General features: G+C 48.4%; 1 protein-coding gene, 15 non-coding genes and 2 pseudogenes across 16 annotated transcripts; all 18 read left to right on the top strand.

Moving 5' to 3' along the window:
• Positions 1–28,837: 28,837 nt before the first annotated feature.
• On the top strand, positions 28,838–28,912 carry Trnai-aau. The gene has a single exon. It is a non-coding gene; the product is annotated as a tRNA-Ile (tRNA).
• A 71-nt stretch (positions 28,913–28,983) lies between these two features.
• On the top strand, positions 28,984–29,060 carry Trnai-aau. The gene has a single exon. It is a non-coding gene; the product is annotated as a tRNA-Ile (tRNA).
• Positions 29,061–34,238: 5,178 nt separating this feature from the next.
• Trnai-aau lies at positions 34,239–34,311 on the top strand. The gene has a single exon. It is a non-coding gene; the product is annotated as a tRNA-Ile (tRNA).
• A 3,979-nt stretch (positions 34,312–38,290) lies between these two features.
• On the top strand, positions 38,291–38,820 carry LOC115312747 (annotated as a pseudogene).
• Positions 38,821–39,384: 564 nt separating this feature from the next.
• On the top strand, positions 39,385–39,458 carry Trnai-aau. The gene has a single exon. It is a non-coding gene; the product is annotated as a tRNA-Ile (tRNA).
• A 74-nt stretch (positions 39,459–39,532) lies between these two features.
• Trnai-aau lies at positions 39,533–39,606 on the top strand. The gene has a single exon. It is a non-coding gene; the product is annotated as a tRNA-Ile (tRNA).
• Positions 39,607–39,688: 82 nt separating this feature from the next.
• Positions 39,689–39,762, top strand: Trnai-aau. The gene has a single exon. It is a non-coding gene; the product is annotated as a tRNA-Ile (tRNA).
• Positions 39,763–49,274: 9,512 nt separating this feature from the next.
• Positions 49,275–49,348, top strand: Trnai-aau. Its single transcript has one exon. It is a non-coding gene; the product is annotated as a tRNA-Ile (tRNA).
• Positions 49,349–68,572: 19,224 nt separating this feature from the next.
• On the top strand, positions 68,573–68,646 carry Trnai-aau. Its single transcript has one exon. It is a non-coding gene; the product is annotated as a tRNA-Ile (tRNA).
• A 73-nt stretch (positions 68,647–68,719) lies between these two features.
• On the top strand, positions 68,720–68,792 carry Trnai-aau. The gene has a single exon. It is a non-coding gene; the product is annotated as a tRNA-Ile (tRNA).
• A 73-nt stretch (positions 68,793–68,865) lies between these two features.
• On the top strand, positions 68,866–68,939 carry Trnai-aau. Its single transcript has one exon. It is a non-coding gene; the product is annotated as a tRNA-Ile (tRNA).
• Positions 68,940–69,012: 73 nt separating this feature from the next.
• On the top strand, positions 69,013–69,086 carry Trnai-aau. Its single transcript has one exon. It is a non-coding gene; the product is annotated as a tRNA-Ile (tRNA).
• Positions 69,087–74,640: 5,554 nt separating this feature from the next.
• On the top strand, positions 74,641–74,714 carry Trnai-aau. Its single transcript has one exon. It is a non-coding gene; the product is annotated as a tRNA-Ile (tRNA).
• A 6,757-nt stretch (positions 74,715–81,471) lies between these two features.
• Positions 81,472–81,545, top strand: Trnai-aau. Its single transcript has one exon. It is a non-coding gene; the product is annotated as a tRNA-Ile (tRNA).
• Positions 81,546–81,616: 71 nt separating this feature from the next.
• On the top strand, positions 81,617–81,690 carry Trnai-aau. Its single transcript has one exon. It is a non-coding gene; the product is annotated as a tRNA-Ile (tRNA).
• Positions 81,691–86,805: 5,115 nt separating this feature from the next.
• On the top strand, positions 86,806–87,345 carry LOC115312745. Its single transcript, XM_040211258.1, has one exon. The coding sequence runs from the start codon at positions 86,806–86,808 to the stop codon at positions 87,343–87,345; it is 540 nt and encodes a 179-aa protein (XP_040067192.1).
• Positions 87,346–87,510: 165 nt separating this feature from the next.
• On the top strand, positions 87,511–87,590 carry Trnai-aau. The gene has a single exon. It is a non-coding gene; the product is annotated as a tRNA-Ile (tRNA).
• A 3,846-nt stretch (positions 87,591–91,436) lies between these two features.
• On the top strand, positions 91,437–92,384 carry LOC115312753 (annotated as a pseudogene).
• Positions 92,385–122,603: the final 30,219 nt, after the last annotated feature.

Here is a 122,603-nt window from a genome sequence, read left to right as displayed (position 1 = left end):
CTCATGTCGACGTGTCGATTGAAACCGAAACCATGCCGCTCTCCTCCCTGGCCAACTAGATCCAAGAGTGCAACGCGCGCCGTGTTGCATGCAGGGGTTTATGAAAGTAGTCCATAGAGTCCCCTAGGCAGTGGTAGCGAGAGGCAGATCTGGTTTTAGTAAGCGCGTAAAAGTTAAATGTAGTAACCCTTTCTGGTTGAAAACAGGGTACACGTGATGTTTCGATTGTAATCATGCAAAAATATGTAAGAAACGAATGCGCCGCCCAAACTGTGTCTTCCTTGGACAGACCGCTCGGACCCGGAGTAGTTCTCCGCGCAGCCTTTTTCGGGGGAGTACGATCTGTGGTCACTCACAGCGTTTCAGTTTCGTTATCAACGTTGCCGCGGGGGAATGAAGGAGTTTCGCTGCTTTTTTGTTTCGATTGCTGGGTGGGCTCTCTTGCTGCACTTGCTTTCGTTCTTACTGTCATGACCGACTGGCCCGAGCATACTGCGGCGATGACATAGTTGCAGGTAATTTCAGGAGGTCTAATAAAACGCAGTAGCAACGAAATCAGCAACAGCGACGAAGATACCACCTTAGCTACTGCTCGAGTGACGTCGAGGCAGCCGTTCTCGGCAAAGTCTTTGCCGACTCATTCGCCTTGCCAGCGAAGAGGCCCAAGATATGGCGTTACGTCGAAGATGTTGTGTGCGCCTATTCGGATGAAGAGCTAGGTATGTCGTTTGCTAGAAGACAATACGCAAAATGCTCCGCAGATGGAACTCGCCTTCGGAGATGACAGTCGCTTTACGGCATACGTGTCTGGCATTGCTTTATAGACCCTTTGCAAAACGTACCGCGCCACGACGGAAGGGAATTCGGGAACCCTTGGTACAGATCACGCCCACGCGCTTTCTTGTTGCGCCTCCGCGACTGCGCGCGCGTCCCGCCAGCTACCGCCAGTAGCCGTCGCAGCCATCCGCCGAGTCGTACGTCGTTGCCGGCGTACCGTATCTGTGGCAGCGCAAAGGCATCGCGACAGGTGAACTCATTTCAATACGTCATTTGTCGTAACTTACCTTCACGTATTGAAGTGTCACCGAATCCATTTAGTTTGCACCGCAACCGTGTCAGGTTTCGACCGCGTTCGACGAAGCGTTGGTGCAGCAGACGACAGAACGGGTACAAATTGGAGAGGGATGAGATAGGGACAGCCGTCGGCTCGTCGTTCGCCCAACTCGGCTGCTCTGTTGCCGTGGTAACCTGTGTCTGCTCGCGTATGCCACGTGGTAGCGGGAGGAGGGGCATACCAAGGACTCCCATTATTTGTCGCGCGCCGGCGCGCGGACTTTTGGGATTTTTGCAAAGGGTCTAGTGCTTCCTACGGCTCGTGCAAAAAGTACTTGTCTTCATCGGGTTTATATAACTGCAAGGAAAAATAAATAGTGTCTCAACGTCGGGGTCACCGTTAATCAAGTAGTAATAATCAACATTTTTGTCAAAGCATTAAGTTCCGATCTAAACTTCATACTTTCAGCAAGATAACAGTGGGAACCGAAACTGTTAAAAAGCGAGGGCAGACGCTATGAAAGCGGTGGCAGCGCATGCCGCTGTGGTGGATCGCTCACTGAGGCCGACCGCTCAACGACCGCTAGCGCGGAGCGCTCGGCATCTGCCTGGGGAAAGGGCTGGATCGCGCATCCCCGTTTGGTCGCAGCAGCTGCAGCGCGAGAGTGAAGCCACCGGTCACCCATCTTGCATGTTGAAAAATCGCGTTTTTGGAGCGTTGCGGAGGCTGGCGGCAGCATGCTGAAGACACGTTTTCTACTCGTTCGTAGTCATTCGTTGAAGAAGCTCTTCAAAACCCTATGTAAGCCGTGAGACTTGCCGTTGAGAACACGTGGAAATTTTTACGGAAGCGCAGTGCCGCAGTAAAAATGCCCAACTCATCAAAAGCAAGTTCCGCCGCCACGATGCAACGCGCAGATCACAAGTGACCCGCGCGTTGCATCATGGGCTTTTTCTATAATGGAACGCGCGGGACCCTTGTGACGTTATTATGGGAAATGTCCCATAATGCAATGCGCTGGTCACGCCCTATTGAAAAAACCAGCTTAAGCTGGTCCTAGCTTCAAGCTGGGTTATTGTCCCTGCATGCCCAGCTTGGCATGCTGGTCATGTTGGTTGATCTGGTCCCAGGTTCAAGCTGGGTTATTGCCCCAGCATGCCCAGTTTGGCATGCTGGTCATGATGGTTGATCTGGTCCCAGCTTCATGCTGGGTTATTGCCCCAGCATGCCCAGTTTGGCATGCTGGTCATGCTGGTGGACTTCTCAACCAGTTTAACCTGTTTAAATTAATACACACGATAAACAACCCAAGTTCTTCAGAAAAGCCAACTCGGCATCCAATTGATTATTTTCGTACGTGCGGCCGCCTCACATGAACTCAGATGCTACATATCCTCGGCTCTGACACGGTACTCACCAGCTCACAGACAGTGGTTCTCGGCGCAAAGCCAACAATGTTAATAAAACCAGATTGTTTTTTATCTTTCAACACGAAAAATACTAGATACACGCCAAAAACAGGCAATAGCTAAAGAAAAAACTACTCGGATGAAAGAAGCGAACCTGGGTCCCGCCAGTGATGGGGGCGAAGCGGTAACTTGCGTGGTCGGCAGAGGCGAGGAAATCCGCGTGGCTTGGATGGCATTGGCGATACTCCTCGGCACCACCGTCATTCACGAGCACAAACACGTTCGAAAACACGAAGTGACGCCTCAGTCGGGGCGTCCGACATCTTCCCGCACTGAACGGACTGCCGCTCGCTGTCAACTCAAAACCCGCTTCGCTTGCATCGTCGTTCAACTAGTCTCCAAACAACGCGCACACAGCCGTCCCTTCGAAAGTCTGCCTAAGATATCCAAAAGCGTCTGAAATTCTCCGTTCCTACCACTCTCTCTCTTCTCACACACGAAGGTAGCTTACAGCGCGCCTGACGCGCCCTGTCGTCTACCAAAAACAACAGGACAAAGAACAGGACGTGGCGCCTCCCTCCATCCTAAGCCGGCCTTGGCGCGCGCGCTCCCAGCAATGCCAGTTCGGCTATCTCTAGCCGACCTTGGCGTACGCGCTCCCAGCATGACCAGCTTGATCACCACGATTATTAGTTCGACCAGATTCACCAGCTTGTCTCCCAGCATGACCACTTTGTCTCCCAGCTTGACCACATTGGTTCCATGAAAAACCAGTTTGACCAGTTAAAACCAGACTGGCTCCCAGCTACACCAGATTGAATCTAAAACCAGATTCTAGTTAGACCATGCTGGTTTTTACTTAAACCAGACTGACCAGCTTAAATTCTACCTTGTCCAGCTTAAACCAGCTTGATTTACAGTTAAACCAGTTTGACTACCACATTGACCAGATTGACCAGCTTATTTACCAGCTTTGCAAGTTTGATTTTCATGCTGGTTTTTCCAATAGGGCGAATGAGACGGCACATTGTATTATTGGACGTTTCCCATAACGCAACGCGCAATTACCCCCACGGCGACGTTGGCGTCGCCGACCCGCGCGTTGCATCATGAGACGCTTCCCATAATGCAACGCGCGAGTCACAAATGAGACGGCGCGTTGCATTCTGGGACGTTTGCCATAACGCAACGCGCGGTTACGCCGACGGCGACGTTGGCCTCGCCGTCGCCGATTGCGCGTTGCATCATGGGACGCTCTCCATAATGCAACGCGCGAAAGCCTCGTGACGTCACACATGGCGTCATTATGGGAAACGTCCCATAATGCAATGCGCGTTCACGAGTGAGACCCGCGCGTTGCATTATGGGACGTTTCCCATAATAAAACGCGCGGTTACGCCAACGGCGACTATGACGGCGATGACGCTCAAGCCGAAAACGGGCGCCTAAGAGCTGCACTCTAAGAAATTAACAGATGTAAACCAAATTAAATTTTCATTCCACGGCCATGTTTGATCCCGTCCTATTTAACAAAACGGAAATAAGCCTTTGTTAACTGGTTCAAGGATGACGCGGTGTTAATATTGCCACGGGTGGTGACCAAAAGAACAATAAATAAACAGAAAGAGATAAACGTTTAATGTGGCGAACTTGTGCCAAAACTAAAAGGGTACAAAGATAATAATAGAGCGTCGCGGGCGTCGAAGTCGGCGTAGCAGCACAGTCGAGCGCTGGGGCGAAACTGAATCCTGCTTGCCAGGCGGAGCCGCTTTTGTACACGCGTTGGCTTCTGGAGCATTCGATGTAGAAGGTTCGACGCGTAGAACATTCTAACCTCGAATCAGCTAGACGGTTCTCGAATTCACCAGAACATCACATTACAGTGTAAACAAAAATGCGTAGCCGCGGCCAGGAATCGAACCCTGGCCCTTCGCGTGGGAGGAGAGCGCGATAACCGTTAGGCTACGGCCGCGCTGCCTACTTGGCGCGCAGCATTACTCCCCCCTTAAAAAGTGCATCGCCCCGATGCAACACAAAACAAAACAAAGCAGATAAAAAGAATGGCAAACTAAAGAGTCATTTGAAACACATGAGATCCACAGTCCTATCGAGCGTAGTACGGCTTCAGGCACACGACGTGGACGACTTCAGGTCGTGGTGGGCGTCGTGATGATGTTCTTGTTCCGTCAGGCATCACCTCGTAGTTCAGCTCGCCGAGGCGACGAAGTACCTTGTATGGTCCAAAGTACCGTTTCAGCAGTTCTCACTGAGGCCGCGGCGACGGATGGGCGTCCACACCCACACCCTGTCTCCGGGCTGGAAGTGAACGTCCCTGCGACGAAGGTTGTAGCGGCCCGCGTCGACGCGTTGCTGGTCTTGAATCATGAGTCGGGCGAGCTGGCGGGCTTCTTCGGCGCGTTGAGCAACCGCCTGGGCGTCGTCGCTCTCATTGTCAGATGGCTCATGGGGAAGCATTGCGTCCAGCATGGTCGTTACCTTCCGACCATGTACCAGCTGGAAAGGGGTGAATCCAGTGGTCTCCTGAACCGCCGTATTGTAGGCGAACGTGACGTAGGGCAAGACCTCGTCCCACGTCTTGTGCTCTACGTCGACGTACATAGAGATCATATCGGCGATTGTCTTGTTGAGTCGCTCGGTCAGCCTGTTGGTCTGCGGGTGGTATGCAGTGGTTCGACGATGGCCGGTGCCACTGAGACGAAGGATCTCTTGCGTCAGCTGGGCCATGAACGAAGATCCACGGTCTGTGATGAGGACTTCAGGGGAGCCGTGCCGGAGGACAATGGACTCAATGAAAAACTTGGCGACTTCAACAGCCGTGCCTGCTGGAAGGGCCTTCGTCTCGGCGTACCGTGTCAGATAATCGGTGGCGACGATAATCCAGCGGTTTCGCGACGTTGACGATGGGAAAGGGCCAAGTAAATCAATTCCGATTTGCTGGAACGACATAGACGGGGGAGAAATCGGATGCAGAAGTCCTGACGGCTTCGTTGGCGGTTTCTTGCGTCGCTGACACTCGTGGCATAATCGAATATATAGGTGAACGGTCTTCGGTAGCCTCGGCCAGTAGTACTTTTCTCGAATCCTCGCGAGCGTCCTGCTGTAGCCAAGGTGTCCAGCCGTTGGGTCGTCATGGCATCCTTGGAATATTTCGTCTCGAAGGCTGGCAGGAACAACCAACAGCCATGCTGTGTTGTTGACGAAATTCTCCTTATACAGTACCCCTCGCCGCATGGAGAATGTATGCAGGATTCTTAAGAAAGCACGGGGAACCGAACTCGCTTGTCCCTCTAAGTGCTCGATGAGCGCTCGCAGTTCAGGGTCGTCTCGTTGGAGTGCTGCCATGTCGCTGATGTCCAAAGCGCCGAGGAAACACTCATCGTCGTCGTCTTCGATACAGGCAGGACCGGCCTCGACATCGTCGTCGTCTCTTAACAGGCAGTCGGCGTCATGGTGCTTCCGGCCCGACTTGTACACAACGGTCATGTCGAACTCCTGCAGTCGTAGGCTCCACCGGGCAAGGCGTCTGGAGGGGTCTTTCAGATTCGCGAGCCAGCAGAGTGAGTGGTGGTCCGTGACCACGCGAAAAGGACTTCCATACAGATATGGCCGAAACTTTGTTATCGCCCAGACGACAGCAAGGCACTCCTTTTCAGTTGTAGAGTAGTTCCTCTCCGCCTTAGACAGCGTCCGACTCGCGTATGCGATGACTCGCTCTGCCCCGTCCTGCCTTTGAACAAGTACCGCGCCAAGTCCGGTGTTACTGGCGTCCGTGTGGATCTCTGTATCAGCAAACTGGTCGAAGTGGCCAAGAATCGGGGGCGTCTGGAGTCTTCGTTTCAGCTCATCGAATGACCGCTGGTGTTCCTCTGTCCATTCGAACTTTACGGCGTCCTTCGTGAGGTGCGTCAGCGGTGCGGACAGCTTGGCGAAGTCCCGAACAAATCGTCTGTAGTAGGCACAAAGTCCGAGGAATCTTCTCACGGCCTTCTTGTCAGACGGCGGCGTAAATGCAGCCACGGCGCGGGTCTTCTTAGGGTCAGGGAGAACACCTTTGTTGCTCACGACGTGGCCAGGGAACTTAAGTTCACCATAGGTGAATCGACACTTTGTTGGCTTGAGCGACAGGCCGGCGGTCTTGGTGGCTTGAAGCACGGCTCGAAGTCGTTTCAGGTGCTCGTCGAAATCTCGTGAAAATACCACGACGTCGTCGAGGTAGACGAGGCAGCTCTGTCATTTCAGACCTGCCAGCACGGTGTCCATGACACGCTGGAATGTGGCTGGCGCAGTACAAAGCCCGAACGGCATCGCTTTGAATTCGCACAGTCCATTCGGGAGTGACGAAGGCAGTTTTCTCCCGGTCGCGTTTGTCGACTTCAATTTGCCAGTAGCCACTCTTCAGATCCATCGACGAAAAATATTGGGAGTGGCGCAGTCGGTCTAACGTATCGTCGATGCGGGGGAGCGGATAGACGTCCTTCTTCGTCACAGCGTTCAGTCGACGATAGATCACGCAGAACCGCAAGGTTCCGTCCTTCTTCTTTACAAGGACGACTTGGGACGCCCATGGGCTTCTTGAGGGTTGAATGATGTCGTCGTCGATCATTTCTTGGACTTGATCCTGAATCACCTTCCTTTCCTTTAAGGAGACTCGATACGGCGACTGGTGGACAGGGAGCGCGTCGTCGTCGGTAATAACGCGATGTTTCGCCATTGGTGTTTGGCGAACTTTCGACGACGTGGCAAAACAGTCACGGTATTCAGCGAGGAGATCAACCAGTTCCCGGCGCTTAGGAGCTTTGAGCTCGGGGTCAATGTCGATCGGCGGCGGCGGCGTGCTGTTCTGCTGTGACGGCGAGGTTTCTACGGAGATTGCGGTGACCACGACTGGCGCCTGAGGCTCCTCAATGTGGCCCACAGTGGTACCCTTCGTTAGGTGCTGCGGCTCCTCTCGGAAGTTTGTCACAAGAACAGTTGTACGTCCTTCTTGGAGATCCGTTACGCCTCGTGCGAGCCGAATCCTTTTTCAAGGAGCAGTTGGACGCTGCGTCGGTTATGACGGTGACGAAAACACTCGACCGCAGTGGTAGGTTTACATGGTCGGCGATAACTCGGATCGCGGTTGACGTCGTGTTGGTCTCCACCGGTGGTAAAACAGGCTTTCGCAGCGTCAGCTGGTTTGCCCCGAGGTCGATGACGGCGCCATACTCGCAGAGAAAGTCCATTCCGAGGATAACGTCCCTTGAACAGTCTTGCAGAACGACGAACTTCACAGGGCACGTCTCACCGTGGATCTCGACGCGAGCAGTGCATCTCCCGACTGGTGTGATGAGGTGCCCTCCGGCGGTTCGTATTTGCGGTCCATCCCACGGCGTGGTGACTTTTCAAAGGCGGCGGGAGAGCCTCCCACTCAGGACTGAGTAGTCTGCTCCGGTGTCCACGAGTGCCGATGCGTCGAGGCCGTCGATCACAACGTTGAGGTTGTTGGACACCGATGCAGGAGCGTCGTTGTGATGCGTGGCGTCGGGAGACTGGGAGCGCTCCGTCGTTCTTGGAGGCTCTTTACGTCGGTCGTTTTCGGCAAATCCACCTCCAGGAGTTGCCGCGATTAGTTTCCCCGGCGAGGAGCGAGGGGCGACAGGCTTTCACGTCGGGGTCGGTGCATCGGCGAAGCTGGACGTCGCGGCGACGGCGACCGGAACTCTCGGCGGGACGCAGGCTCGGGGGACTGGGGTCGTCGCAGGCTGGAAAACGAACCGGCTGTCGATCCAAGGGGTAAGCAAGCGGCCATTACAAATTGTTCTGATGTCGAGACAATCTAGGAGCCCAGCCCGCGACGTGCTTCTTCTTCTTCTGAGGTGAGATGGGCCAGATCAGGCGAGATGCCCCACGAGAAAGGAAGTCACGTGTGTGCGCCGAGGGCTGGCCCGGCTGGCTTCCGGTTGAATCCGCCGAAATCGCGGGAGCGACTTTTCTCGGATCCAGGTCGAAATCTGGAGCGGGAGCTAATCCAATACGACCAGTGAAACACGTCGGTCTCGATCCCGATCGCCCAGTGAAATAGGCTCGCTCCATAAAAGTCGATCCCGTCGTGCTTCAAAACGACCAGTGGAATTCGCCATAAGACAGTCCGTCATCGCATCGTCTTACGAGGCCTCTGATATATCCAATCACCTATGGTCTCCTTCGTCTGTTAAAGGGATACTGAACCAAGGAATTTGGTGTCCATAATAAGTGGCGCACGTTCTTTCCACGAGCCAGCAGCCGCCGGTTTGCGCGAGCACACGCAACAAATATGACGTCACAGACCTCCATTCGTGGTTGAGATGACAGTGAAATGTATGGGCTTCGGACCAAAGGAGAATAAAGACAAGTTTTTCATCTACACAGTGGTGCTTGGTGTAGAAAGTATGCGATGAATTGGTCTAACAAGCACGTAGCTTTCACTTGTAGAGATGAAAAGCCTGTCTTTATTCTCCTTTAGTCCGAAGCCCATGCATTTCACTGTCATCTCAACCGCGAATGGAGGTCTGTGACGTCATTTTTATTGCGTGTGCTCGCGCACACCGGCGGCTGCTGGCTGGTGGAAAGAACGTGCGCCACTTATTATGGGCACTGAATTCTTTGGTTCAGTATCCCTTTAAAGAGGCGATGCAACAATTTTTGCACTTGAAGCAGATACCACTTAGAATTGTTCCTTGGCATTCCAAACATATAAAACACGCGTTAAATGTTTGCTTATTTTTTCTCCACCAAATTACAGTCGCAGAAACAATTTTAAGAACGAGCAGCGTTCAGCTTCTTCACTTGCAGACGGAACAAGTGCGCACGTGACGGGGAGCCGTTTATATGCCTCCAATGTTTGTGATAGCCACGCGCTGGGGCTGTCAAAGCACGAGGCACGGGCCGAGTTCCACACAGTGTTAAAGTTCGGCTATTTCTTCATCGCAGATGCTGGGCACGAGTCGCTGCTTTAGGCATTGATTATCACGAACCCGAACCGAATGTTCACCCAGTTCTAGTGTCCACTGTAGGATCCTCACTTAAATATTGCCACCGCAGGGATCGGAAAACTCGATAATGAAATCCCGGAGATCGCAATGTTGACGACACCAACAATGCGACCCCCGCAATTATGCCATGTGTTGCGAATGAGAGACTGAGAAAACGTCACGATTTTATAATTGAACTTAAGCGGCGAGAAAGAAGCTTCCTGCTCAGGGGCGTTGCCTACAAGTATACTCGGGTCCCGGCCTCTGGTACCATTACGCTTGTGTAAGGCGAGAGCTACCCAGTTGTACGGTCCATTTAGTTAGGGCAAGCCGACTCTGAGCAACACCACCTAGAATTAACAGTAGTGTGCAGTAGATTATCGACGTAGTCACGGATATATCAAGTAAAGAATCATTGAACATACGTGCTGCCTCAGTGTTCGGCTAGGCATCGTGTCCAATCGACACGTAGAAGAACGCTCGGCAACGGACTCGGTTCCATTTGCCGAGCTGGCACCGTGAGACTGCAGTGATGTTGCATGACGTAAGACGATGTCATTCACATGCCTTGCTCATTCTATAGTGTTTCTGAACTCTAGTCTAGAGCAAAGGGAATTTATATCAATAAAGATATGAACCGAACGGATGTAAATTTTATATAAAAGTGACTTTAGGCGACGCATTTATCGTAGTAAAATTTTGTGGGTGGGGGTTTCAGGAAAAGGCACAGGGGTTAAACAATCCTGTCTTATTTCCTATGCGCACAGAGGCAAGCGGTAAACACCGTCTGGCTGACGCTACTGCGCACAGATGGCACCATGCACGCTCGGACTCGATGGATCTGCTTTCGGTGGTCCATGTCAAATAAGCTTTGACGTTTTTGCCTTATGTAGTGCCCACTGATCTTCACTATAGGGAGTATTCACTGGACGCCATATTTGTGGGTGCTGTTCAGAGCGCATGCTCAGAACGAGCTCACATCAATAGGCTGCTAAGACCGGCACTCTTGATGGTGCGGAATGCACGTTGCAAAAGAACTGAAGAAGCTCGCCGTCAGCGCTCAGCATTCGCGCACACAGCTATGGTCGCCAGTGAATACTCCCTATAGGAGGCTGGATGGCGCATTGAGCAGACAGGTATGAAGCCACCGGGAGTCAGTGGTTTGTCCCGGAAGTAAGCACTTGACAGGCTTTTTACCTTTTTCGAGTCCTGGATCGAACAGCGTTCAGGGCGCTAGATTTTTTCTTGTCGTCCCAAAAGAGCCTGCTTGCTGCGGAGTAACAGCGCATGCGGACCCAAGGAGTCTCCTGAGCAGCCATTCAACGTGAAAATGTTTAGATTCTAGTACCTATATCAAGTCTGCGTATATGCCACGTTCAGATGCCTTACACTCAGGATTTAATTCAGAACGAGAGTATTAAAACCCAATAAAAGACACAAAAAAGAATGGACCCAAATTATCGACTGAATGCACTAATAAACCCAGCATACACCCTAACAATGACGCCCACGCCGGATTGACTGCCAGGCGACGCGCGGGAACTTAAATATCGGATTCAGACGGCGCCTGTATGACTCGGGATCGCGTCAATACCCCCCCCCCCCCCCCCCCCCCCCCCCCGCAGTAAAAGCCGCTTGGCGGCTTCCAGCCGGCAACCGAAGCCCCGTTGTCCCCCATGCACCTGCGGAAAGGAAGTCCCTTGTTCAGCGAAGTTTCGTGGACAACATTCGTTCTTTTTTTGAGTGTGTGTGTTAATCGTAAAAAAAAAAAAAAAAAAAAAAAAATGCCGTAAATATTGTCAAATGCGTCGACAAAACAAAATTTAAAAAAATACTAAGAAAAGTTAGCCCACGTTGGTGGATCGAACCCGGGTCCGCTGTGTATGAGGCAGACATCTTATCACTAACCTACGCTACCACTTTTTTTTTAGTTCTTTATTGCGTGAGAAATGAGACAAGGTTACTCACGTTGCAGTGCTCTGATTCACTCGATAAAACAGACACCATGTCTTTTCTAGCCGATGACTAAAATCCTCGCATTTGGAGGAGAGGATAAAAAATACTGCACCATTCGGGTACATTTTCAGACGCTCGATACACACCTTGAATTGGTTGCACAAGTATACGAAAATTCACATGCACTTCTTTTGGATCTACATCGGCGTGACGGAAAGACATTCACGTTTTCCAAATGCTGAAGAACCCAGGCAACATAAACATGTCGTAAGTGACCTCATCACTCGATTCTACAGTCGAAAACCGTATGGTATACGTGCGCTAGCAAAAATAGTTCCTTCTTCAATGTACGCTAGAAAACGCCCCAGAAAAATACCGCATCCCAGCAAACAACGCATACATGCTGTACGTTTCCTGGCTTTTTGCAAAGTAAGCAATCCACTACCTACGGTACGAATATGCCCTTTTCTTTGAGCCACACTTCGACGGGAGGGTGGCGCTGTGCAGTTTGGAAAAGAAAGACTTTGCAGCGGCGGGCACGCAGATCTTTTTTACGAGCACAAGAACTGTTTCACCATTACCGTTCTGGTACACGCTTTTGTAGAGTGGTAATGCAAAAAGACAGTCAACAAAATCCCGCAAGAATGCTTTCCTACTAACACTGGTAAGGAAACCTACCCTGCTATTTTGAAAACTCGCTGTAACCGCTGCCCATGTTGACGGCGGCAGCGGCTATCTCCGACAGCAGCCAGTCCGGCGTGAGCGCCGTTGCTATGGTGTGTATCGCCTGCGCGTTAACAATATGCGGCTTGCATAACAGCTATGCGCCATCCAGCCCCCTATAGTGGAGATCAGTGGTTGTGCCAGCTGGGAGGTGCTGCGTCATCCAGATGGTTTTTGCCGGTTTCCTCCCCGTGCATAAAAAACAAGGTTTCTTTTCATTTCATGATTTTTTCCGAAATCCTACATATATAGAACTTTATTATATTAAATGCAAAGCCAAAAGAAACCTATGTAAAAAGTTGTATTTTAGTCAGTGGATTCGATTATTTACAGTGTTTATAAGCCAAATAGTGCTTGGGTATATAGCCTATAGGTGATGCTGCCCTGACCTTAGTGAGAAATGCAAGACCTTGAATCCCTGTAGCCGGAAACACGTATTTTTTTTTAACTTTTAATGCCACCCAATCAGTATGAAGCGAATCATTCCTAAATATGAAAAGTTCTGAAATGCATCGATTAGTCTGTTAAGTATGTGTTTCTATTTTACTGTCTTCGTGCTCTAAAAGATACGTGCGTTGTTTTTCCAAACGGACCCCAGATCAGGAAGGCTCCCTGGCATCGACAGGACCTGCCCCGTCTGTGCGTGAGCTCCGGCTGCCGCTGGCTGGAAGGCTACCTTAGGTCCGGTGGCGGTGAAGCGCAGCCCTGCGAGGATTTTTACGGCCATGTGTGCGGACGCCGCCACAGGATGGTATACCAGGACGGCCTAGCTGCGCTCATGAATGCCATGGAATCGACGCTCCGAAAGTAAGCCGCAGTCAACCAGGCTCCGCATGCTGCCCTCTTCGAGAGGTGCCTCCGAGGAAAGCCAGCCTTGTGGAGAAGCGTTCCTACGCAGTGAGTCCCATATTTTAATTTCCTCCCTCGCAGAACCCACCGGGGACGGTCATCCAAAGCCGATTACCTCAGTGTTGCGCCGCTGAGGCAAAGCCCATGTCGACGCGAATGTTTAATCTCGCCGTACTTTTGTTTCATTATGGACGTTTTAAAAAAACTCCTCTTTGCATGCGTACACCATCCCCCAGCGATTGCTTCCAGATGCCTCCATTTTCGGAGGGCATCGGCCCGCACGACCGAAATTGTGAGCACCTATCTTTTTGGGCATTTCATTTTTTACAGCATAGCTGTCTCTGGCTGCGGATCCGTAGATTTTTCATGTGCGTCAACAAAAACTCTATGCTCGCACTGCCGCACGCGCACGCCTTCCCCGTATGAAAGATACGAAGTAAATAACCGAAATAACGCATTGACGAACACGCGTGTAAGATGCCATTTTTTTATGGTTTTGCTTTAGTAGTTACAGCTGCTGACGCCGGCACGTGCAATGCGTGGAACACCATTTCCTGCATTCTCGTTGATGCTTGGGTAAATTAGCAATAGGCCTATTCAGTAGATTAGTTATCAAAAGGCACCATATTCAAGATCGGTAGACTCTCAGGTAGATAATAGAGGTTTCATAAATATTTGCCGCTGTGCGATCCGCGTCGGCCTTGTCTACGCTCGCACAGCCCTTTTTTTTTGTCGTAGTTCCAATCGCTTCCGTATCTAGTTTCCTGTCCTTCCGCTCTCCCGGGGTGGCGTTCCCGTCGCGCGTGTATAGTTTTCTCCGGCTTCTCGAGGCGGCTATAGTCGTCCACGTGAAATATTGACCACCGATCAAGACAACAATAAATGTTTCTGCGTACCTTTCGTTACCATGACAAACGATCAAGACAATAGAGAGTTTTAGTAGACCGTTTTCGGTTTCCCGCTCCGCTCTATGGAAAGCGGAGTCGCCATCGCGCATGCGCGACCCGCTCTGGGATTTGAGCGTGTAGCGTCAGCTCCGCTATCGTCGCCATTTTGAGAATCACGTTCCACTCTCAGTAAAGGTTCAGTAGATGGTGTTTTTCTGGAAAGGTGGGTGCTCGCTATTTGAAATCATGCTTCGGAGCGCGCTTGACCCTTATGAACCTCGCTGCACTAGGAAGCTGCGCAGACTTTGTTTGAAAAGGCGTCCCCCAGAAAACGTTTCACGGTGGTCAAGAACCTCTGGATGCTTCGAGAAATCGCTGGCCGCAATCCTTTCACGGCCCCTGAACGGTGGGAACAGGTGCTGCCTTGTCTAAGCCGGCGGGCTCGATTTTTCTACGCGAGATGACGACGACGACGTTGAGAGGATGACACACCGGGCGACGGCGGTGTCTCAATCTGAGCCCTAGGCCTCGGTTCCTCGGAGGCGGCAGCTTCTACTTCGGCTGGACTACCTCCTTGGAGCATGATTCTTTGACCCCAGTGGACCCCAGTGAGCAATAGCGCCATTATGTTCCTAGTGCTCCTTCATGCACTGATCGAACGGCGTGCAAGATCCTCATAGTTCGCTGCTCACCGGCCCAACCCGCCTCCACGAAGTCTGGACTTCTGCGAATCGGACTGCCACCCTCCCCAATACCAACAACCCATGTCGTCGTCATCTTGCACGTATATACTCATCACATTACCATGTTCCCTAGACGCAACACCGCGGGCCTCGGTGGTACGGGTTGCTGCTTTCCGCGGTGCCGCGGCTCTCCAGAGCCAAAAATTAAAGGTTAAAGTCCAAAGACTAAAGCAGTCGGCAAACGGACAGATATTTTGTTTGGTTACTTCAGGCAGCAAGACAGTGAAAATTAGCGAAAGCGAGTGTTCCATTTATATCTCTACTTTTTTTTTTCCCAATGAAATGAGTCTTTTCTTCTGTGATATGGTGCCTTGGTGTTTATGTACACTGCGCGACACTGTTAGCGGGAGCATTCAATATCCTGTTTTCATTTTTCACCTTAAATTCGAGGAGCTGACATTTGCCTATTGGTGTGGAATAAAGCGCTCGTTTCGGGCACTAATCCGAGCGACAAATTTCCAGCTTTTTCAATAGCTGTCAAAGAAATAAACTGCAAATAAAAGCAATTTTTTTCGTGTTCGTATTAACAGTGGAGCGCAGTGTATGTATCTGCCTTGGGGGGTGACATGACACCATTTTGCTTGACTATACACTTCTTTTTATTTCTTTTGTGTGTTTATGAAAGTGCGTTTTTCAGCTTGAGCTCCTGCCTAGTTTCTGCCTCACTTGTGCTACGGTCTTTTCTTGCAATAGAAGGCCACGCAACATAGGCTACTCTTACAATGCTGAATTCAACAGAACACTGTAATTTGGTTAGATACAATATTCACACGCACATCTGAGAAGTAAAATGGGAGTCGTTAGTAAACGTTTTTTATGAAAATATTTCTAGATGCCTTTCAGCCCAGTTGGACAGGTATTTCGCTCAGTACAAAAGCTTGAATATGATTTACTGCGATAATTTTATGTATTCTAATATTAAACAAAAAAAAATGCCCATGGTCTTTGTAGGTTTCGTCCAGCCGTCAAATTATGCCGTCTGCGCACATCACTGCCTGGTGCTTCACGACGAGCACCCTCTTGTGGTCTTCTTCTGATTTTTTTTGATGGACAGCATATGGGCATGCTGTGCGGTCAACAAAACCCCAACAGTTGTTCATGGGTGTTCCCTTGTCCTTGACGGCCTAATAAAAAAGACAAAGAAAAACACTCTTACAACATGGCAGTATTTAAACACTACCAAAACATGTGATATGGGACTTGTTACTCCTCTAAGATAAAGCGTATTTCCATTGTAGGGTTGTAAAAAAACTTGGTATCGTAAATTAATATATATATATATCGTTGTTCCTAAATTCTGCTAAGCTTTGAGGCCATCAAACTGTGCATGCGAGGCCCGCTACGCCGGAATTCAAAACGAAACTTCTGAAAACTGTTCTAATCTACCACTATTGCTTAGAAGTCCAGGGTTGTGTTTGCTAAATTTTGCATTGTTTATGCCTGTCTGGTTTTCACCAGACAATAAATTGACGTGGAATATTATTTTCGACCGTTATTGGTAACTCTTTTCGAAACACCACCGGGTAGCATTCGGCCGCCATATTTTGGGCATCGCTTTTAGTGCGAGACTTGTGACTAGAACCGATCTCATATTCAGTATTGACGCAGCATTCGTGTCTAATACATTTAGACTCGCATCCGCGACAAACAATGACGTAGCCCTCTTGCTCCCTAGACACTTGGCCAAAATAAGGCGGCCTTGAAGACTAGCGGCACCATGGGTTGCACTTTTAAAAAGGCAGCATTCAAGTTTCTATTATTTTCAAAATCTACCAAGGAAATCCAAGGCGAACATTTCCTTAGGAAAGTTAAACAATTCAAAAGTTGCGAGCGAGTGTGAATAAATAAAGCTGAGAGGGAATGGTTTCTTTGGTGCAGCTTGCGAGCGCTGTACTCGTGGTCAGCTTTCAGTGGCATTTTCGACAGGAGGGCGCGTGCACAGGTATAATAGGCGTTCAAGCACGCGCACCCGTACATCTGACTGCATAGCCATAGAACGTCCACAAAAACGCGACGACTTTACCGACGCCGTGCTGGTTGCAAAGTGATAGTCGTTCACTTTGTTTGATTATGCTGTTTTGTATAACATGAACTCAAATCGAATGGTTTACTTTCCACGCGCGGGGCGTACGCTTTACTTCTTGATTCGACCTCTTTCAAGCTGGGGTCACGGTGAAAAACATCGACGCGTATTGAGAAAGTGCAGCCATCTTGAGATCTAAGCGATCACGCTAAGGACGCTGAGCGCAGTCCGCTCTACAACTTGTGAAGCGGAGCGCACGCTCACTCCGCTAACTATACGCTTCAACTCAGAGCGGGCCACGCATGCGCGGTAGGGACGGTGCTCCTCGCAGAGCGTAAAGTAGAGCAAAGAGGGCTCATAAAAATGGCCTACTAATACCCACAGATTACGAACGCGCACGTCGTGACTTGTCCTGACACTGCCCATGTACACCTTTGGTGTATAGAAAAAAGTACCTTTTCACCAGACAGAGCAGCCATGCTAGAAACAATGTAAATGCGAAATTTACACAAACCATGCAGGGTCTTACCTGTGAGCACAGCTCCAGTTTTGCCAGGGTCAACCACCTATGTTTGTTTATGTCAGCGAGCAGGTGGCCGAACATCTCGTTGATGTGACCGACGATGAGGTTCACAAATATGCAGAACACCGACAAGTTCCGTCCAAACGCTCATCCAAGTACGAACAGACGGTTGGGATAGGCCAGTCGAGGAAGAACCATGGAAAGCGTCTCGCTGTCGGGTGCTGGTATTTGGAGGCCCGCTTGCAGAGCAGCCAGGTCATTCTTTAAGCGGGATAGCCTCCTAAAGGGTTTCTCTTCTACGTTGGAAATATCCAGCAAACCGCGTTCGGAAAGGAAGCTTCGGCGCTTGATGGCACGAGGGATACGAATCATAGATTCGATGTCTCGCCAGCTTAATCTAGTTAGTATAAGTCTCCTTCCTTGAGAACAGCGGGGATTCATCGTGCTGATGCCTTGCTAGCCTTGAGCAACACTGTACTCGTACTTCGCAAAAGAATGTACTCGCAATGCGCAAAATTCGTCCTTTTCTTTCATTTTTCTACTTCGAATAAGTAACTCTGTTTCATTTTTAATTCGAGTGGAGCAGAAGCTACAAGAGCGACTGCAGGCCTTTCAGCGTCCTTGACCAGCACGCGCGCTCGTGCAGTGCAGGTACCGTTTAGAGCAACATGCTCATGCTTATACCTTCGGCTTCACTTGCACACAAGGTGGAACGATTGCATTTATATTTTATAGCTTAATATATTTTCGGGTGTGTGCCTACTCTTTTGTATTTATTATTGTCGCCTTCGTTTTTACTACCTCTACAATCACGCTCCCTTTTACTCTCTTGGTGTTAACGCTTAGGTTTTTTTGTCTTACTAGTACTATAAACATCCACTTGTGGGGCTACGCAAGCAAATTTTTCGAACCCGCTCAAAACGCTCTTACGCTAAAGAAAAACGCTCTACTAAAACGCGTTTTTTGACCTCCGCTTTCCATTCCGGCGAAGCGGGCCGCGCATGCGCAGTTTGGCACCCTCAGAGCGGAGCGGAAGATGAAAACGGTCTACTAAAACTCTCTAATAAATATGTTTGTACCTTTGTTCAAAATTCTATGTCACGTCTGTGTCGAGTCTTAAACAGCTTCGCTGGACACCAACCTTCACAAAGTGGAATGGCTCATGATTCTTTTTTTTTTTTTCAACTCTTGTGAGCGTTGGTATACTCTGTTTCACTTTATGTTGTACCGCAGCGAAGGCTGGAAGCGCGAGCTCATAGCGCTGACAGCTGCCCTTACTTCACGAGAGCTTGTGCCGCCGAGATCTGACCCAAAGCTCGTGCTTATAGCCTTTCCTGCGGTACAACATAAGGCGAAACAGAGTATTAGCGTCGAGATGTTTCGGTGGCGCCCTCTTATGGTTTCCCTCCGTGACGTCACGACTCGGATTTGCCTCGCCGTGACGTCACCAGTTGTTACTCTGGCTACTTACCATCGGGTGCAACGACGAGTTCGATGGTGTGTTTAAAAAGCACAGTAGAAGCTAGGAGCCATCGCAATCCGAAACTAACACCGTCAAAGTTGACAGTCTGGCAGTGCTCATATGCCCATGGTTTGGCCAATCGTGGAAAGCCGACCACAGCGACGCTTTTGGCCGCGCACATCGCTAATAGCATGGCGCACAAAAGGCAAAAACAACCTATTTTACAAAACGAATACAATCTGTTCTGGCAGGCGGAGGAAGGGTTTATTAAAATCGGAGGAATGCTGCGGTGCCCTGCACTTGTAATTCACGAAAATACCCCCCCCCCCCCCCCCACCCCCCTGGCCCCATCCCCTCCCTTTCCAGACGGCTCTCGTTACCCAAAGAAATCCATTGCCCGCAGATGTCTACACACACTTCCTACGCTTCTGATTTTGATGGTCGGAGAAGATAAATTCTTCGATAGAAGTGAATTCACACTTGCGACTCGCAGTGGTCAAGCGACCGGCCTGCCACATGTAACCAGCGACCACAAATGTTAACACCGTTATGAATCCCCCTCCTCAGCACAAGGTTGCGTATCGCTGCTTTCAAATTTTTTAGAGCGCAGCTCTTAGGCGCCCGTTTCCAGCTTGAGCGGCGTCGCCGTCGCCGTCGGCGTAACCGCGCGGTGCATTATGGGTAAATTTTTCCGAAGGGACCCGAGGTCCTCCCGAAGGAACCCGAGGTCGTCCCGAAGGAACCCGAGGTCCTTCGGGAGGACCTCGGGTCCCTTCGGGAGGACCTCGGGAGGACCTCGGGTTTCTTCGGTAGGACCTCGGGAGGACCTCGGGTTCCTTCGGGAGGACCTCGGGAGGACCTCGGGTTCCTTCGGGAGTTCCTCGGGTTCCTTCGGGAGTTGCATGCCACCTGTTGCATGCAACTGGCATGCAACGAGTTGTATGCGACCTGTTGCATGCAATCCAGGTTGCATGCAACCTGGTGACGTCATCGGCATCCGCATCGTCATCATTACTGATGACGTCATCAGTGACATCACTGATGACGTCATCGGCATCCGCATCGTCATCGTCATCATCAATGATGACGTCATCAGTGACGTTACTGACGTCACTGATGACGTCATTGGCATCCGCATCGTCATCGTCATCATCACTGATGACGCCATCAGTAACGTCACTGATGACGTCATCGGATCGTCATCGTCAAGGTCACATGACCCCCGAGATCACGTGACCCCCCCCCCTTTCAGTACCCTTCCCTCCTCCTCCTCAAGAGCTGCGCTCTAATTCGGCGTTACAGGGACCTGTAAACGGCTTTCATTTTTATGTCCAGCAGCTAAACAGTCTTCTCACTTGCTGTTCAAAATTTGTGTGCCTCGAGACCATCTTGCGACGTTCGAGTGGGTCCTTTGGAACCGGAAAACAAAAATATAGTTGCTACGTAAACGGGCGCTCACTCGAGCTTGCATGCTACAGTTGCGTAAAGGCCCTGTCACATTGAGGAAACATGGCGGAAACATGAACAAAACATGTTTCTCAACAGTCGGGAAACATGTCGGCTGTCGGCTCTGTTGCCCGACAACCCTGTCACATTGAAGAAACAGCAACGCAACATAGACGACAGCGACAATGTTGTCTCGGTGTGACAGCTTTTGGCAACGGAAACCTCGACAACTTGTGTCGGACGACACGTGTTGCCCATTTCGGTGGCTGAGCGAATTTTGTTTTCCAGCAACACGGCAACATCTATATTTTTCTGTACAGATAGTCGCACGAGAATACTTCAATAATAACGTCAAGCGTGAAGGGCAATTTTGAACGCGGCTCCTTGCGCGGCGGCAGCTGATCGTCAGAATCATCTGAATCGATGGCACTAAGAAGCACCCTGTCACACTGCGGAAACAGTCGGAGAACTTTGTCCTTCAACACGAGGAAAACATGTTTTCGGGGACCCTGTCACATTGCGGAAACAGCAACAGTCCGGAAACATGTTGCTGTAGTCCGAAAACCATGTTTCCAAACTTGTTCTCCGACACTCGGGGAACATCCTGTCACACCGAGAAAGCGTATTAGAAGAACACAAATTGCCTCCTCTCCTGCGCGCTGCCTCCCTTTCTCTTTCGCCCTCGTCTGCCCGGCCGGCTCGGCTAAGCTACAAGCGCGAGCTCCGGGTTTTCAGCATCCCTGCCAAGCACGCGCGCTGGTGCAGTGCAAGCACTGTTCTGGGCCAGATGCTCGCGCGGCTGCGTCTGGACCAAAGCTGAAACGAAGTATAGGTGGCTAGGCTCAGATCCGCTGGCTCCGCTCGCCCCTTGAATCGTTGCCATTTTGGATCGCCGTCTCATCGCCGTCGCTCTCCCGTAGTCGATTCATCAGCCGCGCGAACCATCTCGTTTTCTCTGGATTTGGCGGTTGCGTTCTGCTACAGGGCTGGACCCTTGCAGGATGGCATACGCGCCGGTCACAGCAGCAGCTTCTGCTTTGGTGCTTCTTTGTGCCGTCGATTCAGATGATTCTGACGATCAGCTGCCGCCGCGCAAGAAGCCGCGTTCAAAATGGCCCTTCACGCTTGACGTTATTATTGAAGTATTCTCGTGCGACTATCTGTACAGAAAAATATAGATGTTGCCGTGTTGCTGGAAAAAAATTCGCTCAGCCACCGAAATGGGCAACACGTGTCGTCCGACACAAGTTGTCGAGGTTTCCGTTGCCAAAAGTTGTCACACCGAGACAACATTGTCGCTGTCGTCCATGTTGTGTTGCTGTTTCCTCAATGTGACAGGGTTGTCGGGCAACAAAGCCGACAGCCGACATGTTTCCCGACTGTTGAGAAACATGTTTTGTTCATGTTTCCGCCGTGTTTCATCAATATGACAGGGCCTCAAAGCAGAAGCTGCTGCTGTGGCCGGCGCGTATGCCATCGTGCAAGGGTCTAGCCCTGTAGCAGAACGCAACCGCCAAATCCAGAGAACACGAGATGGTTCGCGCGGCTGATGAATCGACTACGGTAGAGTGACGTCGATGAGACGGCGATCCAAAATGGCAACGATTCATGCGGCGAGCGGAGCCAGCGGATCTGAGCCTAGCCGCCTATACTTCGTTTCAGCTTCGGTCCAGACGCAGCCGATGCTACAAGCGCGAGCATCTGGCCCAGAACAGTGCTTGCACTGCGCGGGCGCGCGTGCTTGGCAGGGATGCTGAAAGCCCGGAGCTCGCGCTTGTAGCTTAGCCGAGCCGGCCGGGCAGACGAGGGCGAGAGAGAGAGGGATGCAGCGCGCAGGAGAGGAGGCAATTTGTGTTCTTCCAACACGCTTTCTCGGTGTGACAGGATGTTCCCCGAGTGTCGGAGAACAAGTTGGGAAGCATGGTTTTCGGACGACAGCAACATGTTTCCGGACTGTTGCTGTTTCCGCAATGTGACAGGGTCCCCGAAAACATGTTTTCCTCGTGTTGAAGGACAAAGTTCTCCGACTGTTTCCGCAGTGTGACAGGGCCTTAACTGGCAAGACAAAAGTGACATTGTATTAATGCCAGACCCAGTTCAATATTTTCACAGATAGGGGTGGCACTTGTTATGAAGAAATTGCTACATACCAATAAAATTGATAAAAGTCTCCGCAGAGACCTCCATGTCAGCTACCACGGACGTATTCGTTGCATCCCCCGCAAAATAAAATACAAAAAAGTTAAATACCAGCACGCCATCTGCAATCATGTTCTTCGCTTCCGAGCTTCGCTTCGCTTCCGAGCTCTCGCTGATTGGCTCAGCCACCCTATGACTCGGCAACCAGGCTGAAAAGTTGGTTCGCTAGGGAATGCTGAAAACCTGTCGCTTTTTGGCAGCGACTGTTAATCGACGCCCAAAAAGCGTTCGAAATATTGAAAAATACATTTTGGAGCAACGAAAAAACAAAACAAAAAAAAGAAACAATAGGAGTGCACGCATACTCTTCGTTCTATCCTAAACTTCGTGTGTTCTCCTAACTAAACTACAGTGCCCTTTGCACTCTCACTTCCGCGCACCAGGCAACTTCAGTGAACTCCCAGGACTTCGGGATAATTAGTGATTTCACATATAAAAGCCCTAGTAAACGGCACTACGTCATTTGCTTCGCGAAGAATGTGATATACGGGGTGATTCAAGGAGAGCCCAGGCTCTTTAAATCGACCGCAGAATTCGGTTTCTTCATATATCGCGCTACGACTTTGTATAGCGTTGTCCACAGATGGTGCTTTTTTTTTTTTTGTGAAATTTGCAAAGAGCCAACTTACCCGAGGAAAAAGTAAAGAAAGAAAAAGGCTTAGCTCCTACGGAAACGCAGCGACGCCACCTGTCATCAAACAATACGGCGCCGATTCGCAAGCGAGAGAAGAGATGGCGCAACGAACGCGCCAACGAACGAGCATACGGCGCCGAGAGCCATCGTCATTAGCAGACAATCTTTTCGACTCAAAAGCGACGCCCGTTCCGCAGGCGGTGACCGTCGCAGAAACAAAAACAGGCGCGGTAACAACAAGGAACTGCAGTTCCTTGTCTGCTAAAGACGCCGGCTCTCGGCGTCGTATGGTCGTTTTGTTGGCGGCAGTTGGCGTCGCGACCGCTTGCGCCATCTCTTGTCTCTAGTGCGAAACGGCGCCGTGTTGTGTGAAGACCGGTGGTTTCTCTGCGCTTCCATATGAGCTAAGCCTTTGTTCTTTTCTTACTTTTTCCACAGGTAAGCTCGCGCTTTGCAAATTTTACAAACAAAAAAATTCACCATCTGTGGGCAACGTTGCACAAAGTCGTAGCGCGATAGGTTAAGAAACCGAATTTTGCGGCCGATTTAAAGAGCCTGGCCTTTCCTTGAATCACCCTGTTTATTTTTAAATCTAATTTTAAACACGCGCAGAAATCGAAACTAAAACTTCGGCTCCGTCCGGCAACATTGCCCTCGAGCCGCCAAGAGCAAGGCTATCACGTGGTACGAGATGTCACGTGATTCTCTACGCGCCGACGGGCCGAATTTGGGCGTGTCTGTGCCAGGCGCAAGCGTCACCCGCACCGCACTCTTCAATACGTTTTGGTGTCTACGACATTGGACAACGTCTGAACAACCGCGGCATAAGTCTGCGCACGTAGCGCCTGTAGTGTGGGCGAAACTCCGGAAGACAATAGACAGTTTTAGTATAGCGTTGCTGGCTCTTACGTACGCAATACGCAATAGTGTAGCGTTCGCTAAAAATGACCTTCTCGGACCGAATTTAGTTGTGCGTTACGTTTTCGAGTGAACACCGCGCATGATCTTGGTTAAATTTGCATGAGCCGTAGAATTCCGCGTGCTTATAGCGCAACCGTGCTCCTGGAAAGAATTATTGAAAATGAAAACCTGTTCAATTATTTTATTTCAAATTAAGCGAAGCGGCAGCTGCCTCGTCAAGCGCACTTTTCTGCGGGGTGCAGAGGCTGCGAGTACGAGCGTGTAACCAAATTCGATCACGGAGCCTCCGTCAGTCGTCCCATGGAAACGGCACCTTTCATCAATGCTATCACGGAATGAAATTTATGACCTACTGATGTCCACTGCATAGCGAGAACTTCGGCCATTTCTTTTAGAGTCGTTCGTCCGTCGGCGATGAGCTGTGCAAATAAGCTTAGAGTTGAGCAAATCGCAGCGTTGACGCACATTCCGAGCGGCGAACATTTTCACTGTGCACTCCTTCAGCTGCACGGCGATCTGATCCGGCCGCGGTAGGTCCCAGAAAGAATTGCCGAGCTGAAGCCTGAACACCACGCAATTTCATGTAACACAGAACTTTCAAAACACCATGTCGCCCATGCTGCGCCAGTCGAGGTAACCACCATCGTTAAACTGTCGCTCTCGTTGGGTTCGAGATCCCTCGAGAGCGTCCCGCAAATCCCGCTAGCCCGCCACGCAAAATCCCCAGCGTTGCGTGTGTGCGCTATGCACAAGCCCTTCTATTGCGTTCTGCGCATGCGCACTCACGACCCGCAATTTCCTTGCGTACACAAAGCAATAGCGTACGGTCCACTAAAACTAGGAAGTTTTGTAGTTCGTTTTCGCCGTCCCGCAACGCTCTCCACAACCCGCTACGATACCCGGAACTGTACAGCCAAGGCTATCGGCGCGCAGGCGCAGTGGCGTCTTCTTCGTGGCGGAGGGCTTAGCGGAGAGAGAAACGCGGTCTACGAAAACTGCGTACTGTCTACGAATCGCAGACGGTGAGACGACGACGTCGTCTCGCCGTCTGCGGCATGGACAGCGCCTTGTCTGTGTGTATACTCTTCTACTGGTTCGTCGTTTTGTTTGCTCTGTATTCTCGTTCCGATCCATCGCCAACTCGCCCAAACTTCTACACCTCGACATCGGTTGTGACGCGAAAGACGGCGGTAACGGCGCGACCGCGGTGGGGCAGCCAGGCGGCACTAAAGAAGCGCGCTGCGCAGGCGCGCCGAGAGGAAAAGTTGCTGACGTCACCGGTTAGGCTTGCTCGGAGAAGTAAAACCAAGCAAAAGGGAGCAATGGCGATGACGTTTCGCTCGACCTTGCTACGCCCACGCCTTGACTGCGCTGTTGTTTCCGCCTCAATTCGTCCGCTCGAGTCGGCCGATTTCGGCAACTTGCCGAGTTGCAAAGTTTGCCGAGCCGTTTAAGACACGTTTAAGATAGAACAACATCGTAATATTTGACGTATGGTCTTACTAGAGGACTGGATTGTTTTTCAAAACCAAAAATCAAGCGGAGTTGCTCGTTAACATCCACGGCAAAACGTGAATAAATGGCGAAGGCAATTTAGCTCTTAAAAAGTCCAGTTGACCTTATTAAAGGGGTTAGAAGACGTCAAACTTCTAAAGAGATAACCAAGCTACTAGGACCCATTGCATCTTTTTATATCTTTTCTCAATCTGCCTTGAAAATGGCGGACAGTTTCGTGCATAAATCGATGTATAAGCGGGACCCTGGGATTACAGGCGGCCTATACAAAGTACACGCGGGCTGGACAAGGATGACCATAATAATTCGAGCAGAAGGGGAATAAGAGGAAAAAACGACAAACAGAAATCTCCGAACACAGCTAGGAGACAGGTGCGCGACTGGAAACAATCCGCCATGTTTGTTGGGTCATCACGTCATTCACCCAACGCGCGGCGTCCGTTCGCACACTCTCGCAGACTCTTCTCTGTCGGCGTCTCGGGTAAAAGCATCTTCGTTACCTTCCGCGTTTCGAGCACACGGTTTCCAGACGGCGACATCTACGACATCACTCAGAGCCTTCGACACCGATCGTAGCAGCGATGTTATCAAAATATGTTAGAACCTGATCACTTTGACTTCGACCGGCTGGCGCCCAGCTCCAGCGACGACAACGAGATCGTTACGGGCGAACTCGGCGTCGCCCACGACGATCGCGCACGTGCGTGCAGGATGAAAGGTCATAGGGCAAGGGGACGAGAGCAAGAGTATACAATGGACTTGTACTATTTGAGCCTGTTGGTGCTTTTTAAACATTTAGAAAGTGGAGACACATAAGGGACGATACAGGCAGGACAATCTTTCAACTTCAACAATATTAATTTTCGCCTTCAAGCCCAAAGCCCGCCCGCTCCGTGGATACGGGAAAGGAGAGGAAGCGGAGGAAGTGAGGAGGTTGCCAAACGAAGAAGGGAGAAGGAGGGAAGGGTGCTCGAAGACTGGATGTGCGGGGTAACGGAAAATCGCGAGAGAGTGCGATCGTACCGTGGCGAGGCGAGCAGGGAGGCGCCTGGAATGAAAGAGCGTTCAACTAAATGCGATGATCAAGTGGTTTATGCGCACTACGGTGTGAGAAACTTGAGCAGTGTGGCCTGGTCGCCACACGAAAATGATCAACATTCGTAAATTGATTATTCGGATTCCTAGACCTCTAAAAATAGCAAAACTTGGTGTAAAAACTAAGTAACCTATGAGCATTATATTTCAAGAATAGTCTACTTGTTTAATTTTCTTGTCCTGACACCAGTTCAGTTAATTTTGAATTAAATTTAACTCTTTCCAATCCATAAAGAGTCGGGAGAAGGTTCAGATGCGTTAATTAAACATAAAAATTAAACCTTCGTAATAGCCAAGATACTTATCAGTTACGACAAATTCAGTCACCATAAGGAGGCTCTACCTCCTTATCGAGACTGGTCGCGACGACCGTGATTTACTAAAATGAACATCGCATTTTTTGTACAGTCTCCGGCAATATGAAAGACCCACTGGGAGCGCGTGGCCGAGGCGGTGGCTGGCGGGGGCGCTGCGAGCGCTCCGGGCAATTCCATTCTGCTTCGAGGGGAGGACGCTCACTCGGGGCTCAGCACAATCTGATAAGCGCGTTTCGCTTTAGCTGAGCCCGAGTGAGCGTCCTTTCCTCGAAGCAGAATGGAATTGCCCGGAGCGCTTGCAGCGCCCCCACCAGCCACCGCCTCGGCCACGCGCTCCCAGTGGGTCTTTCATATTGCCTGAGACTGTAGAGTACCTTTGGTAGTAAAACAAAATGCGGACAATAAAAGCAAAACTTCGATTTAAAGAAAACACGCGGTCGCATAGCGATCGCGTTCTTGCAGCCAACGGATTTCGTCTGCGTGTCATCTGCTTTCTATCGCTGGTCGGCTACACCTTCCGAAACTGCTCCGGACGCCATCTATCAATACGTGCGCCAAACGCGCCCCACCACTCGACTCGGTCGTCTGCGTCACCATCCGCCGTTGACCATGGCAAGTTTCTTGGCCCTATTGTTTGCAGAAAAAAAGCTGCGCTTTGCAATTTTACAAAAAAAAAAAAGAAAAAAAAAAACGCTTGCGCCGTACACCTTTGACGAAAATTTAAAATTTTCGATTGCTACGTGCAAGTGCCGATTTTAAAGACCCGTTTTAGATCGAGCCTGGTCATTTCAGTCACCCTATATATGGGTGCCAAATTTGGTTGAGATAAAACAATATTACCAACAACAATCATGTCCCCAAAACTGTGAAGGTGCCTCAAAATTACATAAAGAGAAAAGCGCGTTTGCATGGTACCATAGATGTGTAGTGATAATTCTTGGCGGCGGGAAAAATAGTGTTATGTTAAAAGTTGTTCGTGAAAATTTGAGCTACACAAGACTGCGATGGAGGAGAAACGGCTGGGTTTACTTGTAAGCTTAAACAACATGGCCGGTGACATCACAATTTGAATACCACGGATAAAAGTGGGTCGAATTTATGCCCTACCGTAGCCTTATTTCACAAATTTTACTGAAGAAATATATTTCCACGTAAACATTTCCCGAATTCTACTTTTTTTTTTTAATATCCGACGCGCGGACGTACGATATCCCACCGAGAACTAGTGCTTTAGACATTACCACATGGCTGCACAGGAAAAAAAAATTGGAGCTATCAATTTTTCTGGTGTTGCTTCACTGCAGTTCAACTCTACACGTTGGGGAGCAGACTCAACAGAGATCGTTAAAACGCCAGAATAAATCACGATCAATGAGAAATATAAGGAGACTTTTGAATACTCAGTCATGCTGGATACGAAAATGAACTGAAGTTATTCTAAGCGATAACCAAAAGTTCTGATAATTCGCGCAAGCTTATCCTAAAAATACGGGTGTAACGACGCCGGAGCAAGTTTCGTATTGGAAAGTAAAATAGAACCGTTGGTACAATGTTGGCGCAAAATCTTCACGATTTGGCGAAATATAACAGAATGCAAAATGCTAAGCATTTTAGCGCAGCCTGACACAAACGTTGCAGTTATTACATCAGAGAAATGAGAGCGCAGTATTTGTCCATACAAATGTCGAAGACCGAATCGTAAAGAAAGAAACGCGAACATAATAAGTCGGTAAGAGCCGGTGCTTCTTAAGCTCTCCCCGGCAATAAAAGACAAGCCGTGTGCCGCGCACATGAAAAGCACTTCCACCCAGCCCCCCCACACACGTACGTAAAAAGAACAGAATTAGGTCACTGCTGGTGCAGGCCATTGATTTGCTGCAGTTCACTCCCAGAGCAGATTGAAGGAGAAGCGACGAATGCGGAAGAGACAGCCAGCTAGCTCAGTCGGTTAGAGCCTCGGACTAATACCGCGAAAGTCGCAAGTTCGATCTCCCGTGCAGGCCACTATTTTGCTTCCTTTCATTGCCCCCAGCCGAGTGGACAAGATTCGACGAAAGCGGGAAAGCCACCCGGTCTGCTAGCACCAGTTGGTTAGAGCGTCGTGCTAATAACGCGAAGGTCACAGGTTCGATCCCTGTGCAGGCCATTCCCTTTTTATGCTTCATTTCACTCCTCCAGTTGACTGGAGAAGACGCCACAAAAGCAGAACTGCCACTCGGCCTGCTAGCTGAGTTGGTTAGAGCGTCGTGCTAATAACGCGAAGGCCACAGGTTCGATGCCTGTGCAGGCGGCCATTTTGCTTCCTTTCAATGCCCCCAGCAGAGTGGAGAAGATTCGACGAAAGCGGGAAGCCACCCGGCCTGCTAGTTCAGTTAGGACGCGGAATGTCTATGCTTCGCTTCAGCTTCGGTCCGAGCGCGGCCGATGTTATGAGCCGAAGGGCCAATCGAACAGCGAAAGAGGCACAACGTCATGGCGTGCTCTCTGCAGTTGATAGGACCAGCCGGTATTCGCCGTCTCTCTGTGCGCGCTCCTCCGCCGGATAGACCTATCAAGCGCAGAGAGCACGCCATGACGCTGCGCTTTTCGCGCTCTTTGATTGGCCCTTCGGCTCATAACATCGGCCGCGCTCGGACCGAAGCTGAAACTAAGTATAGCTCCGACCTAGCGGTTTCGGCGGCCCAGCCGGACCGCGGTATCAGGGACGTTCAAGATAAGGAATATGCTGTCATCCTGCCTTCGCTGCCCACCGGGTCACTCGTGGTAAATGCGGTCTTTTTACATGCGGATATTAAGGGACGTCCGTACCGCGCCAAAGATTTTCGCGACGCGCTGGCTCGCTTAGGATTACTCCCCGAGGTTGTCGCCCTCGGGGCGTACCAAATGAATCATGTCTGGGCCGTCACCTTCGCGACTACCGAGGGGTCCAAGAAACTACTGGCGGAGTCGGAGCTCGTCATCAAGGGGCGGCGATGCATCGTCGTCGACCCTGGCAACAGAGACTTAGGCCTCAAGTTCAATTGGCTTCTTTTTAACGTCGGTGACGACGACTTGAGGGCAGCCATGGCGCCTTGTGGCAAGGTCCTGGACGTCTCCAGGGAGCGGTGGCACATTGACGGCTGCCACAGCGTCACCACCATGACGCGGACGGCGGTGGTGCGCCTGAAGGGGGACGTGACTCCCGACGACATCCCGCACCAGCTGCGCGCCGCCCGTGAGCTCGCCCTCGTTGTCGTGCCGGGCAGGGCGCCGCTCAGCCTGCGGTGTCAGCGGACGGGGCACATCCGCAAGGAGTGCCGCGTCCCCAAGTGCAACGTCTGCGGACGGTTCGGCCACGACGGCACGCAGTGCGTAAGGACCTACGCGGCGGCCGAGGGCCTTGTGGGAAGCGAGAAATCCGAGCTTCTCATGGACGAGGCCGACGCCGAGGAGGCCATCGCGGGTCCGGTCAGCGTGGCGGCACCATCGCAGAGAGCGGCGGCGGCGCCCGAGCGCGGCGCGGCCACGTCCGCGGTCAACATGGCACCTGGTGCTGGGACGACGAGCCAGGCCTAGTCTCCGGACGTTCAGTCCGTTGAGGCGTCGAAACTGGAGTCAAGGCAGCCGGCACATGCGACGACGCCTCCCCTGAACAACCAGGCGACGTGCTCATGGAGACGGCCGTGACACCAAAGCCCGCCGCAAAGCGGACTCGGGACGACGACGGCGCTGACCCAGAGGCAGCGATCAAGGAGGAGCCGCCTGCCAAGATGGCACCTACGGGGTTGAGACGGCCCGGCGCCGTCCCGAACTTTGCTGCAGGTGTAGTCAGGGGGTGCCAAGCCACCCCCATGACGGCGTAGGAAAGGCGACGGTCTCGGTGGTGGCGCGAAAGTCTTGGAAGGTGTGTGACGAGTCAGAGGAGAGGGCCGCCCGACTCGAGGTAAGCGCCATACGGTCCGTCCCTTTTAGTTTTAATGGCTGTTAGACTAGAGTATGCCTTACGAGTCGCCACGCTTAACGCGCGTGGCCTTTCAGAGAGACGCCGGCAATACCAGTTAAGCCGCCTGTTTTCCGAGCATGAGCTTGACATAATCGCCGTGCAGGAGACGAAAGTCGAAAGCCATGAACAGACGGACCGTATGGTGCGACCCTTCCAGTCTTTTTTCAATATATATGCGTTTCGCGCGCGGTTGGTTTTTCCGAAAGTTGTTGTTTATTTATTCGCCGGTCAGTAGGTGTTGTAGAAACGGCCGTACATTCGTGTTCCTCTGGCCGTCTTGTGTATTGTAATTTTTGCTTTTCTAACATTGGGTGGCGGGTTATTTGTATTTATGCGCCAAACCGGGAAAGTGAGCGTAAAGATTTTTTTTTTTTTAAGTATCGAAACATATCTCCACTGTAATAGGGTCGTTATTTTTTTTATTTTTTTTAGATTGTAATTGTGTTTGCTCTTCAGAGGATAGAGTGAATCAAGCACGTTTTCAAGATTCCAGTGCCTTTTCTTGTAGTTAAATTATTGCAAGAAATACATTAGAGGACGTCACTGTTTGTGCAGCTAAAGGAGGGGTTCAGTACACCCAGTTTTAGGGTAATAGCCATGCGAGGCTTCACAAAGCGTATAATTCACTTGAACTTGTTCCCCTTTGCGACCACAACGAGGTGAAACACGTGTCTTTTAGCGACCATGTTTTGGTATTTTTTACTCTTGGGAACAAGAAGAAATCACCGCTCTGGGAATGGGCGCTATGGAAGATGAACGGATGTCTAGTTAATGATGAACATTTTATTTCTCGAGTTAATGCACTGTTTCAAACTTTAAGTGTGAATGACCAAGCAAAGTGGGGGGAAAGGTGGGAATTGTTTAAAGAGGACGTAAAAACGATCGCTATCGAGAGATGTAGCGTCATAACTCATCAGAAAAAAATTAAAGAGAGCGATCTTCGGCGCAAGTTAGACATGTTCATAGCCAAAGAAGGCAAGAAACCCGGCGAGTCCGCGAAAGAAATAAGAGATATTAAAAGTCAATTGAAAATTATTGATGCTGAAAAGTACAGAGGGGCTATTGTGCGGGCGCGTTGTGAAAAGTATTTGATGGGAGAAAATCCGACGAAGCGCTCGCTTAGCGACAAAAAAAGATATGCAAAACGCAACGAAATCAAAGAGATAAGTTACGGCGCCACTCTAAACCGCGATAAGAATGTGATTGAAAAAGCGTTTGTAGAACAATATCGTAATCTGCTAGGGAACAGTCCCCCTTTAGATACTGGTTATAAAACGTGCTTTTTGTCATCGATGCCGCGACTGGATCAGCAGGTTTGCGAAAGCTTGAAAGTGCCAATCAGTATTGGAGAAATTGAAAAAGCTATTGACGAATTAAGTCCCGGCAAAACGCCCGGGCCGGATGGCCTTGGGGCAGTTTTCTATAAAACTTTTAAAAGTGAGGCAGCAGTTGCACTGCATAAGGTTTTGGCCGAGGCCTACGAAATTCACTTGTTGCCGCCCTCGTTTTTAAGGGCGCACACTGTGCTCATTCCCAAGTCTGAAGATCCAGTAAAGCTTCTGTCTGTATCAGCGTATAGACCAATTAGTTTAACCAATGTGGATTACAAAGATTTTATGAAAGTTCTGGCTAGACGATTGCAATCCGTGATTCAATGTCTCGTGGGACCGCACCAGACGGGCGGTATTAAAGGGCGCACTATCGCTACAAATATTCACGTGGCCAGATCTGTCCTAGAGTGCTGTGATGCTTTTTTTCTGGACGAATGGCGATGCTGCAGCCCGACCTAGAAAAAGCGTTCGATCGCGTATCGCATGAGGTACTTTTTAGTGTCCTAGAGTATGCGAACGTTGGCTCTGTTATTCTTGAGGGAGTAAAGATGGCATATACAAATTGCACGACTAGTTTGATTGTAAATAAGGGAGTCACCGAAGGTATCAAAGTTAGAACTTCTGTAAGGCAAGGTTGCCCGCTTTTGCCATTGCTGTTTGCGCTTTACTTAGAGCCCTTTTGTTTAAAGCTTATTCATAATAGTAATATTCGTGGCTATAAATTGCAGTGAAGTGAAGTAAAGGTTCTTTCCTACGCGGATGATGTTGCTGTTATTTGTGTCGATCGAGACAGAGTACGTGGAGCGATAAATGTGGTTTCGTATTTTTGCGCGAAAACTGGTAGCGTGGTGAACTTTGATAAATGCGTGGGTTTCTGGCACGGTGACTGGTCAAGTAAGCCAGAAGTGTTCATGAATGTTAGATGGGAGACTTTACCCACGAAGTATCTCGGAGTGCCTTTAGAACATTATCAGGACACCACAATTTATTAGAACGAAGAGACCGAACATATTAGATTAAAGGTGGAAGGGTGGAGGGGTAGGGATTTATCTATTTTCGCGCGTTCGACCGTGTGTAATCCGTTTTTAATATCAAGTCTGGTATATATTACAAGTGTTGTGTATGTCACGTATGAATGTGCAAAAGCTGCATAGGGTGTTTGCCGTTTTTTTTTGGTCTTGGACATGGGAGGCGTTCCGCTCGAACGAATTTATTTAGGTCGGTGCGAAGTGGTGGATTGGGATTGTCCCATTTGTTCATACGTCAGATTGTTTCACGCTTCATGTTTTTACGCGATCAGAGGGGTGCCCTTTTGCGCACAGTTGTTCAACTTCGTCTCCAAAACGCTTTGTCAGGGTTTATTGTTTCGTCACCCACTGGGACAGGTGCCGCTGTGCGAGGGTGTTTGAGAGAAGTGTTACTCTCTTTTCGAATCTTCAAGGTCCGGTTTTCCTTAGACTGTCTTAGTACCGTGTCACGGAAAAAATTGTATCGAGATTTGGTTAATGTTCTGTTGCGTGTGCCGCTTTATCGTTCCCCATACTCGGAAGGCCCTGGCGTAGATGTTGTAAAAAGTGTGAAGAAGATGCCAGTAAAGCCTAATGTAAATCCTTTTTTTTAAGCTCCATTGTGGCGTCCTACCGGTAAAGCCATGGTTAAAGGAAAAAGGCATTTTTGTGCCATGGTCAACGCATTGTCTTTTACAAGCAGCCAGAAACTGTAGAACACGTGTTTATTTACTGCTGGGACGCTGTGTTTTTGTGGGATATACTACAGCGCACACTCAAAAAGGATTTTCCGATAACCGCCAGAGGTATACGGTTTTTATCAATAGAGAATGTAAATGGCGTACCTTATGATATGGTACTACTACTGGGCCTTCACAGTCTATGGAAAACAAGGGTAGGCGTAAATCACGCTGATAAAACAGTCCGCTCGGCGCGTGAATATTTTATTGAAAGAGTCGCCGGCATGCGTGAAGTGTTCCGGGCACAGCCCGAACCGCCGGATTGGTTGCCCATTCTTGATTGTTCGGTGTGTCTAAACGAAGTTTAATGACTCCACGGCAGCCAGGTTACGGCTGACGTGTTTTTAACCCCTCCTTTGCATATATGCTATTGTACAAATGTCAAAACAGGCAATAAGGAAAAAAAAAAAAAGCCTGCTAGCTCAGTCGGTTAGAGCGTCGTGCTAATGACGCGAAGGTCACGGGTTCGATCCCTGTGCAGACCATCCTTTTTTTTATGCTTCATTTCACTCCTCGAGCAGACTGGAGAAGACGCCACGAAAGCAGATCAGCCGGCCGGCCAGCTAGCTCAGTCGGTTAGAGCGATGATTCGACTTCCGGCTGCCGAGCGCGACGGACGTCTTATCATGAGCTCCGTCGGAGCGGCGATAACGGCTAGCACTAGCCGGGAATCAATTGTTCAGCCAGGAAACAACGCCCACCAGGAATACAGGATGCTTCTGCCCACGCTGCCAACAGGTCGGTCTTCTTTTAATGCTGTCATTTTGCACTGCGACCCGTCGGGGAGACCCTATAAAATTGACGACTTCGCCGACGCACTGAAGTCGGCCATTAACCTCAAGGACATTGCCGGGTTTGGTGCTTACCAATACAATCACGTCTGGATACTCATTCTACACAACATGCTGGCGAAGGAAAAAATGGTGAAAGTGCGGCAACTCGTGATCAAGTCGCTGGTGGTGGGGTCATCGAACCCAACACCAGCAAGAAGACCTTCAAGGTACTCTGGCTGCCTACGAACGTTCCGGATGAAGCAGCCGTGCAAGCGTTCACCAGTTACGGCAAAGTGAAGAAAGTCGCGAGGGACAAATGGCGCCGACCTGGTTTTGAAGAAATAGACACAACGACCAGAACCGTTACGGTCGAACTGAAGGAAGACAACACGGCGGATTCCATCCCCCTCCAAGCCACCGTCATGGGAGGCCCTGCGTTGGTGTCAATTCCGGGTCGGCCACCATTGTGTCTCCGATGCCGGAAGGTTGGACATTTTCGGAAACAATGCCGGACGCCATGGTGCAAAATGTGCCGGACGTTCGGGCACGAGGAGGACGACTGCGTCCAGAGCTACGCCTCCAGAACGAGAATGGCAGTTCAAGCGGACGAGTTCGAGCACTACATAGATCACGGCAACATGGACGAAACGGGCATCTCTGGCGGCCCCGAAAACGCAGGGACTCCAGGAGGTCAGGAGGCTTCAATCAACGCATCCTCTGTGGCCACACACCCACCTTCCCAACAGCAACCGGAGCAGCAGCTGGAGCGACAGGCTCCACTCCAGGACGACCGCGCCACGCCTCACTCTGAACAAGCCGTCCTGCAAACGTAGCCGGAGCCCCAGGCTCCGGTACCGGTCGACAACATGATGGAGCTCGGGGAGGCCTCGAGCAGCGAAACGACCATCAAGCGCAAGGTGAAGGAAACCGCGCGAAACAACGCAGCCGACCAACGCTACACCATCGTGAGTGGCAAGCGATGGAAAAAAACGGACACTATTCCATCTTTCCTCAAGCCGGTCGAAGTCGGAGCGTCGTCTCTTGACAACGCATCTGCCCTAAACACGTGATCCCAAACCAGGACTTCCCATAAATACGTCAACCGGTAGGAAAAATTGTCCGATTTGTTTGCTAGCTCACACTCTACGAAGGCTTTTTGTGCACCCTAGGCAGGCGTGATGTGCTTAATGTAGTAAGTCTCGTCGCTTCCATGCGGAAGCAATGGCTTTTAGATTTGTTGCTAGAAAAGCGGATCGATTTAGCCTGTGTCCAAGAAACTAAAATTGAAACAAGGGAGCAAGAAGAAAGCACGTGTGAATTTTTCAAGAGACGTTATCAGGTTTCTGTTTCGCACACGAGAGGAAAAAGCGGCGGATGCGCGGTGTTCGTTCGCAGGAAACATTTCTTGAAAGTATGCCCTGATATAGGACATGACGATTGCGGCTGAATCAGCTATGTCGACTGCATTTTAGCGAACACTTTGATATGGGTGATATGCTTGTACGCGCCAAGCAACATGAGCGAGCGAAAAAGTTTTTTTGAGCTGATTAACTCGGTAGTCGATACGCCAGCGAAGGTGATTTTAGCCGTTGATTTTAATTGTGTTGACAGTTACGAAGATCGCTTTCTTAGGCGGGCACAGGCAGATTATAGTGTGAAAGTTCTGCGTTCGGGCTTAAAGGAAAACAATCTAATAGATGTAATTGAACTTGCGCGTCCTAACGACACGCAACGCTACACCCACTGGCAGGGTGATTCCAGCGCGCGCTTGGACAGAATTTATATATCGGACGAATTTGAATTCAAAGACGCCCGCTACGATGTTTCACCTGTTCCATTTCTCAGACCACGACTTAGTAACTTTTGAGTGGAAGGCTGGCGGCACAAGCCATCTTTCAACTCCGCATACTAGAAGGCACTGGAAGCTAAACGAGAGCCTCCTTGAAGATGACGAGTTTTCAACCATCATAAAAGAAAAACTGCGGTTAGCAGCCGAAAACTCGGCTTTTGATGCTGTAGGCTGGGAGATTTTGAAGGTGGAAGTGAAAAGCGAAGCCATGTCATATGGGGAAAGAAAGGCCAGGGAAAAAAATTCAAAGAAAAAAGAACTGTTGCATAATTTAAAAACTCTCATTGCGGCAGACGACTCATCGCCTGGAGAGTTTAGAGAAGACATAAAAGCCATAAAATGCGAGCTTTTGACTCTGATGAAAGAAAGGTACATGGGAGCTGTGGTGAGGAGCCGGAAAAGACTGGTCGAGCGAGATGAGCAACCTTCAAAGCTTTTTCAGTTCTTTGAGAAGCAAAGAATCATGTGCAACACTATCCGGCAGATAAGAGACGAAGGCGGACAGAGCGTTTCCACGCAGGAGGAAATCGCAGATGTGTTTTACGAGGAATATGTTCGAACGTTTCAAAAGAAAAACGCCTGCGATGGCCGTCTTGCGGAAAGCATCCTACACCAGCTTCAAAAGGAAGCAAGCGAAGAAGTACGCGAACGTACTAACACTGAAATTGTGGAAAGCGAAATTCGGTGGGCAATCCGGAAAATGCCGTCAAAGAAGTCACCCGGGCTCGATGGCATAGGTGCGGCGTTTTATAAGAAGTTTCTAGACCAGTTGGCACCTATCCTACAGAAAGTGTTCAAAGATATATTCAAAAGAAAGCTTTTACCACCCACCATGCGCCAGTCCCTTGTGGTACTCATTCCCAAGCCACATTCCGGCAATGGCATACCTTCAGTAGACAATTTCAGGCCAGTAAGTCTCCTGTGTACAGACTATAAAGTTTAGAAGAGAATCTTGGCTCGAAGGCTGGAGAGGGGTATTGCGGAAGTGGTCGGAGATCACCAGACCTATGCGATCAAGTCGCGGTCAATTGCGCAAAACCTCCACGCCATGCGAACAGTATGCGAAGCGGCAGAAGCGTTCAACACGCCCCTTGCGGTCCTTCAAGTTGACCTGAGTCGTGCTTTCGACCGGGTGGACCATGGATTCTTGTTCGAAATCCTAAAACGCATCCACGTAGGCGACGTTCTTTCCGATTGGGTGCGCCTGTACGACAACGACATATCCACCGAGATGTTAGAAAATGGAAAAAAACGGGAAAGATCAGTGTACAATCGTCTGTCAGGCAGGGGTGCCCGCTGTCCCCACTGCTGTTTGCGCTGTACTTAGAGCCATTGTGCAAGGCTATCAAAATGGATGAAGGGATTCGAGGGCTTCAACTCTCAACTAAACAACTAAAAATCCTGGTATTCGCAGACAATGTTTCTATTATTTTTTCCGAAGAGAAGGAGCTTTTGAGGGCTATGGACATAATTCAAGAGTTCTGTGCCGTATCGGGAGCTCGTCTCAACCCAGCCAAATCTACAGGTACATGGCTTGGTAACTGGGTCTGCAAGCCTTCAAGTGTGTTAGGGATGAAATGGTCGTCCTCCCTGGAAAAGTATCTTGGCGTGCCGCTCACGTTGACGCTTCCTAGCCATGAAACGTGGTCGGTCAAACTTCAGGAGATGAGAGCGTCATTCCTGCCATGGCGCACGGGACAAATCCATCTTATACAGAGAAGCTTTGTGTGTAACACTGTTCCCTTTCCTAGGTTGATGTACACAGCCCAGGCTATTCCAATCGACGCCAGCACGGTGTCAAAGGTCCATCGGCTCTTCGCAACATTTGTTTGGCAGTCGCAAATGAAGAAAACGAGGCGCACAAATCTCTTTCTCAGCCTTGAGGCTGGGGATTCGCCTTGGTGCACGTGGCCCTCAAAGTAAAAATAAGTCGGTTCCTTTTGTTTAGAGACTCGAATGATGCAATCACGCGGTGGTCATTCCAGAGCATTGGGAGTGCGCACCTTAGCCAGTGGGTGCTTGGCACATCGGAGCAACCGAAAGCAGCTAAGTGCCTACGGTTCTACAAAGAAATTGCGGAAGCAATCAAATTCTTTGAATCGAGGTACTCGTGGGAGTATCTCCAGCAAGTTAAAAAGAGAAAACTTTATTGGGACACAGTCAGCCGCATGTTTCCAGCTCCTTTGTACAGAAATGGATTCGAATCATCAGCTGGAAAAGACGTCCTCAGGCGAATGCCCAGCCTCCTCGTTTCTCCCAAAACCAAAAACTTCTTCGTTCGTTTTCACACAGAAACCCTGCCAGTGAAAACTTGGTTAGAAAACAAGGGCTTCTACGTTCCAATCAGAACTAATTGCAGTTTCTGTGGTTAGCGGGAAACGCCCTCTTCATCTGTTTCTGGATTGTAAGGGCGCCTTCTGTTTCTGGGCGGATTTTCGCTATATTTTTTAATGTAACTTTGAGCCAAGCTGGGAATCGCTCAAGTTTTCGTACTTTAGGGAGGAACGGAGAGTGGAGTTTGAGTCGTTGGTTGCGATGGCCCTTCACGCGCTTTGGTTGTGCCGGACATTACGTGTGGAGGCAGCGCCTGTGCGGAAAACCGCGTGGCAGTTGTTTCGGGAGAGAGCAGAGTGGACACTGGGCCAGTTAGCACAGTACAAGACGATGTCAACCACGCCCGGCTCCAGATAAAACAACAAATTAAAAAAACGTCGTTGCCCGCAACGCACAGCCGCCCTGGAAAAAAAGATTTTAGAAAGAGGGTGGGACCAAGTGTTCTGTTTGTTTGTTTTTTTCTCTTTGTTGGCTCGAAACTTTTCGTTTTTTTTTTTTTTTTTAGTAGTGTGCATGCCTAGTAGCGTATGCAATCACTGACCTGACCATGTGGCCGGCATGTACCAAATATATACTTCTATAATAAAAAATAATAAAAAAAAGGCTTGCTAGCTCAGTCGGTTCGAGCGTCGTGCTAATAACGCGAAGGTCACATGTTCGATCCCTGTGCAGGCCATTCCTTTTTTTGTGTGCTTCATTTCACTCCTCGAGCTGACTGGAGAAGACGCCACGAAAGCGAAACAGCCACCCGGCCTGCTAGCTCAGTCGGTTAGAGCTTCGTGCTAATAACGCGAAGGTCACAGGTTCGATCCCTGTGCAGGCCATTCTTTTTTTTTTTTTTTTTTGTGCTTCACTTCACTCCTCGGGCTGACTGGAGAAGACGCCACGAAAGCGGAACAGCCACCAGGCCTGCTAGCTCAGTCGGTTAGAGCTTCGTGCTAATAACGCGAAGGTCACAGGTTCGATGCCTCTGCAGGCCATTCCTTTTTTTTTTTTTGTGCTTCATTTCACTCCTCGAGCTGACTGGAGAAGACGCCACGAAAGCGGAACAGCCACCCGGCCCATAGAGTAATATAGTAAACGTAAAGAGAGGACACAGGAGCCGATTCGCGGCCCAGATAGTGCGTTTAATACCCTCCGCTACGTGGCGCTTTTCTACAATTTGGTTAAAATTAATTAAAACTCTTTCTGTGTAAAGTGTTTATTTTTTAAATGGCAATGCTTTAAAATTATTTAAAGTAGTTAAAACGACTAAATAGTTTAAATCAAATACGTCACAAAAACCACGTGATGAATGGCGCCTGCCATGGCCTGCCTGCCTGCACGCCGTCGCCTCTGCTCGTCCCTGCGTCGTTCGTTTGTGCCGTGCGTGCCGTCCATCTGTGCTTTCTGCTGGATCATGTTCGGTCGACTTTGCATCAATCAAGGTGACGCATGACCGCCCGCGTGCTCGCATGCTCGGCGTGAATTCGTGGAGCCGATCGGTTCGAGCTTCTCGCGCTGTTATTTCTGCCGGGCTGTCTGGCTGCACTTGAACGTGTGTGCATGTTGATTATCGATGAGATTGTTTTAAAAAAATAATTTAACTTACGACCCTGCACACGACATTGTCCATGGGTTTACAGACGACGGTGTTGAACGAACCTCTAACATTGCAGATAGAGCCTTGGTTGTTATGCTGTCTGAAATTTCCAGGAGGTGCGTTTAGCCCGTTGCATACACTGTTGTGCACACTCCAACAACGTCTTCTGTTTAACGCAGTCTCCTCATTTCTCTCATTCGGGAGCTTAAAGGAGCTGTGCAACGATATTCAGTTGGAATGTTTTTCACTTTACACGAGCTTACTGGCACTAGTGGGAGTCAAGGATACTCGCACGCAACTCCGCTGGCCAAGAAACTCCTTTGTTGCGGTGTAATTTCAAGGACAAAAGCGATCATTTTCATTCAATCTCTCCTTTGCCAAATTTCATGACGTAACGTGGGGATCGCAGTACACCCATATGACGATATTTGAATTCGGTTCATAGATTGGACCCGAGCATTGCATGTGCACTCGATTTGGGCTCGTGATAATTACTAGCTCGAGGAGCATTCGGGTAATGGCCCGTGTCCAATCTCTGCAACGACGACAATAGCCGAGCCATAACAATGTCTGGAACTCAGCACGTGCCCTGTGCTTTGCCAACCCCAGCGCGTGGCTATGATCTACATTGGCGGCATATAATCGGCTCCAGATCACGTGGCCGCTTGTTCTGGCTGCTAGTTAAGGGGGTGAACGCCGCTCATTTTTCTTTAATTTTTTTCTGCGACTTCTAATGCGTGTGGTGAAAACGAACGGGTATTTCACAGATCATTAACGTTAGGGATTCGTTCGTTCTAAGCGGTATTTGCGCAAAGTACAAAAATTGTTGCATCGCCCCTTTAAGGATGGTGCATTTGCGACAAAATGAAAGCTATGGACGATTATTCGGAAACTCCGATAAAGTCTTAATTTATCTTGATAAGGTAAATATTGCCACACACGTTGGCGAGCAAGCGCGTGCGTGGCCGAGTGGTTACCGCGCTTGTCTGTCGGGCGGAAGGTGTAGGTTCGATTGCAGACAGTGGACCGTCCTTTTATTTACTCTTTCGACTTGGCCTTCTCGTAAGTTCGAAAACATTCTCGTCTGATCGAGTCCCGAATGTTCTAAGGACCGAAAGTTCTACGCCGAATGATCCAGAAACCAAAGAGGCTTGGTTTCTGGGGGCTTCAAACGTAAGCTTGGTCTGTGTGGTGATAAGCCATTTTTTGAAGTTGACAATGAGCACGTTTACTTTGTCTTTGATGTTCCGCACCTTCCCAAAACAACCAAGAGCAATCTCCAAGTTCACAAACTTTGCTTTGGAAATGAGGTCATTGAGTGGTCTTCTATTGTTGAACTTTATTGTTCTATCCATGAGATGAGCTTGCAATTGGCTCCGAAACTTACTGAGAGACACATTTTTTCAAGAACCTTTCTGTAACATGTAAGAAAATTGTGCCCCACACGTACTGAGTGCCTCACTCTTTCTTGCATCATATCCCTTGTTTATGCCAAGGAACTTCCTGAGGCAGCCATGGCTACAGCCTATTTCTGTGATAGGATGTGCATACTTTTTGATTGTCCAAATAGCTAAAAAATTCAAGAAGACAGGGCAGAAGTTGCGTCATGCCATTCTGAAGGGAGAATCTGAAATACTTGATTTTCTCCACCAGTAACTCGGATGGATTTCAGCATGGCAGTTCCAAAGTAGGAGGCAGCCATAAGCCATCATTGGGTGGCAAGTTACTATAAAAAGTGTCCTCATGCTCTGGGATGAGCTTTCAAGCAGCCATGACTTTAAGTTCTTACTTACACGACGCCTGCAGCAAGACACACTTGAGAACGTTTTTGGAGCTATATACGACAAATGCTGGGCTGCAACACAAACCCAAAATGTGCATCAGTTCACCTCAGGACTAACACACCTCTGGATAAAGAAACTGTTCAAACTGTCGGACAATGAAAACGTAGAGGATGACAAGGCTGGGACATCCTAAAGGAGTTGCAAATATCTTCGCACCATGAAAGTTTAATTTCAGACATAGTAGAACGTCTTCCAAATGATAACTTCCCGCCACTAGAGGATATTTCTGAGCTGACATCAGACATCAGGTCTAGCATAAATGATGACTCGTCCACTTTTTTATTACGTTTGGGGCTATGTGATCAAGCTTTTGCTTGAACAGACAACTTACAGCTGTGGCTGTTCTCAGCTGCTATCGGATGAGTCTAATAACTTGACCAGGCCTCACCAGTAGTGTCTTGTTCCTAAAGCATACCACGTGCCTGGAAAATTCTTCGGGAACTTAGTAGTACCATCACAGGCTGCCTTTCATTTCATTCAGCAACTAGAAAATCACTTTCTTCCCATAATAGAGAGTGTGACACATGTTCGAGGAGTGTGTTCCGCCTTGTATAGCACACTTTGAGGTCTGGGTGGTTTTAGCCTTTGCCCAGAGGAGTACTACAAAGGGGTTTTAAAATTGTTTTGCAGAATACGCTTGTGTTGACATGTTTGATTTCATAACCGGAATTTGGACAAAGTTCGGTTACACTCTTCAGTGGCTAGTAAGAACGAGACAGGTTTAACTGTTATTAGTGTATTAACAGAGGCGGTTGCCAAACCAAAAACAAAAAGTGCTTATTAAGTGGGCGGTGCAGCTTGCTCTCCAAATATTTGTTTCCCCTTTTTCCAGCAAATGTGTATCACGGCTCCCTTACAAAAATATTTGTCCACTTTCTACAATATTTTGATAGAAAATAGTGTATAGAGGCTAAAAATATTTGAAAGAAAATGTATCCACTTTTGTATCCACTGTCCATAGTTTTTTAGCCGGTTTTTTATGAAGCCATATTTCTTTTCTGAACGATTTCGGGGAATGTCTAGGGACGTTGAATCTTGTCAGATTTCGAATAGAGTTCTCATTGTTTGGTAATGGCTCGCCCGCAGTGAGTTTGAGGCTATGCAAATTGGTGTTTTTTTATATTTGCCGGAAATCGGGAATTTGTACTATCCGGCGTATGCTTCGTACTGTTATTATACTCTTATGACTGGAAATGATAGCGATGTCTTATTTATTTTTGCACTTACTTCCCGTACCCGAGTCCGCGTGAAAGTGAATGTATCATACAGCATGTTCTCCGTGGAAAGGTTTTGTTAACTTGGTTCCGCTAAGAATCTATTACGAAGTGTACGAAATGCCGAAGTCCTTCATATTCATTTATTTTTGTTTTATATCGATCTCTTTCGTATAAAACATACAGAGCTTCTGAACTAGATCATGTATACATGAATATGCTCCAATAAAATGTGTTCGAACCACTTACTGTTGTTGACCCCAAAATGCTCCACCAGCCAGGAGTCAATGCGGCGATTGTGTAACTTCAATGCTTTACAATAGAAAAAGAACAAGAAATATATATACTTCTGCTTTGTGAAGTAAGTTGAAATATTGTTTGACACATTTTCCACGGACTATATCGTAAAAAATAAAGCAAAAGTGCGTCAGTATTAAAAAAAAAAAAAAAAAAAAATCTAAAAAAAAAGCGGCCTCGGGAGTCAAGGAGCTCCCGAGAGCCGAGCGAGGCGGGGAGGAAAAAGAGAGAGAAGGGTACCGGAGAACCGGAGCAGAAACGCCCAAACCGAAACCGCAACTAACTTGACCGGAAACGGAATCTGATTATACTTAATACTGCCCTCTAGGAGCGCTACCTGTCACTGGTCTATCTGGGCCGATGGGGCCTATGGCAGTGTCCGCTCTTTACCTTGTGTATATTACTCTATGCACGGCCTGCTAGCTCAGTATTCCACTTCCGGCCGCCGAAGCGAAAGGACGTGTGAGCATGAGCTCCGTCGGAGCGGGTTCAGCGGCCGTTGGCCGCGGTAACAGGAACATGGCTTCTGCCGAACAGGACTACCAAGTTATCCTGCCAACGCTTCCATCAGGTACAACAATTTTGAATACTGCTTTTTTGCACGCCGATGTGACGATGAGGCCATACCGTCTGGAACATTTTCGTGACGCCCTGGTTGGCCTGGCGCTGCTCCCCGAGGTGGTCGCCTTGGGGGCGTACCAGTACAATCACGTTTGGGCCGTCACTTTCAAGAGTGTCGAGGGCAAGAAAAAACTGCTCGCCGCCGGAGACTTCACAGTCAAGGAGGGACGGTGCGTCGTTGTCGACCCAAGCAACCAGGACACGCGTCTGAAGCTCCACTGGCTGCTGCACCACGTCCCGGACGACGAAGTGCGAGTGGCCTTGGCGCCCTACGGAAAGGTGACGGAAGTCGCCAGAGATATCTGGCGGGCCCAGGGGTGCGCCGGCATGTGGTCCACGACGCGCTCGGTGTCCATCAGGCTCAAGGCCGGACTCACCGTGGACTCCCTCCCTCATCAGCTGCGCGTCGCTGGGGACCTGGCGCTCGTGGTTGTACCGGGCAGGGCGCCGCTGTGCCTCCGGTGCCGAGGGAAAGGCCACATTCGTCGAGAGTGTCGTGTGCGCGTTGTGCTCTCTGTCGGCGCTTCGGCCACGAAGACAGCCAGTGCGTAAGGACGTACGCTAGCGTCACGGGGCCCGTGGGGACTGAGGACACGTCCGGGCTACTCATGGATGTGGTCGAGTCCCAAGAAGCAGCCGGCGGCGAAGGTGGCGAGCTTCCCACAGAGGCGACGCCCACCGAGCTTTCCGCCGGGGGCAGAGCCGACAGCGGGAGCGACGGTGAGCGACGCCGTCAGCCTGAGGCGCAGCCTGTGGGCGATACCCCTGCTTCGAAAGGTGTCACAGAGACCGCAGTTTCGGCTGTGGCGGCGACGCCCAGCGAGGAGTCGGAAGCCATGACCGTCGAGGAGGCAGGCTCCAGTGGCGGAGTCCCCAAGCAGGCTCGCGAAGACGTCGACGAAGGTCTAACCGTAAGTGCAGCCCTTCCCGAGGAACCGCCCCGAAAAGCGGCTCCTGTGCGTCGGGCAAGCATCAAGCCTAAGCCCAACATCCCTCCGGAGAGGCGACCACCGGCGACACCGCCCCCGTAGAAGCGAAGGCTCCTTCTTTTTTTTTTTTTTTTTGTCGGGCACCTTTTCTCGGACTGGAAACCGACAGGACTCCGAGGGGACGATGTCCTTGTGCCGCCGCTTTGTGGACCGAACTTTCGGCGAACCCTCTCGTCTGACCCACCGGGCGGCACACCGGGACTGTGGGTCTGTCGCCGGTTTTCAGCGACTTGAGTTGAGCACCGTGCGGCCCGTTTGATCTTGTTTTAGATGGCAGTAAGCCTTGAGACAGCGCTTCGCGTCGCCACGCTGAACGTGCGAGGCCTGGGAGCAAGGCGGCGGCAGTACCAGCTGAGCCGCCTATTCCTGGAAAACGACCTTGACGTAGTCGCTGTCCAAGAGACAAAAGTGGAAGGCGAAGAGCAAACGGCCCGCATGGTGCAACCTTTCAGATCGCGATACAATGTATGTGTGTGCCACTCCGTTGGTACATCAGGGGGTTGTGCTCTTTTTTTGCGTAATTCTTTGGGAATTGTAGAAGAAACAGTGATTGTCTGTGAATCAGGTCGCTTGATTGTTTGTGATTTTTCTTCTTCGGGGTTGCTGTGGCGAGCTATCTGCGTTTATGCGCCAAACCGGCTGAGTGATAGGAGAATGTTTTTCGAACGCGTTGAATTTTACCTAAACTGTGAAAGATTTGTTATTTTTTTGGGTGATTTTAACTGCCTCTGCGCAATAGAAGACAGGGCGCGACAGCTGCCGCTTCGGGACCAGAGTGCTTTATTTTTGAACTCGTTAGTGCAGGAGTGCAATTTAGAGGACGTCGGGTTTTTGTCGAAGCCAGATTTTCCCCAGTTTACACACCTCCAACGCGAGAGTCGTGCGAGGTTAGACAGAGCGTATATCTCCGCAGCCCTGGTTCCACTGTGCAAAAATTACGAAGTGAAACACGTTTCTTTCAGTGATCATAGCCTGGTAATTTTTTCCATCGGATCAAAAGGAACAAAATCGCAGTTCAACTGGGAATTGTGGAAATGTAATGATAAGCTACTGAGAGATAAGATTTTTATGGACGGGGTAGAACAAAGCATTGGGAAATTGCTGGAAGCTGAGTCGGGAAATGCTGTTGAACTGTGGGAGCACTTTAAAGACGAAGTCAAAATTAACGCGATTGAAAGATCGTGTATCTTACGCCGCCAGGAAAAGCAAAAAGAAAAAGAGCTACAGTGTCAGTTAGATTTCCTTTTAAGCATTGAATGTGCACAACCCGGAAAGTTTACGAGGGAAATAAAAGAAGTTAAAAGTAAAGTGGAGCTTATCAATATCGAAGAATATAGAGGAGACGCGATAAGAGCCCGCGCCGAACGGCTGTGGTTGGGTGAAACGCCGACGAAGCGTTCACTTGGGGACGAGAAAAGATATGCGACGCAAAATGAAATAAAAGAAATAGAGCATGGGGCCGTGGTGACTCGCGATAAAAAGACCATCGAACGCGCTTTCGTGGAATATTACCAAGATCTTTTGGGTCGCCGCAGAAACATGGAAGAAGGATTTGCCAGCGTCCTTTTGCCCCTCATGCCAAAATTAGATGATGAAATTAAAGCCGGCCTTGATGCACCGATTAGCGTGAGAGAAATAGAAGAGGCTATTGATGAACTGAATCCAGCGAAATCGCCCGGTCCCGACGGCTTAGGTGCCGCCTTCTACAAGGCTTTCAAAGCTGACGTGGCTGAGGTCCTGCACCGCACGATAACGGAGGCGTACGATAGAAAAGCAGTGCCTCCATCCTTCCGGAAAACGCATATAGTATTAATCCCCAAAAGTGATGATCCCGCGAAACTGTTGTCTGTTAAGTCCTACCGTCCCATTAGCCTAACAAACGTAGACTATAAAATCGTCATGAAGGTCCTAGCGCGAAGGCTGCAAGGTGCAATACAATCTATCGTCGGGCCCCACCAAACATGTGGCATCAAGGTGCGAACGATTGCAACTAACATACACGTAGCAAGAAGTATCTTGGAATGTTGTGATGCTTTCGAAGGTCGCGTAGCTATGTTGCAGCTTGATTTGGAGAAGGCGTTCGATAGAGTAGCACATGACGTCCTTTTTTGTATTTTAGAGCACGTGGACGTTGGGTCTTTATTGTTGGGGTGGGTTAAAATGTCCTACGCGGAGTGTTATGCGAGTGTGATTGTTAATAAGAAAGTTACAGAAAGTTTTCAAGTCCTCTCCTCGGTACGGCAAGGGTGCCCATTATCGCCAATGTTGTTTGCTCTCTATTTAAAGCCTTTTTGTTTAAAACTCCTTTTTAATGAAAGAATACGCGGTTTTAGGTTGTTGTCCAGCGAAGTCAAGGTACTTTCGTACGCAGACGACATTGCCGTCTTCTGCGAAGACAAAGAAAGTGTTAGCGAGGTAGTCAAAGAAGCACTTAATTTTTGTAAATTTTCGGGCAGTGTTATTAATTGGGATAAATGCGTGGGCTTCTGGCATGGTAGCTGGGAATGTACACCAGCTGTTTTTGAAGGAATTACTTGGTCTCGTTTGCCGGGCAGGTACCTCGGAGTGCCGCTTGAGCATTACCGCGATTCTACTGACTACTGGAGGGAAGAAGTCGAGAGGGCTCGGGATAAAACGGCAAAGCGGGGGGGGGGGGGGGGGGGGGGGGGTCTAAATCTTTCAATGTTTGCCCGCTCCGCAGTATGTAATTTGTTTGTTGTGGCTAAAGTCTGCTACGTGCTCCAGGCTTTGTGTATGTCTAGAGTCAGCGTTCAAAAGTTCCACCGAGTGTTCGCGATTTTTGTGTGGGGGTCGGTGTGGGAGCGCACCGGTCGTACAAATTTGTTCCGCTCTGTGAAAAGTGGCGGGCTAGGACTGGCTCATCTGTTTCTGCGACAAGTGGTGTCAAGATTTATGTTCCTGCGGCACCAAGGGGATCCTTTTCTGCGGACTGTATTACAAGTTAGGCTCCGTAATGCATTGTTTGAGTTTGTTGTGTCCTCGAGTGATGTCAGATGTACGCGGGTTCGAGGTTTTCTGCGTGAGGTGATTTTGGCTTTTCATTTTCTCAAGGTTCTATTTTCGTTGGAGTACTTAAGCGAAGTTACACGAAAGCGCCTGTACAACGACTTAGTCGAGATGGTCTTCCCCGTGCCTTTGTATCGGTCTCTTTTCTGTAAGGGCCCGAGCCAGGATGTCCTCAAAAGAGTTAAACGGATGCCAGTAAGGCCAGCCGTGAAGTCTTTCTTTTTTCAGCTGCACACCGGCACGCTTCCCGTTAAGCCCTGGCTTGAAGAAAAAGGCATTTTTGTACCTTGGTCGATTAACTGCCTCTTGTGCCGGAAACCCGAGACTATCGATCATATTTTCTTGGATTGCTGGGATGCGGTATTCCACTGGGACATTATGTAGCGTACTTTAAAAAAGAATCTCCCAGTGTCACCCTATGGCATCCGTTTTCTTCCCGTGGAAAGTGAAGGGGGCGTTCCCTACGACATGTTGATGGCCTTGGCCCTGCACAGCATGTGGAAATCGAGGATGGCTGTGTGACATGCTGACGTCGATGCTCGCCCCTTGCGGGATTACTTTATCGAGCATATTGTTCACTTAAGAGAATTGTATAAAGCACAGAGTGAACAGCCTGACTGAATTCCAGTGTTAGACAGTCTTGTCGCCCTGAGAGTTTTTTAAACCATGTGCGCCGGCTAGGCCGGGCCGGATGCTTTTAACCTTCCAATATTTGTGCGATTGTTTAACTACGTTTATGTTCCAAGCCGGTAATAAAGAAAAAAAAAAAGCCTGCAAGCTCAGTCGGTTAGAGCGTCGTGCTAATAACGCCAAGGTCACAGTTTCGATCCCTGTGCAGGCCATTCCTTTTTTTTTTTGTGCTTCACTTCACTCCTCGAGCTGACTGGAGAAGACGACACGAAAGCGAAACAGCCACCCGGCCTGCTAGCTCAGTCGGTTAGAGCGTCGTGCTAATAACGCGAAGGTCACAGGTTCGATCCCTGTGCAGGCCATTCCTTTTTCTTTTGTGCTTCATTTCACTCCTCGAGCTGACTGGAGAAGACGCCACGAAAGCGAAACAGCCACCGGGCCTGCTAGCTCAGTGGAATTCCACAGAGCTAGCAGGCCGGGTGGCCTGCCGGCCGCCGAAGCGAAAGGACGTGGGATCATGAGCTCCGTCGGAGCGGTTTCAGCGGCCTCATCGGGCCGCGGTAACAGGACCGAGGAAGGAACGCAGGAGTACTCCGTTGTTTTGCCACCACTGCCAACAGGGTCAGTTGTTTTAAATGCTGTTTTTCTTCATGCCGACATCAAGGGGCGGCCTTACCGCGTCGAAGAGTTCCGCGACGCCCTGGTTCGTCTCGCCTTGCTGCCCGAGGTTATCGCCCTCGGGGCGTATCAAATGAACCATGTGTGGGCGGAGACCTCCAAAAGCGAGGAGGGCAAAAAGAAGTTGCTAACCGCGTCCGAGCTCGTCGTAAAGAATAGTCGGTGCATCGTCATCGATCCAAGCAACCAGGACGTGCGGATGAAAGTGCATTGGCTGCTCTACAACGTCGCTGACGACGACGTGCGGGCAGCTCTGGCTCCGCACGGAAAAGTCGTCGAAGTTGCCAAGGAGAAGTGGCGCGTCGATGGCTGCGGAAGCGTCGGCACAATGACGCGCACAGCGGTCCTCCGTCTCAAGGGAGGCGTGACTGTGGACGACATCCCACACCAGCTGCGGGTCGGCGGCGAGTTGGCCCTCGTCGTGGTGCCAGGTAGGGCCCCTCTCTGCCTGCGATGCCAACGGACGGGACACATCCGCAAGGAGTGTCGCGTCCCCAGGTGCAACGTCTACCGGCGGTTCGGCCACGAGGGCGCCCAGTGCGTGCGGACGTACGCGGCGGCCACGGCGCCTGTGGGGAGCGACGAGAAATCGGAGCTTCTCATGGACGAGGCCGACGCCGAGGAGGCCGCTGCGGGCTCTGTTGGCACGTCCCCGAGTGCCACGCCTGCGCCCGTGGGCGACGCGGCGACCAGCGTGGACGGCACGGCACAGGGCGCGGACGCGACGCTGAAAGCGGAGCCACGGGACTGTTCGGCCTGCAAAGTGACCGCGTCGAGCACCAGGCACGCCAAGGCCCACGACGACGGGAACGCAGAGGCCGTCGGAGATGTACCCATGGACGACGCCGTCGCCTCTGCAAGTGGCCTGACCACGAAGCGAACCCGGGAAGACGGCGGCATGGACCCCGCCGCGGCAAGCCAGGAGGAGCCGCCCATCAAGACGGCGCCCATCAGAATTCGCATCACCCCGAAACCGAACATCCCCGTGGACGAGAGGAGGGCGGCCAAGCCACCCCCTTGAGTGTGTGGGACAGAGCCCGATTGGGACCTCGGAGTCTGCGCGACGGGCAGTCAGTCGCCACCACTGCGTCGCGAAAGAGCGAAGGCTGTAGTACGGTCCGAGGTAAGCGCCATACGGTCTTTCTTTTCTTTGAATGGCCATCACCCTAGAGGCAGCCCTACGTTTTGCCACGATTAACGTACGCGGGCTAGCGGCGAGGCGGCGGCAATACCAACTTAGCAGGTTGTTTGCGGACAACGAGCTAGACATTATCGCCGTCCAGGAAACCAAAGTAGAAAAGCCAAGAACAGACAGACCGTATGGTGCAGCCTTTTCGAGCTCTCTTTAACGTATGTGTCTCCCACGCTGTCGGGACGTCGGGAGGGTGCTGTTTGTTTATTCGCAGATCAGTTGGCGCTGTCGAGACGGCTGTTGGCACGAGCGCTTTTAGCCGCTTCGTGTTTTGTGATTTTTCTTATTCAAATGTTGAATGGCGCGTGATTTGCGCATACGCCCCAAATCGTGAACGCGAACGCAAAGAATTTTTTGAAAGTCTCAGTCCGTACCTCGAATGTAATAGAGCTATTGTTTTTCTGGGTGATTTTAATTGTGTTTGCACTCTAGAAGATCGTTCCGGCCAAGTAAGCCTACGCGACCAAAGTGCTTTTTATTTATACGATATCGTTGCGAAAAACGCTTTAGAAGACGTTGGATACTGCGCGTCTAACGGCAACGTACAGTTCACACATTTTCAAGGTTATAGTCACGCGCGACTGGATAGGGCGTATATTTCACTAGACCTTATTCACTTATGCAGCCAATACGCGGTTCAGCATGTTTCTTTTAGTGATCATGCGATGGTTATGTTTACCTTGCACACTTAACTTTTTTACACCCTTTAAGGGTGCTACAGCACCCTTTAGGGGTGCTGCAGGGGGTTTGCACCCTTCACTTAGCCATCTAGCACCCTATTTCTTGCAGGGTTAGCACCCCTCACGACGAGCGAGAGGGTGCTTTTGCGCGAGCACCCTTCCGATTCATTGTGAGGGGTGCTGAGAGCTGGAAGGGTGTTGGAACGGTGCTCAGTTATTGGGTCAAGGGTGTCCTTTATTTTTAACAGCATAATTTAGAAAAAAAAGGAAGCGATAGATATCTGTATGTCGTCTTCAGTTTATATAACTAGGCTCAGCGTACATTAAATGAATTGATGAACCACAGTATATTTTTTTATTCATTTTATTTTTATTTATGGCTAATCAACCAAAATCTGTATACTCCGAAAATCCGATCGGCATCTATTTCAAATTACGACCAGCAAAAATAAAGCTCAATCAATCAATCAATCAACTAGTATTTACTGCAGAGTTAAGGAAGAATCACTGGATTTAACGCTGGCATAGTTCAATAATAACAATAAAAATAAAATCATTTATTGTTTTTTGCAGTGCCCAGGGACATTCAATAGACCGATCCCACAGCTAGTTTGAGTACGCCACCGCTGCCGACATGCATCGTGGGAGCTGTAGTCTTTCTGCACACGCGACAACCCTGCTAGAGGTCTGCGCGAGCAGAGCACGAGGCGGCATGAGCTATCTCGTAAATTGGCGTCTGCCTCCTACAAACTACAGCTATGGCGGCGTCACGCATGCGTGGAACGTTTGGTGAGATCGGTCTATTGGCCTTCTTGCTAGCGTAGTTCAATAGAATGCATAAACAGATATGCTTGCGCGCGCGCACACACACATACACGCGCGCACGCGCGTACGCAAGCATGTACACGCGCAAACGCACGCACACGCAGACGCACGCACAAACAACCACGCGGACGTATCCACACGCGCACACGAGCACGGGAGCATGCACGCACACACGCACGCACGCACAGAAATGAATACGACGAGCGAAACGTGCTTGAGCTATAGTTTCGGTTTCGTGTATAAAAAGAAAACCTAAAACTTAGATAAAACCTAAGATAGGCTAAATTTTTGTTAACTTTCTCCAACATTATAGTGACACTATTAATAGTAATATAATACTTATTTGCTTAGTTTTGTTTTCAAAAAAAAAAAAAAAGAAGAGCCTTTTGAAGACTGCGCAAGGCCCATCGCTATTGCACTCAGCTGCCGTTGGCAGCCGTTGGAAGTTAGGCAGGCTTCGAGGATCGCTTCCTTTTTACGTTTTAGCCGATATTTTAGATATCTTCCTTACGAATAACGTGTTCAAGCGTAGCAAGGGATGACTGAGAGCTGGGAGACGCTGCGTCTTACCAACGCAAGTTGCGGACAGTCCATCAACACTGCTGCAAACGCCGGTGAGCACTTCTGTTTTTGCGAACTGCGTCGCTGTTTTGAAACTTTGTCGTGTACCATGTGCTTGCTAAGCTATGCTTGATTCTAACGATACTTCTGGCCGGTGTTATTTCGTTAATTAAAAAGAGCGTACGTTGTTCAAAACCTATGGCTTGCTCCGCAGGGTGAGAAAGATTCGTGTGCGACGGAGCCGAGAGGCTGTTCTGGGCGCCGTTCTACGACGTTCGTCCGATGACGCATTTTGCGGAGCGTTCAAGTGCAGTCTGACGGCAGTTCAAGCAATCACAGGTCATGCTAGTTCTGCCGTGTGGTCTCAACAGCCGCTCGCCACCGATTCGTTTCGTAAAGCGGGAGCGAGAAAAAACGTTACAAGAGCGAGCAGCATGATTTCTTGCCTATGCCTGTGCCGCAGAGACGCGCTGTCTCTTCGCGTATGCCGAAGCGGCACGCTTTCGAAGTTTACGATTGTGCGATGTAAATAAAGTGAGTTTGGACGTCGCGTTTTTACGGGGCAGCGAAAGCCGCTACAAAAAGCAAAAGTATGAAAAAATGCGAAAAGGTCCTGAATATTCGATGGTGTTGAAAGACTACCAACGTACCGACTCGCCCAGTTATTCTCTCTGTAAAAAAATGATAGCCAATAGTAATAAATGAAATAAATACCAACTTCTAATTGGTTATAAATCATGTGTAATTCATGCAGTACAGTCTTCCCTGCTCTGTTGCTTTCATGATATCAGGTAATGTGTAAATGTATAGGATAGTTCACAGGAACAATTTATGTCCGACCCATTATATTGTATGTTTTCTCTAAATGCTTGAAGTTATATAAAAAATGCTCATCGTAAATTAAGCCGCACCACTGAATGTACTATCGGGGAAAAATGAAATGCGAACAGAGGAGCGCGTGGCTCGTGGTACAGGCTGCGCCGCCTGGAAGTGAGCCTAGGGACGAGGGTGCGTGGCCTACTTCGACGTGTTCACACCCCTCGATTGGCCCTCCCCCAGCTTCGGCAGTGCGCCTCTGAGTGCGCTGAAAGCTGTCACTGCTATCTCTGCCTGCTCGGCGAGTGCGGCGAGCTTCTTTGCACCGCACGCGGTGAGCCAGCAAAGATAGCGGTGAAAGCTTTCAGCGCACTAAGAGGCGCACTGCTGAAGCTTGAAGAGAGCAGAGAGAAGGGCATGAACACGTCGGAGTAGGCCACGCACCCTCGCTCCTATGCTTACTTCCAGGCGGCGCAGCCTGTACCGCGAGCCACGCGCTCCTCTGTTCGCATTTCATTTTTCCCCGATAGTACAATAGCTTGTGAGTTTTATGTATGTTCCGAGCGAAAGAAAAAGATGCATTCAAAAAGGGCTAATTATTTTGTTTCCTCTCTATTAAAGCTTTTTTTCAGGTACACTCAAAACGTGGGCGTCTACGTCTAAAAGAGTGGAATTGACATTTCCCGCAGGCCTGACTCAGTTTGGCTGGCAGCTTGCAACCTATGGGAACCTGGAGAACTGCACCACAAGGGTGAGAGTGACGCCCACCCTGCACTTCCTCTACGATGGCACCATAAGGAAGAGGGAGCAGCCCCCAAAGTGAATGCAATGGCAGGTGGGTCGTTACAGTGAACCCCCATACAGATGATACCAAACAGAAAATCATTAAAAATGAATTATTATTAGAAACAAAGAATGGGAGTCGCACAGACAAGGAGGAGGAGATGAACACAGTGCTGTGCCATGTCCGTATGCTCTGTTCCCATATTCTTCACAATTTATTTTTAATAATTGTCTACCAACTGGCCCAATCATCAGCACTAGCCAACAAGAGTATGCTGCTATTTTTTACTCTGCATTAACACTGTGCTTACAGTTAAATCCTACAGTAATGAACAAACAAAAAAATGGGAGCAAGCCAGGCACGTAACCAAAATCTTGATTCGGCGGCACCCATGACAAAATGCTGTATGAGGGGGATGGGGGAGAAGAGGCCCCAGCAAAATGGAAGACTTTGGGGAGGGAGAGGGGGGGAAGCGGAGAGGGGATGGGCTTTCGTTATCTTTTGAGTAGGACAGGCGCTGGCAATGCCTCTGTGCCACTGGGAAAGCTAAAGTTCATATCCTTCAAATTAATTGGATCCAAAAATCTATAATATGTATTAGTGGCCGAGAAATTGCCCTGGAGGAATGCAGGCAGAGGATAACAAAATTGAATGCACACACGACAGAACAATAATACAGAAAAACAAGACAGAAAGAATAATCCACTACCGATGGAGTTGGCATGCAGTTGCTTTCATTTTGTGCGTTGTGACGTCGTTGGGCTCCCTGAAGCAATTAGCTAGACATGTCAGTTTGTACTGGGCAAAAGACGATGAAGGAGCATTTTTTTTGTCGCTATTTATGACCTTCCATTTCAGCTTCTTCAGATAAAAAGAATCCTTAGAATCCCTGTATTGGTGGTTTGGGCAACCTAGGCAATAAGGAGAGAATTATGTTACTAGTGCATTATGTTTTAATTGAACAAGGCAGAACCAGCTTGTGCTGCAGTGGCGTCACATAATGCCAAATGCACGTGACTTGCGACGCATTGGCGATGCCTCATGAAGCAACTACGATGGGTCAGACCCGCTATGTCTTTTTTAAAGCAAAATGAATATTATAATCAGGGAGCTGCTCCAGTTATTTATTAAGGTACTTTTTATTTAATATTGCAGATAAACAAGGAACATCTGAAAGCAACGAAAACATCAAATCATCAACACACCCGCCATGAAGCGGTGGAACAGGGGGTGCACCACAGTAGCTCTCAGCAGTAAAGGTGCACTTGAGCAGTTGTCACAGCTGTGCAGTGGCTGCGATTACACCTGTGTGATCGCAGGAAACTTTGCTTAGAACCAAGCTCCTTAATTTTGTGCAACAGGTGGTTATGGGACTAATGCAACAAATGCTCGCCAATCTGTGCCTTTGACTCGCCGGGCGCTGTAAGTAGGCATGCTCGGAACATTAGCATGGTCTTGGTCGTCTTCTGCTGCCCCTGATATCGGCTAGAGCCAAGAGTCTTCGCTAGTGCGCTTTAGACGCTTACAAGAAGTATGCTTGTACAGCACTGCATCCAGCTCCACACTCCTTTTAGTGCCCGAAGCTCCAACTTCGATGGACCTTGCAAATCATGTAGGCAAGCGCCGTGGAAGGCGAGCCCTCCACGGCGCCAAGGGCATAAAAACTGTAGAGAATTTCTACTAACCTTATACTGGAACGGTGCTACTATTTTTCAGACATCTTGGCAGTAGCGGCTACGATGATCGTGGTTTACAATGTCAAGGAAATCATGGCACTGTCACATCTGTTTGTTGGAGAGGAGGTAAGCTCTCAACTATCCTTTCTAGCATAGGTTGCAAAATGTAACCTAGCGCTTTTATGAACTCCCTTGCGCACAATCTTTCTAAGCAAATGTTTAGGCAACATTGGGGCACATATGGGTGATTCCACGTCAGTTCATGCAATGATGGTCCGGGTCATAATTTTGATATTTTTGTTAAAAATATATATGAAAGCCATGTTCTTGGGAGGAACATTAAGCTATATATGAATGCCGTAACAAATTTTTTCGCTGAGATATAAAATAGAGGAGCTCGTGGTGTGGAAATCGAGAAGATTTCACTATGCTACTTTGCGCAGTCGTCATTTTCCCATCAAAGCTTTCACGTCACCATAACTTTTTTAATGCATTTTACAAAAGATATACAACACATACACAAAAAAGTAAAAATATGAATAAATTATTTCTATGCAAACAAAACTATCAAACATGGCATAAAAACGTGTTTCAGAGACATATTCACAATTTTCTTTGCAAATAAACCATTTGTCATAATACTTCACAAAACATATCAAAATGCGCGCCTATAAATAGTCTTTACGAATGTATAGAGATAATATGTCTACCCTTAATTGTCTTCTTGTTATTAATGCGGAAATGCAGCTGATTTCTCGAAATGTGGCAAGATTGGGCGTCAATATATCAAAAACTCCATCTTTTATTTTTTTTAAACTTTCCTTGGCACTTTGCAGTGACTTGAACTAACTTGTGATGGCAAAACATTGAGTAACATATGACCTCCAAACGGGAAAAGCTACGACACAGCTTCACTCGGAGCGAGCCGACATCTTCGTCATAGCGGCTTTGCCGCACAGCGCCAAATATTTTCAGCGTTAGTTATCGCATGCATTTTATATTTTTCAAATTCTTTTTTTCAGAAGGGGTTAGTATAACTGACACGAAAATGTACTTTAGGCTGGAATACCATTACTTAGTTTACAATTCATAAAAACAAAATGGCCCCACTCTGCAAATTCGCTAACTATGCATACCTAAGCTTAAAACTCTCAGTTGCGCAAGTGGCCATGTATACATCCGGCCTCTCGGCATATGATGACTTCCACAGATGAGATGCCTGGATTCCTCTCACAGGTTTTACGGTGGCCCACTCTACTTGCTTCACCACACGAAATTCTCGAACCCGTTCCGCAGACAGGTGGAACATTCAGACATTTGTTACTTTTTCACGCAGCACTTCCACAAAGTCTTTAGCGGTGACAATCGTTGAGTTGAGCGAAGATCTCAAGTTGGTGAGCGTTGCGTGGTGTTTAAGAACACCACCTACTCCATCACAAGCGCTTTTTCCATGTCCAGTGGCTGAAAGGATCCATCTTGCCAAAGAGTACGGCTTCCGAGATAATTCGTGCAATTGGAAGCGATTCTTGAAATGCGCCGCCGCTCCGTCTGATACAAAAATTATTTCAGAAAAGAGCGGGTAATGTTCATCAACATACTCTTCTATGGCTTTTGTGGCTAGAAGAGCGTGAGCTGTGTCATGTATCGTGTCATCGCTGACAACGGCAAAGCTTCCCGTGCCTTGCGTGGACGTAACCACACATGTGAGGAGAGACACTTGAGTTTTTTTCCAATGAAAACTCTGCACTTCGGTTGGGAAGATGACTGTCAAATTTTCCGCAAAATCGAAGTGGAACATCACTGCCTTGGGTGGTAAGGCGGTTCTTGTGTCACGTATCAGGCTTCGTTGAAGGTCACGGATGTAAGAATGCCTCATATACTTTTCGCTCCATGACTCCAGTTCCTTTAGGAAAGCAGAAGTGTCCATAACCTTTTTGACGAGTTCGCCGGCGTCCCATAACGCGTAACAGATCTCTTCGTCTTCATCGAGATGGAGCGACTGCAGCGAGATGCTCTGCATTTTTGGGCACTTTTCGCAACGGCGCAGGAAGCAATCGTTTTGTGGAGGGCTGCAAAGGTGGATGCGCTTGAAGTCGTCTTCAGTAAATGTCTCCTGTGAGGCATTTGTTATTGCCGTTAAAAGCAACTGAAAATTGACGCAACATATGCAAGCGCACACCTCATGCTCTGGACTCTTTTTTACCCATTTTGGTCGTAGGGAATAGGACTTAGAGATGCCTAGTTCTCGATGGGGATGGTCCTTCCCAAACAGCTGGTAAGTTTCCTTAACAGAGCGGGTCATAAACCTTTTTACGACTTTGGTCTTGTTGTCGTTGATCATGGCTTTGACGACGTCCTTTTTGTTGGGGCTTTGAATAGAGCATGCGAGGTCGTCGCCTGTGTAGTACTCAAGTGCAACTCTCACGTCTTCGGCATTCGCCTTTTTCCCCATGTAGGGATCAGGCGTTGCCCATACACCACCTTTACGCTTCAGTTTTTACGTTTGATCAATCATGTAGGCAGTCGCTTCTGGCACCAGACGCAATATTTCTTTTTTCGAGATGCTTGGTGGCAGAAGCGTGTACAATAGCTTGCGTTCCTGGTGGGAACTGCATGCCTTCAGCGCTTCGCGGAATGCGTCAAACCACTCCGCGCAGTGCTCACAACTGTCTTCGCCGGTTTTCATGCCATAAACGCCTGACAGCTTTCTTCTAATGGAAGAACTCACTTGAGCTTGTTTTTTCTTCATATACGTTTCGCGTTTTTTTTTTTTAATGGTTTTACGTGGTTTCAATGGAGTTACCGACGGACTAGCAACACACAATTCTTGACTCACTTCAGCCAGAACTTCATCAGAGTCCCGGAAAGAAGAGTCTGATGTACTCACGTTGTGAGGAGAAGCAATCTCATTCTGGAGGTATTTGTAGCAATGTTGGCATAAAAGGTCAGATTCGTTCACTGTCCGTGGAGCCAGTAGCTTTTCCAACCGCACTTTGTTGAGTCTCCCTATTGATACGAGGTGCTTATCGCTATACACTTTCTTCTTGTGTCTCCGTAGATAGTCCACACAGAACAATCGCACGGTGCTGAATCGTTGGGCCATGGCTGTTCGATTTGACAGTAGACTCTTACTCGCTTCGTAAATGACAGAACTTCAAACTTCCTCGCAAACGCCTATTTGAGGGGTTCTGAATTCCTCTCTACAGGCTCCCAATATCCGGTCAGAGTTCGGAAAGAAAATGTCCTTGTGGTTATCAACTTCTGTCTTCCATTGTAGATATAATCGGTGCGTCGCGCATGGTTAAGCTGGTGTTGTTTGTTTGTAGTACCACTTATTGAGCACCAAAAACACCGAGTCTCCTGTAAGCATAGCGATAGTCAGCCGTCTTTTTTTCTTTTTCTTTTCTAAAAGTTTTTTATATTGTAATGTTTTCGGGGTTTTCGGTGTTGGAGTGTAGTGTAGTGTAGTGTAGTGTAGTGTAGTGTAGTGTGTGTGTGTGCGTGTGTGCGTGTGTGTGTGTGTGTGCCTGTGTGTGTGTGTGTTTGTGTGTGTGTGTGTGTGTGTGTGTGTGTGTTGGGGAAGGGGGTTGCTGTCCTTAACCTTGGAGTGATTTAGTTTGTCTGGTTAGGTTCGGTCAAGTCTTTGCGGTCGCATGTCTTGATCTTCCCTATTTTATTTCTTTCCGCGTGGACATGCATTTATTGTCGTTCTTGTTGTGAATAAGTTCAGCTGCGTTTGAGAGTTCGTTTCGCACTGTCCGTTATTTTTGTTTTTCCTCGTCTCTGGGTTTAGATTGAAATGTTTCCTGACCAACTGACATGCATATTTTTCCTTACAACTACTCTCGCCTTATTTTGCCGTAACTGACTCTTCACAGCTTTGGGTTTGAAGGCAATGTGATGTGCTTACGATTACTAACTACCGCAAGCAGTGACGTTGGCAGGCGTTTCTTGCTCATGTTAAGGGGCGGGAAGAAGAGGGCAGGGCGGGGGAAGGGGGGGGGGGGGGTATAGTCACACAACGATAAAGCAATGCTCGGAACAGCACGACTTTCCGCTCTCTACGACAGAGTCCCGCTTTCCAGCTTTTGACGCTTCCATCAAGGGGACGTTATGCGGCAAAGCCGCTATAACGAGACGTCGGCTCGTTCCGAGTGAAGGTTTGTCGCAGCTTTTCCCGTTCGGAGGTCATATGTTACTCAATGTTTTGCCATCACAGGTTAGTTCATGTCACTGCAAACTGCCAAGGGGAGTTTTAAAAAAATAAAAGATGGAGTTTTTTTAAATATCGACGCCCAATCTTGACACATTTTGTGAAATCAGCCGCATTTCCGCGTTAATAACAAGAAGACAATTAAGGATGGGCCCATATTATCTTTATACATTCGTAAGGATAATTCAAAGGCGCGCATTTTGATATGTTTCGTGAAGTATTATAGAGGATAGTTTATTTGCAAAAAAAATTGTGAATATGTCTCTAAAACGTGTTTTTTTGCCATGTTTGACTTTTTTGTTTGCATAGAAATATGTTATTGATATTTTTACTTTTTTGGGTATGTGTTGTATATCTCTTGTGAAATTTATTAAAAAAGTTATGGTAACGTGAAAGCTTCGATGAGAAAATGACGACTGTGCAAAGTAGCATAGTGAAATATTCTCAATTTCCACGCCTCGAGCTTCTCTATTTTATATCTCAGCGAAAAAAAAACGTTACGGCGTTCATATATAGCGGAATGTTCCTCCCAAGAACATGGCTTTCATATATATTTTTAACAAAAATATCAAAATTATGACCCGGACCACCATTGCATGAACTGACGTGGAATCACCCATATGCAATTGTGAATGTATCCATCTTATTAAAGTTTTCCATTTTCTTTTTTTTAATGGCAGCCAAGCATGCAGTACATTACAAACTAGCACCTTTCTTGCACAACAGATAGAGCCATGTTCCATGCTTGTACCTAGTTTAGCCTTCATCTAGATCAGAGTTTAGCAAAGTTATGCAGTTGGAGGTGATGTTTAGAAGTCGCATGGTCTCAGGGGAGCCAATATGATGCTGATGGCACTGCTTCACATGTTTGACTACAACTTCGACAAACAAGCTTTCTAATCACTGCACGGCACACTCTTCTAGAAAGGTACAAAAGATCCAGTGGCTGTCTTTCCTGACACACTGATGGTTGGAAATATCATGGCCAAAAGTAGTTTCCACAAGATTTCTAACCATCTAAAGCAAAATATTTTGGCCAAAATGTACATGGGAGGTGAAGTAATTGCAGATCAGGAGATCATACAAGGAGAATGTGGGCTCCTGTTGACTGATTCTGGCTTTTTTGCAATGAGCAAGCCAAAGCAACGTTTACGTCTCTATGTGGAACCAGACTTCTGGCTAGCATTGCCGAAATTTTACTAATCGCAGAGATAATGCAGGTGTCCCTGTTGCACTGACGATCTTGCATATTTTTCAGTGTTGGGAAAGCATGATTTACTGCCACTTGTCTAAGTTGCGTTCTGCACAAGTGTAATCAAGCCTGCAGGGGGTGGGGGTATTACATATTTAACATAGATCAAGTGACTATAGCTTATAACAGTGGACTAGCTCGCTGGTAGATAGTAATATATTAACTGTGATGATTTAGAGAAGACTATCACGCATGGTGCCTGCCTTACATTGCATTGATTTTGTTTGCTAACACAGGAGCAAGACATCCCGGCAATGCCGTGCGTCGTGTACTCTGGCAATGACGCCGAGGGGGCTGACTTTTTGTACCTCGCTCTCGATAAGCAGCCGTTTTTGTCCGTGAAGAATGCAGAGGACGACATCACTGCCATCATGGTGGCTTACTGGCTTTTTAATATAAGTACTTGAAAAAGGCAGGAAACACAGTTGCTCTTCTATAGAACGGTTGTTTGTCGGGCTCAGTAGCACTACTCCGAGGCCAGTTGTGATGAAATTCCTGAACAAGGTTGCAAGAGCGTAAAATCAATGAGGCCGTCAAACAACCGTTCTAATACCAAAGGGATGCTGAACCGAGATTTGGATGGCACGAAACCAGGCAGGAGCACTAGGTGGGATGCTGCAAACCTTAGAACATAACTCATATGACGGTATCTCTAATGGATGGCAGTACTTTTTGGAAAATATGAGCATGATTGAACAAAGCTTGCGACATCTGTATTCTCCTCTTCTCTTTTTCGAAAATATGCCCATCCAGTTGAGATACTGCTGCATGAGTGGTGTTTTGTGGTCTGTAGCATCCCACTGTGTGCTTCTGGTGCCTTGTTTTGTGAAGTCAAATTTCAGTACCAGCACCCAGTTAACTTTTAACTTTCTAACTCTAAACTAAAATAAATGTACCATACTTTCCAGACTATAGTGCACAAACTATGCATGTCTAAAAGTTGATATTTTACATCGTACAGTCTATCTACAGGTGTGGACTCTACAATTTTTGTTTCAAGATTGTTCATTATTACAAAACTGGTTAGGCCAGATTGCTGTGTTTTAGATATTTTACGCTGGGATAAAGTAATCAAGACAACCTCCTACTGTCAGTCTGTTTCCCAGGCTTTCGATACCTCGCATCTGACATGTTTGCTTGGGAGCCTGCAAGCAACCAACTCAGGTCAAGCTTAATCTTGAGGAGCTCTGCGATTGGCTGACGAGCGGATCACAGAAAGCCCCCTGGCATCCATCCGCAGATATTCCTTTTGTGGAGTTCTCCAGCCTGAAGTTTTCCCCGAGGATTACACACCGAGTGCAGACTATCTAAGAAAATACTTTTTCTTTTTAGCCGAAATTTACCCTAGCGCATTATACAATGGATTGTGTACTATGTCTGGAAAATATGGTACATTTATTTTAGTTTAGAGTTAGAAAGTTAAAAGTTAAATTACCTTTTCTGCCATGCACATCTTGCCTTCATTATCGGACAGTGCATCTAGGCTCAGCTGCTTCAAGTAGCATGTGTGCCGATGCATTGCACACATATCAAATAATGAATCCAGTTTCTGTAACGAGGTCCTATGCTGGCACTGTACTTTTGCATCTCCTTATTTCATCACTTATCTGGTCTGCATACTTCGTGGTTTTCTGGTTGCCATACCTGGTATACTGAACCCAGTTTGACAGGTGCTGAGATACAGGGTGATTCATTCTCATTGGAACAGATTCTTGTAAAATAAAACTTCAGTTTTATGCAAATTATCTTTTTACAGTTGAGTTATAGTGGTCCTGGCAGACACTTTATAGAGGCAAGATGACAGCTAAAAGTGGACTTATTGCATAAAATCCATGGATTAGCTTTTTAGTGACTGGTTTGATGACATCAGCACATATTGTGAAAATGGGGCAGTCACCTTAGACCAGCTTATTTTTCGTGAGATGAGCACTAACCTTAGAAAAACGATTGAGAAAGATTCTTGCACACAAAACGGGTTGTGAGATACAGTACTTTCTGGACCGCTACATTACCGCTGCCTTTGGTGAAATTATATTTTCTCTTTTTTTTTTGGCCTGTGTGCTCATTTCAGGATTTATAAAAAATTGACTGGTTTAAGGAGGTGATTGTCTTCAAGTTCGAAACAGCTGTCGAACCAGTAATTGAAAAAGTTAATCAACTAATTTTAGATAATAGTCCACTTTTAGTGCCAGCCTGCCTGTACAAAGTGTCGGCTTGGCTAAGTGCTCATCTGTAACGGGATCATCTGTGTAAATAAGATAAGTTTTGTTTTACAAAAGTCTATTTCGATTAGAATGAATCATCCTCAAGCACCCATTAAAATCAGCATCAGCACCCTTGGATTGGGGTGCATTGCACCTAGCACCCTATACACCAACTCAACTCTCCTACGTCACGCCGCGGTGGTGGCGCGCCGGACGCACTTCCGGTCTGGAGCGGTGGGCAGAAGTCGCCTTGCCAGACATGCATTCCTGTGTTCCTTTGGAATAAACGAGACAAAAAAGCTGCCTTCTCGTCAAAATGCTGCGATGGGGGCTTTACCAAGACAGTCTGGAAAGGTTTGAAGATCAGTTTTCATGTGTTTTTGCACCCTCCGTTCGTCCGAGAACGTGGATAGTAGCCGTGAAAAAGGCAAACCAGACGCTGTCGAACTACGATTGCGTGTGCGGGCCACAATTTGTGGTCGCCAGATGTATTTGCTTTGTTCTAACATGAACGAGAGAAAACCCTCAAGTTGTCCGGACCACCCACGGGTTCAGTGCGTCTTCAAATTCACACGGCCGCCTGATCGTTCGAACTTTCGTCTGCTCTTTCAAAGTTGTCTGCTTTTTGTCGTCTGCTCGTTCAAACAAAAGCGGCCCGTAGACCAAACTTTGACCCGGTGATTGCAATAAGAATTAATTGCAGGCCTCAAAAGGCTTAAGTAGGCTCGGTGTAAACAGTAGATACAAGATGTTAATTATTGGTACCGGTGGCCATCACCTATTTGTTACGCTTGGTCTGTTCCCGCTTCCGATTTTCAGTATCGACGTCGATCATCGCCGCTACCATTTACACTTTTGCAGCACGAGCGACGTCGCGACCGAAAATAGCTACAAGAATCTCTTCATGGTTTTGGCGTCCATTTCTACAGCGTTCATGCGAATGAATCGCCGCACGTCAAATTATTTACGGAAAGTTTAGCGGCGTAACGAGCCTTGATAATTTCGCTCAGGCGATTCAAGTGGTAAGACATTGCGATGAGAACGCAGAATCGACAACTCCAACGCGAAAAAGAGTATGCAGACTCACACAGACGCCTACAACGTGACATTCGAATGGTTTGTTGACGCGGGACGCGGTGCTTCTTGCCCGTACTCCATTGCGCGTGCGTTCGAACTGTCGTCTGCTCTTTCAAACTTGGCTGCTTTTTGTCGTCAGCTCGTTCAAACGACAGCGGCCCGTAAACCAAACGTTGACCCGGTATTTGCGATAAGAACTAAGTGCAGGCCTCAAAACACATTTGAAGGTTGGTTGGGGTAAGTCGGCTAAGTGTAAACAGATACAAGAAGTTGTAGATCATTGTTACCAGTGGCCATCACCGACTCGTAATGCCCGATTCTACTTGCGGTTTTCAGTATCGATGTCCACCATCTCAGCTACGGTCCACGCTTTTGCAGTCCGAGCGACGTCGCGACTGAAAATAGCGAGCAGAATCTCATCGTGGGAGTCAGGCTTTAGCGCCCATTCTGCGGCGTCCACGTGAAATGAATCGCCGCACGTCACATTATTCACGCAAAGTTTTGCCTCGAAAGTTTTGCTGAAGCTGCTCAAGTAGTCAGACATTGTTAGGAGGACGTAGAATCAACAATTCCAACGCGAAAAAGAGCACGGGGACTCCCACCGACGCCGACAACAACGCAATTCAATGGTTTGTTTATGGGCGACGGCGGGCTTCTTGCCCACCATCCACCGCGCATGCGCGGCGCCGGTGGCGTCCGCTAGGGGCGCTCCGGTTTGTTTGTAAACATGAGTTGGTGTATACACTTCACACCCCTATAGGGTGCTTTGGTACAGGGGTGCTCGTTTGCACCCTCAAAGGGTGCTCGTCCTGGGACAAGTGCTTTACACCCCTAAGGGGTGTAAAAAAGTTTAGTGTGTGGGTAACAGAGGTAAAGCAAAAAAATGGAATTGGTCACTGTGGAAGTTAAACAGTAGTCTGGTGAAGGACGAAATGTTTAGAGCTGCCGTCAAAGAGTCTTTAGGACGTTACACGAAAGTGAACAAGCAAGGTGGGGGGGTAAGGTGGGAACTTTTGAAAGAAGAGGTAAAAATGAACGCGATAGAAAGAAGTACTATATTAAACCATCAGAAAACGAGGAAAGAGAACGAGCTGAGGCGCCAATTGAACGTCATTCTAATCGAAGAAAGCTTAAAACCCGGCGAGTTTCAACAGAAAATAAGGAACATAAAGAATCAATTGGAAGTGATCGATGCTGAAAGATACAGGGGGGCCGTTGTGAGGGCGCAATCCGAAAAGCTTTGGTTGAGCGAAATGCCTAATAAGCGTGCGCTGGGCGATGAAAAAAGATACGCGCAGCCAAATGAGATAAAAGAAATTTGCTGCCATAACACAGTCACACGTGATAAGAAAGCAATCGAGCGGGCATTTGTCGAGCATTATCGCCATCTTCTCGGGCAGAGGACACAACAAGGGGAGGGTTTTGATTCGGAATTTTTATCTTTGATGCCCCAACTCGACGAACAAATCCGTGATAGTTTAGAGACGCCGATTAGTGTTCACGGAATTCAGATAGCCATCGACGACCTCAGCACTGGAAAAACACCCGGACCAGATGGTCTTGGCGCCGAATTTTATAAGGAGTTTAAAACTGAGGCCGCGTATGTTCTCCATAAAGTGCTAATCGAGGCGTACGAAAACAATAGATTGCCACCGTCATTTTTAAAAACATATACGGTACTTATTCCAAAGTCAGACGATCCAGTTAAGCTTTTGTCCGTTGCTTCTTACAGACCGATAAGTTTAGCAAATGTAGATTATAAAATCTATATGAAAGTTTTAACCACACGATTACAGAGTGTTATCCAATGTCTTGTAGGGTCGTATCAGACTTGCGGCATAAAGGGCCGAACTATTGGCACTAACGTACATGTTGCAAGAAGCATTTTGGAATGTTGTGACGCTCTCGACGGCCGAGTTGCTATGTTGCAGCTCGACCTAGAGAAAGTTTTTGATCGTGTGTCACATCAGGTGCTTTTTAGTATTTTGGAATATGTAAACGTCGGCTCTGTAATAATTAACGGTGTAAAAATGTCGTACCATGGTTGCTCTACATGTTTAGTAGTGAACAAAAGTGTAAGCGAAAAAATCGAAGTTCGGTCCTCTGTGCGACAAGGTTGCCCTTTGTCGCCCCTACTCTTTGCCATTTACTTAGAACCTTTTTGCTTAAGACTCATCAGTAATCATAATATTCGGGGTTTTAAACTACACTCTAGCGAGGTGAAAGTCCTTTCATACGCGGATGATATTGCCGTTTTTTGTGTTGACCAAGACAGTTTGCGCGAAGTAGTCAGCACTGCTTCTTCTTATTGTGCGAAATCAGGTAGCTTATTTAACTGGGGGAAATGCACAGGGTTCTGGCACGGGAACTGGGACACAACACCTAAGGTTTTTGGAAATGTTCAGTGGACAACCTTGCCTGCGAGGTATCTCGGCGTGCCGCTAGAGCATTACCGAGATACTGAACCACATTGGAACGACGAGAAAGAGAGGGTGAGAACAAAAACGGAGAATTGGAAGGGCCGGGATTTGTCCATGTTTGCGCGTGCCACTGTTTGTAACCTTTTTCTGACGGCAAAAATATGGTATGTGTGGCAGTTTTTGTCCATGTCGCGCATCAACGTGCAGAGGCTGCACAGAGTGTTCGCAGTCTTCGTCTGGGGTTCAACCTGGGAGCGCTCAGCTCGTACGAACCTGTTTCGATCAGTTCGATGTGGTGGGCTAGGCTTGTCTCACTTGTTTATTCGGCAAATTGTATCGAGGTTTATGTTTCTGCGCGATCAGGAAGATATTTTCTCACGCACTGTTATTCAGACGCGATTAAGAAACTTGTTGCCTGAGTTTGTAGTGTCGGCAAGCAACGTCATGTGATTTAGTGTCCGGGGTTATTTGCGTGAAGTGGCACTGTCATTCCAGATGTTAAAAGTGCGTTTTTCTTTAGAGTATTTGGGTTCGGTTTCACGGAAAAAACTGTATAAGGACTTAGTGGATGTTTTATTGCCAATCCCCCTGTATAGGTCTTTATATCCCAATAGCCCAGGTTTAGACATTTTGAAAAGAGTTAAAAGAATGCCGGTAAAACCCACCGTTGAATCGTTTTTCTTTAGATTACACTGCGGCGTCCTGCCAGTTAAGACATGGCTGGAGGAAAAGGGCGTATATGTACCGTGGTCCACCAATTCTCTCTTGTGTAAAAAGCCTGAGACCATAGAACATGTATTCATTGAATGTTGGGATGCCATCTTCCACTGGGACATCCTCCAGCGCACTCTTAAGGAAGAGCTACCCATAACAGCGCAGGGAATTCGCTTCCTGCCAGTTGACAATAACGGCGGGGTTCCCTACGACATGTTTATGGCACTCAGCCTTCACAGTATATGGAAGACGAGGATGTGGGTGCGCCATGCGGACGTGAACGTTCGCACGGTACGAGAAAACTTTGTTGAAAGTGTGGCCTACATTCGCGAGGTGTATCGGGCGCTACCTGAACCCCCAGACTGGTGGCACGTCCTGAATGATTTGGTTCTCCTGAAGAGATTTTAATGTAACCACGTCGACAAAGAAGTGATTGACGTGTTTTAGCGTTTTATCTGTACCAAATGCACAGGCAATAAAAAAAAAAAAAAAAAAGCCTGCTAGCTCAGTCGGTTAGAGCCTCGTGCTAATAACGCGAAGGTCACAGGTTCGATCCCTGAGCAGGCCATTCCTTTTTTTCGTGCTTCATTTCACCCCTCGAGCTGACTGGAGAAGACGCCACGAAAGCGAAACAGCCACCCGGCCTGCTAGCTCAGTCGGTTAGAGCGTCGTGCTAATAACGCGATGTCACAGGTTCGATCCCTGTGCAGGCCATTCCTTTTTTTCGTGCTTCATTTCACTCCTCGAGCTGACTGGAGAAGACGCCACGAAAGCGAAACAGCCACCCGGCCTGCTAGCTCAGTCGGTTAGAGCGTCGTGCTAATAACGCGAAGGTCACAGGTTCGATCCCTGTGCAGGCCATTCCTTTTTTTCGTGCTTCATTTCACTCCTCGAGCTGACTGGAGAAGACGCCACGAAAGCGAAACAGCCACCCGGCCTGCTAGCTCAGTCGGTTAGAGCGTCGTGCTAATAACGCGAAGGTCACAGGTTCGATCCCTGTGCAGGCCATTCCTTTTTTTTTTTTTTTTTTTGTGCTTCCTTTCAGTCCTCGAGCTGACTGGAGAAGACGCCACGAAAGCGGAACAGCCACCCGGCCTGCTAGCTCAGTCGTTTCTGTTTCCGGCAGCCGATTGGAGCGGACGCAGGATGGCTGGCTCCCACGGAGCTGCGATAACGGCCGCCGCCGGCCGCGGTGACTCGGATTCTTTTGCTCCGAAGGAATATCGTATTTCTTTGCCGCCCTTGCCATCAGGTGCCTGAAGACCGTACCGCATTGAGGATTTTCGGCGGCCGCTGGAAGAACTGGGTGTCATCAGGGAAGTGGCTGGCATCGGGGTATACCAAATGTCCCACGTCTGGCTGATCAAGCTTCATACCGACGTGGCCAAGCTCAAGTTGGTCGAAGCGGGGCGGCTCGAAGTCAAAGGCCGCACATGCCTCGTCGTCGACCCAACGAGGCAGGAAGTTCGAGTGAAACTTCACTGGGTGTCGCTCGACGTCTCAAACGAGGACATCCGAAAGGCCTTCGCGCATTACGGCATGGTAAAGGACGTTTCCTTTGGCCGGTGGAAGGTGGCTGGCTTCGAGGGGGCCGAGTCCACTACCCGGATTGTATACGCATCGTACTCAGGGAGGGAGTACGATGCACTGTTTTTTTTTTATAGTCGTAGTGCCTGGACGAGCTCCGATTCGCCTCCGGTGCCGCAAGACTGGGCATATCCGGCGGGACTGCCGGGCCCCAAGGTGTTCTGAATGCCGCGCCTACGGGTACGAGCAGCAGGACTGTGTGCGCTCGTACGCACGAGCTGCGGTACGTGGTGCGGGTGATGACCAGAATGACCTCCTCATGGACGAGGAGGAGGCGGAGAAAGCGGCGGCTCCCACTGCGACTTCTACCGATCAGCCCACCCCGGTTGACAAGGGCGGCCGGCCAGACACCGGCCCGAAGGAGAAGAGCGTCGTGGGAGCGATGCAGCTGGAGACTGCAGCCTCTGCTCCAGCTGTTGAAGACTCGTCGACGCCTTCTGTGCCAGAAGGCGATGCAAGGGACGTTGCCGCGACGGACATCGAGCCCGCCGTCTCTGAAATGGACCTTGACAAGACTGCCGTGAAGCGTCGCCATGAAGGCGGTTCTGAGTTATCTCAGGAACGGCGGCTACGACAGCTCGAACGGAAGTGGAAGGTGGTGGCGGGGTGGAAGGGCGTCGACAGTCCGCAGCGGTCTTCGCCACCGCATTTCCGCGAGAAACTGTCCCAATAGGCCACCACTGTGAAAGAGGACTGCCGTGTATGAAGACGCGCCAAGAAGGTAAGCTCCGTACGCTGTGCCTGGTCCCACTTCACGATAAACACGCTCGAAAAGCCTGTACGTATAGCGACCTTGAATGTACGGGGGCTCGCTGAGAGAAGAAAGCAAAGGCAGTTGTATCGTCTAGTCGTAGAGCAGGACCTTGACATAGTCGCTTTGCAAGAAACGAAGGTCGAAAGGGAGGACCAGACAGAGCGTATGGTGTGGCCTTTTACTGCTAACTATAGCGTGTGCGTCAGTCATGCAGTAGGAGCATCGGCAGGGTGTCTGTTGTTAGTTCGCGCGAGCCTGGGAGCGGATGTGCAAAAGGTTATGACCTCAGAATCGGGTCGACTGATAGTCTGTGATATGGCCTTTTTGTCGCACGAGTGGCGAGTTATTTGCATTTAGGCGCATAACATAGCCGAAGAACGAAAAACGTTTCTTGAAGATGTTCGGTCTTTCTTTGCGACGGAGCGTATAGTCATCTTTGTAGGCGACTTTAACTGTGTGCTTTCGGCACGAGATAAAACGAGTACACTTCCGTTTAGGGACGCGAGTACTGTTGTTTTAAATGAAATTGTAAATTTCTGTGGGTTAGAAGATGTTGGGGACAGTTTGGGGGACACTAGAAATGTACCTTGTACTCATTTTCAAGGGTCAAGTCATGCCCGTTTGGATGGAGCATATATTTCCTTAGAGATTCTTCCTCAGTGCAGCGAATATCGTGTGATGCCTGTGACATTTAGTGATCACTGTTTAGTTTTGTTTACACTTGCAAGCGCCAAGGCAAAATGAAAATAATTTTGTTGGGAGCTTTGAAAATTAAATAGTAAACTTATGAGTGACGATGATTTCATGGCCGCTGTCAAGGATAGCTTAAGAGGAATCTTCAAAGGGGAAGTGAATGACTACGCTTTAAAATGGGAACAGTTTAAGCAAGAAATTAAAATGAAAGCAATGGAAAAAGCGAGCGCGATAAAGTATAGAGAAAGAAAAAAAGGAATCGCTTCTGCGCAGTAATCTGGAGTTACTTATCGGCGAAGAGAGTCGTTCGCCTGGTGTTTATAAAGATGACATAAGCACTTTGAAATCCAAGTTGGAAGTTCTTGATAAGGAGCGGTACCACGGAGCACTGGTTAGAGCGCGGGCAGGAAAGTTGTTCTGTGGGGAAGCGCCGACAAAAAGAGCTCTCGGGGCTGAGAAAAGGTACGCTAGGCGCAACGAGATTGTCGAAATCGAATATCGCGGGGCTGTTACAAGAGATAGCGCAGAAATAGAGAAGGCTTTTTGTGAATTCTACAAAAATCTGTTTTCTCACCGAACCGTTGATTTACCGAACTTTAAAAGCGAGTTTTTGTGCCCATTACCGCGGTTAAGTAGTGAAACAACTTCCTTTTTAGAAGCTGAGATTACCGTAAATGAAGTCGAAAATGCTATTGGGCATTTGAATCCTGGAAAGTCGCCCGGCCCCGACGGCCTAAGCGCGGCCTTTTACAAGGCTATTAAGCATGAGGTTAGTTCAGTATTGTGTAGGGTTTACGCTGAAGCATATGAGCGTAAATTACTACCGCCGTCTTTTGGGCGTTCCCATACAATACTCATTCCCAAAAGTGAGGACAAGATAAAACTTAGGCAGGTGTCGGCGTGCCGTCCAATCAGTCTAACAAACGTTGATTATAAAATATTTATGAAAATTTTAGCAAAACGGTTGCAATCAGTGATCGTCAAACGTGAAAACAGCGCAAAAAAATTGAACAAAGGACAAGTGAAAGGAGTGCACGGACAAAGAGCTGCACTCCTTTCACTTGTCCTTTGTTCAATTTTTTGCGCTGTTTTCACGTTTGACGATGTTAAACCAACTAGCCCAACTTACCGCCTTGTTCAATCAGTGATAACAGACATATTTGGGCCTCACCAAACGTGCGGAATTAGAGGACGAACCATAGTAACAAACATTCACGTCGCCAGAAGTGTCCTTGAGTGTTGTGACTGTATGCAACGCATGGTTGCTATGCTCCAGATTGATCTGGAAAAAGCGTTTGACCAGGGGTCACACGAACTTTTGTTCAACGTGCTAGAACACGTAAATGTCGGCACAGTTCTGCTCGAAGGTGTACGTATGGCGTACAAATAGTGCCCCACGAGTCTCATTATCAACAAAGTTGTCAGTGAACGCATTGAAGTGTCCCGTTATCTCCGTCAAGGTTGTCCCTTATCATCCCTTCTGTTTTGTATCTACAGAGAGTCGTTTTGTTTAAGTATTATTAGAAGTGAAAGTATTAGGGGGTTTAAACTACAATCGTGCGAGGTAAAATTGTTATCTTACGCCGATGATATCGCACTATTTTGTGTCGATAGAGGTGGCATAAGCGAGGCAGTAAAGCTGGTGAAAAAGTTTTGCAGATTTAGCGGTAGTGCCGTAAATTGGCACAAATATTTAGGTTTTTGGCATAGGCCTCCTGCTCTGAAGCTTTGAACAAACTGTGGCGCCCTCGTTTTGAGTAGTACAAGCTCACCTGGTTGGGACTCCCACTATCATGGCGCCTTCGCCGTGATTTTTTTCCTTCTGTGTAGTGCAGAAGTACAAAAAACACCTTTGGACGTCCGAAATCGGCTACATTCAACGCCGCTAGACAATCGAAAGTTCCGGAATCATGCCACCACCGCTAGGGTACGCGTCTCGTACCTCACAGTGGTGACGTTAGAACATCTGATGTCCCAACGTTTTCGTTTTTTTCTTCCCCTTTATGTTTCTTTGGCACGCGTGATACGGCGTTTTTTGGGTCACGCTCTTATCGTCCTAGCTTTGGCCTGTGCTTCGAGGGCGTTAGCGTTTTTCTTTTTTTTCTATTTTCCTCGTTATCGTTTTCCGCTCCAGAGCAGGCACGCTTCTATATGTGTGGCAGTTTCAGTCGCTCAAGTTTGTACTACCCAAAACAAGGCCTAACAAGTCATTTCTCGCAGCGCCTCCTGGGCAACGCAGGAGGCTTATGGAGATTGGGATGCAAAGCCTAGTATTTTCGAAAACGTGAACTGGGTAACCACACCAGTCAAATACTTAGGGATACCGTTAGAAAATTATCGCGACAGTGACCCATACTGGCGAGGGCAGGCTGTGGATCTTCGAGAAAAAACGGAAAAGTGGAAAGGGAAGGATTTGTCGATGTTTGCGCGTGGCACGGTGTGCAATTTGTTCTTTGTCTGTAAACTGTGGTATGTGCTTCAGGTCTTGCACTGCTCGCGTATCAGCGTGCAGAGATTACATCGTGTTTTTGCGGTTTTTATCTGGGGATCCACCTGGGAAAGAACAAGCCGCACAAACCTTTTCAGGCGCGTGCGCGCCGGGGGACTCTCCTTGGCGCACCTATTTTTGCGGCAGGTTGTAAACCGCTCTATTTTTCTTCGCGACGTGAATGAACCTTTTCTGTGCACATTGTGTCAGGTGCGCCTGGCCAGCGCATCACCAGAGCTTGTCGTTTCTTCTGTGAGGGCATGTGAAGGGGGAATTTATGGCTACTTCCATGGTGGTGGTGCAAGCGACTCGTTTTTTGTGTGCACGTTTTTCCTTACAATATCTGAGCGGGGTGTCTCAAAAACAATTGTACAGAGACGTTGTTGATGTTGCACTCCCGGTCCCGTTGTATAGGTCTTTGTATGTCTTTGGGAAGGGGCAGGATGTCCTTCAGCGAGTTAAGAAAATGACAGTTCTGCCGAGTGTTAAAACCTTTTTCTTCAAATTACATACTGGTGTCCTGCCGGTGAAGACATGGATGGATGATAAGGGTCTGTTTGTACCGTGGGGGGAAAATTGTTTACTGTGTCAAAAACCGGAGACTGTAGAACACGCCTTTCTAGATTGTTGGGATGGGTTGTTTTTTTTGGGACGTGCTCCAACGCACATTGAAAAAGGAGTTCCCGTTGGATCCACAGGGTATCCGGTATCTAAGCATAGAAAATGAAAATTGTGTCCCTTACGACTTGGTTATGCTTTTGGGTCTACACAGCATCTGGAAATCGCGCATGGCGGTTCGTCATGCAGAAATTGATGCTAGGCCGGTTTCTGATTACTTTTGTGTTTCTTTGCGCAACGTCATTGAGGTGTGGAAAGCGCAGGAGTGTTGCCCGGATTGGGTGCCTGTTCTAGAAGAAGCGCTTCCTTTGAAACCTTTTTAATTTTGTGTATGTAGTTTTTCTCTAACCATCGCGTCTACTTTTATCATTCTGTACCTGTTTTTGTTGATACTTATGCCTGGCAATAAAGAAAAAAAAAAAGGCCTGCTAGCTCAGTCGGTTAGAGCGTCGTGCTAATAATGCGAAGGTCACAGGTTCGATCCCTGTGCAGGCCATCCCTTTTTTGTGCTTCATTTCACTCCTCGAGCTGACTGGAGAAGACGCCACGAAAGCGGAACAGCCACCCGGCCTGCCAGCTCAGTGCATTCCACTGCCGGACGCGATAGCGGACGGACGTGATATGGATCGCTCCTTGCAAGCGGTGGCGGCCGTGCCCGGCCGCGGTGATAACAGGTCTTTTGCTGCTAAGGAATGTCGTATGCAGTTGCCGACACTGCCCACCGGTGATGCAGCAAAGCTCAGCGTCGTTTTGCACGCTGACCTCGACGGGCGCCCGTACAAGATTGAAGACTTCAAGCAGCCGTTGCAACAGGTGGGCGTTTTGTCAGACGTGGCGGGTCTGGGCGCCTACCAGATGAGCCACGGCTGGCTGCTTAAACTGAAAATTCCGGAAGCGAAAGCAAAGCTTTTGGAAGCAGGGAGTCTTCAGGTGAAAGGTTTGACGTGCCAGCTCGTCGACCCGAACCGGAGGGAGCTTCGCGTTAAAGGGCCCCTGAAAACAAAAACAAAAGTTTTTTTTAAAACAGTCTGGTTGGGACACCCGTGTCAAAAAATAAATTTTACGCGAAAAAAAAAATTTTTTAGAGCAATATTGACAGCGAGAGATTAATTTGAAAATTTGCGCGCAAATTCCAGGTCATTCAGCTCGGCTTCTCATTGGTAACCATGGTCATTCAAATCGGCTTCTCATTGGCCAATAGAATGAGTGACAGCTTAGATGTTGGTTATAAAATGTTCGTGATCTCTTGAAATCGCCTTTTGAATTACATATTTTTAGGTTTAAGAAACAATCCATCGAATGAATGTCGCAATTGTTTACAAACGTTTTACAAAATCGTAAAAAACAACAAACAAAAGCTTTGCCATTTTGTTTTCTGTCATGGTCGCCGTCTTCGCGTCTCGCGTTCTGAAGAGGGCTTGTTGCTTGTGTTAGTTAGTCAGTCATCGTAAGTACTTAGGAAGTGGCGCGGGGTGACAGGTTTCTGTTTTTCTGCTCTTCTTTGAGCGATTCGTGAGTCCCGTTTACCCCACCTTTTGTTTGTTTTCTGGCGCGCGCCTGTGCCAATTTTTGTTTAGATGTCGGTTCCCGTAAAGAGTTTAGTGAGGCACGCGGCACCGCACTCAACGTTTAATAAAAAATCAGTTACCACTGCGTGTCCTCGCGCCGGTGTGAAGGATCGTGCGGCTCGGACGAACTGGTCGAGGCACCCGCTTCGCCGCGGCAAAAGCGGGTGCCTCGCGAGCGGCTGTCTCGCGGCGATCGGAGCGGACGCCTTCCGGCTGGCGAGGCGTGTCCTCGTACGGGCGAAGGCCCAGCTGCTGGCAGCGTTGAAGCAACCGACGCTTCAGGTCGGGGTCCACCGCGACGACTATGTACTGTGGTACGACCACGGCACCACGGTGACCACGGTACGTGCACGATACGACGCGGTACGTCGTGCGACCGGCTAACACAGCGGCCAGGGGCTGTGTTCCAAATCTCCAAATGGATCCGAGTTTCTCCGGCGGATCGTATCACGTGACAGCACAGATTGAAAAACGCTGCACGCGGGTAGGTTTTAGAACGCCAAGGGTACAAAACCCTTACCCTGGGGTTAGATCGAGCAAATTTTGGAACACGGCCAGGAAGTAGCAATGGCTCTCGTGCGGGGCGCAGCCAAGCCAGGAAAGCAGCCAAGCCGATCCACTACGAAGAGGCGGGGTCTACCTCTCCTCCACGCGCCCGAAATGCCGAGAGAGAGAAAGGTGGAAAGGAGGTGACTGCCGACTAAATTGCGTCTTTCGCAGTCAATATTGCTCTAAAAATTTTTTTTTTTCGCGTAAAATTAATTTTTTGACACGCGTGTCTCGACCAGACTGTTTTTAAAAAAACTTTTTTTTTCTTTTCAGGGGCCCTTTAAGCTTCACTGGGTCTCGTTCGACGCGCCGGTGGACTCTATTCGGCGCGCCTTCGAACCATTTGGAACCGTCAAAGAAGTCGCGAGGGAAAAGTGGAAGGTAGGTGGTTTCGTCGACGTTGAGTCCACGACCCTCGTCGTGAGGATCACACTCAACGAGGGAGTCTCGCTGGAGAGCTTGCCGCACCAGCTCCGTCTCTGCGGTGGAAACGTCTTGGTCGTGGTGCCCGGGCGTGCGGCGAAATGTCTCCGGTGCCGTCGCACTGGGCATATCCGCCGCGACTGCAGGGCACCCTGGTGTGCTGAGTGCCGCGGCTTCGGACACGAGCCCAAGGACTGCGTCAAGACGTACGCCCGTGCAGCCGGCGGCCGTACCAATGCGGAGTCCACAGAGCTTCTGATGGACGAAGAAGAGGCGGAACCGGCGGCTGCACCGGCGACGCCGATAGTGCCTCAAGGGCAGCCCGACTCGGAGGAAGCCAAGGGAGGCCCTAGCGAGACGGAGACCGCCGCCTCTCAGACGGAGCCATCGCCCAAGACGACTCTCGAAGGAACCAGTGATGCTTCGGCGAGGGATGGAATGGCGACTCCGGAAGCACCACGGGATGCCGTCCAAGGAAGGGACCCCGCGGACGCCAAGGGTGGCGACGACGACCACGTTATGGTCGTCGAAACCACTACAGTGAAGCGCCGTCTGGATGATGCGCCGTCCAGGGGTGGGGAAGGACAGCTGAGACGCCTCGAGCGCGAGTGGTGCGGGAAGGTGGGACGGTTCAAGAGCCGGCCCGCGTCTTCTGTACGCCACAAGGAGTAGCCACAGTGAGTCGTCTCGGCACGTTGCTGCCTGCTTCGCACTGTGAGCACCGTGCTCCCCGCCTGGTCTTTCTCTAGCCCTTCTTCATGTTTCAAAGACCTTTGAGAGTAGGTACTTTAAACGTGCGAGGTTTAAACGCGAGGCGTAGGAAATACCAAGTGAGCCGTTTGTTTATTGAGAAAGACCTCGACGGTAATTGCCGTGCAAGAGTCAAAGATAGAGAACGAAGACCGGACGGAGAGCATGGTGCGACTCTTTGAGTCACGTTACGATGTGTGCGTCAATCACGCTGTGAGAACGTCGGGGGGATGCATTTTATTTATCAGGAAGTCTCTTGGGTCTGTGACCAGAGTTGTTAGTTGCGAGTCTGGTCGCCTGGTCCTGTGCGATTTGACCATTTCAAGTAAACTGTTTCGTATTTTGAGCGCTTACGCCCCTAATAAGGCGGAAGAAAGATTAGTATTTTTCGAAAACATTTTCGAGTTCGTCCAAACCGATAGGCTTGTCATTTTGTTAGGAGACTTTAACTGCGTTTGCGAGCCGCGTGACAGATCGAACAGCACACAGTATAGAGATACGAGTACCATTTTTCTAAGCGATATGGTCTAGAAGTGTGAATTGGAAGACCTGGGTCTGTGTGCGTCAAGTCCTACCTGCCTATTTTTTACTCACTTCCAAGGTGCTAGTCACGCACGGTTGGATAGAGGTTATGTTTCTTTGGAACTCGCCAGGTCCTGTAAAACGTATGCAGTGGACCCAGTGTCTTTCAGCGACCACTGTCTTGTTTCTTTCACATTGGGCTCTTCAAAGGAAAAAGCCAATAATTTCAGTTGGGATCTGTGGAAATTAAATTCGAAGCTTTTACAAGACGATATTTTTGCGAGTAAGGTGCGTAAAAGTCTCGAACAACTAGATAAAGTAAAAGAAGGAAAAAGTGTCGGGGCGAAATGGGAACTGTTAAAACAAGAATTTAAGATGAGCGTCATTGAAAGATCTGTTGCCTTAAAACATGGGGAAAGAAAAGAAATTACGGAGCTAAAGGGGCTGCTACAAGATTTGCTTAACGCGGAGAGCATATCACCCGGGCTGTTTTCCGATGACATCAGTGTTTTAAAGAAACGTCTTAAGGCCCTTGATACCGAACGTTATCAAGGGGCCATGGTTCGAGCACGTTTACAGCGTTTATCACGGGGGGAGTTACCCACGAAAAATAGGGTTAGAAAAGAGATACGCTATCAAGAATGAAATAAGCGAGATACAGTATCAAGGGCCTTTGACGAGTGAAAGACAAGTCATCGTGCGTGCTTTTGTTGAGTATTACAAAGGGTGGTGGTGGTGGTGGTGGTGGTGGTGGTGGTGTTTGCCTGACGTGAGGTTTTTCTCACTGGCTGTGGAAAGGTTTCACGGGCTTGGGTTATTGCAGTATTGATGAGAATGAATGCAGGGGAAAGGAGGGGGAAGAGATGGTGATGAGAAATATAGGATGATGAAACACAAGTTAACAAATTAAAGTAAAATAAAAAGTCGGCAAGAAATCAGTAAAAAGTGAGAAAATGGGCACATCTAGAACGCGAGCATCACAGAATGTTCACAAAATTCCCGCAGAAAACTTCACGAGAAAAACTATCACTGGCACACAACCACGAAAAGAGAAGTCGGCGGTCGTATTTTCTCACTCATCACAGCCTTGCCAGAAGCCCACAGGCATCCAAGAAGCTGAACACAGTCTTTCGGAGACGTATGCACGTGGATGATGGACCCTTTTTCAGGGTTTTTCAGTTATCGTGCTTCAAAGATAGCAGAGTTCCAAACGTCCTTTTTGCCGTTAATGCCGAAACTCGATGATGAAGCAAGAGAAAGGTTAGAACAACCAGTAGAGCTGTGGGAGATTGAAAAAAGCGATAGATAATTTAAAGCCTGGAAAGTCGCCCGGTCTAGATGGTTTAGGAGGGGATTTTTACAAAACGTTTAAAGATCGAATTGCACCTTTATTGCAACGCGTTTTCGCTGAGGCGTACGACCTTGGTTGTTTGCCTCCTTGCTTTTTGTGTACGCATACGATTTTTATTCCAAAGAGCGAAGACCCCGAGCGACTCCGTTCTGTTGGAGCGTATAGACCGATTACGCTCAGCAACGTTGATTATAAAAGTTTCATGAAGGTATTGGCTGAACGCCTACAAATGGTTATTAACGTCATCGTCGGTTTGCACCAAACTTGCGGCATTAGAGGCCAAAGTATTGTAACAAATGTGCACGTCGCGCGCAGTATTCTAGAGTGCTGTGACGCCATGCACCGTAGGGTCGCGGTGCTACAAGTGGATTTAGAAAAAGCGTTTGACCGTGTGTCGCACGAGATTCTTTTTTCGATTTTAGAACACGTTAATGTAGGGTCTCTCTTATACAACCGCATCCGTATGGCGTATAAGAACTGCGCCACCAGTCTCGTAGTGAATAAATCTGTTAGTGTGCGCATTCCCCTACTTTCTTCTGTGCGGCAGGGATGTCCGCTTTCACCGCTACTTTTTTGTCTTTCTGGAGCCTTTTTGTTTGAGCATCATTCATAACAGTCAGATACGTGGGTTTAGACTACAGGAAACTGAGGTCCGTCTTTTGTCCTACGCGCAAGATGTAGCGATTTTTTGTGTTGACCACGAAAGTGTGAGCAAGGCAGAGCAAGCAGTTAACAGAACTATTTTGTGAACAGACGTGTAGTGCAGTCAACTGGCAGAAGTGTGTTGGCTTTTGGCACGGTGACTGGCCCTCAGCACCCGCTATTTCTGGCCGTATTGTCTGGTCCGACACGCCGGCGCGTTACCTTGGAGTACCCTTGGATCAGTACCGCGTCAATGATCAGTACTGGAGGGATGAGACTGAAGTTCTGCGTGCAAAGGCCGAGAAATGGAGGGGGAAAGGGTTTATCTGTTTTTGCGCGGGCAACTGTTTGCAATTTGTTTCTGGCTGCAAAAGTCTGGTATGTGTTGCAGGTTTTGTATTGTTCACGTATTAACATTCAGCGGATCCATCGTGTTTTCGCCGTTTTTATCTGGAGCTCGGCCTGGGAACGAACCAGCCGCACAAATCTTTTTCGTAGGGTCAAAGCTGGTGGTATAGGTCTTTCACACCTTTTTATAAGACAACTGGTTAGCAGGTTTATGTTTCTTAGAGACCAGCAAGACCCTTTTTTGCGTACAGTTATTCAAACGCGGCTGCGCAGTGCCCTGCCAGATTTTGTGGTGGCGACGAATGTAGACATCTGCCCTGGTTTACGCGGATACTTGAAAGAGGTTGTTGGTGCGTATCGGTTTTTAACAGCACCTTTTTCTTTGCAGTATTTGTCCGGTGTGTCGCGTAAACGGTTGTCAAGAAACCTGATGGATGCGCTTTTCCCCATGCCTTTGTATCGTTTGTTGTACAGTGCAGGCCCAGGGCAAGATGTTTTAAAGCGCGTTAAAAGAATGCTGGTTCCCGCCTACACCAAGACGTTTTTCTTTAAGTTACACAGCGAAACACTCCCCGTTAAAGCTTGGTTATCTGAGAAAGGTATACCGGTCCCATGGTCCGATAACTGTTTTTTGCGTAAAAAGCGACAAACTATTGAACACGTCTTCATCGACTGTTGGGACGCGTTTTTCTTTTGGGACGTCCTTCAGAAGACTCTCAAAAAGGACCTCCCAATAACGCCTCAGGGAATTAGGGTTTTTACCCACAGAAAGAGCGAACGATGTGCCGTATGACATGATAATGCTCCTGGGCCTGCACAGTATATGGCGGTGCCGTATGGCTGTACGCCACGCAGATGTTGATGTACACCCTGTTCGCAAGTATTTCGTTGAAAATATCTGTTTTCTGATGGAAGTGTACAAGGCGCAGGAACCACGACCTGTTGGTTGCCTGCTCTTGAGGGGCTAACTACCCTAAAAGACTTTTAGCATTTCTGACACCAGCCGAGCTGACTGATGTCCTCGTTTTTATCCCTGTTGTTTTAAGTACGGAATGATGGTGAATGTCACTGTCCTGTTCCAGGCAATAAAAAAAAAAAGAGGCCTGCCAGCTCAGTCGGTTAGAGCGTCGTGCTAATAACGCGAAGGTCACAGGTTCGATTCCTGTGCAGGCCATCCCTTTTTTGTGCTTCATTTCACTCCTCGAGCTGACTGGAGAAGACGCCACGAAAGCGGAACAGCCACTCGGCCTGCTAGCTCAGTCGGTTAGAGCGTCGTGCTAATAACGCGAAGGTCACAGGCTCGATATTTGTGTAGGCCAGTACTTTTTAATGCTTCATTTCACTCCTCGAGCTGACTGGAGAAGACGCCACGAAAGCGGAACAGTCACCCGGCCTGCTGGCTCAGTCGGTTACATTCGGCTTCCGGTGCTTGCCGCGCTCGGACGCACGGATGGCTGGCTCCAGCGGAGCTGTGACAACGGCCCTCTCGGGCCGTGGTTTTGCTACGTCTGATATTCCTCAGGACTATCGTATCTACCGCCCCTGCCAGCAGGTACCATCGTGCGCACCACTGTTTTTTTGCACTGTGATGTCTCGGGAAGGCCATACAAGATTGGTGACTTCAAGTCAGGGCTCCAAAGCATCGGAGTCCTTCAAGACCTCAAGGCATTCGGCTCTTACCAAATGAACCACGTCTGGATTGCTACCTTCCACTCGCTGGCTTCAAAGCAGAAGATGCAAGACACACAAGAAATACCAGTCAAGGGTAAGCACTGTCTGGTGCTATACCCTAACAAGGCCGAGGTACGGTTAAAACTGCACTGGGTGCCGTGCGACGTCCCGGACGACACCATCCGGAGAGCTCTCGAGCAATATGGCAGGGTCGAGGGCGTCACTCGAGAAAGCTGGCAGGAAGAGATCCCTCTTCCTGCCAGGAAGTTGAATCAACCACAAGAGTTGTAAGCCTCAAGCCTCAAAAAGGCGTCACCTTGGATAGGCTCCCACACCAGCTGCGTCTTCCACATGGCTCGGTGCTCATCGTTGCGCCCGGGCGCGCCCCAATGTGTCTGCGATGTCGAAGGACTGGACACGTCCAACGTGAGTGTAAGACGCCACGATGCGACCTGTGTCGACGCTTTGGCCATGAAAAGGACGATTGCGTCAGGACTTATGCAACGGTCGCAGACGGCACGGGCGGCATCGACGAGTCCGAGCATCTTATCATCTTATGGACGAGGAAGAAGTGAAAATTGCCGCTGGCGGCACACCGTCGGCTAGGGGTAACTTCACCGAGCCAAGCACCTTCAACAGGGCTGCCACTGAAGTTACTGCGCCTGCCACGCCCCCCACGCTCCAAGACTACCCACTGTTATCGGCTACCTCAAAGGCAGACGTAAACGGCGGCAGCACGGAAGTCAGCGCTTCCGCCAAGGCTGCGTCACCACGTCATGTAGGTGAGCCCAACGGCGACTACGGGGGCACCGAGGTGGAGATGCAAGCTACGCCGGACGATAAGGACTATGCCAACTTGAAGCCATCGGAAAAAGAGGATTGGGCCAGCACAGAGGAGGAAGGCCAAGGGCTGCATGAACAGCGCCTCAAGATGAAGCAGCCAAGCCAGAGACGTTTTCGATACAACCCCAAGCCTCGGATCCTGCCGGACGCCTGCCGACAGAAAGACTCTGCATAGGTTCGCTTTATATGCCCTCTGCTGCATGTTATAGGCGCGTGGTGGTTGGTTGGGTGTAGTGCCACAGGTTAGAAGAGTGGCCAAGGAGGCACTAACAGTTAGCGAAATTCAGTTTAAAAATAATTACGCTTAGTTGCGTTAGCTTGATAGCCCAAAAAAGGAAGCAATGACTACTCAACACGCTTTTAGCGGAAAGAGTTCAGGTGGCCTTGCTACAAGAAACTAAGTTAACCACCGAACATGTAAAGCAGGCTGTTCTATTCTTCGAAAACCACTTTGAATTTCGTTATGCCCATGGAATTTCGCATAGTGCAGGCACGGCGATACTAATTCGCAAGCGAAGCGGGATTGTGCTTTTTCCGGAATGGGAGACAGATCAGAGTGGGAGAATTTGCGCGGTTGATGTGGTTTACAATAATGAAGCATTACGATTAATTTCTGTGCATGGCGCCGAATCTCGCAGTAGAAAGGAAACTATTTTTCAATTCAGCTCAGACAATATATGAACACCCCGGCGCCGACTATACTCGGAGGAGATTTCAACTGCGTCACGCGAGCAAACGACTCCTCGAAGGGGCTCTGACAGGATTCCAGTCTGACGGAACTAAAGAATCTAATCCGAAACTTTGATTTACAAGACGTGACGGAATTTGTCGAAGCACCTGCTCCCGGCTACACTCATTGGCAAGGCGATTGTCACTCGCGCCTGGACCGAATATATGCTTCGAGTCGCTTAGCAGTAGATACGGCCTGCTATCAGGTCAAGCCGTTAGCTTTCTCCGATCATGCCATAGTTGCGGCGCAGATAAGAAAGGTAAAAGAAAAGCCAAATCGCGACTCATGCTGGAAAATTTGGAAACTAAACGAAAATGCTCTCGAGGAAGAGGGGCTGCAGCGCGCAGCTAGAAAACTTATTACAGATAAAGGGGAAGGAAACAACGCAACTGCCGTACACTGGGAGCTGCTGAAAGAAGAGATAAAAATGTGCATTATAGCCTTTTTCCAAGAAAAGTCTCGGGAAAGGAAGGACGGTAAGAGGGACGTGACGAAGGCGCTTCAAACACTAATTCGAGAAGAAAATACGACGCCCGGTGTGTTTACAGCTGATACTCGAGAATGTAAATCCCTACTGCTCGGAATACTAGAGGAGGAGTACCGCGGAGCAATGGTCAGATCACGATTACGGACGCTAGGGCGTTCTGAAGGTCCTACGAAAATCTTTAAAACGCGTGAGCGCGAACGCGCCAGCCGCAACCAAATTAGTCAACTTCAAAGTAAAGGGAACATCATGTCCGACACCGCAGAAATAGAACGAGAGCTGGTCACCATTTTCAGCAGCACCAGAGGCAATAACTGAATTCCTGAACAGGCCTATCAGCGAGTCAGAAGTACGAAGTGCCATTAAGGAGCTAACACCGAACAAATCGCCGGGTGTAGACGGTCTGGGCGCAGCTTTTTACAAAACCTTTTCAGAAGAACTAGTCCCCATTTTAACGCAAGTTTACGGAGACGTGTATAAACGAAAGCTCCTCCCGCCTTTCATGAGACAGGCAGTGACGGTACTAATTCCAAAACGGAAGTGTAGGGGCTCCATTGCAAGTAGTGAAGACTTTAGGCCGATAAGCCTGTTAACAACAGATTATAAGATCCTGGCAAAAATTTGAGCAAAACGCCTGGAAACAGCTTACCAAACCCTGGTTGGAAATCATCAAACGTATGGCTTCAAGAACAGGTCAATATTCGCAAACTTACACACAATGAGAGTTATAACAGAAACGGCGGAAGCCATGGAACGTCCCACGGCCGTCCTGCAAATAACTTTAAAAAAGCATTCAACAGAGTGAATCATACTTTTTTAGAGCGCAGCTCTTAGGGGCCCGTTCCCGGCTTGAGCGGCGTCGGCGTCGCCGTCGGCGTCGCCGTCGCCGTCGGCGTCGGCGTAACCAAGGTCATCCCAAGGTCACTTGACCCCCAAGGTCATCCCAAGGTCACGTGACCCCAAGGTCACCCAAGGTCACGTGACCCCTCCCCAAGGGTCATCGGGGGTCACGTGACTCCCCAAGGTCACCCCAAGGTCACGTGACCCCCAAGGTCACGTGACACCCAAAGTCACGTGGCTCCCCAAGTCACGTGACCCCCGATGACGTCATCAGTTACGTCACTGATAACGTCACCGGCATCCGCATCGTCATCGCCATCATCACTGATGACGTCACCGGCATCCGCATCGTCATCGTCATCATCACTGGTGACGTCACCGGCATCCGCATCGTCATCATCGCTGATGACGTCATCAGTGACGTCACTGATGACGTCACCGGCATCCGCATCGTCAGCGTCATCATCGCTGATGACGTCATGTGAAGTCACTGATAACGTCACCGGCATCCGCATAGTCATCGTCATCATCGCTGATGACGTCATCAGTGACGTCACTGATGACGTCACCGGCATCCGCATCGTCATCGTCATCATCACTGATGACGTCACCGGCATCCGCATCGTCATTGTCATCATCACTGATGACGTCATCGGTATCCACATAGTCATCGTTACTGATGACGTCATCGTCATCGTCACGTGACCCCCCTAGGTCACGTGACCCCCACCCAAGGTCACTTGGCCCCCCCCCCCCCCCCAGTACCCTTCCCTCCTCCTCCTCAAGAGCTGCGCTCTAATTCGGCGTTACAGGGAGTTGTAAACGGCTTTCACTTTTTATTCTCCTTACTAGAGCAATGCGGAACGGGAGAGTTTTTAGTGAATTTTCTTAAAATATGCTATAGGGACATAAGTACAAGACTCTTGGTCAACGGGCGCAGGTCGTGTAGCATTCCCGTTACGTCGTCCGTACGACAAGGTTGCCCTATGTCGCCTATTTTATTCGCCATTTACCTTGAAACGCTGTGCAAAGCAATCTTAAGTGACCACAGCATAAGGGGAGCTTGCCTGGGCTCAATGTCAGTTAAAATGTTGGCATACGCAGATGATGTGACACTGATTGGCCAATCGCAAGAGGAGGTGAGGAAGGAAGTAGAACATGTCAGTCAGTTTTGTGACGTTTCAGGAGCGAAAATGAGCCCAACAAAAAAAAGGTCGGCACCTGGCTGGGACCATGACCATCCAAGCCACAACTATTCCTGGGTATAGCGTGGTCAACACACATCTCCAACCACTTAGGGGTCGGATTGGGCAGCACGCAGCTCAGGACAGGCGTAGATGGCATACATTTGAACACGTTGCGGGCAAAGCTTCCAGAATGGTGGGGGAGGTACGTACCACTTTTGAATAGAGCGTATGTCAGCAATGCAGTGTTTTTTTCAACCGTTTGGTATTCAGCGCAACCGGTGCCGTGTAGGCAGCTCGATGTACAGAAAGAACATAGATTCTGTGCGACGTTTGTCTGGGGTTCTGGTTTCGAAAGAATGTGCCGGAGCAACCTTTTTATAAGTAGGCAAAAAGGAGGACTCGGATTAGTAAACTTAGAAATAAAACTAAAAGTGCAGCGGCTTCTTGTTTTCCGAAACCGAGACAAAACTCCCGCGCTGGTGGCGGCGTTCCGACAGCTTGGTGGACACTACCTTGCTCCCTGGATGAAAGAGACAGATGGCGCTCCAAAGAAGTGCTCGACGCTTCGCTACTACAAAGAGATCAGAGATGCGATCAGGTTTTTCGAAGAACGCTTTTATGGGAATATCTAAACAAAGTAAAGAGAAGACGTCTTTATTGGGATACCCTAGACCTCGTAATGCCGCCTCCAATGTATCGCCAAATGTTCCCCGACGCCGAAAGATCGGACGTGTTTAAAAGGTTAAGTGTTTACCCTATTCGCGCAGGCACAAGGGACTTTTTTGTGCGCTTCCACACGGAAGTCCTGGCGGTTAATACATGGGAGGAACGAAAGGGTTTTTATTTGCCGTGGGGCGTGAACTGTGCTATATGCCCTGTCCCGGAGACGTTGCAACACACGTTTTTGTATTGTTCTAATGCCGAACTCTTTCGGGCGCAGCTAAGCGCAGCTTTAAGGATTGAGCTGTACCCAACATGGCACAGCATGAAGTTTCTTGTCACTCCTGATCAGCAACATAGCAGGTGTTACGAACTTCTCACTTTGATCGGTCTGCATGCGATATGGAACTCGCGCACCGATCATACTTTGGTGCGTGAACGCGGAAAATCGGCGTGGCGCCACTTTCCAGATGGCTTCAAGTATACGTCATCGATCATCAAAGAAACCTCTTTTGAGGAAACGGAGCACTGGGAGAGATTCCAATCACTAGTGAAGTAAGGACATTGCAGACCGAAACCAACCCCTTGAGGGCTGCCGCCACGCTGATCGGGTGAGCTGCAGTTCGTTTCATGTCATGTAAATAATTGTTGCTGTAAGTTGTGTCAAAACACTGACCTTTTAGAATGTAAATAGCACCCAATACCAAAATAAAAACGCCAAGCTGGCAAAAAATAGCTAGCTCAGTCGGTTAGAGCGTCGTGCTAATAACGCGAAGGTCACAGGTTCGATCCCTGTGCAGGCCATTCCTTTTTAACGCTTCATTTCACTCCTCGAGCTGACTGGAGAAGACGCCACGAAAGCGAAATAGCCACCCGGCCTGCTAGCTCAGTCGGTTAGAGCGTCGTGCATTCTTTTTCCGGCACTCGTCGAGTAGGGACGCAAGAATGGCAAGCTCCCACGGAGCTGTGATAACGGCCCCCGCGGGCCGCGGTGACTCGGCTAGCGGCAATATCGCTGCTACCAAGGACTACCGTATCGTCTTGCCTTCGCTGCCCTCCGGAGAGGCGATGAAGCGTGCAGTTATTCTGCACTGCGACATCGCCGGACGACCTTACAGGATCGAGGATTTTCAGCAGCCGCTGAAGGACACCGGCGTCATCCAGGACGTGGGAACCATAGGTGCGTACCAAATGTCGCACGTATGGCTCCTCAACTTGCGGACGGACGAGGCAAAAAAGAAGCTTCTCGAAGCCGGGCAGCTCGTCATCAAGGAGAAGCAATGCCTTGTCATCGACCCAGTACGGTGCGAGCTCCGCATAAAGCTACACTGGGTGTCTTTCGACGTTACCAGTGACGCCATACGACGAGCTTTTGCGGAGTTTGGCATAGTGAAGGAAGTGACGAGCGAGAAGTGGAGGGTCCCGGACTTCGAGCACACCGAGTCGACAACCCGACCCGTCTGCCTGGAGCTGCGCGAGAGTGTCTCGCTCGACCGCATCCCGCACCAGCTGCGCCTCGGCGGTGGCACGGTCCTAGTGATAGTTCCCGGCCGACCTCCGATCTGCCTGGGGTGCCGCACCACGGGGCACATTCGGAAAGACTGCCGCGTCCCTATGTGCAGTGAGTGCCGCGCCTTCGGGCACGAGCAGGCCGACTGCACCCGGTCGTACGCTCGGGCAGTTGGGCTAGGCACCGACGGAGGAGATCAGAGCGAGCTCCTCATGGACGAGGAAGAAGCAGAACGAGCAGCGGCGTCGGCGGCCACGCAAGACAAGGCCGAAGACACGAAAGAAGTCGTCGTTGTCGCCAAGGAAGGACGTGAGCCCGACGGGCTCCCGAAAAGTACGTCTTCTGTTCCGGCCGCTCAACCGGGGTCGCCGACCGGGACCACCGCCAAGGTGGTGGACCCCCTTCCTGCACAAAGTGAGGACAGCCCTCCCTCGGAGATGGACTTCGACGTGGCAGCGGTAAAGCGTCGCCATGACGAGGTCAGCGCGGCATCGCAGGAGAGGCGGCTCAGTCAGCTTGAAAAGCAATGGAAGACTGGCAGCGGGCGGGGGATACGCGTCCCCAGCAAACCGCGTTCGTCGTCGCTTACACGTGGCGACTAGCATGCTCCGTGACCGCCTGCTGGACTGGAACGCGCTTCACTACGCTAGCTGACAAGGGTAAGCGCCGTATGGACAGTTTCTACTAGTTGATGGTGACGTTAGAAAGGCCATTGCGTTTTGCGACATTAAACGTACGAGGGCTCTCGGCGAGGCGTAGACAGAACCAGCTTTACCGCCTCGTGACGGAGCAGGACCTGGACTTTGTCGCCGTACAGGAGACTAAAGTATAGAGCGTGGAGCAGACGGACGTTATGGTACGGCCTTTTACGGCGCGATATGATATTTGTGTCAGCCATGCGGTGGGGACGTCGGCGGGGTGTTTTTTGCTTATTCGTAGTAGTTTAGGAGCTACAGTCCAGTCCATGACTACGTGCGCGTCGGGACGATTTGTATTATGTGATATTAGTTTTTTTTCCTTAGAATGGCGTGTTATTTGCGTGTATGCTCCAACTAGAACTGAAGAAAGGTGCAGGTTTTTGATGGCATTCAGCATTACTGTAACTGCGAGCGGCGTCTCATTTTCATGGGCGATTTTAACTGTGTGTGTTCTTCGAAAGACAAAACCAGTTATACTGCTTATAGTGATGCGAGCACCGCGAGTTTGATTTCCATAATTAATGAGCATGGCCTTGACGACGTTGGTGAATGCCTCAGAAATGGGCGGGAGGTACAGTTTACCCACTTTCAAGGGGCAAGTCACGCCCGCTTGGATAGATTGTATGTTTCGTTGGAGATTCTTCCTTTGTGTTATGAGTACAGTGTACGCCCAGTGTCTTTCAGTGATCACTGTCTGGTATCTGCTTGCATTAAAGGTAACAAAGAAAAGAAAAATTCATTCAGCTGGGAGCTTTGGAAACTCAACTCCAAACTCTTAGAGGACGACCTTTTTAGAGCCTACGTACAGGCTTCTATAGAAAAAGTAGAAAATGGGCAAAAATTAGAGTATGGGGCGAAATGGGAACTTTTTAAGCAGGAAATCAAGATAAAAGTTTTAGAAAGAGCCAGTGCAATTCAGAATGAAGAAAAAAGAAATGAAACGTTACTGCGTTACAACTTGCAAACGCTGATAAAAGAAGAGTGCAAAATGCCGGGTGCATTCAAAGATGACATCTGTGCTTTGAAGGCAAAGCTTGAACTAATTGATAGAGAACGTTATCGCGGAGCGTTGGTGAGAGCGCGGGCTGGTAGGCTGATAGCTGGGGAGACGCCCACTAAGCGCGCCCTAGGCCTCGAAAAAAGGAACGCGCGCCGCGATGAGATAGCAGAAATAGAATATTGTGGTGTGGTTACTAAGGAAAAAGAAGAGATAGAACGCGCATTTTACGACTATTACAGCAGGTTGTTTGCTCATACCTCCGTTCAAACGGAGCGTTTTAAAAAAGAGTTTTTGTCTTCTACGCCTTGACGACGGAACAAAGAAAGTGTTGGAGGAACCCATTACGCGCGAGGAAGTTAAAATAGCAATCGAGGCCCTAAACCCGGGGAAGTCCCCAGGTCCTGATGGACTAAGCGCAGCTTTTTATAAGTCGTTTAAACATGAAATTTCGCCCATCTTATCTATTGTTTTCAACGAAGCTTTTGAGCTGAATGTCCTTCCACCAACGTTTTTGTCGTCGCACACTGTGTTGATCCCAAAAACGGAGGACGAAATCAAACTAAGACAGGTCACAGCTTATCGCCCCATAAGCTTAACTAACGTCGACTATAAAGTACTAATGAAAATATTGGCCAGACGATTACAATCGGTAATAACAGAACTAGTCGGTCCCCACCAAGCTTGCGGGATAAAGGGCAGAACTATTTTTGCAAGCATTCAAAAAGCTCGGAGCGTCTTGGAGTGTTGTGATGTTATGAATAGGGGTGTAGCTATGCTACAAATTGACCTCGAAAAGGCCTTCGACCGTGTACCGCATGAAGTTCTTTTATCTGTCTTAGACCATGTAAATGTCGGTTCAGTTTTACGCGGTGTGCGGATGGCGTACAGCGGTTGTACGACCAGTCTTATAGTGAATAAGTCGGTTGGAAAGCGCATAATGGTAGAGCGTTCCGTACGCCAAGGATGTCCTCTTTCACCCCTTCTTTTTTGCATTTATATCGAATCATTTTGTTTGAGCATCATAAGAAGTAACAGTATCTGTGGGTTTAACCTGTTTGCATCGGAAGTACGTATTTTAGCCTATGCTGATGATATCGCTCTGTTTTGCGCAAATCAAGAAAGCATAATTGAAGTTGTGAACATAGTGAAACGTTTCTGTGCTGTCAGTGGAAGCGCTGTAAACTGGGATAAGTGTTTAGGTTTTTGGCATGGCCAGTGGTGTTCCACTCCTAGTGTTTTTCGAAATATAAAGTGGTCAACCACCCCTGTAAAATATTTGGGCGTACCTCTCGAGAACTACCGTGACAGTGAGCCCTATTGGCGCAGGCAGGCACTAGAACTCCACGAGAAAGCGGAAAGCTGGAAAGGTTGGGAATTGTCTATTTTTGCCCGTGCGTAAGTTTGCAATTTGTTCCTTGCTAGCAAACTGTGGTACGTGCTACAAGTGTTGCATTGCTCGCGTGTTAATGTTCAAAAATTGCACCGCGTTTTCGCTGTTTTTATTTGGGGCTCGTCATGGGAACGGACGAGTCGTATGAACCTTTTCCGGCGCGTCCGCGAGGGCGGACTAGGATTGTCACATTTATTTCTGCGCCAAGTTGTGAATCGTTTTATTTATCTTCGAGGTGTTAGTGACCCGTTTTTACGAACCGTCTACCAGGTGAGACTGTGTAGAAAGAACTCTGCCTGAGTTTATTGTTTCTTCGGCATGTGTGCCAGACGGCGTCCACGGATATCTCAAGGAAGTTGTCGCGTCATGTAATTTTTTGGCAGCCAGGTTTTCTTTTGGACATTTGAGCGAAGTATCCAGAAAAAAGTTGTATAGGAATCTTTCTGACGTTGTCTTTCCCGTACCTTTGTATAGAGCGTTTTATTGTGCAGGCCCAGGACAAGATGTCTTAAAGCGTGTTAAGAGAATGCTCGTTCCGCCTGGGGTTAAGTCATTCTTTTACAAATTACACACCGGCACCTTAACTGTAAAGACTTTGATGAAAGAAAAGAGAATGTTCGTCCCGTGGGGCAACCACTGTTTTTTGTGTCAAAAGCCCGAGACAATTGAGCATGTATTCCTGGAGTGCTGGGATGGTGTCTTTTTCTGGGACGTCCTCCAAAAAAATCTCAAAAAAGATTTTCCGTTAGACATGCATGGTATTAGATACCTACCCGTTGAAAACAAGGACGGCGTGCCCTTCGACATGATAATGTTACTGGGCCTGCATAGTATTTGGAGGTCACGGATGGCTCCGCGCCATGCCGACATTGACGCGCGCGAGGCTCGGGAATATTTCAGCGAGAGTATTGCCTCAATTGTTGAAGTGTACAAGGCTCAGAGCTGCGTGCCAGAGTGGATTCAACAACTGGAAGCAGTTAGAAATTTAAAAAGATTTTAACTTATACTACGAGCCGAAAGGCCGGCTGGTAGTTTTTAGCACTGCCAATTTTGCTCTTTTTGTCCTCAGACTTGTATATATTGACTTGTAAAAAACAGGAATAAAGAAAAAAAAAAAGAAAAGGTTAGAGCGTCGTGCTAATAACGCGAAGGTCACAGGTTCGATCCCTGTGCAGGCCATTCCTTTTTTATGCTTCATTTCACTCCTCGAGCTGACTGGAGAAGACGCCACGAAAGCGGAACAGCCACCCGGTCGAAGAGCGGCCGTGACGTCCAGTACACCCATTTTCAAGGGCCCATACACATCCGTTTAGATGGGGCGTACATGTCGTTAGATTTGTCTCCTTTATTTTCTTAACATCGCGTGCACCATGTTTCTTTTAGCGATCAGTGTCTAGTTAGTGTTTGTACGGGTAGTAAAAGTGAAACAGAAGAGCATTTTGGCTGGAATCACTGAAAAATTAACGTGAAACTTTTGGAGAACGGTGTTTTTACGGCCCAAGTGCAGGCCGTGATCGAAAATGTAGGGAACGGGAAGCAATTAGAGTATGGCGCGCAATGGGAGCTTGCTAAGAAAGAAATAAAAATGACAGCGTTGAGTGAACAAGTGCAATTAAGCGCGATGAAAGAAAGAACGAGATGTTTTTGGGCAATCATTTGCAGACGCTTCTTAAGCGTCTGCAAAGAAGCGTCTGGTAATACATTGAGACAAATGGCAAGTTTCAGCATGCCGCGAGAACTGGTCAATTGCGACAATCACACAGCGGTTGTCTGAGAACAATTTTGGAAACGAACCGAGCAAGTTAATGCCGACTCGCTCAAATATATCGTGAGGTGGTGGCAGGAATTGAAGGAGAGCGGCTGGCGGCTGGGTAGGCTTTTTCTGCCGCTGACATTTGATGCAGGAATTGACGTATTTGAAGACATCACTATACATGCCTTGCCAGTAAAAGTTGGAGCGGGCTCAAAGGTATGTTTTGTAAACGCCCATATGACCGGCAGTAGGGTCGTCATGCAATGCCAATAGAATATTCGCATGGAGGTGTCTGGGGACGACGAACAAGAGATCAGGACCGTGTGAATGATAGTTTCGGCGATACAGTATGTCATTCTGGAATACATGAAGGCTGGTTCCTTGTTTGTCTCTCTGAGTTAGGTGAGGGTTTCGAAGACTAGCAATAATCTTCTGTAATTTCGGGTCCTTCTGCTGTTCGGTGCCGAAATCAACGGAGGATCTTAGGGACACTGCGGCGGCGAGTGCTCCATGGTTTTCGGGTCAAGTATCAACTGGATTCCGAGACAGGCAGTAAGGTGCTTCATGCTTGTTTCCAGATTTGTAGCAGATAGAGATGTCGTACTCTTGCACCTTGAGGGCCCAACGGCCAAGGCGTCCACTCGGATCCTTTAAATTATCCAACCAACACAAGGAATGGTGATCGGTGTTTACCTTATGGACAGCCAAAGATGTACGGTCGAAAGTTCGTTATGTCCCAGATTACAGCTAGGCATTCGTTTTCTGAGATGGAATAGTTAATTTCGGCTTTTGGCAATGATCGGCTGGCGTATGCGATGACATGGTCGTGGCCTTGACGCTTTTCAATTAGAACGGCGCCTAGTCCAAAACCGCTTGCGTCTGAGTGTATTTCGGTATCGGCTCGCGGATCAAAATGGGCTAACACGGGCTGTGGTATTAAAGCTGCTTTTAAGGATAGAAATGCCTTCTTTTGAGTGTCGCACCATGCAAATGGTATATTCTTTTTAAAAAGGTGGTTAAGGGGCGCAGAGATGTGAGGAAACCCACGTATGAAGCGACGAAAGTACGAGCACAGACCTAGAAAAGACCGCAGTGTTTAGGGGTTTGTCGGACGAGGAAAATGAGATACGGCGGTGAGCTTGTCGGGGTCTGGTGTTATCCCCTGTGTATCGAGGACGTGACCGACTTTCTTAAGGGTCTGAGAGGTGAACTTGCATTTCTTGAAGATCAGCTGGAAGGTAGCATTGCGGAAACACAAGAGAACTGCGCGCAGTCGAGATATATGCTCATGGAAGGTGGAGGAGTACACTACCACATCATCTAGATAACACAAACATGTCGTCCATCGTAGGCCACGTAATAGGTATCCATAATTCTTTTGAATGTAGCAGGGGCATTGTAAAGCCCAAAGAGCATACCACGGAACCGGTAGAGGCCATCAGGTGTCACCAAAGGCTGTTTTTTCTTTATCCCTTTTGTCGATACTAATCTCCCAATAATCAGAGCCCATGTCGATTGATGAAAAGTACCGGGAGCCATATAGTGTATCAAGGGCATCATCTATACGGGGCAGAGGATAGACATCTTTTTTTGTGATCTTCTTTAAACGCCTGTAATCGACACAAAATCTCTAACTGCGGTCTTTCTTTTTCGCCAGGACAACTGGTGAAGACCAGGGTCTTGAGGATTCTTCGATAATTCCTTGTTGCAACAGGTCATTGACCTGCTTCTGAATAACTTCGCGTTCAGTTTGGGAAACGCGATACGGACGGCTTCGTACTGGGCGGTGCTCTCCTGTGTCAACAATATGCTTAATAGTAAGGTCCCCCCGATATGTTTCGCATCAATGTCAGATATATCAGTGAAATCGTGCAGAAGCTTTGATAACTTGTCACGCTGTGTAGGTGGTAAATGAGGATCAATCATTGTCAAGAGTGCCTCGGAATTGTGTTCGCATGGTTTGGTAGGTGGTGACTATTTTTGGGATGGTTTGAGGCTAACACTAATGATGTGTTGGATTGCCTGAATCCTTGCCGTGCCGACGCACGTACCAGCGGACAATACCTGGGCAAGATGCGTTGCAATAGTAACCCGAACAGGTGTTCGGTGGCCGCGGGAGGTGGCAAGTGCTGTAGGTAAGGCAATACCTTTTTGAAGAAGTTCCCTCTTAGGTTCAATTAAGTAATCATAGTCACTGACGTCTGCATGTAGCTGTATGAGCGCTGCGGTCAGTGGTGGGATTCGATAGTTGGAGGCGGATCGAAAAGCAACGGTTTGGCAAGGAGCAGAGTAGGGCGAGATTTCAATGTCACTTAAATGCACTTCATTCCTTCCACAATCAATAAGGGCGTGACGTGAAGCTAAAAAGACCCATTCGAGGGTAACGTCATGGCTGCAGTGAGATAAAACGACAAACAATGGCGATGAGAGTCAGTGCGAATGGTTATGGAGACGGAAACTACACCGAGCGGATGAGCCAGAGATGTGTTAGCAGTGCGGATACATCCCCCTTCCCAGGGTGTGCCAGCAAGCTTTAACACTTTTCTAACGTTTTCACTCATAATTGAAATATATGCATAAAATATCGATTAACTCCGTGAATCTCACCTTCTTGATGATAGTGTCTAGCAGGTTTGAAGATGGAAATGATGGCGGGGGATGTTCATTTGATGAAGAAGCAGCTGTACTCCCTTGAGATGCCGCTTTTAGTTTTCCCCATGAATGAATGACTTAGGAAATGTCCGGTCGGACCGTAAGGGTGATGAGGAGCAAAAGACAGGTAACGGGGTCCTGCGGCGCCGACCACGGTTGGCGGGGGACGCTGAACGTCGTGGCCAGCTGAGTCTGGTGGGGTAACTAGTGTCCCGATCGCCGCGATCTCGGTTGTCGTAACGGTTTTCGTTGAGGTAATATAAAGCTGGCGATTGTGACGCGTAGACAAGTTGAGATGTGTTCCATTGGCGACGGTTACAGTAGCGTGCAACATGTCCTAGATGCCACAATAAAAACAAATAGGGCGCCGAGTGAGTTGTACATACTGCTGGTGCCAACCGCAATCCCCGTTGTTATTACGCTGAGTAGGATATATTGGCTAATCGACAGGCTGAGTGAAAGAATTCTCGTAGAAGCGTGCGGGTGAGGCAGAACACACAGTTTCTGTAGGGATTGAGTCGATGCCGATAATTCTTCGCGAATGAGCTATCGGAGGCTGTCTTTTGGTCGTGGTTTGATGCTCAGATACGACAGGAAGTTGGGCCGACGGCAAGAGCGCGAGTTCCTCTTTGATGAGGTCTCTGATGAAAGTCTTCAGCTCAGTAGTCGGAGCTGATGCCGACGGGACGCAATTTTGCAGCCTGGAAACGGTGGCTTGATCAGCGATGCGTCGTTTCCTATGCGCTTCCCATTGCCGACACTCCTCCTCTGATTGAGTCCTCGTAGTTGGGTTGCGCGATACCAGCATGGTAAACGCGTCTTCGGCGATGCCTTTCATTATATGCGCTACTTTCTCAGACTCGGCCATTGTAGGAACCACGCGCCTGCGGAGGGCCAGGACGGCCTCGATGTAAGTGATTACTGCCTCGGCCACCGTCTCTGCACGAGAAGTAAGGGCGTATTTCGCGTTTTCTTAGCGGCTAACCGGGCAACCGAACACGTCGGAGAGCTTGGACTTGAAACCGTCCCACGAGCCCATCTGGTCCTCGTGGTTGTCGAACCAGACCTTGACCTGACGGTGTCGCGGAGGTAGAACACGACGTTACCGAGTTTAAACGTGTCGTCCCAGGTATTATGGAGGCTTGCCCGTTCGTATGTACGAAGCCAGTCCTCGACGTCGTCTGTCCCGAAGCCGGCAAAACTAGGGGGGGGGGGGTCCCTGTGAAGATATAGGATGAATCCCTTGGGTGATTCCGGCCGTAGCTAGTTGGCGGTTGCTGCGAAGTAACCTGATGGCAGCAGAGGTGCGAGGAAGGACCGACCTCCACCACTTATGTTACGTTGTTCTGAGACTAAGCAAGGAAAGGTCCGTTTGCGGTTCGGCCTTTGATTCGAACTGACCGCCACCGGCACGAGCAGGTGGCTCGTGTGCCCGTGGCGCCGTGACAGCCCGTCGTCTCGGCGGGCTGTCTCGCCGAGACGTACTTCATGCAATGAATCAAAGAATCAAAGTTTTTAGAAACCCGCCGAAAGCCAAAAAACGGCGGAGCCAGGATTTGAACTCTGGGCCTCCCAATGTCCGGTCGGGTGTGCTAACCCCTACACCTTTTTTTTTTTTAATTATTTGTTATTTACATGCTCTAAAAAGACTTGTGTTCTTTCTATCTTTTTTTTTTTTTGGCTTTACGAAACAGTCTTTGCGCTTGACAAGAAATGCAGTACACAATCTTTGGTGTCAGTTATACAAATCAGTAAGCAGATCACGCCCGCAGCGGCTTTCTTACATACATACTATATAAAAACCCGATCCCCGTTTACGGTGGCCTATTGACTTATCTTTGTCCTCCGTGTCTTCAGAGCTCGTTTGTTTAAACGCGCTCTGAACTTCGACCAACCTTCCAGCCCTTGCTGCTCCGTCGCTTCTAGCAGTGAGCTCACATACACGAATCCGTCACAGAAGTGTTGCCACGCGGGCTTGGCTCCTTCTCGGACCTCTAAATGGTCCGTCCTAGATCGCCAAATTGCATGGAGACCGAGTAGAGCCAACATTTCCCACGCCCTGTCACCAAACTGCAAAAACTTTGCGGTCTTCCATTCTATGTAGTGATCAATCTGCAGCACTGCTCTCAATTCAACCCGAAAAAGCTCCGCATTTGTACAATATAAAAACACATTCTGTAGCGTCTCTGGCGTGGGGCATAGCACACAGTTTGTTGACCACGGCTCGTAAAACCCCTTTTTTATGAGCCACGTTTTAACTGGCAGTACTTCACAGTGAAACCTGACGAAAAATTTTTTGCTTGCTGTCCTAACAGGATATTTTCGTAAGCGATGGAATACATCGTTAACAACGGAACTCCCCAAGACACTACGGTACAGTGGTGGTGGTATTAATAGCTCCAGAGTGTTCCAATATAGAGTTTTTCTTTTAACCTTTTCGAGATATTCTTTTGAAAAACGTGCTTCGAAAATCATCTTTGCCGCTGCTATTTCTTTGTAAAACTTCAAGCAACGTGACCGGGATTTTCCCGTGTCTCCCTCCAGCCATGAACTAAGAAAACTTCCCCCAAGTACACTGAACAAAGAGAGTATCAGTGGATCTCTCGTGCTAACCGCTACACCACTCCACCTTGGCTTTCTGGCGTTTCCTACCTGTCTTATTAATGCACAAGAAACGAAATGTATCCAATCGGAGGTGTTCTGGAAACACACGCCGCCTCGTGGAACGCGGTACGACGCTTGGTGTCACGTGGTACGTGCTCGTTTGTGCTGCAGATATCCTCCCACTGTTTGTCTCGTCCCGTGTACATGTAGTATTCTTTGTTTATGAGCTTTAGAGACACGGTATCATCATCATCTGCGAGAATCAAGAGCCACGTTATTGAATATACAACACGGGCACTTCACACCATCGTACGTGGTCTCCGAGGAGGATATAAACGAATATGTGCAGATGAATGAACCGTACTTAATCTAATGAATCAAAGAATCAAAGTTTTCAGGAACTCGCCGAAAGCCAAAAAACGGCGGAGCCAGGATTTGAACTCTGGGCCTCCCAATGTCCGGTCGGGTGTGCTAACCCCTACACCACTCCACCTTGGCTTTCTGGCGTTTCCTACCTCTCTTATTAATGCACAAGAAACGAAATGTATCCAATCGGAGGTGTTCTGGAAACACACGCCGCCGCGTGGAACGCGGTACGACGCTTGGTGTCACGTGGTACGTGCTCGTTTGTGCTCCAGAAATCCTCCCACCGTGTCTCGTCCCGCGTACATGTGGTATTCTTTGTTTATGAGATTTAGAGACACGGTATCATCATCATCTGCGAGAATCAAGAGCCACGTTATTGAATATACAACACGGGCACTTCACACCATCGTACGTGGTCTCCGATGAGGATATAAACGAATATGTGCAGATGAATGAACCGTACTTAATCCAATGAATCAAAGAATCAAAGTTTTCAGGAACCCACCGAAAGCCGAGCCTCTCGGCGAAACTGTCGTAATACATACAATAAACTCCTAGCATAGCAACTCCGCAAGTACGGATCTCTGACTCATTACATTTTCCCGGTCTATTGTTCTCAAACTACTCTGCCTCGCCTATATATATATATATATACAGGGCCGGTGTTTCAGAGAAAGCAGGCCAAATCGCTCCTGCGAAAACGACTCATCGCAACGAAGAAAGGCTTGTGGCGTTTTGGTCCTGGGCCAGGGGCCCATTTAGGAAAATTATTAAAGTCCGGGATAATTAGGTTGTTACATATTTTTGCGGAATTAACTTTTTAATATTGTGTTTAAGGGCATGGTTTCAATTAGAAAATTGCTCAGCGTCATCGGAAAATACTAAATCAACAAATTGCAGAACGATAGAAGGCTCGCGAAGCATTTTACGGCCTCCTGAGAAACCGCACAAAATCGACGGGTTTTTAAGTTTCCGTTTGCTATCGGAGCGCATCTCAGCCCCGGCGGCACCGCGCCCCGTGGAGAGATAGTGCAACCAACCTCTCCTGCGCTGTCATCGCGCGACGCAGCAGAGGCTGGTTGCACTATCTCTCCACGGGGCTCGGTGCCGCCGGGGCTGAGATGCGCTCCGATAGCAAACCGAAACTTAAAAACCCGTCGTAAATATCTCACAAGTTTACTCTATTTAAGATGCTGTATTTGACATACTCGGAGCAACATAATCCCAATGCTTCGTGATAGGCGTTTATTTTATACATATATGTTTATTACCGTAAATTAGATAACCTGCGACTGCTCTTAAACCAAAGAAAAACACACTGTCCAGCGTGCCCGAGACTAATCAGATTATTGACGACTGATTATAACGTCATCGAAACAATAATCGCACAACGCAATGAGCATGCATTTTATTTATCGTAGGGGATCGTCGTACTGCCGACTAAGCTAGAGAGCCGGAGTCCCCATGAGGACCATGAGGAGTAAATATTAGTCAAAAATCATGAGCCATTCCTCTCTGTGAAGGTAGATGACCAGCGAAGCTGTTCAGCGCACGACACAGACGTGACTCCGAATTTTGAATAAAGATAGGAACACATTTATTGTCGTGATCTGGTGAGCGGAAGGAAAGGAAACTAGGCACGCAAGCGGCGGGGGGGGGGGGGGGGGGGTCGAAACAGCGAAAAAAAGAGGGCGGTGCGAGCGCGCACATGGCCGACGCGGGTCGCACAGCGGCAAATCTTCGAGAAACCTTTATTATCTACCTGAGAGTCTACTGATCTTGAAAATTGTACCTATTGACAACTAATCTACTGAAAATGCAAGTTCAAGTGATGAGACATATAAGCTTTTGCACAGAATGAAGCGATTTTGCATCGAATTCGGGACCCAAATTTTTGTTGACGCACACGAAAAATCCACAGAACCCTAGACATAAACAGCTGCATTGTAAAAACTGATTCTGCCTGCTATTCCGGTCGCGATCCTACCATCGCGTCCCCGCTAGCGCTCATTTCTGCGGAGGATGAGCGTTCGGCGATGTGTAGTTTGTGTGGTGAAAACAAAAAGTTTTTGTTATTTTTTGGCACGCTATATAATGAATGTTCAATGAGTGAAACACGAACCGAACCTGTGTCTAATCCAAACGGTGACTCAGCACTCGTGTCGTGCATTTGAGTGGCGCAGCTTACGTAGATAATTAAATGCACCGACCTTTTCTCATGCAAACACCACGCTTTGCCGAAGACAAATTGGACAAAGCGTCCCTGCATCTCGATCTCCTTGTCAATACATTCTGCCACTTAGACACCGAGAAGGGAAAATGACCCGCTCACTGACCGACTCTTCAGCGCACTATTTTGGGAGGCTTTTGCACTTGATCAAGTGTCTCTCGCTAGTTCTTCTAAACGAGAACTTAAAAATGGTATGCTTACATTTTAATACATGCCAGTTTGTACTAGCATTATAGATTTGTTCCTTGATATAATACCACGCAAGTATCGTTCACTCAGCCTGTTTTCGATCAGTCCTTAACTAAGCACATTATTGACGTTTTTCAAGTTACAGAAACACCACAAATGACCGAGCGATCAACTGTCCTGGGAGGTTTCCGGAAGCCCCCAAGAGAGCTTCGAGATTTTTCTTCCAACGAAATCGTAATGCGACTGTTGCTGACTTCGGCCGATTCCTCCGCAGGTACTTTCATTCCTGGAACAGCTTATCTAACAGAGCATTAACCTAAACTTCCATAGAACAACCCGCCCCCTCTCAAACGCACAAAGAACTAAAGTTGGTATTTTAATTACTAAAAAAACCTCATCTTACTAAGCTTCGATCAATCCTTGCTCATCACGGCTAGAGATTATAGCCCCTTCCGAACATGTAGGCCGGCGGCCTGATCGGAGCAACGAGTGAACCTTGTAATAACATTAATTAAATCAGTGTGCCTTTTGAGCTCTGGGAGTTTTGAAGGAGCCGGAATGTGCAAAGTCACGAAACAAAATAAACAGCGTGTCAAAAAATAAGAAAAATATTTTTTTCACCACACAAATAAACTGCGCATCGCCGAACGCTCATTCTCCACACAAATGTAGTGCTAACGGTTCGAACCAGACGCCAAAGTTTCACTATACTAACCGTTATCTTATTTAAAAAGTATAAGTGTTTTTCTTAAAATAGCAGTGAGAAAATGGGGCTTATTTTCGGCCGTTTTTGGTAACTGGAGCCCATAGAGCTCTCCATGTATTTGATAGCTCCCTCAGCCGCGATTTCGACATTGAAATCAATAAGGAAATATAAAACAAAAAAAAAAAACAAAAAAAAAAAACTTTACAATTCTTTTGGCGCGAGAATCCGAGGAATGGTTCTTTGTTTCCTCGCGTTATCTATCAGCCTTTCCGTGGTCTCGGATAAGACTGATAGTGTCCTCTCTATATACTGAAACTTGTGAGTCGTCGTCAGAGGGCCAGCAGCTACCGTCCATGTTCTCATCGGATGGAAGTATCTGGCCAGTGGAGCGTCGTCCGATCGGCCTGGCTTTCGTGTTATGACAGAGGTACGCGCAGACGTTGTCCTTCCATGGCTTGAAGGGCCAGCAGACACCAGAGGTGCGTGCTCAGGTTTCTTGGAGAGTGATGTGCGCCAGTTTCCAGAGTTCAGTCGGGGCCCTTGTGGAGAACATATATCTCCAGGGGAGGTCTGCGTTTCCACGGATACCGTGGACTGCGGGGTCCCCTTCTCACTGCCTGGGCATATGAGCCCCTTGCCTGAAAAAAAAAAAACATTAAAGAAACAAACAAAAAAAGTGAAAGCTGTTTACAACTCCCTGTAACGCCGAATTAGAGCGCAGCTCTTGAGATGAGGAGGGAAGGGTACTGGGGGGGGGGGGGTCAAGTGACCTTGGGGGGGGGGGGTCACGTGACCTAGGGGGGGTCACGTGACGATGACAATGCCGATGACGTCATCAGTAACGATGACAATTCGGATACCGATGACGTCATCAGTGACGTCACAGATGACGTCAGCAGTGATGATGACGATGACGATGCGGATGCCGGTGACGTCATCAGTGATGATGACTATGACGATGCGGATGCCGGTGACGTCATCAGTGACGTCACTGATGACGTCATCACTGATGATGACGATGACGATGTGGATGTCGGTGACGTCATCAGTGACGTCACTGATGACGTCATCAGTGATGATGACGATGACGATGCGGATGCCGGTGACGTCATCACTGATGATGACGATGCGGATGTCGGTGACGTCATCAGTGACGTCACTGATGACGTCATCACTGATGATGACGATGCGGATGCCGGTGACGTCATCAGTGACGTCACTGATGACGTCATCGGGGGTCCCGTGACCCCGGGGGTCACGTGACTTGGGGAGCCACGTGACTTTGGGTGTCACGTGACCTTGGGGAGTCACGTGACCTTGGGTGTCACGTGACCTTGGGATGACCTTGGGGGTCAAGTGACCTTGGAATGACCTTGGTTACGCCGACGGCGACGGCGACGGCGACGCCGCTCAAGTTGGGAACGGGCCCCTAAGAGCTGCGCTCTAAAAACAAGATGTTATTCTCCCACCTGATACCTTAGGTCATGGTTAACTTTTTATGTCAAAATCTATTTCTGGTTTCTACTTTGGGCAAGATTGAAAAAAAAGCAGAGTGGGTTCATCGCAGTGTTGGCACACTTGAAATCGTTTTAGCGTATATCGGCGACATGGTCAGTCCTACCACACTTTGCACGGCTCTTGGCCACCAAAAAGGGTGACATCCCAGACAAACACAGAATGTCACTTGCAGCATAAACTACACGAAAACTAGGGTAAGTGTCTAGTTAACTCGCTTTTGCACAAGTAAGGGGAAAAGGGCGGGCCCTTTTAGAGGCCCGCTCGGCTCGGGTTTTCGGAGTACGGGAAGCCATAAGACGGAAAGGAAAAAAACTTTGGTGCCTGTGATGCATTGCCCAACACCGAGTGCAACACGGGCACAGCCGACGAACATAACAAAAAGGGGTTTTTCTGGATGCATTGGATTATCAGTGCTGCCCAGGCACTATACTTCGTTTCCACAAGGGCGCAGCAATTTTTAATGTCGTCTTTCTGGTATTCGATAAAACATCATTTTCATCTCTAAACGCCGCTGGAAGGTATTTACAAGAAATACGTGATTGTCAGACATTCTTGTTTGGCCTCACCTATATTTTCTCGCATATTTCTGGTTGAAATGTTTTATTAATGTTTTTCTTTCCGCATACCAGATACGGAACACAAGTGAATGAGAACGACAGGAAACTGAAATCGTCTATAGCCAAAAGTGGTTCAAAATTATGGTATCTATCTACACCCAAAGTTGGCCCTTGGCTCCAAACAGGAGGAAAAGGAAGAGTAGGGAGCGGGTGAAAAGATAAAAATGAGGCGACTGACTGAATCATCCTGGCCGGGCCTTATCAGGACACCCCTCTACGGGAAGCAGAGGCCGAAGTGGTGCGCTTTCTCGACCGGGGGGCCCCAAAAGGGTCCAAACCTACCCAGCGCTGAGATCAATCACCAAGACACAATGTTTCCTAGACACGGCTATGCCATGGTGCACGCACGCCCAGGTGTGAGTGGGTGAACACACATGGCTCGAGGTCCTTGGTAGCGCCACTTCAGCATCCAGTACATCGAGGCTTGGTTGTCATAAAGGCATACACCCGGAGCTAATTGTAGTCGGTTAGAATGAACGGGTTTGGTTTATGTGTAGTCAAACGTGCATACGTCAATTTCACCAAAGCTGTCAAAAGCCTGCAGACAAACATGGAATAATATCCATTTGGATTTTTTTAGGACCGATCAAGTGGGAAGTCCATCTCGTCGTGGAACGCACTTATCATAAATGGAAGTTTCCGAAATTTGGAACATTGCAGAATCTAATATTGTGCCCAAATTTCACAGCGTTTGGGACTTTTGCCGTGGACCACATAATGTCGAACAAAGCGGCTAATTTCGTATCTCGCTAATGGCATCACAGTCATAGCGAGCGCAATTAATCGCCCTCTAACAAATGGCAAAGCAGACCGAATGGTTCAGAAGTTAAAGGCCAAGGCGAGAGGAGCAAACGACTGGACGAGATGTACGCTGCCTCAGTCTTTATGCGAGCACAAACCACAGTGCATACAGCCACGAACAAAACACTAGTATGGATGCTACTTGGTCGGAAGTTGCCGTCTCCACTCGAGAGATTCATATCCATCAGCCCCCGCAAGTTAGACAGACCTGTAAAACGTTTTGGTGGGACAACCCGTGAAGATTCGGAATTTCGCGAGCGGGCACACTTAGGTGGCGGGTACTATCACATCACGTTCGAATCCTTGGTCGCGGATGATCGATACTGATTAGGGCATGCACGTAGGCACCTGGATTGTATACGTCCTCAAAGTTCTATGCTACAGTAGAAAACAAGCAATTCAGCCGCTACAGTGTGGGGCTTGGTCATGGAGCTCGGTGAGGTACATTCTCCACTTCACAAGCTGGAACCTTCTCGTATTCAACAGGCCATGCGCACTAGAACCCGTTTGCAAAGACCACGGGAAAGATTGGAAAGTGCAGCTAAGTGAAAGATAAGTGTTTGCACCAACTGGTGGCCAAGATATGGAATCTCTTGGCGCCCGGACTTCCAAAAGCATGGGGCTGGTTTAGGGGTTTAACATACAAGGCGCCATTTAAACTACATACGGATGCTAACGCTGCAGTTTTGAGCTTTAGTACTTGCCCGAGATACATCATACTCGCACGTTTTCAATAAAATATATATACCCCAGGTGTCCACAAAATATTTTCTTGGTTTGACGAATATGAGCGTGAAAGTCTGCGCTTATAAATATTTACTTTGTCTCGATTGTCTTGTGATCCCCGACATCCTGTTCTCATTTTTGCATACTACCCCCACCACTAGCGTAACGTTCACGTGGATTTCTAGGTTTCTGCGATGCGCAATATATTTACTCGGGTCGAAGAATAGTTTAACTTTCTTTATCGAACCCTGTCCAGTATCAACCAATAAAAAAGACCCATTCGACGAGACAGTATCAGGTAGCTGTGCTACATTCACTTTAATGAGGCCCACAATTCTTGGTACAAGAAAATAATAAGCCTTCGTTCTATTCTCTTCTAGAGCTGAAGTGCCTCCAGCCAAAGTGCCTATGCCGGTACCGTATAAACTGCCTCGGTGAATGTGTCTTATATTTGTGAAGGCTTTGCATTCATACTTAAACAAAAAGATCAACCAAAGGCCTGTAAGTTAAGCATACCCAATGGGCGTGTACATTTCTTACGAACAGACTGGCTCCGGCTGTGCGATTCGACATGAGATATACCACCGATGAGACGGCCTCAAGAACCTCACACTCGGAGTGGAGACCCCTGGTCTCCGACTGGGTGGATCGATCGGCACGGTGTCATTTGGAAGGCGCACTGAGGAAGAGCCTCGAAGAGATGCAGCTGTATCAGTCCATCTGGAGGACGCTCTATTTTGCACCATTCATGGGATCCCAAGTATGTACACACAAGACTGGAGCGCTTGGCTACAGCGTGACGATATCCTCTAAAGCAGTTCCCAAACAGTGGTCCACGTGGGGACCAGTGCCAACCCCTACATGTGTGTGAGCGTCAGCACTGACGCCCACATATACAAGTGTGTATAAGCGCAACACTTAAGAGTGTTGCGTTCGTCGGACCAAATAACACTGAACTGCACTAGGGTTCAAATGAGTCAAAGTGCGCGGTTGGTGGTTTTAGGGCACTTTTATTGCAGGATTTCCAGGAGACAATGCTTAGCGTGCTTATTCTGTAAATCTTGTTGGCAAAAAGCGACAGCAATCACTTTTCATTGCACAAAGCGGCATAGCACATATCATTAAAACTGTCAGTTCAAAAGATAACTACAAATGTTTTAAGCTCAGTTTTCATGAAAAGTACTCAGATGTAAGCCACAGAGAGAGACAGCTGTAAAATATATTGTAAAAATTTGCTCCGACATTTCCCAAAAGCATTCTGAATGCATTGCGTACGGGATTCCAATTCACTGTAAGTGGCAGCACTCGTTTTTTTTTTTTTTTTTTTTTTAATGTTGGTTATAGTTAGGGCTGGAGATGCGTGCCGGTATTGGGGAGGAGGACAGACCGTGACGCCCCAAGCGGTTAACTTTACAACTACACTGATGGGGACAACAAATACAATGACGCAGCGCTCGGCCGGCATAACCGAACGCGGCGTCAGCGTTCGGCTGGAGTTCGTGTACTCCGGTGAGGGGGAGGAGGTGCTCTTTTGTTTCCACTAGGGCCTGCATGAACAATGCAGCATGCACGATCCCAGCTCAGCACAAAAGCCGAAGAGGGTCAAGCTCGCATTCTCTGAGGATAGATCCGGCAATTAACGTCGCTTCGTCGATTGTTAGTATTTTTTACATTAAACTGTTCCCTGCGCTCTATTGTAGAAGATGACATGGACATGCCCATAAGGCCTGTCGGCATGTGCACAGGCCTTGTGTTGAGTAAACACCGAGCGTGGAGAAAACAAACGGGTCAGAGCGCCCCCTATAGTTCGCTCTCCTGCCCAATAACAGGTGCTGAGCCTGTCTTGTGTGCTCGCTTCACAGAGCGACACATGTTATTTCTGCTTATACGAGGAAGCTAGGGTGTTTGGGCACAGGTCACCCCTTTATCCTGAAACCAAAAACGGTGTTTAGCCTAAACTTTAGGCCTGGGGGAAGTTTTAATACTGGAACGAAACCGAAACTAACCTTTATTGCGGATTTAATAGACCGATTTAACCAGCCAGTTCGTTGACGCCACCGCTGGCGCAGTGCATCAAACGAACTTTAGTCTTTCTGCACTTGCGACAACAACGCTGGAGCTCTGCGCGTGCAGAACATGAGACGGCACGTGCCATCTCGGCCACTGCCAACTGCTTACTGTGAACTAAAGTTATGGCGGCCTCACGCATGCGCCGGAGGTTTGGTGAGATTGGTCTATTTCTCGGTCATAGAAATATTCACTGGTGGCCATATTTGTGTCCGCGACTGCTGAGCGCACGCTGATGGCGAGCTTCCACAGTCCTTTTGCAAATGCATTCCACACCGTCAAGGTTGTCGAAATTATGAGACTATTAATGTGACAAAAAAAATTGGGGTGAGGGTATGTTTATAAGGCCTGACCCAACGTTAGTAGAACACTCATTTAGGAAACTCACCGTTGAAACCTGGGCCGCTGGCGTCCACCAAGACCAAGCTAACTACGACAGCAGCGCCACCCCTTAGCGACGTGTTGAAACATGAAAGTTTCTTTATAGGGGTACTGCTAAGGTCAGTAAATGTTCCCAGAGTATCGAAACACCCCGGCTCGTGGTGCCAAGATGGCGGCTCAATCGTTTTCTTTACTGTGGTCACCTTGAGCTTTCAGAAAGCATGTTTTTGCGTTAAAACAAACGAAAAAAAACTATTTTTGTACGAACTTATTTCTTTTTTTTTTTTTGGTTTAGTACAATATGAAAGGCGCGTGAATTTTTCTAAAATCTTTAGCTTACAAGGTTTTGCATTGTTTTTATACAACCATGCCTCACCGGTCATCTAAGGTAGCGCGTCCCGACCTGGGTGTATCCTAATCTCCGTTGTGATTCGCGGCGCGGCCGCTTACGAGACGGGGGTTGGCATCCTTGAAACCCCTTCCACCGTATATGTTTCGGTGCCAAGATGGCCGATTAAAGCCAAAATACAACAGTCACAGCGGGCACTATTGCGTGCTATACTCCCGAAAAAATACAAGCAGCCGAGCAGTTCCCCGAGTGGCCGCTGCGGCAGAAATGGCGGCGTTGCGATCGCCATTAGCTCGGTTCTCGAGTATGATTCGGTGCCACTTTTTCTGCGCTGGCTCAGTTTTTCAACTGAGTTGTGCTAGTAACGTTGGCCTGAACTTACTATGCTTATACAGCCGGAACTCTTCTGCCATCTTGTGACAAACGCTTCGCTGTATATAGGGCACTGGTGTTGCGAATAGTGTTTACTCAGTCATGCTGCTTTTTCGTCTGGCTTTTACATCCTTTATTTTCACCAAGTTGCTACCGCCACAAGGTTTTCTATGTCAAAACTTGAGAAAAATTATAATTTCACTATCCGTGCGACACACCTCAATCTGTGCGTCAACGTTAAGCGAGGGAGAGTGTCTGTTTCGAAGTAAACAAAAACTCTTCCTCACTTGATAATTGAACCGTTTTATTCCATTTCCAGGCGGAGCGGCTAATGGCACTCAGTTTTTCCAGTCCCCCAGCACCTCGCCTCCGAGCGTGCCTTCAGGTGCTCGAGGACGTCTTCAATGTAGAGACTGTTGCCACAGCTGCAGCTATCCTGAATTCCGGCCTGGACCACGTGCAAGAGAGTGTGACAAGGCTGGCGCAGGATAGTCAGCAGCTGCTACGCAGGCGCGTCGCTTCCTGGATGTCCGAAATGCGGGGTACGTGCTTTCACAAGGATTTCCAAACATTTCGAGATAAAAAGTGTACCCAATTTATTGTTGATATAACCATCGAAACCATAGCTTTGTTCTGCAGAATGCTGAAGTAAAAGAATAACTTATTTCTTATTCGACCTTTTGTTTGGCCACAAACTCAGTCGCGCCACTATTGGGTAGTGGCACACTTCAGGTTCAAACGTATTTCCTAATTTTTACTCATCATTTTTTTTTTTATCATAAGAGTGAATTAAGTCTGATAGTGTGTCAAGGCTCGCCCGGGATGATGCAAAAAGAGATCTGGAGACGGAACATAGATATAAATTTATGGTTAAAACGAAACAAAAGAAAATAAACAAAGAGCGGAAAGGAAGTAAAGAAGAAGAATTCCTAAAAGGCAAAGACAAACGACCTGATCACTCCAAACACATGAATATGCGCAGGAGGAACGTCCTGCGCATATTGCTGGTTCTCTTGACCGTAGATGCTGTGCCCGATGCTTTGCCACGGTGGACGGAGGGGGGTATGCTTGAACTCGGCCCAGGCTGCCGAGACGGAGCCGGGTATGTTCACGCCGGGTTCCTTGACGTCGGGACGAAGCCAGTGTATACTTGAGGCCAGGTGCGCTGACGCCGGAGCGGAGCCGGTGTGCGCACCACTGAAGCCGCCCCTTGCTCGGCTTCGAATCCCACCGCATCCGCGATCCCTATCTTATCGTCTGATTTTTCTTTCGCCAATTGTCGCTCGAAGAAGGTGACACAGTGCTATAAGTGGCCATTTTCAGAAATAGCGTGTATATTTGACTTCCCAAATACTTCAGAACACGCCATATAGTTCAAAACCGGAAGTGTTTGAGGCCTATTTGCATCCTGGAACCGCCACGTTTCAACTCACGCGAGAAAGAGCGACTAGAGGACAACTGCCGACTCCCTCGCCGGGGGACAGAGCCGGGGGGGGGGGGGGGGGGGGTGATATTTTTAGTTTTTTTGCCCGGTCCCTCAAAGGTAATCTCGGTGATGTCCCAGGGCACCTGGTGATAGTTACGAAATTGCAGAGGGTAACCAAAATGTCGAAGGAAAGAAACAATACTTTGGTTCTTAATTTTTAGGCTAGGTGGAGCAAGCTACCGCCCATTATGAAGGGTACAGCCGTGAACATTTATTCATCTATCCACGTGGGATTAACCATATGCGCACGTGCTGCACCAAAAGCAGCACGACCGCTGTGCCACGACGTCAGAACAGGACTTTAGGGAATGCCAACACGTGGCATTTTTAGCGGCACTTCAAGAGTGGCTCTGAATACCTTAGAGAATAGAAGATGACATTAACTAAATAGTTCCAAAGCCCTTTTGATGACAACGACTGCATTTTGGTCAGTAAAGGAGACACCTTATACACGAGGACAAATTTGACAGAATATGAGACGATTCCTGAACAAATGAACAATTCCTGTAAAAAACGAAAATGCACCTTGTATGTATGTTTATGCAGCCGGAAGTTAGTGAGCCTACATGGCGTGTGGAATCTCAGCTGTAGATGAGAAATTTAGCAAGAGCAGTACAACCACTAGCTTCGCGTCTTTAACGTGAACCATGCAGTAGTGATACACAACTGCACGCCGGTACGATACTCATTCAGATTGAAACGGTACGATGCTAATCCTAGCGAATCTTCCCACATGAAACGTCAGCCTTGATGCTTACAAAGCTGCCATGGAACACATCAGACATCTGAATTCGCTAAAGGTCGTCATGGCAAACAGTTCCCAAGGTGAAGATAGATGGGCCCCGATCTTCTCATTACAGGTACATCAACATGTTTAATGGGCCAATTTATTTAATACTGCATAAATCTTAGGATGCAGATGACCGATCTAGACAATGCTCTGCAACGTGTCGCACTGCGGTCTTCAGTTTTTTAACGGTAATTATTTTTGTACAATTCGCAAGCCAGAACAGAGTTCAGCAAATGTCAGGTAAAATAATCAAGGCGTGTAAACAGCTTGCCCTACCTCCCCTTAACATCATAAAACTAGGATAGAGGGGCCAACTCAGAAATTTGGCCCGAGTGAGACGCCTGGCATTCTTCGACGCGTTGAATGGACACGAAGTCCAGCCGACGCTGACAAAGCACTCATGTCCAGTTTGGGTCCGCGCTCGATCTCGCTGTGATAACATCTAAATGCTAGTTAACAGGCTTCGATCATTATAGGCGGTGTTTGTTCAGCAGGCCAAGCCGTCCCACACTAAAATGTGTATCCGGTGATTTATCTATTGTTCGAGTGTAAGTTCGCTTTTAACATGTTGCAGGTTCGCATCTTGGCGAGTGGGACAAGCATGGTAGTGCCCTACGGTTTGCTCGGTATCTTCGTAGACGCCACATGCAGCATGGAAGCAGCGTTCGTGCCAACGATTGGTGCCGAATTCCTCCGTGCCCTTCTGCATCAATCGGCTAAGGTGTCCTCAATAAGTTTGCACCTAAAAAGAGTGGGTGCCCTCACCAAGTGCTTTGCATCGTCGTTTAGGCTTAATAAGACGTCAGCGCTAATGGTAGCCCTGGAATCTGCTCTCTTGGTGCCCCTGTTTGAGCTGTATAGGTAAGAATTCTAATGGTAAAATGCAATTTTATATTGTATAGCCCTATCAAAACAAAGAGTAGATCTGCAAACGATTTCAATGAGTAGTGTGTGTTCAGTAGCAAGTGCTAGTTATGGTCGTGTTAATTTGCATGCCTGTGCAGTAACGAGATACACACGTATCGTGAAATATATATCTAAGAGGGTAACTTGGTGAAAGCATAAGATAAGAAGTGAGACGAGAAATCGTTAAAAACGCACTCGCGCTTTTACACGGCGAAATGACAAATAATGCCAAAGTTTGACAAACTTTTGCTTTTGAGTCTGTTGAAACATTTGCATCACGTTTTTTTAGTTTCTATTAAACTAGTTAATTCAGCAGCTACAGCGACCCACTTCGTTCGAAGTGGTGCTACACAGAGAAGAGAGATTATACCTGCTAGAAACTGTTTTCTTGATGTTATAGCAAATATATCAAACGCTGACGACTGTGCTTGTGGTGGTTCTTTCTTAAAACTGCAAACAGTGCAGCTGCACAAGAAAAATAACACCAACAGACACTGTTCTCAGGCATTTTTTAATGCCTGTATCGATGCACTGTTGCACTTCTAAGAAAGGACTATATCAAATAAGTATTGGCCGGACGAATGATTTTTACTAAAATATACAATTTATGAACGTTAGCAATCTTTCTATTTTAATTTGAAATGTCTGCAAGAAAATATGAACATACTTGGGACCTCATTAAATGCTGGTGTGGCCACCACAGAAATAACTCAATTGTAGGGCATAACACGCAGTTTAGCAGTGAATTCGACCATGATTCTTGTGATGTACAGATCCCGTCAAAGTAAAACGGAGCACCGGATCGGCGACCGAACTGCATCGCCGCGCTATCTAGCAGCGCCGGCTGGAACTGATAGGCTACATCTGCGCATGCGAACGTGCCTTCCGCTGGGGCCTCCGTTTTCTTCTTCCCAACCACATGTTATCGGTGGTTCGAGCGGCGCAACGCTCTTCCTAAAATCGACGCCTGATAGCACGAAAAGCGGTGCTCATCGACAACACTCGCCGCTCTCTCCCACTTGCCTTCAGTGTTATCTCCCTGTATGAGCCCGAGTCTAACACCTAGCGGTGTTTATCGAAACAGCGTTTGGCAGCTCGAGACGCCGATCATGCGAGGATCAAACAAGAAAGACGGAGGACACCGCGAACGGCACGCGCGCATGCGCAGACGGCACCTATCAGTTGCAGCCGGCGCTGCTAGATAGCGCGCCGATGCAGTTCGGTCGCCGCTCTGGCGCTCCGTTTTACTTTGACGGGACCTGTACACTTCTGTATACATGTGCCCCTACAAGACACATGTTGTATGTAATATATACGTGTTGCGACAAGTGTTATAAAATATTTTTCCAATTGTTTTATTTTTGTTTTATTTATTTACTGCTTTAGGCACTCTCAGTACGAGAAAATATACCCTGTACTATCAAGTCAAATAGTACTACCGTAAAGTCCAAAAGGGCAACCACCAAAAATAAAAAGGTAAATCGTGACAAAAATGACGTGGCCTCTCTTTGGGGTTGAGCCACCCAAAATGTATCAATGTGTATTGACCAAGACAAGGGGAACTTCCTACAAACCACGTGACACGAGAACAGATATTGCAGACTGCGGACAAGGCGAATTCGCGTTTACAACGCGATAAAAATGCGCGAAATCGCCACAAACTCATCTCTCTTTCATGGGAAAGGATGTCGCAGACTGCAGATGCAACAGATTCGTGCTTCACGGTACGATAAACACGCAGACACTGGTTAACTTCCAGGCCACGGGAACAGACATCACGCACGCAAATTGCCGAAAAAAGAAAAAGGGAATTTGCATGTCACGGGAACCGATGTGGCGCGCGAAAATCGCAGACAAAAACGAGCCCCGCTGCGAACCCGCTTGTCGCATGCACCGGTACCACAAATCTTGCTGTTGACGTGATTCCCGTCGGACATTGCGTGATGTCGGGCGGGAAACGGACGAAGGACGATATTTCAATTTTTAGGCTACGGATATTTATCCAGAAAAATATAATGGGAGATCTCTTGGGGGAGGGCACCCTCACGGGGTTTTACGGTACTTCCATTTTAATGCAATTTTTTTATCACTTCAATATCTTCCATACCGTCAATACCTCCAATGTTCATTTTATTAAAACTATACAAAATTCTAAAGGAAACAAAGCATTACCCATTCATTCCATTCAGGAAAACATTTTCAGCGCAACAAACCTTCCCAATTTGCAAAATATATCGAATGCTGGGAGGCATGGAAAGCCAAATCAATACTTAGGCTTTGCACATAAAAAAAAATATTTCCTTTGAAAATTTTGCTTTCTATGTAGGACGTATGATAGTACTAACACAACTAAAAGAGGATTGCTAACAAAAATGTTGGCGTTTTACATGTCAAGTATCTACACGCCCCAGCAGAGGACTGAGTAATAATTTCAACCACCTGGGTTTTTTTTTGCCATGCACCCGCAATCTCGGTTACACCGTCAGGTTGCGGGCACCTCGACCGGGATTTGAAACCGCCACTAGGAGATCCGTAGGCCGGCGCTTTGCCTCAGATCCAGCAAGACGGCTGGAAAGGGCTAGGTGAGCGTAGTCCTATTTATGAGAAACGTCCATGTATGCATCCACGGCTTTTTCGTAAATAGCACTACAATGACCAAGTCTCTGTCAGTTGCCGTGTTACTGACGATGTCCTTCGCACGACAAGTGATAGCTTTAATGAAATTCGTTATGTTGTGCCAGGTCGAAGTATCTATTCTTCTCATATTTTTCTACATATTTTAATACTTGAAAAAAAAATGTATTTACATGACCGCACAAACTGCGCCAACATATTTAAGCAAAAACGCTATCCCCTGCTTGGGAGGACGAACTAAAACTAGGCTTATAAAAACACAATAGAACTTTAAACTGCAAAACGCTGCGTTCACCCGTTTCTCACCCTCAACAGGATGAGGCTCAACGAAGAACTGGGGCATGGAGTCTGGCTACACAGGAGATACAACAATGCCCAACTATTCTACGTACTCTGGGCTCTGGGACACTGCGGAACGCAGAGTGGCGCCCTCCTTGTGAACACGGCAGTCTTGGGCAGTAACTAGTTACTAGTAACGCGTTACCGGTAACTAGTTACTTTTTTCGGTAACTTTTAACTGTAACGCGTTACTCTTTAATACTGGTAACTTGTAACTGTAACACTGTTACTTTTTTATTGGGTAACTGTAACTGTTTAGGCCGTTACAGTTACTTTTTACTATAAAATTAAAATTCCTGGCTGACAAAAAAAAAAAAAGAAATTGAACAAACAAAAAAAATTGCCTCGTTTTGCCCACGACGGACCATAGACGAGACGGACGAGCGAGCACGAAACCGGGAGATTAAGGAAGCGGCGCCTGCGGTGGTAGGGGAGGCAAACAATGTGTGTTTCACCGACTTTGGCTCAATCTTCTTCTGTGGGGACCGTCTGCGGGTGTCGGTGGTCATGCGACATGTCTCCGAGTATTCCGTCTGGGCTGTGTCTGCCCTTCCCCCTCTCCCTTCCTCTTTGTCAGATATGTCCGCGCTGTACGTCGCTTTTACACCCAGCCGGTCGCCGCTCCCTCTTCGCTATGAGTTTCCAAGGAAGCCGTCCCCATATTAGGCGGAAAGTCGGCGCTTGTTTAACTTATTCTTTCTCTTCGGAACCGCTCGAGTAAATTGCCTTTCCCGCTGACAGCCCCAAGAAATACTCCAATAGACGTTTTGTTGTGGATTCTCTGCAGTGCTCCAGCTGAAGCGATTACCCGGAAAACACGTGTTTTTAAGAGAGAGAAATTGCTGTTTTGAGGCGCGTGTGCGGACTGATCTTCAACAGTTGGCGTTTGAGACAGAGGCGCCGCGGTGGTCGTCGTACACACGTAGAGCACCAGAAGGCCTCACTTTGTCTCCTTTCCCCCTATATTCTTCCAAAGCTGTTTGACCTGCTATATTTAAGCCTGCTTTCGAGTATATCCCATAAGGTAATTATGTGACCATCTGTGTCCTCTTTGGTTTCGGAGTGAAAAATAAACGAAAATGTTCACTGACACGGGAGGTCCATCTAACGCAACGTATGTCCGAAAGCTTGTACCCTGTCGCCTATTGGTGAAAACTTTTGGGGGCTGAGCCACGTGCGGGAATGCGATTGGTTTGCGCAGAGGCCAGTTTAACTAGATGGTTTCTTGTGTCCAATTTTGGTACTGTAACGAGAAAGTAACGGCGTTACTCTTTCTGCGGTAACTGTAACTGTAACACGTTACTTTTTTAATCCGATAACTGTAACTGTAACAGAGTTACTTTTTCCCCCTAGGTAACTGTAACTGTAACACTGTTACTTTTTACTGGTAACGTGCCCATGACTGGAACACGGCTACAAACAACTCCAATCATTTTTCGAAGACCTTCACCTGTGCAAAAGACATTCATAGTTTGTCGGCCGATGTCTGCGAGTCTTGGGCATGAGATACAAAACGGACTCACAATGGAACGTTTCATCTCCTTAAAATAATTTAGACTCGGTAAATCGTAGACTAGTTACAATTGTTTATGTAGACGCAATGACATATAGGCTCCCACCAGTAAATAGCACATTCTGCAAAGTTACGCTCCACGGCTGTGCTTTTGAGATCACCGAAGCCCCGCTCAAACACTACGCTCGAAAGGCACAAGAAGTTTTCTCTTCCTAGTGAGCGCGTTGGTAATGATGTAGGTTTAGAAAGAGTTATATACGTAAAAACAGGGGACGGGACAACACATCTTTCAACTTTCAACAAACAAATGAAGTTTATTGCCGGATGCTTCGCCTTCGGAGCTCCACTATAGGAGAGGGAAAGTTAAAAGGAGGGGGAAGGGGGAAGGAGGGGGGGGGGGTCCTTGTCTTGCCCCCCCCCCTCTCCTTCCCCCTTCCCCCTCCTTTTAACTTTCCCTCGCCTATAGTGGAGCTCCGAAGGTGAAGCGTCCGGCAATAAACTTCATTTGTTTGTTGAAAGTTGAAAGATGTGTTGTCCCGTCCCCTGTTTTTACGTATATAACTCTTTCTAAACCTACAAGTTTTCTCTTTTTTTTTTTCAAATTTTGGTAAGTGATGGAAGCTGAACCAGGACCCTGTTATAAACACCAGACATTTAAAGGCTAAATCCTACTTTTTTTTTTAAACAAAAGGCATTGATGGCTGGTGTAACTTAAAAAAGGGCACCAAATGAGTTCTTCTACATAATAATTTTTTGTCGAAATAAACATACTTGAAAACAACGCTATACAATTTTTGCCGCTTTCCACAAATAAGACACAAAGTAAGAATATGTTTGTTTTTTTAATTTGAAACTCCCAAAACACACAAAAACAACGAAGGTATATGGTCGCCCCAAAATTACCTTTGAAAAAATACAGAATTGAGAGTGATAATTGTGACCGTGGTTGGGACATTCTTTTGATGTTTTTTTTTTTTTTTTGCATTTTAGCCGTTTTATTATTACTATTATTATTATTTATGCATACTGCAGGCAAGTGGACTGTGACAGAAAGGAACAGCTTTTAACGAAACAATACAGTTCCTACCTCCAATAAATCTTTGAGCAATACCGGATCTACAAAATTAGATACAAGACGCGCCCAAAACGCAAATGAGAAAGAAAAGGGACTAATGCACTGTAAAAGAAAAAAAAATCAATTTAACGATAATTTACTGACGGCGATATTAAGCAATAATCGAAGCACGTGCAATGTACATTTTACCTAATTAGAAAGAAGACAATATATAGAGAAGAAATACAATAGAACATTCAAATATTAACGCGCTATATACATATTTAACTTCAAAGAAAGGGAAAACGAGAGAAAACACCGAGGTGATGTCCTTGCGTTTTAAACAGTAAAAACGTCTAACAGCATCCTCAAACACTGAAATATCGTTGAGATTTACAAGACGCTCGGGAAGCTTATTCCAATCGTTAATGGTATTTCCGAAGAAAAAAAAATACTTGAAAACATTGACTCTGTCCATCTACGATTGCAATGCTTTAAAATGATTTATTCTAGCTGGTCTGTTGGTCAAGGTACAATTTCCGAATTGCTACCTTGAGTGACTTCTCGCCGAGCGTGCACTGTTGTGCCCTTTGACATGTTTTAAGGAGCGAAGCTCCATAGGGTCTAAGCCTTGTCCGTCCGTCCGTCCGGCCGGCCGGCGTCCGTGCTCACATAAAAAGAGAAAATGTTTGCGCAGTCGACAGGATTCGAACCTGTGCGGGGAGACCCCAATGGATTTCTAGTTCATCGATTTAACCACTCGGCCACGACTGCGGGAAGATTAGAGGGCTCTGAGATGTGGTAGTAACTCAAGAGCTGGGGTTTCTGTCATGGATGAAACGTTGCATGTAGCCGCTCAACATCTATACAGGAGAGGGCGGTGCGGTCAGATGCGTATATAATCGCGTTAGACTTTGCATGCACTGGTTCAACGTTTCAAGACGAGAGGGTGCTGCGGTCAAATGCTCAAATGAGTATATAACCACGTTCCATACCACTCATTCTCTTTCTGATATGGACCGTTGAGTTAAGCGGTGGATATGCGTTCCCACGTCTTCTAGCGGATCCAAGCTGATCCGCTAGAAGAATCACTGGCTCTGCATTTCATCGACCATAAAGCAGTAAGAATGAAGTCGAAACGCAACCCGAAACTCAGCACTACCTATCAGCAATAAAAAAAAATAGCACCATCAGCACTACCTATGAACAATAAAATCAGTATCATCAGCACCACCAGAGGTTCCCCCCAGTCAACATCATTCACCACGTGGAAATGCGGTCATTTTTTTAATGGCAAATAGCCAGGACCGGATGTAAACAAAATGTTCATTCTTTGAATTATCTTTGTCAGCACCTCTGGGATCACCGCCCTCTTGTAAAAATAAAGTAGTCCAGGGAGGAGGAGAGTCGGCCAGAATTTGGGTTTAAAAAATGCGCTCGACAGCGAGACGTTTTCCCAATGCTCTGTTGTTGATGTAAATGACGAAGTCACACCACTGGCAGCATGTCACTGCCAGCTGGCCTTGGACCTGATAGCAGTAAGCATGGTCCGTCTTCAATGTAGCCTCGTTATTTACAAACTCGCCGCACAATGTTTAGCCCACACAGGACTCACGAAGCGTAATTCTTGCTTTTCATTTTGGACACTAAACTACTAAAAACCCATCCTCTCCTGCCTAACGGACAAGGCAATCGGGTGATACCCTAAGAAAAATGAACCGCTCGTGGATGTGAAGTCCTGTGGACGTCACAACGGCATCCTTATCTTGGAGGCGGCACCAATGGCTATAGCCCTCCACAGCAACCGGCTCCGTTTCCAGCCCGTAGCGGCGTGGATCGCTCGGATGGAGGTTCGAGCACCGCTTCGGTTTTTTAGGGTAAAGGATGTCCCTCACCAGGCCCTTGGGTTTCCTGCAGGGCACTGCTTTTTTTGAGTTTGGAAGCTGTGATCTTCCCCACCCTTTCTTTAAACCGATTGTCGTTTTTTGTCTGCCCGATAGTTGTGGTCCTGATCCTTTCAGATTGTTCTATATTCAGTGATCTGATTGCCACCACGTGGTGGTCCCACAGGGACTGCGCACTCTTGAGTAGCAAATCCTCTGCGTCCGGAAGAGAAGGAGACTGGTTTGGTTGGTTGGCTCCGCTATCCGCGTAGCGGAGCCAGAGCACATTTGGCCCCGTCTTTTCCAGTGACGAAGCAAGAACATAGAAAGTGTCCACTTTCGTGGAAGTTATGGGCTGGGTACTCCTTTGCTTGGGTTTGTTGAGGGCCGCTTTCCCCTTCTTCACCTTACAAAACCGGACCATGTCGAGTTCCGTTGGGGCTGGTCTTTTCTGTGCTGAAGGAGACATACTTGTGGTTAAATAGGCATCAACATAGCAAGAAATTGTGCTCTACCGACCACAGTATTACACTGAGCGAATTCAAGGTTTTGTGGTGATAAATATACCTGAGAAATTTTGATGTCTTATGTGGCCCCCATAGCAGTCAAATGTCTCACTCTAAAGCAGACACTTGCTCCAAGATGAACGTATGTCAGCAGTACCGCAAACGTGGAAGATTCGGCCTGCTGTAGTTATTAGTAAAACAATGTACAGGTACTAGGTCTTGTCAACAGAGGGTGTATATAAGGCGTTCTACCTGACACTGAAAAGAGATGGAAAACTTATTCTTCCAGCCTAACATAGTCGAAAGTGGTGAATGTCAGGCACGAGTAAAGTGTTATAATTTGCAAAACAATTTGGTATTAACATACACATTTCAAAGAAAAGAAGTTACCATTGCACGAACCCCATCCTCACTGCATTTATCTGGGTGTGCGCATGTCAGTTGGGGATTTAACAGCGACGGTCCGTTTGATAATCAACTAAAACTTTTTTTTTTATTGGTCACACTGTAATCTTGACGAGAATGTGCTCTCATCTGTAAGAATTACCTCATCCCATTCAGTTACGCTCCACTGCTCCTGCGCACGTGCAAAGTTCAGACGTTGGCGCTTCCACCTGTCTGTAAGGAATGGCTTCTGGACAGCGATGCGGAAACTAAGACCGGCTTGAGTTCCTTCATACACACGCGCATTTTTGCTTGAGTGGTGACATCTCAGCCATTTTTCCGCCCAATTGTTTTTTTATGCATTTTGAAGCACGCGCCATCTGGTGTCACACAGCTCGAGCGCGTAGCTTTGGCTAATGCATAAACGCCATTTTACCGCCCAAGTCACGCACCGAGTACGCGAGAGAGTCACGGGCTGGCACATTTAGGGCAACACTGGATGTCTTCACCCTCAGACGGACAGACATGTAGGCACCCTAAGACCGGCTTCTTGTAAGCGCCTCCGGGTGGAATTTTTGCTGAGGTCAATCTGTAGCGCATCTTTGATTTCTCGGGCGTTTTGAAAATGATCTACCACGGCGGCTGCAACGATGATTTGGTCAACTTCTCCCGAAGCGCCCTCAATGCGTCCAGTCTCGTCTCTGTAAGCTTAGATGATATGGTTCACGGCACCAAGCGACCATCTTATTCGGTTGGATATTTCACGTTGAGATAACCCTTGGATGCTGAGTCGAATAATATTTCGTCTTTCAAACCAGTGGCACCCTTGTAGGCATATTGGTTCAGTCATAGAAAGAAAGTTTGCTGTCCCGATAAAATATGCTCTTTAATATCTTATCTTGACAAAAACAAAATAACGCGTTTCGTTGTTTGGAATTTATTGTATTTGTCAACTTTGCGCATCATTTTCTGCAGCTGGCTTTGCTATCCACACGAGAAAATATAAAGACCTTCTTTTACGTAGCGATGCGTCACGGCATTAGCGTTTGCCGCGTCATTAGGGAGTTTTCGTAGACCGCGTTGCCCCCTCCGCTAAGCCTTCCGCAACGAAGAAGTTGCTACTGCGCTTGCGCGCCGATAGCCTTGACTGTGGAGTTCCCGCCATCGTAGCGGCTTGCGGAGGGCCTTGCGGAACGGCGAAAACGGTCCACGAAAACTCCCTATTGAACCAGCACCGAACCGCTTCAGATGACCCTGATAGTGCACCCGTTCCCTCAGTTCGCGCTTGCGGGAAGCCTACTCTTAACGCTGTCGGACGCTATTAGCGCCACCACAGTTGCAGTGCTGTATCTGAGAAGCAGCGAAGGATTAGGGAATTGTAGTAGACCGTTCCCGCAGTTCGCTAAGCACCCGGATAACGCTCCGTAATCCGCCACAAAGCCTTAAACTATGCAGAGAAGGCTGGCGGCGCGCATGCGCAGCTGCGGCGTTTTCTTCGGGGATATTGTAGCGGAGGAGAAAAACGATCTACTGCAACTCCCTATTATCTGCACCGCCGGTAAAAAAAAAATCGGTAGAGCGATGCAGAGGGACTGTCGGCGCCGGCATAAAGGCATGCGCTTAGTCTCCAATTAGTTCCTACGAGCGCGGCTAGATCGCGCTGTAATGGAGTTGGGCCACCACTCCCGCGTTCCAATTACTTTTGATCGTGACTGTACATTCAAGGTTAAACCAAACTGTTTTTTTTTTGTAATGTTTACACTGTCATGTTCGCGGATCTGTTCTGCCCGCGGCTTGTATGCTGCTAGTTCGTAAAAACTGTCCTACGTACACGCGAGCTTTGAGCGCCCTTGTTCTCGGCTGGGGAGGTGTCTGCGAGCCAAGCACCATAAGTTGACTACGAACTTGCAGCCATTAACGCTTTCGAGACGATCTTACAACATCCGACGCGCGTGGATGCTTCTTTCATTTATCACAGTGCACGTATCGCAAGCTTGAATCTGAAAGAAAGAAATATATGTCCGTAATCGTCAAATCAACTTGGAGGCCCGCATAATACCTGCTCATTCCATGGTACCCCGGAGTGATATGGAGGACATCTTCACCAAACTGGCATCCAGCGTACACTCAGCTCTGTAACCAGCGATGGATTACTTTGAAGATACCTTTATAGGACGGCCAACGGCTGGGAGAAGTCGAAACGCACAGTTTCCGGTGTAACTCTTGCATCACCACGACACCATGCTCCACTACGTCTCCAAGACCACCAACTCGGTGGAAGCATGGCACAGGGGGTGCCAGACTCAAGTGCAGCGCTCCCACCCGTCCCTTTGGAGGTTCCTGGAGGTTCTACAAAGAGAGGACTGCATGCAGGCGACACCCGCGTACGCAAC

The sequence above is a fragment of the Ixodes scapularis genome, unplaced genomic scaffold, assembly GCF_016920785.2.
Source record: "Ixodes scapularis isolate PalLabHiFi unplaced genomic scaffold, ASM1692078v2 PGA_scaffold4__175_contigs__length_147842914, whole genome shotgun sequence".
NCBI classification, from domain to species: Eukaryota; Metazoa; Arthropoda; class Arachnida; order Ixodida; family Ixodidae; genus Ixodes; species Ixodes scapularis.
The sequence above is the reverse complement of the archived record's forward strand: the minus strand, read 5'-3'. Positions and strand labels throughout refer to the sequence as shown.

What these genes read in the sequence shown, in the direction of transcription:
- LOC115312745 (XM_040211258.1), top strand. Translation starts at nt 86,806, where the DNA reads ATGCCGCCTCCAATGTATCGCCAAATGTTCCCCGACGCCGAAAGATCG.